The sequence below is a fragment of the Megascapheus bottae genome, chromosome 22 (assembly GCF_031878675.1).
Source record: "Megascapheus bottae isolate mThoBot1 chromosome 22, mThoBot2.hap1, whole genome shotgun sequence".
NCBI lineage: Eukaryota > Metazoa > Chordata > Mammalia > Rodentia > Geomyidae > Megascapheus > Megascapheus bottae.
Genome location: NC_143530.1, coordinates 830,214 through 959,464, shown reverse-complemented (window position 1 = coordinate 959,464; position 129,251 = coordinate 830,214). Strand labels below are relative to the sequence as shown.

Here is a 129,251-nt window from a genome sequence, read left to right as displayed (position 1 = left end):
CACCTGCCAAGGTCTCACAGACGCCACGAATCTACCGCTATCCTTTTGATCGTGGCCCCTCTCAATTACCGGCTAAATGGCTCCTAGAAGGACATTTCAGAAATGTTCTTACAGAGCCAGGAGCACGGAGGTGCCGGAAGCCAGGGTGGTGGTCTTGGTGGGCAGAGGGTGGCGCCGGGGCGTGAGGCTGGGAGGGACCCTCCTGCCTTGCACTCGTCTGTGTCCCTCGGTGAATACTGCACACAGCTGCTCTGAATGAGCCACACCTTGCCTATTGTAACCTTAAAATATTAACATTTTAGTGGTAGTTGACAGATTTTTTTCTCTTCAGTTTTGTTGGTAGCTTTTAATCTCTGAAGCATAAATGATAAATTGATCGCCTTTAGAAAATACAGAATACTAAAAGGTCAGCCTGCTTAAGTAGATATTTCTCCAAAGATGAACAAATATTAAGCACATACGCACACAGAAAGAGGCTCAGCATCACTGATCAGGGAAATGCAAGTGAGCTACAGGGAAATGCAACCTGTGTGCATTAGAATAGCTGGTAGGAACAAAACGGAAAATAACAACACTGGCAAGGATGGAAAGGTGTAAGCTTTGTGCTCTGGAGACAGGTGGACATGTAAAATGGGACAGGTGCCAAGGAAAGCAGCGTAGCCAATGAGGAAATTGAAAATAGGAGTTGAAGGGATAGGGCGTGGTGCTCCATGCCTGTAATCTCTGCTGTGTAGGAGGATTGAGAAGACCAAAATGCCGCCTGAGAAATAACTAGAGCAAAAAGGACAGGGTGATGACTCAAGTGGTAGAGTGCTTGCCAATCAAGCGTGAGGCTGAGTTCAAGCCCCAGTATGGCCTACTAATACCATCCAGTAAGCCCGTCGATGGGTTTACTGCTAGAGCAAGACTGTTGTCTCCATAGAGGAACCTTAGCCCCTTATCTTAATTGGGGCTCTCCACGATTTACCTGAGCATAGTTAAGAGATATCTAGGTAAATAATCTATAACAGATGTCTAGATAACTGCAGCTGGGACCCTGTTATCTAACCATGCCTAGTACTCAGGACTTGTGAATTTGGGGAGGTGTCCTTGGCCACTTAGCATTCATTTGCCCTTTATCCAATCTGCAGGTGCTGTGCTGACGAGGTTGGTTAGCGCAGGGAGACACTGGCTCTTCTGCAGTCTCCCTCAAGGTGGCGCCCAGCACATTACGGCCCTGCTGAGCCCCACAAGGCCGTTGAGCGGCCATGGTAAGCTGGCCTTTGTCTTCTCTAATTGTGGTTTCACTTGGGATGAAGGGTGTTCAAAGAAAATGTTCCTGGACTGGGAGTTTGACCTAGTGGTAGAGTGCTTGCCTAGCAAGCACAAAGACCGGGATGGTGCTGTGGCTCAAATGGTAGAGCTCTAGCCTTTAGAAAGCCCCAGGACAGTGCTCAGGTCCTGAGTTCAAGCCCCAGGACTGGCAAAAAAAAAATAAATCCCTACTGTGACTACAAATTTAATGTACAAAATTATTTTGGAGAAAATCATCTAAAATTACTTTTAAAATCATTGCATCTAGCACCTCTACCAACCCAGCAGAAAATACAAGTGTGCTTTGCTAGGCTTTTCACTGCTCCTGGTTTTAATGACAACCTTGAATTGTGGCTGGGTGGAAAAGGGTAAGACGTGTCGATTTCCGTAGGTGGAAATCTTAGTGCCACCTGGGACTGCATGTGTGGCTCTCAGGAGATAGGTCTCATAGACCATGCTGGCAGAATGTTCTCTCATACTTCATAACAATGCATCAAATTAGCCTTGAACTCTCAGTCCTACCTCACTCTGAGAAGTACCCAATTTTGACTATAGAATTTGGGAAGCAGAGACTGGAGGATTGAGATTTGAAGCTAGCCCAGGCATTAGAGTTCAAAAGACTCCATCTCGGCTGAGGCTGGTATGCACCTGTTAATTCCTGTGGCAGTGGGAAGCACAAATAAGATCACAGTCCAGCATGGCTTGGTTAGGACTGTCTTGCTACAAACCAAAGCAGACATGAGCTGAGGGTGTCGTTCAAGGGGTAGGGCACCTGCTTAACAAGCGTGAGGCCCAAGGTCAAACCCCAGTACTGCCGAAAGAAAAGGCAAAAACAGTGGAGGAAGCAGCGGGTACAGAGGCTTGACACAGGAGGTGGGAAGGGGCCTGGTGTGCGGGGTGTAGGAGAGGGAACCCTGCCCTAGGGTCAGAGACACAGCCTCCTACGAAGCCCCTGCACCATGCTGAGCAACTTGGATGATACAAGTTGCTTAGATGGAGAAATGCTTGGAGAACCTTGAGTGCTTAGACAACACGTTCACCGGGGTCTCAGGGCCAGAGTGACCGAGGACGGCAGCTGCAGAGCTAGCAGGCGAGACAAAGTGAGTACTTTCTCACTTCAGGGAGAGGCTCAGAGCCCTAGTTGAGGAGCAAAGTAAGCAAGGACTTGACTTTCTGAACTGACGACCTGGCCAATGGTTCGCCTTGTGTTCTCGTCCCCCCTCTGCCACTATAGCAAAGTGTAACTCTCAGTTCACAGAAACACAGGCTGGTATGGGTCGTGGTTCTAGAGGCCTGCGGGGTAGGGGAAGGGCACGGCACTGGCTCTGGTACAATGCCTGGCATGGCCTCCTGGCTGTGGGTCCCTGGTGGAGGTGTCACACCACGAGACTGCAGGCAGGCCTCCCCTGACCCCAGCACTGGAGTAACCCAGCAAGGCACCGGCCTGCATCAGAAGGACCCGCTTCTCAGCCCTGAGGCATTCCCAACCCTTGAAATCGGGGTAACTGTCCTGAACCACCTGTTCATTCTCCATGCCCCGTGGTTTCTATGCTTTCTTTTTTTCACTTGGCCTTTGTGTGTCAGCATTTATACCTCAGACTTAACCCTTACAAATAAAGGAATTAACAGAAAATGAAAATCTATGCTGCTCCAGTCTTGGTCAGCTGACGCATGCATTTGCTCGTGCTCTAGTTGTGTTCTGAAGGACTCTCCTCTAGCTGGAAGGTGGGCCTCGGGCAGCCCCACCTTCGAAGACCTCCCAAACTGTCCACAGAGTGCATCCTGTCACTCTTCCTCTCACTTCTGGGATGCCAGTGTACTCCAGAACTTACTTAATCCAGTTGTTCTCAGTGCTTCAGACAAGTCAGGATGTGGTGGGGTCAGCCTGATGAGATGCACAGGAATCAGAAAATGGTGACATGTCTCTGGATTTCAGCAGTGTTCAGTCCCCCTAATGACCAATTAGGAATTCCACTCATCCGTGTGTCCATCCCTGGGTCGTGGACTCACTAAGTCACACTAAACAGCTCACCCTGGAGGAGGCCCAGTGGAACCATCTGGTTCTGCCTGGAGCTATGGTCTTCAGATTGCCCTCTCCCAGCTAGAAGGCAGGGGGTCCCCAGGACCCCCTACTGCTTTTCTGCTCCTGCTTTTTGTTGGTGTCTCTGTAAATTCCAGGGTTTCCATGTAGTTTCTTATATTCTTTCCCTAATTAAGAATTTTTCCAAGTGTTTCCACTGCCTTAGGAATGGGGTAATGTCATTCTTTCTGACATTATGGTAGTTTCTCAAAAAACTAAACACAGAGCTCTCCTATGTCCCAGCAATCCCATTTGTGGGCATTTACCCAAATGTCCCAAAACAAAGCCATACTAAACCTGCCAGCACAACGATCTTCATTGCAGCATTATTCCCCATAGCTAAGGAACCAACCTAGATGCCCCTCAGATCAGGGAGGTGTGGTCAACAGATGAATGGATCGTCTGGTATATTGACACCTCATTTTTCTTTCACTTTTTTTGTCGTGGGGTCTGAACTCAGGGCCTAAGTACTACGCTTGAGCTCTTTTGCTCAAGGCTGGTGCTCTACCGTTTGGAGCCATAACAGCACCAATTTTAAAAAGGGGTTAACTGGAGAGTAGTCTCACAGAACTTTACTGTCTGGGTTGGCTTCAAATTGCAATCTTTCTCAGCCTCCTGAGTACTGTCACAGGCAAGAGCCTCCAACACTCGGCTTCGTGTTTCTTATTCTAAGACTTCTTCAGCAACTTATTTAAAGGTTACTTGAAGAAATGTGTTGTGGCAGTTACCATTCATTTTATTTCTGTTCATGTGTAACAGGTTATGAGTTTACTTGGCCTGCATATCTAGCAGATCAACTTTATTTGGTTCTGTATGCTGGCTTATATCTAGAAATGAAATATAGGCATCCATTGGATTTCTTCTCACAGAGGCCAAGAGAAAACGACTACAAAACAAAAGTAATGCTAGGAGAGCGAGTGGTGTCTGCGTTTCCTAAGATACAGCCAGAGAAATTCCTCAAAGTCAGGATTCTGTTCTTTTCTAGCTAGATCTTTAAGTTTCTTTAAAAAATATATCAAATAGGGCCGGGAGTTTGGCCTAGTGGAGAGTGCTTGCCTACCATGCACAAAGACCCGGGTTCAATTTGGTGGTACCCCATACATAGAAAAAACAGAAGTGGTGCTTGGTTCAAGTGGTAGAGCTCTAGCCTGAGAAAGCCCAATGACAGTGCTCAGGCCCTGAGTTCCAGCCTCAGGATTGGCCAAAAAATTGAAATAATTGTACAAAGGGGTGTTAGTAGTTGTGTGGCAATTGATTTTTTTTTTTTTTTTTTTGGTGAGTCATGGGGCTTAAACTCTGCCTGGGTGCTGTCCCTGAGCGCCTCAGCTCAAGGCTGCCGCCCTACTTGAACCAAGCCCTACTTCTCGTTTTTCTAGAGGTTAAGTGGAGGTAAGAGTCTCAAGTCCCTTTGTGCCCAACTGGCTTTGAACCTTGATCCTCAGATCCCAGCCTCCTGAGTAGTTAGGATTCCAGGCGCGAGCCATCATGCCGGCAATTGTTGTGTATAGTGAATCTTCCCACCCCCCATTTATCCTGTCCCCTTCTACCTCAAGGTGTCTAGCTTGTTCTCTACATGTGTACAGTGAATGTTACAGCTGTATTCACCAACAGTTTCTGCCTGATTTCTCTCCCCTCATGGTGATGGTGTGGAACTGCCTGCTGATCAAAGGGCTAACCTCATGCAGCCCAACTCCCGTGTATCACCTCACTTGCTTTGATTGTGGGTGTCTTGGCTGGCCAGGTCTCTTACCACTCGCCATCTCCTAGAGACAGTCCTGTAGGGCCCAACGATCTTTTTTTTTTTTTTTTTTTGGTGGTAGAGAAGCAGGAGAGGAAGATAGTGTCACCTCTGCTTTGCAACCCAGAGCCTTTTATGGGGGCCAGGGAGAGGGTGCTGTAACTTAATTCCTCCACCTTGGTTATTAGAGAGGTATTAGTGGATCTGGTCTCCTCTGACTCTAAACATGGCCTCCATCTCTTCCGCTGCTCCTGGCAACAAAAATTGGTTGATGTCTGCAACTGAATGAGAGAACTTTCCTTAGAGAGGGATCTTAGCTTTGGCTAGGACATACTGACTAGGACAGCCTGGTTAGTGAGTAGGCAAATGTTCATTTCTGACATCTTAAGCCACAGTGGGAGTTAAGACTGGAGTTAGAGTACTGCTAATGAACACAAGCACGTTCAATCAGCTTCAGCTGCAGACTTCCACTTGAACCACAAAATATTTTGCTTCATTATAGGTGCTTGTGGTAAGCATGAGACTGGGTGAGGATTCAGTATGTGACTCTCGGATTGTGTTTTATCTCATGTGGCATGACCAAATTGCCCAAGCGAGTTTTCATAAGACTGAGTACTGAACAGTTAGCCAGAAACAAGTAGTCAGCAGCTGGCAGCAAATAAGAGCTATGAGTAGTGTACAACCCAGCCAGGCTCTGCTGAACAGGCTTCAAATCCACGTTGATGGGAAAACCCACACCTATTAACTTAATCATCCTTCACTACCAGAATGGTGCTCCTTCTTGTACCCCTTGAGTTTTGATTAAACGGCTGAGAGGTAACATTTTGAAGACGATGGACAGTGGGTTGAGAGATTCTCATTCAATACCCTTCATGTAGTACTGTTCTTCCAAAGCAATGCATGAGTAGTTGGGACCGTGAATGCGTGCTGGATTCCTGCTCAGTGGCATCTCCTCTCCTCACTGTTGTCAGAGTAAGAAGGTTAAATTACGAAAGCACATCACTGTAACACCACAAATTCAAAGGATAATTATCCTCCAAAAAATGTAGTGTGGACGTGAGCATGGAGGGAACAAGTATGAGTGTTCTCTAAGAAATGAAAGTTGGGGTCTGGGAATGTGACTCGGCAGTAGAGTGCTTGCCTAGCATGCACAAAGCCCAGGTTCAGTTCTCAGTACCACACACGGGGAAAAGCTGGAGGTGCTGCTGTGGCTCAAGGATTGAGCAAAAGCAGCTCAGGACTGGAGGGGGTCGATTTTCACTTGGGCCTCTCCTTGCATAGAGCATTCGCTGAACAATTTTTCTTTATTTTGAAGAGTATGAGTTGTGGAAAAGGAAGTCCTTTTAGTTGGATTACGTGTTGAGGAGCTTTGCTAACCTTTATGGAGAGCAACACTAGCAAGGATCTGCCTGAGTAGTTACTGGGTTTGCTGAGGCTCCTCACTGGTTATGGAAGGGATAAGGTGCACATGGTGACCGTGCTGGCCTAGGCCTCGATGGACATGAGGCCTGGACCAGAGTTGGAGAACCTAGGCCTGATGGATGGATGGCTGAGTAGTACATTCTGAGAAGGGCCTGACATCCTAGAATCACGCCCTCACACAGGGAAAGACGGTGTCTGTCAGTGCAGGTCCCACTGCGCGTTCCATAGTTGACCTGGTCACTTGGACCCCACATGGCAGGGGATACAGTAAGTACTTCTGTTGACGAAAGAATTCCTGGCTGCCCCAACATTGTACCACGCACTAGACTCCCTGATGATTTTTTTTGTTTTTTGGGAGTGTCTTGATAGGTAGACTAGGCTGGCTTTGAACTTTTGATCCTGTTGACTCAGTCGTCTCTCCTACTGCCTCAGCCTCCTGAATGTTTGAATGTGTTATGTGTGTATATGCATATATGTGCATATAAATATATGTATATGTATTTATATAACTGTATCTATGCACCTGTCTACATATCTATGTGTATATGCACGAATGTATACACACAGAGGTGCACATACATGTATACACATGTGCAGAAGTGTATGTATATGTATGTGTCCATGTAGATATATGTGTAAGTGTATATGTAGATATACATAATTTATACATAAAGAGGCCCATAGTCACTGTACCTTTGGGTCACTCCTCTGTTGGTCTGTGAGTCTAGAATCTTTTATAATTATCTGAGTATATTTTAGATCTAACGTATGCATATGAGCAAAAACATGGACCTTTTACCTTCTTGGAGCTTGCTTTGGCCAGATTCACTTAACATGATTTGTTCCAGGTCCAGCCATTTCTCTGCAAATGGCATACTATTGATTTTATTTTGTCGGTCATAGGGCTTGAACTCTGGGCACAGGCCCTGAGCGCTTCATCTTAAGGCTAGTGCTCTACCATTTTGAGCCACAATGCCACTTAGTTTTTTGGTGGTTACTTGGAGATAAGTCTCAGACTTTTGGGCCTGGGTTGGCTTTGAACGTCGATGCTCAGATCTCAACCTCCTGAGTAGTTACTATTACAGGATCCTGCCTAGAAAATTACTTTAATGCAGTCCCACTTACTAAGTCTCTATCTGTTGGGGCCCTTGGGATTCTTCCCAAGAGGTTTTCACCTATGTCTAAGAGAGTTCTAGTGCTGCTTCTCCTCTCTTCTGCAGTAGTTTGAGTTTCGGGTCTGGGGTCTACCTTGTTGATGGTAGTGCATGGTGACATGGAGATCTACTTTCAGTTTTATGTAGCCTATTCACTTGGTTGACAGGACAGTGGCCACATTGGTAAGTCTGGCTTCTGGCCCTCATATTTGTGTTTAAGAATTATTAAATCTCATCAGTTCACTCAAGGCATTAAATTCTGAAAACCAACCTCATTATTGGAGATAACAAATAGTTATTTACACTAGAGAAGTAACATGTATGAAGAGGTTTACAAGAATACCTGCTGCACTAAAATCACTAAAATATTCACCAGTAGGGGGGTGAATTATTATAAAAACTATAGGCTATTCATAAGAAATGGTACTCACAGATGAAGGGACAAATGATTCACAGATAAGCACCAATGAATACCAAAAATTTTAGGCTAAAGAAAAGTCTGATGTAGACAGTGTACATGTAATTTTTATATGAAGTTCTGGAATCCAAGTCTAAGATGAAAAAGCAGAATAGTGGTTGCTTCTCGGACATACACTGGCTTCAGAGATACAAGGAATTTTCTTGGATGAGAGAGGAATTTTCTTGGATGAGAGAGACATTTTACATCTTCAGACAAATTCACTTGAAAAAACATATACTGTAATACACATTACATAAAGTGTATATATTCGTGTAAATTATATCCAAGTTAAAAATTAGATTGCTATACTTACTTGCCTGGAAAACTTTAAAAATCTCAAACACATTTAAATTAATACTGTTGAGGAGAATGATTACTTCTTAAAAGGGTGATGCCCTAAGCTGTGGCATTGGGATACCATTTATGATATCCAACCAAAATGGGCAGGGGAATGTGAGGTTGCCCTCAACTGTTCAAGTGTGGAGTCCCTTCCATAGTTTGAACTTGACTGTCCTCTGAGGACCAGGTATGGGCCTCAGCCCAGAGATGAGTGACTCAGAGGGGCATGGTAGGATGGGGCCTAGTGGAAGGTCTTTGGATGGCTGGATGAGAGGTTCTCAAAGGGACTGGGGGCCCTCAGCCGCATTCCCTCCCGTTGGCGGTTTGCCTTGAGGGGCAGCTGTTGTCTCCAGGATGTGTTGCCTCTCCCACCTCATTCTAAGGCAAGGTATCAAAGCAATGGAGCCAGCCAATCACGAACTCTGGTCTCTAAAGCAGAGCCAGGCAACCCTTTTCCAGGCACATGCATAACCCTGGGTGTGTTACAGTGGGGGAGAGGTAAATCCAGAATAATTCTTCAGCTCTTCCAGCAGGAGACACGTCATAACCCTCCTCGGTCTGATCATAACCTGTAACTACTTTATCCATGAAGAAGTAGAAGTAACAAGAATGCCCTTTCTGTCTCTTTTCTCAAATTCAGAAGCTGCATTGTAAAACTTGTAGAAGATTCACGAGGCAAAGAATACAAGCCTCTTCCAAATGACTGGAGCTGAGCTGCCACATGCCATCATAAGCACCCGCACCAGTCAAGCTGATCCCACTGCCAACGCAGAGATGAGGTAGGCTGTGCGCCGATCATAAAACCACAACCACACTCAACAGGCTACTAATTGTAAAGGAGCTCTCAGATTTGAAGGAAGACAGGCAGGGCTTGCTCATAATTTTTTCCTGAGGAAAGAATGCTGCACTTGAGAATAAAAAAAATCAGAAATTTTAAATGACTTCGGTTTAAAAACTACTGAAAACCTTGAGTTCATCTTTGAAGGCTCAGAGAAAGAAGGTAAGTGTGTGATTTTTTTTTTCCCCTCTGTGGTGATTTTGTAAGATCAATGGCTTGACAATAGATAAGAGGTATTTCTTACGTAACCTTTATTAAAACCCGGTGTGTTGCTTCTCTTGTTTGTTCAGAGGTTTATTATGAAAGGCGGTTGCACTTTGACAAGGCTTTTGGATCTGATCAAGTGGTTTGGTTCTTGATTATGATTATACTGATGGATTTACGTTGATTTGCACATGTTGGACATGGCATTGGTGGGTGACACCAACTTAAGCGGGGTATGTTATCTAATATGTTGACTTCAGTTGGTGAAGGTTTGAGTATTGTCATTTTATCAGCAAGAACAGTATCTAGCTCTTTGTTGGATCTGCTTAGTTTTGGAATACAGTAAGGTTGGCTTCATGGAATGAGTTGGTAGTATTGCTTGTTTGTTTCATGGTGTAGTTTGAGGAGAAATTCTGTAAGGTCTTTGAAAGGTTGTGAATATGGTTCTTGAGTTTTACATTGAAATCTCTTTAATTTAACTTGTTATGGCCCTATGTTAAACCAGAATTCTATGACAAAGTTTTCTGTGCATCCCCAGACTGTGACTGCTTATATCTAATGAAGGATTGGGCTAGATTTAGTTTTTGCAGCTTGTCTTGATATGCGCCAAATTTACCTTTATTGATATGCGCCGAATTTACCTTTACTGAATTTTACAATGCATGTTAAACATGCATTCTATAAAGGTAAGTACTGACATTCCAGTCGGTTCCATGATTCTATGACTCTGGCAAGAGCCTAGTACCATCCACTCTGTACCATGTGTAGTGAAGCTGTGTGCATGGTTAATGGCATTCACATTGACCTCATGCAGTCACTAACACTGAATATGCTACTCAAACATCTCATTTTTGACATTGAAATTCTAGGAGTGACTGTTCAGTCTCAAAGCCAAGTAAGTCCTGCCCTAAAAATGAAACTGTGTACACATGCTACTTGAATTGGAGTCAGTAATGCTTCAACTGTGGGTGGTAAATGACTTTGCAAGTCAACCCAATGCAGTCAGAGTGCTGTTTTTGGCTCTAACAGCGCTCAAAGCATAAGGTGCAAAATTAAGCAATGCCTATTGCCTTTAACATGCCTCTGTACCACATGTACCACTGCTCATGAAGTTATAGCCTAGCCCATCCTGACAGTGCTTGTACATGAAACTGTGGCTTTGGCCTCCAGGCATCAGAGTCCATAGCAAAGAACATTCGACCTGCTCAGACTAAGACAACATTGTAATACACATATCCATACCATTCCGTTACACATATCCACACTCCACACGGCTTATTGCCAGCGATGCCCTGCATCACAAAATGCGGCCTTTCCACAGTCATGTTTCTGGCAGAAACATTGTATTGTTTGCACTGTGCCAGCCATTGAGGCTACTGCCTGCTGACTGTTCTGTTATGTGCACTGAGGTCAGCCATTGTGGCTACTGCCAGCTGACTGTTCTAATGTGTACACTGATGTCAGCCATTGTGGCTACTGCCAGCTGACTGTTCTATTGTGTACACTGATGTCAGCCATTGTGGCTACTGCCAGCTGACTATTCTGTTGTGTGCACTGATGTCAGCCATTGTGGCTACTGCCTGCTGACTATTCTGTGTGTCTTGGTGTCAGCCATTGTGGCTACTGCCTGCTGACTGTTCTATTGTGTACACTGATGTCAGCCATTGTGGCTACTGCCTGCTGACTGTTCTATTGTATACACTGAGGTCAGCCATTATGGCTACTGCCAGCTGACTATTTTGTTGTGTGCATGGAGGTCAGCCATTGTGGCTACTGCCTGCTGACTGTTCTGTTATGTGCACTGATGTCAGCCATTGTGGCTACTGCCTGCTGACTGTTCTATTGTGTACACTGATGTCAGCCATTATGGCTACTGCCTGCTGACTATTCTGTGTGTCTTGGTGTCAGCCATTGTGGCTACTGCCTGCTGACTGTTCTATTGTGTACACTGATGTCAGCCATTGTGGCTACTGCCAGCTGACTGTTCTATTGTGTACACTGATGTCAGCCATTGTGGCTACTGCCTGCTGACTGTTCTATTGTGTACACTGATGTCAGCCATTGTGGCTACTGCCAGCTGACTGTTCTATTGTGTACACTGATGTCAGCCATTGTGGCTACTGTCTGCTGACTGTTCTATTGTGTACACTGAAGTCAGCCATTATGGCTACTGCCTGCTGACTATTCTGTGTGTCTTGGTGTCAGCCATTGTGGCTACTGCCTGCTGACTGTTCTATTGTGTACACTGATGTCAGCCATTGTGGCTACTGCCAGCTGACTGTTCTATTGTGTACACTGATGTCAGCCATTGTGGCTACTGCCTGCTGACTGTTCTATTGTGTACACTGAGGTCAGCCATTGTGGCTACTGCCTGCTGACTATTCTGTGTGTCTTGGTGTCAGCCATTGTGGCTACTGCCTGCTGACTGTTCTATTGTGTACACTGAGGTCAGCCATTGTGGCTACTGCCTGCTGACTGTTCTATTGTGTACACTGATGTCAGCCATTGTGGCTACTGCCTGCTGACTGTTCTATTGTGTACACTGATGTCAGCCATTGTGGCTACTGCCAGCTGACTGTTCTGTTATGTGCACTGAGGTCAGCCATTGTGGCTACTGCCTGCTGACTGTTCTATTGTGTATACTGATGTCAGCCATTGTGGCTACTGCCTGCTGACTGTTCTATTGTGTGTACTGATGTCAGCCATTGTGGCTACTGCCAGCTGACTGTGCTATTGTGTACACTGATGTCAGCCATTGTGGCTACTGCCTGCTGACTGTTCTATTGTGTACACTGATGTCAGCCATTGTGGCTACTGCCTGCTGACTATTCTGTGTGTCTTGGTGTCAGCCATTGTGGCTACTGCCTGCTGACTGTTCTATTGTGTACACTGATGTCAGCCATTATGGCTACAGCCAGCTGACTATTCTGTTGTGTGCACTGATGTCAGCCATTGTGGCTACTGCCTGCTGACTGTTCTATTGTGTACACTGATGTCAGCCATTGTGTCTCCTGCCTGCTGACTGTTCTATTGTATATACTGAGGTCAGCCATTATGGCTACTGCCAGCTGACTATTCTGTTGTGCACTGAGGTCAGCCATTGTGGCTACTGCCTGCTGACTGTTCTTTTGTGTACACTTACGTCAGCCATTGTGGCTACTGTCTAGTGACTGTTCTATTGTGTGCACTGATGTCAGCCATTGTGGCTACTGCCTGCTGACTGTTCTATTGTATACACTGAGGTCAGCCATTGTGGCTACTGCCAGCTAACTGTTCTGTTGTGTACACTGATGTCAGCCATTGTGGCTACTGCCTGCTTACTGTTCTGTTATGTGCACTGATGTCAGCCATTGTGGCTACTGCCAGCTGACTGTTCTAATGTGTATACTGATGTCAGCGATTGTGGCTACTGCCAGCTGACTGTTCTATTATGTCCACTGATGTCAGCCATTGTGGCTACTGCCAGCTGACTGTTCTATAGTGTACACTGATTTCAGCCATTGTGGCTACTGCCTGCTGACTATTCTGTGTGTCTTGGTGTCAGCCATTGTGGCTACTGCCTGCTGACTGTTCTATTGTGTACACTGATGTCAGCCATTATGGCTACTGCCAGCTGACTATTCTGTTGTGTGCACTGATGTCAGCCATTGTGGCTACTGTCTGCTGACTGTTCTATTGTGTACACTGATTTCAGCCATTGTGGCTACTGCCTGCTGACTATTCTGTGTGTCTTGGTGTCAGCCATTGTGGCTACTGCCTGCTGACTGTTCTATTGTGTACACTGATGTCAGCCATTGTGGCTACTGCCTGCTGACTGTTCTATTGTATACACTGAGGTCAGCCATTATGGCTACTGCCAGCTGACTATTTTGTTGTGTGCATGGAGGTCAGCCATTGTGGCTACTGCCTGCTGACTGTTCTATTGTGTATACTGAGGTCAGCCATTGTGGCTACTGCCAGCTGACTATTCTGTTGTGTGCACTGATGTCAGCCAATGTGGCTACTGCCTGCTGACTGTTCTATTGTGTACACTTATGTCAGCCATTGTGACTACTGCCAGCTGACTATTCTGTTGTGTGCACTGATGTCAGCCATTGTGGCTACTGCCTGCTGACTGTTCTATTGTGTACACTGATGTCAGCCATTGTGGCTACTGCCAGCTGACTATTCTGTTGTGTGCACTGATGTCAGCCATGGTGGCTACTGCCAGCTGACTATTCTGTTGTGTGCACTGATGTCAGCCATTGTGGCTACTGCCTGCTGACTGTTCTATTGTGTACACTGATTTCAGCCATTGTGGCTACTGCCAGCTGACTATTCTGTTGTGTGCACTGATGTCAGCCAATGTGGCTACTGCCTGCTGACTGTTGTATTGTGTACACTTATGTCAGCCATTGTGACTACTGCCAGCTGACTATTCTGTTGTGTGCACTGATGTCAGCCATTGTGGCTACTGCCTGCTGACTGTTCTATTGTGTACACTGATGTCAGCCATTGTGGCTACTGCCAGCTGACTATTCTGTTGTGTGCACTGATGTCAGCCATGGTGGCTACTGCCAGCTGACTATTCTGTTGTGTGCACTGATGTCAGCCATGGTGGCTACTGCCTGCTGACTGTTCTATTGTGTACACTGATGTCAGCCATGGTGGCTAATGCCTGCTGACTGTTCTATTGTATACACTGAGGTCAGCCATTATGGCTACTGCCAGCTGACTATTTTGTTGTGTGCATGGAGGTCAGCCATTATGGCTACTGCCTGCTGACAGTTCTATTGTGTACACTGATGTCAGCCATTGTGGCTACTGCCAGCTGACTATTCTGTTGTGTGCACTGATGTCAGCCATGGTGGCTACTGCCAGCTGACTGTTCTGTTATGTGCACTGAGGTCAGCCATTGTGGCTACTGCCTGCTGACTGTTCTTTTGTGTACACTTACGTCAGCCATTGTGGCTACTGTCTGGTGACTGTTCTATTGTGTGCACTGATGTCAGCCATTATGGCTACTGCCAGCTGACTGTTCTATTGTGTACACTGATGTCAGCCATTGTGGCTACTGCCTGCTGACTGTTCTGTTATGTGCACTGAGGTCAGCCATTGTGGCTACTGCCAGCTGACTATTCTGTTATGTGCACTGATGTCAGCCATTGTGGCTACTGCCTGCTGACTGTTCTATTGTGTACACTGATGTCAGCCATTGTGGCTACTGCCAGCTGACTATTCTGTTGTGTGCACTGATGTCAGCCATGGTGGCTACTGCCAGCTGACTGTTCTGTTATGTGCACTGAGGTCAGCCATTGTGGCTACTGCCAGCTGACTGTTCTATTGTGTACACTGAGGTCAGCCATTGTGGCTACTGCCTGCTGACTATTCTGTGTGTCTTGGTGTCAGCCATTGTGGCTACTGCCTGCTGACTGTTCTATTGTGTACACTGATGTCAGCCATTGTGGCTACTGCCAGCTGACTATTCTGTTGTGTGCACTGATGTCAGCCATTGTGGCTACTGCCAGCTCACTGTTCTGTTGTGTGCACTGATGTCAGCCATTGTGGCTACTGCCTGCTGACTGTTCTATTGTGTACACTGAGGTCAGCCATTGTGGCTACTGCCAGCTGACTATTCTGTTGTGTGCACTGATGTCAGCCATGGTGGCTACTGCCAGCTGACTGTTCTTTTATGTGCACTGAGGTCAGCCATTGTGGCTACTGCCAGCTGATTGTTCTATTGTGTACACTGAGGTCAGCCATTGTGGCTACTGCCTGCTGACTATTCTGTGTGTCTTGGTGTCAGCCATTGTGGCTACTGCCTGCTGACTGTTCTATTGTGTACACTGATGTCAGCCATTGTGGCTACTGCCAGCTGACTATTCTGTTGTGTGCACTGATGTCAGCCATTGTGGCTACTGCCAGCTGACTGTTCTATTGTGTACACTGATGTCAGCCATTGTGGCTACTGCCTGCTGACTGTTCTATTGTGTACACTGATGTCAGCCATTGTGGCTACTGCCTGCTGACTGTTCTATTGTATACACTGAGGTCAGCCATTGTGGCTACTGCCAGCTGACTATTCTGTTGTGTACACTGATGTCAGCCATTGTGGCTACTGCCTGCTGACTGTTCTATTGTGTACACTGATGTCAGCCTTTGTGGCTACTGCCTGCTGACTGTTCTATTGTGTACACTGATGTCAGCCATTGTGGCTACTGCCAGCTGACTATTCTGTTGTGTGCACTGATGTCAGCCATGGTGGCTACTGCCAGCTGACTATTCTGTTGTGTGCACTGATGTCAGCCATTGTGGCTACTGCCTGCTGACTGTTCTATTGTGTACACTGAGGTCAGCCATTGTGGCTACTGCCAGCTGACTATTCTGTTGTGTGCACTGATGTCAGCCAATGTGGCTACTGCCTGCTGACTGTTGTATTGTGTACACTTATGCCAGCCATTGTGACTACTGCCAGCTGACTATTCTCTTGTGTGCACTGATGTCAGCCATTGTGGCTACTGCCTGCTGACTGTTCTATTGTGTACACTGAGGTCAGCCATTGTGGCTACTGCCAGCTGACTATTCTGTTGTGTGCACTGATGTCAGCCATGGTGGCTACTGCCAGCTGACTATTCTGTTGTGTGCACTGATGTCAGCCATGGTGGCTACTGCCTGCTGACTGTTCTATTGTGTACACTGATGTCAGCCATTGTGGCTACTGCCTGCTGACTGTTCTATTGTATACACTGAGGTCAGCCATTATGGCTACTGCCAGCTGACTATTTTGTTGTGTGCATGGAGGTCAGCCATTATGGCTACTGCCTGCTGACAGTTCTATTGTGTACACTGATGTCAGCCATTGTGGCTACTGCCAGCTGACTATTCTGTTGTGTGCACTGATGTCAGCCATGGTGGCTACTGCCAGCTGACTGTTCTGTTATGTGCACTGAGGTCAGCCATTGTGGCTACTGCCTGCTGACTGTTCTTTTGTGTACACTTACGTCAGCCATTGTGGCTACTGTCTGGTGACTGTTCTATTGTGTGCACTGATGTCAGCCATTATGGCTACTGCCAGCTGACTGTTCTATTGTGTACACTGATGTCAGCCATTGTGGCTACTGCCTGCTGACTGTTCTGTTATGTGCACTGAGGTCAGCCATTGTGGCTACTGCCAGCTGACTATTCTGTTATGTGCACTGATGTCAGCCATTGTGGCTACTGCCTGCTGACTGTTCTATTGTGTACACTGATGTCAGCCATTGTGGCTACTGCCAGCTGACTATTCTGTTGTGTGCACTGATGTCAGCCATGGTGGCTACTGCCAGCTGACTGTTCTGTTATGTGCACTGAGGTCAGCCATTGTGGCTACTGCCAGCTGACTGTTCTATTGTGTACACTGAGGTCAGCCATTGTGGCTACTGCCTGCTGACTATTCTGTTGTGTGCACTGATGTCAGCCATTGTGGCTACTGCCTGCTGACTGTTCTATTGTGTACACTGATGTCAGCCATTGTGGCTACTGCCAGCTGACTATTCTGTTGTGTGCACTGATGTCAGCCATTGTGGCTACTGCCTGCTGACTGTTCTATTGTGTACACTGAGGTCAGCCATTGTGGCTACTGCCAGCTGACTATTCTGTTGTGTGCACTGATGTCAGCCATTGTGGCTACTGCCAGCTGACTGTTCTATTGTGTACACTGATGTCAGCCATTGTGGCTACTGCCTGCTGACTGTTCTATTGTGTACACTGATGTCAGCCATTGTGGCTACTGCCTGCTGACTGTTCTATTGTATACACTGAGGTCAGCCATTGTGGCTACTGCCAGCTGACTATTCTGTTGTGTACACTGATGTCAGCCATTGTGGCTACTGCCTGCTGACTGTTCTATTGTGTACACTGATGTCAGCCATTGTGGCTACTGCCTGCTGACTGTTCTATTGTGTACACTGATGTCAGCCATTGTGGCTACTGCCTGCTGACTGTTCTATTGTGTACACTGATGTCAGCCATTGTGGCTACTGCCAGCTGACTGTTCTATTGTGTACACTGATGTCAGCCATTGTGGCTACTGCCAGCTGACTATTCTGTTGTGTGCACTGATGTCAGCCATTGTGGCTACTGCCTGCTGACTGTTCTATTGTGTACACTGATGTCAGTCATGGTGGCTACTGCCTGCTGACTGTTCTATTGTGTACACTGATGTCAGCCATTGTGGCTACTGCCTGCTGACTATTCTATTATATACACTTATGTCAGCCATTGTGACTACTGTCTGCTGACTGTTCTGTTGTGTGCACTGATGTCAGCCATTGTGGCTCCTGCCTGCTGACTGTTCTGTTCTGTACACCGAGGTCAGCCATTTTGGCTACTGCCTGCTGACTGTTCTATTGTGTACACTGATGTCAGCCATTATGGCTACTGCCAGCTGACTATTCTGTTGTGTGCACTGATGTCAGCCATTGTGGCTACTGCCTGCTGACTGTTCTATTGTGTAGACTGATGTCAGCCATTGTGGCTACTGCCTGCTGACTGTTCTATTGTATACACTGAAGTCAGCCATTATGGCTTCTGCCAGCTGACTATTCTGTGTGTCTTGGTGTCAGCCATTGTGGCTACTGCCTGCTGACTGTTGTCTTGTGTATACTGAGGTCAGCCATTGTGGCTACTGCCTGCTGACTGTTCTATTGTGTATACTGATGTCAGCCATTGTGGCTACTGCCTGCTGACTGTTCTATTGTATACACTGAAGTCAGCCATTATGGCTTCTGCCAGCTGACTATTCTGTGTGTCTTGGTGTCAGCCATTGTGGCTACTGCCTGCTGACTGTTGTCTTGTGTATACTGAGGTCAGCCATTGTGGCTACTGCCTGCTGACTGTTCTATTTTGTGTACTGATGTCAGCCATTGTGGCTACTGCCAGCTGACTATTCTATTGTATACACTGAGGTCAGCCTTTATGGCTTCTGCCTGCTGACTGTTTTCTTGTGTACACTGATGTCAGCCATTGTGGCTACTGCCTGCTGACTGTTCTATTGTGTACACTGATGTCAGCCATTGTGGCTACTGCCTGCTGACTATTCTATTGTATACACTGAGGTCAGCCATTATGGCTTCTGCCAGCTGACTATTCTATTGTATACACTGAGGTCAGCCTTTATGGCTTCTGCCTGCTGACTGTTTTCTTGTGTATACTGATGTCAGCCATTGTGACTACTGCCTGCTGACTGTTCTATTGTGTGTACTGATGTCAGCCATTGTGGCTACTGCCTGCTGACTGTTCTATTGTTTACACTGAGGTCAGCCATTGTGGCTACTGCCAGCTGACTATTCTGTGTGTCTTGGTGTCAGCCATTGTGACTACTGCCTGCTGACTGTTCTATTGTGTACACTGATGTCAGCCATTGTGGCTACTGCCAGCTCACTGTTCTGTTGTGTGCACTGATGTCAGCCATTGTGGCTACTGCCTGTTGACTGTTCTATTGTGTGCTCTGATGTCAGCCATTGTGGCTACTGCCAGCTCACTGTTCTGTTGTGTGCACTGATGTCAGCCATTGTGGCTACTGCCTGTTGACTGTTCTATTGTGTGCTCTGATGTCAGCCATTGTGGCCTCTGCCTGTTGACTGTTCTATTGTGTGCTCTGATGTCAGCCGTTGTGGCTACTGCCTGTTGACTGTTCTATTGTGTGCTCTGATGTCAGCCATTGTTGCCTCTGCCTGTTGATTGTTCTATTGTGTGCTCTGATCTCAGCCATTGTGGCCTCTGCCTGCTGACTGTTCTATTGTGTGTTCTGATGTCAGCCATTGTGGTTACTGCCTGTTGACTGTTCTGTTGTGTGCTCTGATGTCAGCCATTGTGGCCTCTGCCTGTTGACTGTTCTATTGTGTGCTCTGATGTCAGCCATTGTGGCCTCTGCCTGCTGACTGTTCTATTGTGTGCTCTGATGTCAGCCATTGTGGCTACTGCCTGTTGACTGTTCTATTGTGTTTTCTGATGTCAGCCATTGTGGCTACTGCCTGTTGACTGTTCTATTGTGTGCTCTGATGTCAGCCGTTGTGGCTACTGCCTGTTGACTGTTCTATTGTGTGCTCTGATGTCAGCCATTGTTGCCTCTGCCTGTTGATTGTTCTATTGTGTGCTCTGATCTCAGCCATTGTGGCCTCTGCCTGCTGACTGTTCTATTGTGTGTTCTGATGTCAGCCATTGTGGTTACTGCCTGTTGACTGTTCTGTTGTGTGCTCTGATGTCAGCCATTGTGGCCTCTGCCTGTTGACTGTTCTATTGTGTGCTCTGATGTCAGCCATTGTGGCCTCTGCCTGCTGACTGTTCTATTGTGTGCTCTGATGTCAGCCATTGTGGCTACTGCCTGTTGACTGTTCTATTGTGTTTTCTGATGTCAGCCATTGTGGCTACTGCCTGTTGACTGTTCTATTGTGTGCTCTGATGTCAGCCATTGTGGTTACTCCCTGTTGACTGTTCTATTGTGTGCTCTGATGTCAGCCATTGTGGCCTCTGCCTGTTGACTGTTCTATTGTGTGCTCTGATGTCAGCCATTGTGGCCTCTGCCTGCTGACTGTTCTATTGTGTTTTCTGATGTCAGCCATTGTGGCTACTGCCTGTTGACTGTTCTATTGTGTGCTCTGATGTCAGCCATTGTGGTTACTCCCTGTTGACTGTTCTATTGTGTGCTCTGATGTCAGCCATTGTGGCCTCTGCCTGCTGACTGTTCCATTCTGTGTCTGTATGTCAGCCATCGTCAACATCTCCTACTGAACGGCAAGTGTGATACATTATGACACTCAAATTGGCCTCATTTCATTTTTTTCCTTACGTTATTCAAGCCTCCAATTTCTGTCATTGGAATTCCATCTGTGTCTACCGGTTTTGGCCATTGCACAATCAAATATTAAGTATTCAAATGCATAAAATACAACTTGATAACAAGGCATGTCGACTGTCTGTGTGGCTGTGTGTGCCACTTCCCCTTGTGAATAGTGTGCAGTCAACAAAAAACACGAGCAAGCTATTGCAAAATTGTACCTACCATGGAAATGTAACCCTGCCAACTTCTTCTGAATTACCAGTCTACCTCCCATGGAAATACCACCTTGCCAACTTCTGAAGTACCAGTCTACATCTTTCACTCACCGTCTCAGCTACAGCCTTCCATATTTGAGGTTGCTATAAATATCTTGTAATTCAGCTTGTCGCAAGTGGATATTACGTGCATGCCTCTCAGGTGGATATCAAGTCCATGCCTATTGGAGACAATGGTTCTGCCTGCCAGATTCTCATCTCCCTGATCTCCCCATGTCTGGAATGTGTATTGCTACACCCACAGCACTGTCAATTTGGTGTGCAGTATTATGCCACCTATAACCTTCCAACAAGCCATGCTTAACATTACGCACTGCAACTTTTAACTTCAGCCTAATTTCATTGCAGTGGGAATCATAAATACTATAAATTGTGCACACGGACATTTCAGTGTACATACCCGACTCCGTAATTGTATTATACGTGATGCTATATGACACTGGGCAATAAGGGGAACTGTAATGCCATTGTATACTGTGTTGCTTTATTTTTTCTTACAAGACAACCAAAAACAACTGTGTCATGTTGAGCAGCCCTGACCAATGCCTAACAAAATAACATGGCATACTAAAGGCTCTGCATATGTGGCCAATGCTGAATTATGTCAAATCCTCTTTTCATACATGCCCACACATGCACTTTGTAAAGGTAAGTACTGACATCTCCGTTACAGGATTATGTGGTTTTGGCTGCAGCCTCTAAACTTCCAGTCTTATGTACCATGAAACTGGGTCTTACACATCACATTCTTTATGTTTTCAACAGTTGTAGATACACATCATGATTTTTGGAAAATGACTGGCTGGTGGTAACTAAGGTTTGGGAGAGAAACCCAAAGGAGGATGCAAGGGAGATTGTAAAGTGTCAAGAGGTTGGTGTCAACCAAGAGGTATAGACTCTAACGCTCTGGATGCCATACCTTTTGGTTGGCCGCTGCTTCTTAGGGGCTTGAACTGAGGACTACCAGGATGCTATCCATGCATGAGGTGTTCTGTTGTCTGTTTTTGCTCGACTGGTGCTCTTTCAATTGAGCCACATCTCCACTGGCCTTTTCGTGGTTAATGGAGATGTGAGTCTCGTGGACTTTCGTGCCAGTGTGTGTTTGAACTGTAATCCTCTGATCTCAGCCTCATGAGTAGCTGAGATTATGGGATTATGGACAGGGGCTACCAGCACCTAGCTTCTACTTTTTCCTTTCCTTTTTTTCCTTGTCCTTGGGCACAGGCCCCCCTGGAGCCACCACACCAGGGAAAACTTCCTTTTCCTTGGCTCCTAGGGGGCCCGTGCCCACCACACTGGGGGACAACATGCATTAATAACTTGGATCTGAAGCCTCCATAGTTGGGAAAACCACCCTTGCAGATAGATGAATCACAGTGGAAGCAGTGCTGTCACTCGAGCCCCAGGAGCAGTGAAGGACCTGAGATTACTCTCTCCCTCGGACAAGCCACTTCTGCCGAGACTTGCCACCACGACAGCGAGTGTTCCTGTCTCCAGGCAGAAGGGAGAGTCGTGGGTAAGGCTTTTCCCCACCGTCAAGGTGCTGGGCCTGGGCCTGACCGGGTGACCCGAGCCCCCAAAGGCAGAAGCGAGTCTGAAACGTGGCTCCATGCAGGTCACCCACGCCTTCCCGTGTCTGCCTGAGCAGACGGGGAAGGGTCCACTTGAACCCAGAGGGTGGGTCTGTAAGCTACCTACCCCACATGCCATCGCAGTGTAATAAATTGTATGTGACTCTCTTCCTAACAACCTAGAGGTACATACGCTGCAGTGTCTCTGCAAGAATTTAATTTTGCTCACTTGGAGCAGACTTTGTGAGAATAAGATGCTTGCTTTCCTAGACACTGGCTCACGCTCCAAATTGGAGTCCATTTCTTCCCAGTTAAGATTCCATGTCAGTATATGGTCCAGCTCTTCTGTGAGAGTTAGAAAATTGTTATCCCACCCTTAAGAGAAAACAGGCTTCTTGCTCCACTGTTGCTAACATAGGATAAAGTCAGACAATTTGATCTTTAATGTGTAAGAAAAGAAGAATGGAAAAATGAGCATGGAGAAACTGACAGATAGGTTTCTGATGTCCTGGGCTGAAGCTGGCTGGAGGTTCTGGCCCTATTGGAGCACTAATGAAAAGGTGAAGTAGGACTTTCTCCCCAGGGTCTCCCTTCCCTCCTGCCCAAAAGGACATGAAAATGCCACAGGGGTTGCTCATCCCCACGCATCACTCCAGCCACCCCCACAAGATGAATCAAGTGCCACATACTGGCAGTAGAACACCATTACATAGCAGTTATAAGGAAAGAATTAGTTGAATATTTCTGGTAGCCACATCTCAATCACAAAATTGACAGAGAACAAGCAAATAACCAGTAAATCCAAATAGTATGCAATTGATGTAAGGTAAAAACTGTAAATTGCGTAGACGCACCTGTATGTAAATGTAAACATCTGTTTATGTAAATACACAAACAGTATAATCGGGAAAAGGAAAGACAACAGTGGGCAGAGGATAACCGTGATGTTGAAATAAGATAATTGCAATGGAGTAATAATCATCTGACACAGAGCTTTTTCTTCCCTTCAGTTCTGGGGACCTGAACCCCAGGCCTCATGCATGCTGAGACCCTCGGCTCAGGATTCACCCCTCTTCTTCGAGATATGCAACAGGCACACGGCCCACATATGGGGTGGGGTGAAGAGGGAAGAGGACAGAGGAGAGGACAGAGGACCACCCTGGAAGGAAGAAGCCGAGGGAGTCCCGAGCCCAGACAGGTAAGATGTCGTAGTAGACCTCAGCTTCCCACAGAGGCCACAGGTTCAGGGCTGGGTCTCTGCTTATAGTGCTCTGGCAGGAAGTAGAGCTCAAAGGAAAGCAGCCAGGCACTTGAGGCTGTGCTCTTGAAGGCGACAGTGGATGTGTGGTCCCCACTCCCCGCCCTTCACCTTGATTGACATGGAATGAGTGCATTCCCAACAAGTATAACCACTGTAAAGTAGTTTCATGGTCCGTAGGCAGCAGGGGCTGACGACTGTGCCAGGGGAGCCCAGCAGATCTTCATGGCTCTCATCGCCCGCACAGCAATGGAATTCTGACCAGACGTGACGTCAGAAAGACTAGCTCAAGTGCTAGGGACGGGAAGACAGCTTCCTAGCAGGCAGATTTGCTTGGTAAACATGAATGTCTGAATGGCAGAGGCGTGCACTGTGCTCTGCCTTGTCCCTGGGACAGCAGGGACCTGTGCTGCCGTGTCCAAGCCTGCTTGTGTCAACTTCTCAGGGAGGCATGCAGGCCAGGCCAGAGCCTTGAACTCTCCCCACAATACACATTGAACACATAAGCACTGAATCACCAGCATTCAGGAATGTTTGCTGTATACTATGTAATGGGTCATTGCTTTCAAGAGGCTGGCAGTCCTTCAGAAAATCTAGCATGTAGGAATGGGGTTGTGCCTCAAGTAGTAGAGTTCTTGCTAGAAACAACAAAGGCCTGAGTTAAAGGTCCTGAACCACCAGGAAAAGTAAGAGGGAACGAGGAACATTTCCAGTGGGGTAGTTGGGTGTGTTGGAGGTGGCGTCCCCAGGGCCCCTTAGAAACAGAGGAAGAGACTGAGTGGGGAGGTTGTGGGGAGCCGGCTCTGTTTGAAGTAGAGTTGGAAGTCCTGGAAGACTGTAGTGGGCAGTAGTCGGTGTCAGTCTGCTCACCTGAGTTCAGGCTTCAGCCTGTGGAGCAGACACCTAAGGTTAGCACTGGAAGCAGGCAGATTGCCCGGTCCATCTCCCCTGTCCTCTGCTTCCTGGCAGTCCATTGCTGGTAGATGTCAATGCATTGCCCCAATCCATTCAATACTTTTGAATATCACGGTCTGAGAACAGCCATGTTCCCAAGTGTGGTCTTCACAAAAATACAAGTCCCTCCGCTTGCTGAGAGACGGTATTGTATACATTCTGAACGTGATGAAACCTGTGTGATTCCTTTTCCTTCAGCTCTTCCAAAGTGTGAAGAATCGGTGGGACGAGAGTTGGATGGAAGCATGGCTCTCCCAGGAGAGGACCCCGTGGGAGGGAGCAGTGCTGTGGAGCTGTTGGGGAGGATGGAAATGAGCCTGGTGGTTAGAAGCCCCTCAGGGAACTTTATCCAGAACTCTGTGGAATGTGACAATTGTACTCCAGCAATAAAGCAAACTTGAGATCCTTTTTGTGCTAATTTGTCTCTGGTGGGCCCTGTGGGTGCAGCTAGAGAACCCATAAAGATGGTGGTTTGACTGTTGTACTATACAAAGGGATGGGTGGTCTGTTAAACCTTAAGCTAACTCATCACAGACCAGAGGTCTGACTTCCAAAATAGTTTAATGTCTTGTTTCCCATGTGCTGAGAAAAGACCGGGGGTTGTGTTTGAGGGGAAACCACACATCAGACCCGGGGTTGTGTTTGAGGAAACCACACGTCAGACCTGGAAAAGCTACGAGCTCATTGCCTTGACGCAAATCTCTGGAAAGTATTTCTTGGCTCAGGAGGAAGAGGAAATGTCTTCCTCAGGCTTCTCAATTCCCAGATGAGGTGGTTCATCTGGGACAGAGGAACCTGTGCAGGCTTGGGGTGGGGGTGGGGGCTGGCTTCCTGGGATGTAATGGCCGATGGATTGACCTCCACGCAGAAGCTAGTCACACTGTGTGTGTGCCTGTGAATTGTGGGACCTGAACTCTGGCCTTACATCCATAGATCCACTTCTGGCTTTTGAGTGGTTGAGTCTCATAGGAACTCTTCTGCCCAGATTGGCTTTGAACCACGGTCCTCAGCCCTCAGCCTCCTGAGCAGCTAGTATTATAGGTGTGAGCGCTAGCATCTGATTCAGGTTTTGTAGAGTGCGGCAGTAAGGTTAGAGGAGCCTTATTCTTGCATCTGTGCATGTTAGGGTTGGGAGGTGAATATAATGAACGATAACATTAGAGGGAAAAAAATGTAGAGTCTTCTCAAAGAGGCCGATGCCCCTAGTGTGTGCCAGGACTTCCTAGTGGAAAATACACAGAACGTGGTTTCAAGAAGCTCACTGACAAGCAGGCCAATGGGCCATACGTGTGGACAGACAGGGTCGGGTTCAGCAAAGCTTCCAAAGAGTGTTGTGGCAGAGCTGAGTCCAGAGAGCCATCTTTCCACGGTGAGGAAGCCTCTTACTGAAGTGAACGTAGAGGTTTTAGTAAGGTATGCAGGGAAAGCATAAAATACTGCTAAATTTACCACAAAGAGGTAACTATTACTCGCTTTAATATAGTTGGTATAACTCTTGCATATTTGTGCGCATTTTCTATATAAAACTACATTTTAATGTACATTTTAGCAGTACTGGGTAGGCAGGCTTTCCACCATTTAAGACACACCCAATTCTTTTGCATTTTTTCTTTTCCTTTTTTGGTAACATTAGCAATGGCTTTTTTTAAGTCGGTTATGAGGCTTGAACTCTGGGCCTGAGTGCTGTCCCTGAGCTCTTCAGCTCAATGCTAGTGCTCTACCACTTGAGCCACAGCACCACTTCTGCTTTTCTGGTGATTAGTTGGAGATAAGCATCTCAAGGGCTTTAGTGCCTGGGCTGGCTTTGAACAGCGCTCCTCAGATCTCAGCCTCCTGAGTAGCTAGGATTACAGGCGTGAGCCACCAGTGTCTGGTGGCTTTTTATTCATTTTTTTATTATAAAGGCGATGAGAGGGGTGGCATTCTTTTTGTACTGTGTCACCCCTTTTCTTGCTCTCATCCAGTTTTTCCCTCCTGTCCCTACCCACAACTTGCACAGTTCATTTTCAACACAAGTGTCCAGTGAGTGACACTGCTGCTTCTGTTCATCTTGTCCCTCCGTTTCTGTGCCTCCCCTTACACTCTCAAAGACGAGACAAAAAGTGAAGAAAAAGCAAAGAACCTCTCGTTTTGGTTATTTTTCAAGTAGGGCCTTCTGTTTTTATGTCAACTGTGGTTCTTTTATTCATACTTCCTGTATATGCCACCACACCCCGCTTTTTATATCGGTTGTCATGGAGTCTTGAAAATGTTTTGCTTGGGCTGGTCTTAAACCATGGCCTCAGTCTCGGATTCTCAAGTAGCCAGTGTCACATTAGAATGTTCTGTTAACTTTATTTCCATCCTTTGATGTCAGGCCCGGCTGGCCGAGTACAGCGCTGTCCTTGCTTCAGCTTCCCAAGGCTTGGATTTCAGTTGCACAGGTCGTCTCACTTCACCCAGTGCCTTGTCATTCTTCCCGTTCCACAGGCCGAATGTTCTGCAGCTACCTTACATACGTTCTTTCAAAACACTTAATGTGGAAATAATTTTAGACTTAGAGAGGTGTTGAAAAGCAAGGGGGCCTTGCATGTCCTTCACCCAGCCTTCCCACTTGTTAGCATCTTTCAGCCTCCATGTATCTGTTAAAAGTGCGCTTCAGGGGCCGGGAGTTTGGCTAGTGGTGGAGAGCTTGCCTAGCATGCAGGAAGACCCGGGTTCAATTCCTTGGTACCACATACATAGAAGAAAGCCAGAAGTGGAGCTGAACTCAGGGCCTGGACGCTGTTTCTGGACCTTTTTGCTCAAGTCTAGCACTCTCCCACTTAAGCCATAGCTCAGCTTCTGGGTTGCTGCTAGCTGACTGGAGATAGTCTCACAGAGCAGTCACTGGTCGCTCAGGCCTGTAATCTTAGGTAGTTATGAGGCTAAGACCCTAGGATTGCAGTTCTCAGCCGGCCAAGGCAGGGAGCTCTGTGAGACTCTGATCTCCAATTAACCACTAGAAAACCAGATGGGGTGTTGTGGCTCATAGAGGTAGTATGCCAGTCTTGAGTGGAAGCAGCTCAGGGCCCGTGCCTAGGCCCTGAGTTCAAGCTCACGACCACAACCACCAACAGAAGTCCTATGGACTTTCTGGCCCAGGCTGGTTTCCAATTGCGATCCTCAGATCTCAGCTTCCTCAGGTAGCCACAGCATGAGCCACCAGCACCCAGCTTTACTGTGGGAGACAGGGTCTTTCTACCTAGTCCGGGCTGACTTTGAACTCAATCCCCCTGCCTCAGCCTCCAGTGTTGGGATTATAGGTACGTGCCACTCTGTCTGGGGGTTCAGTTGTATTACTTTCATACTTGGAAGGCTAAGCACTGCTATCTTTATCAATCCCTTCTATCCCTCTCACCCGTCCCACTCCCACTTCTTAAAATAATGTCAGCAGGTTTTGTCATCCTGTTCTCATGAATGCAGATAAACCTCATCCTCTTTCAGTGTCTCTGTCCTGTGGACCCCGCTCCCCCCATCCACACCTGTTTTACTTTCCTGTCATTCACCTTATTTTAGTGTGTATTTGTTGTAACACCAACTTCATTTTATCTACATTACTGTCATAACAAAATGAGTACTTTTTAGTTTGAAAGCATAGAGTTCCAGTTTTCAAACTTTATCGATAATGACTTCATTCGCGAAATGTTTATTTCCCCCGCCTCCAGCTGATATGAAGAAAGCCCACCAGGCCTGACACCAGCAGTGGTGTCTACAGACCACGCTCGGCTTCTGAGGGAAGAGTCTTCTCTCAGCAAGAATTAGATTTTATAGAGATAGCAGCTCAGACATGGAAATGTCTGCTCTGGTGACTGGAAGATCAACTAGTAACACCAACCTGAATCTCTTTTCTGCTGAAGGGATTATTTGGCATGAGAAAATGACAGGCTATATTTTTTCTTGATTACAAGTTGGGGCATAAGATTTTAGAATTGTATTTTGCAGATTTTTTCCTAAAGAACTGACTGATTTTTGAGCAATAAATAGGATATGAAGGAGAGGAGATAGAAGAAAATGTACAAATTCTAGGCACTACTCAGGTCTCAGCTTAAATCCCTCTGAGTGCCAGCCTTTACCGCCAGCTTCTGATCCTCACCTCTGTAAGAACCAGGACAGGAGCTTTTGAGCTCAGTTGTAAAGTGAAATGTGTGATCTTCCCACAACCAGCCATTTATTCCTTGACTTTCCCACATATTGCAAAGCAAAGCCATCCCACATCCCAGGCAGACCAAAAGAGCTTCCAGAACAGATGGGAAGGATGGAGGGAAGGGAAGAGTGACCTGTCTGTGACTTTGAGAATAGTATCAAAGCTTCTTTTTTTTTTTTTTTTTTGCCAGTCCTGGGCTTGAGCTCAGGGCCTGAGCACTGTCCTTGGACTTTCTCAAGGCTAGAGCTCTACCACTTGAGCCTCAGCACCACTTCTGGCTTTTTTCTATGTATGTGGTACTGAGGAATCGAACCCGGGTCTTCATGCATGCTAGGTAAGCACTTTAACCACTAGGCCAAACTCCCGGCCCCAGTATCAAAGCTTCTTTAGCAAAAATATCCATGGGATGAAGGAAATAGATTGCAAAATGGACAAACAGAATGACTTCAAATGAATTTAATCATACTAAAAATAACAACTATAGTTAATCATACAGAAAAGAAAAAAACCCACCTATGTAACTTTGGAAAACAGTCCTTTTTTTTTTTTTTCTTTGAGATTAGGTTTTGCTTCATAACCAGGCTAGTCTTGGGCTCTTGAGTCTCCTGCCTCTTCCAGTCCTCAGTCTCAGCCTCCTGAGTATGGAGCCATCTCAGTGCTCAGCTTATTGTGTATTTTGAGGGGGGCAGAGTTATAATTGAATGCATGGATGAGTCAGACTGTATGTGTATATAATTGTTCTAGGTTATTTACATCTTGAATCTTTAAATACTCTGTTAAATACCAGATTTATTATTATTATTATTATTATTATTATTATTTTGCCAGTCCTGGCCTTGAGCTCAGGGCCTGAGCACTGTCCTTGGACTTTCTGAAGGCTAGAGCTCTACCACCTGAGTCTCAGCATGACTTCCAGCTTTTTCTATGTATGTGGAGCCGAGGAATCGAACCCAGGTCTTTGGGCATGCTAGGCAAGCACTCTATCACTAGGCCAAACTCCCGGCACAATTATAATTATAATAATAATTAGTAGTAGTATTGTCTGTCTGTTGTGGGATTTGAGCTCTGGGCCTGGGCATTGTCCCTGAGCTCTTCAGCTCAAGGCTACCGCCCTACCCCTTGAGCCACAGTGCCACTTCTGGTTTTTCTGGTGGTTAATTGGAGATAAGAGTCTCGTGGATGTTAGTGCCTGGACTGGCTTTGAACCTCAATCCTTAGATCTCAGCCTCCTGAGTAGCTAGGATTACAGATATGAGCCACCTTACCTGGCTTAATTACTATTATATTTTGGCTTTTCAACTTTTTGAACTTTTCCATGGGTTTCATTGATTTCATTATGGCTTTGGAATTTAAATAGTATATGAAACATTAATGCATCCAAGATAGATGGAATCTGTTAGGAGACAAGTACATAAAATACCACAGCAATGATATTTCCAGGAGGTGCAACTATAAAGCATACTTTTTCTTTCTTGGTATTTTGTAACTCCATTAGGGTTAATGGATGTTCTAAACAAGCTTGAGCTATTTGGAACAGTGATTTTAAATAAAGTTTATCTTTCATGTATAAACATTCCAATGTTCTAATGCTTCTCTCCTTAAGCCAACACATTCTGGAAATAATTCAGTCATAAAAGGTCCGTATTAAAAAATCATATTAAGTGAAGTAAGCCAGACTCAAAGGAACTTAGGCTCAATGGTTTCCCTCATTCGTCATAATCAGTAGAAACCTTGGGCTCTACTAGCAGAGATCTGCAATAGAGCAAAATCTTGATACATAAGGCCATATAGTATGAAGCTAATTGAAAGGACCTCCAGTATATTGAAACAAAAGCCATATAATGAATGATTGTTGTCCTTAATGTACTATGTTGTCTCTCATCTCCTTTGCTGTCCCTTGGTTATCTCATATTGTTATAGTCTCTCACTTTGTTATCTGATATATTGAATTTATTTGTATTTGGTTATTTGAAATTTGATAGGGAAGGGGGGAAAACCAAGACGGGTGGGGGGTGTGGGGGGGGGGAAATGGGTACCAAGACATGTGAAAGGGTATCAATTATGTGAATTAATGCACCTTCTATCTGGCAAATATCATGTAACCCTTTTACTAATTACAATAAAAAAATAAAAGGTCTGTATTTCCAATTTAAACAAAAGAATTGTTAGAGCAATAATTTTAAAAAGTCATGTGTCTAAAATTTCCAAATTAGCCATAAGCCACCTTAGGTTACTATGTAGCATTTACCCCATGGATTGCTCCATAAAACAGGTTTACTAATTGATATTTTGTGATCACACTAGTAGTTCTCAAACTTGAATAATATAACAAGCTGTTAAAAGGAAGAAAAAATTGAAGCTATTAGAATTCACCCACATTGTTGTTATCATCGCAGTGGCTATGGTAGTTTTTCCATTTATTTTATACCTAACCTCTTGAAAACAAATACACTTGCATATTATTTACACACTGATAAAAGCAATACAATTAAAATTAATTTCTAGATCATGGAAGAGTGTACTTTGAGGTTAATGATGGGAAGTTTCTTTTTGATATTTTTTATTTTTGAATGGATTGTCTGAATGGCTCTCCATACCATTGCTGGTTGTTTATTCATACTAAAAAGGAGAACATTTGGTTGTCAGGCCAATCCGTTTAATTGTGCACTGCACACAAACCTAAGAAAATGAGCCTGGCGGCCCTCCTGGCAGGCTCACGCTCACACGCCACCTGTGTGCACCGGGTCCTCGGGGCCGTGGCTGCTGATGGATGATCTGTCCGTCCTGAGCTCCCGTGGACTTACACTCAAGGGTCACTTACTACATTCAGCCCCAGTGACCAGCTGCACACAACTGAGTCTCCCTGCATTACTTTCTCAAACAGTAATTCCTCTGTCTATACTCATTAGGTTCGCAAGATCAAACCAAACCTTGCATTATTAAATATCCCAAGCAACTAAAGCTCATTCATGAAATGTATTGTACTCTCAATTAATTTATAAAGAACTCCAAATTGAGAATTTAGTCTTTTAAATCAAGATTTGTGGGTGATACAGGGTGATGGGTGACATTTTGACCTCAGAATATGGGAATCTCAGTCAACTTTTGTCACTTCAGATCACAGTATGAAACCAACTAGATGGTGTCACAGGCCACGACTCACACTAAAGCCACTTGTCATTTCCCAGAAATAAAATAGCCCTCCAAGGGGATGACAAGGTCAAGTTCTCTATTTGACTTTTGAAGCTTACCATAAAACGTGGAATAAGAAAAATGCAGAATGAAGGGATTCCAGAGGTTCAATTGGTTAAAAAAGTTACGGTGTTATCTAAACAAAATTGTCTTGAACACTAAAGTGTGTGTTTTTTTTTTTTTTTTTTTTTTTGCCAGTCCTGGGCTTGAGCTCAGGGCCTGAGCACTGTCCTTGGACTTTCTCAAGGCTAGCGCTCTACCACTTGAGCCTCAGCACCATTTCTGGCTTTTTTCTATGTATGTGGTACCGAGGAATCGAACCCGGGTCTTCATGCATGCTAGGCAAGCACTTTAACCACTAGGCCAAATCCCTGGCCCACTGAAGTGTGTTTTACAAATACCAATCTTACTATTATTAGGAAACAAAATTAGAGTAAGTATACTGCAAAAGGACTGGATCATGCCTGCACGAGGGATGCAAAATTCCCCCAGTGCAGCTCATTGCTGAGGCTGCGAAGGAGCATGGCTGCTCCCTGTATTTGCCTGGAGAAGTACAGAACTGCTGATTCCCAGGTGCCTGTACCCAGCTGAGTTCCCAGGCTGCTGGTGCAGCCTGTATGCGTGCACGGATCAGAGGCTGAGTGGAGACAGAAGGGCAAGTGTCAGCGCGAGACACTGGAGCATTTCATTTGTGACCATTGCCCGGAAGCTGCGTAGGTAAGAGTTTTTATCATGTGAATAGATGACTACTTATTCATCTGTCCTGAGCATGGATTGTTTCCAACGTGTTGCTATTTTGATGCCATGAATATTTTTGCCAATGGCTTTTTAGTTTCTTTTTATAGTGATGCTGAGGTTTGAACTCAGGGCCTTGCACTTGCCAGGCAGGCTCCAGCCCTCTTGTTAACGTGTTGACATTTGTGCACCAACTTTTCTGTGGACAGTATACAATGTACCTAGATTAGAACCTGGACCTAGGACGAGGGGCTGCATTCCTTCTGCCTTGGGAGATGCCACCACATTTTGGGTGAAGTATCTGCCTCACCAGTTCCACCTACAGTGTGAGTGCCTGGTCTCACTTGAAGATTTCTGCCGTCAGCTGGTGTTCAGTGCTGGCTGGCCAGCCACTAGTGGCTGAATTTACCCTCATGTGTTATTGGTTATCCTTTCTTCCCTTGTGAAACACCTGCTCCGTTTTTTTCCATCTCTTTATTGTATTGTTTTTTCCTTGGTTATATTCTGACGCAAGTTCCATGTTGTATCTTTTCCTGCTTTGTGATACTGATAATGTTCCTATATATGTCTTATTTTTTTTTTCCCAGTCCTGGGCTTGAGCTCAGGGCCTGAGCACTGTCCTTGGACTTTTTCAAGGCTAGAGCTCTACCACTAGAGCCTCAGCAGCACTTCTGGCTTTTTTCTATGTATGTGGTACTGAGGAATCGAACCCTGGTCTTTGTGAATGCTAGGCAAGCACTCTACCACTAGGCCAAACTCCCATCCCCCACTGACCCCCCACTTTTGCCAGTACTGGGGATTGAATTTTTGGGGGGACATGTAACACACAAAGACCATTCATAGGTTTGCTCTAAAGTCTTAATTTCTGGCTTTCTGAAGTTAGCCTTAGGCCACAATGAGAGAGAGAACAAAGTCCTCCAGGGCCAGCAGGCCGGCTACTGCAGCGTCCTTTAGGGTTTGTACAGTGGTTGTCACATACACTGCTTTTTTCTTTTTTTCCTGAAAGTAGTATGCCGATAGCGTACGTGAACTCTGAGGTGGCACTGCACAAGCTGCCAGCTTCCCGTCACCCTCACTGCAGCTGGGAGGTTTCACGTGCCCAGGCTCTGAGCTCCCCTTTATGGTGCTCTTCCTTCCCTGGTTGGCGCTCGGCAGTCAGCCCTTACCTACGGCCGTGTATTTTTCTTGTTTCATTTCTCTTTCCAACTAAGAAAAAAGTTTAAGAGGCTGTTCCCCCCACCCTTTTTTTTGTCAGTCTGGGACTTGAACTCTGGGCTTGGGCACTGTCCCTGAGCTCTTCGGCTCAAGGCTACCGCCCTACCCCTTGAGCCACAGCACCACTTCAGGTTTTCAGGTGATTAAATGGAGATAAGAGTCTCACTGTCTTTAGTGCCCAGGCTGGCTTTGAACCTCGATCCTCAGATCTCAGTCTCTCGAGTAGCTAGGATGACAGGCGTGAGCCACTGGGCCCAGCAGCTCTTCATTTTTGTAGATAGAAAATACTCTCTGGCTCTCCGTAGGGCTTAATTTCTGGATTTTCTGTGTAACACTATTACTTAGAAAGGTAATTCCCCTTCCCTAGAGAATGTGCTCACAGGCCTCCCCTTCAAAGGTGCCTCTTCCTGCTAATGAGGAGAGCAGTCTAAGGGAAGGGAGGAAGCTGACAGCTGCGTTAGGCTTCTTCGCGTGAGGAGTGGTGGCCAGTGACATAAGGAAGGAGGAGGGACGGGGCTGCAGAGGGTGGTGTAGTTGGTCAGCGTTCAGCAGGGAGGTTCCTGTCCCTTCCTTTCCTAGTGTGCTCACTAAGTGAAGAGGTACCACACCCCTGCCTTGGAGGGCAGCATGCCCTGCTCCGGGGGAGAATGGATGGACACACTAGTGGACTTTCCAAGCATGGAAAGCGAACGTCAGCTGTGAGGAATTCGCAGTGGGCAGAGATCCTGAGCTCTGGAGGCAGAGGATAAAAGCCACCTGGGGCAGACTTGTCTGCAGCTGGTATGGCCCAAGCTGAGTCATGGAGAGCCTGCTGGAAAAGGTACCCTGGGCCCTATCGGGCTAAACTAGGGCATCGAGTCATCCTGGAAGGAATGTGTACGCCATCCAGATGAAGACATGAAGTTTGTTTTATTCTGGTTTCTGGCTGGAGTCACAGTTGATTCAAACCATCTGTTTCACGTGAGCATGTTCTTCATCCACCTTCCACATGCCCACCCCAGCCCGTGCTTCAAGTGTTTCCCACAGTGGTCATCCACCCTGCTTCACAGATACTGTGGAAGGCCCAGGCGTGCCAGGAGCTGGGGTTACAATGAGGGTCATCCCTGTGTGTGGCGTGAGACACTCACGGCTTCAGGAAAGCAAAATTGTGCGGGTGTACATTTCTGCCCTCTGGATTGTCAAGTCAGTGTCTAAAATCCTAAGAATATTGTTAACCAGGCTGTGGTTCGTTTTTTCTTTTCCTGGCGAAACAAATGCATGGAAGAGCTTGGTGATTTACTTAAAATGGTGCCTGATGTGTACAACATTATTGTATATTATTACTGCTGATGCGTAAATTCACATCACAGTTGCATCTGGATATAGAAAACACTCTTCACAGTGAGAGAGTGACCAAAAGTGCGACACTAGGAGATAGTAAAGACCGTATTTTTTTCTCTCTGAGACTTAAAATAGGATTGTGATATAAAGGCAGCTATGATGTGATACAATTTTCTATTTTTTCCTGTCATTAGCTAATTCATCTTTTAACTCCGAAGGCGGCGTGGCAGGTGTTTTAGGGAGCGGAGACAGAAAGGGGCTTGTCCTAGAGTGGGAGGTGCTGGGTTCTGAACGGGATGCACTGGGGTCGACATGCAGGTTTCCTACCTGGAGCCTTTCCCATCCCCGCTCTTCAGGCTGTGCCCTGGCTCCCTGTACCCTGGTGGTGTTCATGTCCACGCTCTGTAGTTCTGTCACCGTGCAGAATGGCAGGTGGACCAGGTGATGTGGGTGAGGAGTCTCCGGGGTCCCCGCGCTGCCCCTCTCGGCCGGGGTCCCGGGGTCCCCGCGCTGCCCCTCCCAGGCCGAGTCCCGGGGTCCCCGCGCTGCCCCTCCCAGGCCGGGGTCCCGGCGTCCCCGCGCTGCCCCTCCCCGCCCCGTCCCCGTGCGGGTCTGCTCCTCAGGACGGGTAGGTTTCCCTCGCACACTCCCACTCCTCACACGCGGCGTCCCCGACCCACACGGGAGAACGCCACTGCGCACGCGCGGCGGGGCCGGGGGGGGGGGCCCGAGGGGGCGGGGCGAGGAGCGCGGAGGGGGCAGGACGCTGGGGCGGGGCTTCCACGTGCCCCACTTCCGTTTCCGCCGCCGTACGAAATCTCCCGCCACTGGGACGGAGCGGGCGCCGGCGGTCGAGCGCGCCGAGCGCGGCGGGTGAGTCCCGGGACGGCGGCGCGCGGGGCCCCGCGGGGCTCGGCCGGGCGGGGCGGGGCCGCCGTCAGCCTGTGCGGAGCGGCCGCGGCGTCCTCCGTCCCGGGCGGGGGCTGGGGCCGGGCCCTGGCCCCGGGTTCTCCTCGTCAAGGCCGGAGCGCCTCGGCCGGAGCCTCCGCCCGGCTCCCGGCGTCCTTCGGTGTGTGCGGCGCCCGGGACGCGAGCCCGGCGGGCGCAGGCTGCGGGTGCGGGCGGAGGCGTCCTCGTCGTGTCGGCGCCTCTGCGCCCCGGCGCCCGAGCCGCTCCCGCCGGGTGGGTCACGGGGAGGGGGGGGGCACCACGGCGTGCGGGCCGGACGCCTGCGGGTCTGCGCTCACCGCTCACCCGATCCCCCCTGCTCCCCGGATCACCCGATCACCCGCTCCCCCCTCCCCCGCTCCCCCGGATCACCCGCTCCCCCCCTGCTCCCCGGATCACCCGCCCCCCCTCACCCGCTCCCCCGGATCCCCGGATCACCCGATCCCCCCCTGCCCCCCGGATCACCCGCCCCCCCCTCACCCGCTCCCCCGGATCCCCGGATCACCCGATCCCCGGATCACCCGATCACCCGCTCCCCCCCTGCTCCCCGGTTCGCGCTCACCGGATCCCCGGCTCCCCTGCTCGCTCCCCCGCTCTGTGCCTCTGGAACCTTTTTCTTCTCGTTTTTCTTCACCTTTTGTTCAGCTTCCGCCCCAGTGTGTGGTGTGTGTGTGTGTGTGTGTGGTGTGTGTGTGTGTGTTGTTGGTCATTTAGCGTCCTGGGGTGTGTGTGTGTGTGTGTGTGTGTTGTTGGTCATTTAGCGTCCTGGGGTGTGTGTGTGTGTGTGTGTGTGTGTGTGTGTGTGTGTGTTGTTGGTCATTTAGCGTCCTGGGGTGTGTGTGGTGTGTGTGTGTGTGTGTGTGTGTGTGTGTGTGGTGTTGTTGGTCATTTAGCGTCCTGTTGTGTGTGTGTGTGTAGTGGTGTTGGTCATTTAGCGTCCTGTTGTGTGTGTGTGTGTGGTGGTGTTGGTCATTTAGCGTCCTGTTGTGTGTGTGTGTGTGTGTGTGTGTGTGTGTGTATTGTTGGTCATTTAGCGTCCTGGGCTTCTCCTTCCTTCCACAGGGCACCAAGATGCAGTTTTCTGGAAGCAAGCGCAGGAAGCTGAGGCTGGCTGGCGACCACAGGGCTGCCTGTTACCCGCACAGCCTTCAGTTCTACCTGCAGCCGCCCTCTGAAAATATATCCCTGATTGAGTTCGAAAGCATGGCTGTTGATAGAGTGAAACGTAAGTGATCCTGAAATCGAGAAGCTAAGTGACCATCACGAGAAAGAATGCAGCCTGACCCATCTCGGAGCCTGTTCCAAGTATTTGTTCTTCTTTTTATTGATTGTGTCGTGTATTGACCGCCCCTCTAGGTAGCAGGGAATTTGAGATAAATACTGTAAATTCACATTTTCATGTAAGTTGTGTTCTGATACATGGAGACAGACATCTAAAATAATGATAATAAGTCCGTTTTCTTATTGCTCTAGTAGAAGTAAGAACTGGGGTCCTGGAACACAGAAGTGGCAGTAACTTTGCCTACTTATGTATGACTTCCTAGAGAGGATGAGCTGGACCTTTAAGGCTGAGTAGAAAATCAGTAGCAGAGGGAAGGAAGAGGTTTTCAAGCTGTCACCCATCCTGGATGCGTCCTGCGGGTGATGTGGTGGGCCTGCATTTCCAGGGCTGTGTTGACATCTCTGCTTTGTCGGGGAGAAAGGGCAGGCCCCCTTTTTGTTGGTACTGTGATTTGGAAGTTAAAGTCTCTTGTTTGTTAGGGAGGTTCTCTACCACTTGAACCATCTCTAATCTTCCCTTTGTTTTGGCAAAAGATAAGGTTTTGAGCTTTTGCTTAAGCTGGTCTTCAGACCTGCCCTTCTACCTGTGACCTCTATGTAGCAGAGATAACAGGTATGTGTCCCCATGCCCAGCTTATTGGTTGAGATAGGGACTTGCTAATCTTTTGCAAGGTCTCCAACTGTGACCTTCCCAATCTCTTCTTCCCCAGTGGGTGAGGTCACCTGTTGTACCTGGAAAAATTCAAGTGTTTCCTGTGGTACTGGGGTTTGAACTCAGGGCCTTGTACAGGAGTATTGTACCTTGAGCCAAACTCTCATCCTCTGTTATGATTATATTCTTTTTTTTTTTTTCTGGTGGGTCATGGGGCTTAAAAACTCTGGGCCTAGGCGCTCTCCTTGAACTTGTCAGCTCTACCCTTGAGACACAGTGCCACTTCTAGTTTTCTGGTGATTAACTGAAGATGAGTCTCACAGACTGAGAGTGCCCAGGCTGGCTTTGACCTGTGAACCTCAGATCTCAGCCTCCTGAGTAGCTAGGATTACAGACGAGAGCCACCACGCCCTGCGTGAGTATTTTTCTTAATCAAGAGTCTGTGCTGAGTAATTGAAGCAGACTACCTGCCAGGCATAGGTTTACTTCCTACCCTGACATTTTAGTTCCCCTGCCCAGGGCTCAGTGCAGTGGGATCACCTGCCATCCCATCCCTCCCTCCTTGCCTGAACGTCGTCGGTCTGGGATTGTGCTGTGGGACATGCATGTCGTCTGCATGTGGGCACACAAGTTCAGCTGGTCTACTTGCAGGGAGAAAGCCTGCACTGCCACACTTGAAGACACCACGGATTTGCTGTCCACTGGGTTTTGTTTTTTATATATTTTTATATTTTCTTTTTCTTTGTTTTCTCTTAGTGTTAAAAACAGTAGAAAATCTTGGAGTGAGCTATGTGAAAGGAACTGAGCAGTACCAGAGTAAGTTGGAGAGTGAGATTCGCAAGCTCAAGTTTTCCTACAGAGTAAGTGAAAGAAAACACTTGGTTGGTTTGTGTTCCATTAGTGTTGAGTTACAAAGAGGTCTCCTGTTAGCACAGGGCTTTGACTTTGGTCGTCCCACTCTCAGCTGCCTAGGGTTACAGGTATGAGCCATTGACACCTTGGGTTGTTTTTTTTGTTTTGTTTTTTTGCCAGTCCTGGGCTTGAACTCAGGGCCTGAGCACTGTCCTTGGATTTTTCTCAAGGCTGGAACTCTACCACGTGAGCTTCAGCACCACTTCTGGCTTTTTCTAAGTATGTGGTACCAAGGAATCGAACCCGGGTCTTCGTGCATGCTAGGCAAGCACTCTACTACTAGGCCAAACTCCCGGCCCCCACCTTGGGTTGTTTTAAGTCAAGGTCTTGCTATGTGAATCAGGCTGGCCTTGAACTCAGTCCTTTTCAAGTTCTGAGGTTATCAGGAAGCACTGTCAAGTCTGGCTTGAAATTGTATCTTGACAGATGTGGTCATCTTTTAATCGTGGAGGCTGACTGTGAACAGCAAGTTGATGTGGCTATGGCCGATGAGTGGAGACAGGCCTGGAAATGGTGGAGGAAGTGAATTAGAGAAGGGGGTGAATGGAAGAATGTTGAATCAAAATTTGGGGGCAGGGCAGGAGTGTGACCTAGCAATAAAGTGCTTGCTAGCATGTAGGAAGCCCTGGGTTTGATTCCTTGATATCACACACATGGAAAATGCTGGAAGTGGTGCTGTGGTTCATAGTTAGAGCTCATTCTTGAGAAAGCTCAAGGACAGTGCCCAGGCCATTAATTCAAACACCAGGACTGGGGGAAAAAGTTGTGGGAAAGCAGAGAGGAAGTTACGAATGAACCCAGGACTTGGTAGATGAGTTGTGTGCAGGAGGGAAAACACGTCTTGGGACTGAGACGCTGGGTTTTGTTGTGGCCACCGTGTGGAAGTGTCTGTAGAGGTGTTTGCAGAGGAGATGACGGTGGAGGTGTCTGCAGGAGATGAAGGAGACCGGATGTCCATTGAAGAGGGATGGGAGTGTGGGAAGGAGGTAGAGAAGGACCTTTTGGTGAATGTGGCTGTAAACCTGGTTACTGGTAACACAGAAGTCTCGGGTGGGGGAAGTCTTGTGATAGTGGTGTTACTAACAATGTCAGTATGGCTTGGTCTTTGGCTTAGTGCTTCTGGAAGGTGGTGGATCCTCGAAGAGATGGGCTTGGGTGGGAGGTTTTGGGGTCTCATGGGAGGTGTAGTTTACTGGGAGCCCTGGCGCATGGAGGGAGGTCTGATCTGAGCCCAGTAGCAGTCGACTAAATGAGATGAGATGAGATCTTAGTTTTACCTGATTATAACTAAAATGATAATTACCTAGCAAGCATATTAGAAACATAGTTTACCACTTTTATTGTAGCATTGTGTTATGCCGACCCAGTGTTCCTCTGTCTCTGCTCTTATTCAAAGGCTATTTTAATCTTACTCTTTATGTACGGTTCTTTTTAAGGAAAACTCAGGCAATGAATATGAACCACGAAGAAAAGATCATATTTCTCATTTTATTTTGCGCCTTGCGTATTGCCAGTCGTGAGTATCCATTTGTTTATATACTCAAAGTCAAACTTGATGTCTTGCTTTATAAATGGGAATTTGACGCGTTACTCTGAATGTGTTGTGCTGAACTCAGAAAAAGCCAGTGTTTCCTGGGTTGAACCTTTTGAAACAGTTGTTTTTATTTAGAAAGCACTGAAAAAAATTAATCATAAAATTTCCTTGATGAACTGCTTTTCAGCTTTATGGGAGAGATTATGATTAAAATCAGAAGGGTGAAGCCAGGTACTGTGAGTCACGACTGTTATCCCAGGTGCTCGGGAGGCCGAGATCTGAGGGTTACGGTTCAAAGCCAGCCTGGGCACTAAAGACTGAGACTCTTACCTCCAATAAACTACTTAGGAAAAAAACTGGAAAAAACTAGTTGTGGTTTAAGGAATAGAGTGCCAGCCTTTAGCAAAACAGTCTCAGGGATAGCACCTAGACCCTGAGTTCAAGCCCCAGGTAGGCACATACACACAAAATAAATAAATTAGAAGCGTTTTTATTAGGAAGGATTTTTAATACTTTTTCTAGGAATTAAAATGTTTATAAGGAAAAGAAATAGTACACATACTTGAATTTGATATGCATGTTTAGAATTTGCAATGTCTAGGGCTGGGAGTTTGGCCTAGCGGTTAAAGTGCTTGCCTAGCATGCACGAAGACCCGGGTTCGATTCCTTGGTACCACATACATAGAAAAAAGCCGGAAGTGGTGCTGAGGTTCAAGTGGTAGAGCTCTAGCCTTGAGAAAGTCCAAGGACAGTGCCCAGGCCCTGAGCTCAAGCTCAGGACTGGCAAAAAAAAAAAGAATTTGCAGTGTCTATACAACATTTTAGTTTCTTAAGTCAGTGCTATCATCCAGAGTGAGAATGAGTTAGTTAGTTGCTTTTTCAGAATCCTGGCGCTACCCCCCCCCCCCTTTATTTTTGCTACTCCTGGGCTTGAGCTTAGGGCCTGAGCACTGTGCTTGGTTTTTCTCAAAAATAGAGCTTTACCACTTGAGCTACAGCACCACTTCTGGCTCCTTTTCTATGTATGTGGTACTGAGGAATTGAATCTGGGTCCTCTTGCATGCTAGGCAAGCACTCTATCACTAGGCCAAACTACCAGCCCCTTCTCTCCCTTTTCATGGCCAAATAATATAGTCATGATGTTTGTTTTTAATTGTACATTTATCAGATGAACTGTTTATTCTCCCAAAATTATGACTGAGAGTCTACTCATCAACTTTGGCCCTAGAGTTTTCTTTTTATGAAAGAGCATATGTAATTTATGTCATAAATGGATTTCTTACAAGGTGTAAAACTCATGTACAAAAGGTAGGCACTGGTAGCTCACACCTGTAATCCTAGCTACTTAGGTGGCTAAGATCTAAGGATCGCAGTTTGAAGCCAGCTAGGCAGAAGGGTCCAGGAGACTCTTACTTTCAATTAGCCACTAGAAAACCAGAAGTGGCACTGGGGCTCAAAGTAGCAGAAGGCTGGCTTTGAACAAAGGAGCTCAGGAACAGTGCTCAGGCCCTGAGTTTGAGCCCCACAGCCAGAGGAAAAAAAAAGTCACCAAGAAAATAAAATTGCATTTTTACATACAATACGGTGATTATTTATTAATATAATAATGTTAATTATTTGTCTTAGAGATTAATGTATCATTGTATTTGAAATGCTGAAGTATATTGCATACCTTACATTTTGTGAAATTATAAGCTATACAGCTTATAACTTTGCTTTGTATGGTTTGCTAATTTTAATTTATTTTATTTTTTGATAATGACAGATTTGTTTAAAGATCATAAAATTTTCTGGAATATATAAATACATATTCATTTTATTATTTGCTAATTTAAATTTATTTGGAGATAAAATTACCTCAGAGAACAGAATAACAATGACTCACACATTAAATGAACTTTTGAAACTTCATACCCAGTAGATTCCTAGAAAATTGTGTTTGAGGTATTTATAGTCTGTTATCCCAATGCAAGACATACCCTCTTTTAATTGCTGTGTTTCAACATCCTATCATGACAATTTCTTGATTTAATAATGACTGGATTTTAAATCTGTACTTATAATTCTTGTTTACATTTTAGTGAAGACCTTAGACGATGGTTCATTCAACAAGAAATGGATCTCCTTCGATTTCGCTTCAGTATTTTACCCAAGGATAAAATTCAAAGTTTCTTAAAGGACAGCCATTTGCAGTTTGAGGCAGTAAGTATATTTTTATGGAATGCCAGTTTTTAGCCTTCCTTTTTATTGATACTAAAAATGTAGCGCTCATTCTGTTTGTATTTCTGTTGAACACCTAAAAAAATAGTGTGTGATTTTGCTTCTGAGTGACATTTAGGGCAGTAAAGTCCAGACAGGGGAGTGCTTTTATCGTGGAAGTCGCTTACAGGCAAAGTCCACTCCTGGCCTTGCAGAACTCATGTCCATATTGGATTCACACTACAGGTTGTCTTCTGTATTTGTGGATCCATCTGCAGGTTCAACCTACTGTGGATCAAAATACTTGAAAGAATACTTGTGTCTGTCCTGGACACACACACAAGTCATTCCCCAAACAGCATGGGAACATAGCTACTTATGGCACTTGTGTATTAGTTATCGCCAGAAACCTGGAAGTGGAAGGAGAAGGGCTAGCTGTGCGGGTCATGCCTAGGGCCTTTTAGAGGAAGGACTAGCTGCTGAATGTGCTGGGGGGCAGGGGAGGACTGGACCCCCTTCCCTGCCCACGCCAGGAGAAGACTATAATCCTGATAGTTCCGAACTTATCTTACTCCAGTATCTACTCGGAAGTCTTGGGTGTCACCTAGACTGAAGGCAGACTTAGAATTAAAGCTGTTTTTCTTCTTCCAAAAGGGAGACACAGGCTGAAAAAGAAAAATAGGGCCAAAGTAGATTCAGACATACATCTTGGTGTTTCCCTTCTTCTCATTACTGGGGATCTGTGCTCTGTATGCTCGGCTAGTCCTCTGCCACTGATCTAAACCTAGTTGTGTAACCCTTAAAGTCAGAGGGTGCCCTTTCCTTCTGGGTGTGTCCTGTGGCTCGGCCCCAAGGCCCCAAGCAGCCCTGGCCCAGGCTCTGCTGGACACAGCACACCGAGCTGGGGTTCTCACCAGTTCCTGTGGCTCCTGTGCCTTTCCAGGTTGATGTTGCCTACTGCTGGCAATTCTGGGGTCCCAGGGTTGGCTCTGTTCCATGGCCACCCTAGGCCCTGCCCCTGCTAGGGTCTTGGCTTCTTGGCAATGCCTCCCCCCCACCCCCCTTTACCATTACGATCATGACGACGACCACACAAATAACCCCTAAGAAATTTTGAACTTTGCCTAGTCTTTCCAAGCCTGCTGCGGAATTGCTGTAAGTGCCGTACAGCAAGCATCCTGCGCTTTTCCTAGCCTGCTCCTTCAGACCTCTGACCTCTGCTCATTCTCAGGCCCAGAGCGCTCCACATGTTCAGTTATAGCAGCACCTTCTTGTTCTCAGGTGCTGTTGCTTGAGCAGAATAAGGATACTAGAGAGGGTAATCTACAACCCTTTTTGTTGACTGTCTGTTTAGTCAGATAGTTTGGAAGCTGGAAAGATCATGTGGGATGTTTGGTGGAGTCCTCATATTGTATTATAACACGGCGGAAAAACAAGAATGTAAAGAGGCTGGGAGTGAAGACTCGGTGGCAGCCTTGTTTATAACAGAGAGAGAGAGAGAGCCCACGAGAGAGAGAGCCCTCGAGGGCTCCCCTGTGACTAATCACAGGCCACAGCTGCTGCCCCGAGGAATTAAACAGCAACAAGAGTTTTGGTGGGGACAAACTGCATACCAGCCACAGCGCAGTGCAAATTAAATTGTGGATGACACGGTCCATTTTGGTAGATTTGCTAATCTGTCCTTCTTTTCCTTATACGTATTTATTTACTGTTAGGCTGATTGAAGTCAGGGCACTGGTGCATGCTGGGTGAGCATCATGCCACTAAGCTGAAGCCCAGGCTCTTTCTGTATCTTTCAAATGAGGGTAACAGTCTCCACCTCACAATACTGGAGGTCTTAGCAGGCAGTGTGCATGTCTTGCCTTGTGCACAGCCTGCCTGGGCCCTCGTGCATGGTGTACCTGGGCCTGCATGTGTGGCTTACCTAGGCCCATGTAGGGGAAGTGTGCTAGTGCACGTGCACATGGCCTGTTTGGGTCCCCGCTCGAGGCCTGCCTGGTGTGTGTGTACGAGGTGTGCCCTCTCATGAGGCCTGCCTGGTGTGTGTGTACGAGGTGTGCCCTCACTCGAGGCCTGCCTGGTGTGTGTGTACGAGGTATATCCTCTCATGAGGCCTGCCTGGTGTGTGTGTACGAGGTATATCCTCTCATGAGGCCTGCCTGGTGTGTGTGTACGAGGTGTGCCCTCGCTCGAGGCCTGCCTGGTGTGTGTGTACGAGGTGTGCCCTCACTCGAGGCCTGCCTGGTGTGTGTGTACGAGGTATATCCTCTCATGAGGCCTACCTGGTGTGTGTGTACGAGGTGTGCCCTCGCTCGAGGCCTGCCTGGTGTGTGTGTACGAGGTATATCCTCTCATGAGGCCTGCCTGGTGTGTGTGTACGAGGTGTGCCCTCACTCGAGGCCTGCCTGGTGTGTGTGTACGAGGTATATCCTCTCATGAGGCCTGCCTGGTGTGTGTGTACAAGGTATATCCTCTCATGAGGCCTGCCTGGTGTGTGTGTACGAGGTATATCCTCTCATGAGGCCTGCCTGGTGTGTGTGTACGAGGTGTGTCCTCTCATGAGGCCTGCCTGGTGTGTGTGTACGAGGTGTGCCCTCGCTCGAGGCCTACCTGGTGTGTGTGTACGAGGTGTGCCCTCATGAGGCCTGCCTGGTGTGTGTGTACGAGGTGTGCCCTCATGAGGCCTGCCTGGTGTGTGTGTACGAGGTGTGCCCTCATGAGGCCTGCCTGGTGTGTGTGTACGAGGTGTGCCCTCACTCGAGGCCTGCCTGGTGTGTGTGTACGAGGTGTGCCCTCGCTCGAGGCCTGCCTGGGCCTGTGTGCTCTGTGTTTTGTGCACGTGGCCTGCCTGGCGCCATGGTAGCAGGTGATCTAAAGGACAAGAGAAGCAGCAGAGCCTGTCACTGCAGAACTTGCGAGTCACCCGGAAACAGGCAAGTTTTAACCAATATATTGCCAGTTAGTATCATGTTTTATTGTTGCTTTGCTGCGCCTTTGTGCTTAAGGCTGGCTTTTTGGTTGTTAGTTGGAGATATGAGTCTCATGGATTTTCCTGCCTGGGGTGTGATTTTAAATGAGCAGAAGTTCTTACATATAGAGCTATGTCCTAAATGCCTGATAATGTTATATACATATACATATATATATATATATACATACACACACACACACACTATCAAAATAGCCTTGTTGAATAACATTTCTAGTATTAAATATTAGCTATACTATGAAGTGTTACTTATGTTTTCTGATGGTCTTCTCAAGAAGATGCAGAGCTTTACTAGGAATACAGTATTTTTTCACTTTGTATTCTAATATTTTTCTGCTTTTTTTGTCATTCGTGGGACTTGAACCCTGGGCTTAGGTATTGTCCCTGAGCACTTCATTCAGCTCAAGGCTACAGCTCTGCCCTTTGAGTCACAGTGCCACTTCTGGTTAAATGAAGATAAGGACTTTAGTGCCTGAGCTGGCTTTGAACCTCAGCTTTCAGATCTCAGCCTCCTGAGTAGCTAGGATGACAGGCATGAGCCACAGCACATGGCATATATTCTAGTATTTTTCTTTCCCTTAAATTCTCTGAAAAAATTCAGTCCTTTGGCCGGGAGTTTGGCCTAGTGGTTAAAGTGCTTGCCTAGCATGCACGAAGACCCCGGTTCAATTCCTTGGTCCCACATATATAGAAAAAGCCGGAAGTGGTGCTGAGGCTCAAGTGGTAGAGTTCTAGCCTCGAGAAAGTCCAAGGACAGTGCTCAGGCCCTGAACTCAAGCCCAGGACTGGCAAAAAACAAACAAACAAAAACAAAAATTCAGTCCTTTTTGGTTGAGGTCCTCGATTGTTGATTAGTTTGAGTGTAGGTTAGGTTGCCTTTTCCTTGATCTTTTGGATAGGAATAAGAGTGTAGCATGTGGTGTGTTCATGGTGTTGTGAAAATAGTAATGCAGTATTCTTAGTTGTCGAGGGGCTAAATCTGAGTTACGAAGGGAAGAGGAATTGTGGCAACACCAGTTTTTCAGTAAGCTGAGCCCTGTATCTCTGCCCTGCTACTCCACAATTCAGGCACCCTAAGAACAGACCATTAAGGTCCTGCTCTGGACTTAGCTCCTTCATTTCCTTACCCACCGCTGTGTTAGGTCTGTAGCTGTTGATAGCTGCGTCTGCTGCTTTGATTCCTTTTCTCTCTGGCCAAATAGTGCTGGGCCCATTCCAGCACTCAAGAGGTTGCGAGTCAAGAGAACCCTCTTGTCACCCCCAGTGGAGCCTGATAACCACATCTATTTCATGTTGTCGTCCATCGTTAACTCACAGATGAAGGCTACTGTGTGAGCACTAGAAAACCCAGAGTGCTACGTGGAAACTTGCATCAGTCAGGTCCTTGTGTGCTACAAAAGGTCTGGATCTGGTAAGTGCTGTGAGGAGGCAGGACAGAAGTTATTCATGAATACCTGACATTTGTGTGTGTTTGTGGAGTGCCAGCCACTTTCTACATGTTTATGTGGATTATATAATTTAATCCTCACAGCAACCATGGAAGAACCTGGGGGTTAAGTCACCTCCCTGCCAGTGGGACTTTAGGTAGTTTGAGAAGTATAAATTACAAAGCATGGGTTTCTTCACAGCTTGTCCTTAACTAGCACTGAAAGGGAGTGGAATCCATGCTGACATTTAAGGTGACAGGGCTCATTAAAAGGGATATATAAACACAGGTGTTAGTTTAGAGATCACATTAATGGAGGAAATTAAAGCATTAACTGTAATTTTACTAAGATGTTTCACTGACAGTTCTTGGCAGAACTAAAAACTAAATACATTAAATATATCACAAGTCATTTCCCTAAACATGCTGTCTCTAGAGAACACATTATCTGCCTGCAACTTAATTGTTAAAAAATTCATTATCAAGCTTGTGGCCCTTCTGTATTTTTTTTTTCTTTTCACCTTTGGTACCATTTACCCTTTTGAAAATATGAAAGATGTTTTTCAATGTTACTTAAGCATCCTATGTATTTTTTTCTTACATGCTGGAGATTGAACCCAGGGCTTTGTGCATGCTAAGCAAATGCTGCACTACTGACTTTGATCCTATCCCTAAAATGTAGCTTTCAGGCCGACACATCTCTTCAGCTGTTATCATATCTGGAGGTTTTCTTATGTCTGTGTATCACATACTGCCATATCCTGTAAGAACTCATGCACAGCAGATAAAGAAGGCCCAAAGGGGGCTGGGAGTTTGGCCTAGTGGTAGAGTGCTTGCCTAGCATGCATGAAGACCTGAGTTTGATTCCTCGGTACTACATACATAGAATGAAGCCAGAAGTGGTGCTGTGGCTCAAGTGGTAGAGCTCTGGCCTTGAGAAAGCCCAAGGACAGTGCTCAGGCCCTGAGCTGAAGCCCAGGACTGGCAAAAAAAAGGGGGGGGGGGGAGTGGTGCTGTGGCTCAAGTGGTAGAGCTCTAGCCTTGAGAAGAAGTCCAAGGACAGTGTTTAGGCCCTGAGCCTAAGCCCTGACTGGCAAAAAGAAAAAAAAGGGTGGCTTAGAATTCACAATCATGTAAATAACTGTAATAGTTGTATAAGGAAGTGGAAGACTGAATTGTACAGTGAGACATAAGGTTCATGCCAGGCAGTCTTCACGAAGTCTTACTGGTGTCTGTGTTCATGAATGGCCACATGAAAGACTAAATGACAGCTTGAACTACAGTATTGGCTGTGGGAATTGGGAAGCATGGTACATTGTGGAAGTGGACTACGGAAGAAGGAGTACAACCGAGGAGGATTTCATTCCCTCGGGTACAGAGGCTGGGAATAGTAGAATGTTAGTGATTATGGAGCCCATAACAAGAGTGAGCTTTGGGACCAGACAGTGTGTTTGCTTGTGAAAATGTTACTGTGAGTGGACCAGTGGAGATAGGCAGTAGATAATCCAGAATGTTCAGCTGAGGTCAGGAGGCGATAGCTGAAAAGATATCATTAAAACAATACATAAAATAGCCCGTTCCTGTGTGAAGAAGGCTGTCAAGGGAGTGAGTACGAGTGAAAGCACTGGGAATACTGATTGCCTAGTGGATATTATAAGCTTCACCATAAGGAGACTGCCACGTGGTTCAGTCAGAAAAGGGTTGATAGCGGGGAGAGCAAACTGCCAGCTCACCCCAGATAGAGGCAGAGAGTGGAGAGGAAAAGGGAGGAGGGCAAGATGGAGCGGAGTGGAAGGGAACCTATGGTAGAGAGAGATTACCTAGGGAAAGGCTGGGAGGTGTGACCACAGCAAATGGGGAACCTCTCCTTGTTGAGAGGAGCCTTGCCGTGGGGGTTCAGGAAGTGACCTTAGTGGATGAGGAGGTGACTTCAGAGTCGGGGTCTTTTGCGGACTCACAGTAAGTGAGGTGATGGGCAGGTGACTGCTGGTAAGGAGGAGGAAATAGGAGGGGGCTGTTCTCCAGGCCCTTGGGTAATTGCCTAGCCTTTTGGTGCTTCATTTTCTTTACCCTAACAAGGTGGGAAAATTGTGGTGTCTCTTTGTTGTGAGATTGAACAGAAGATCTGTGTAGGCTGCACAGAGCTCTGCAGACTTGCAGGGCCTACTTACTTTTGCTGTCTTAGTTCTTACTGATTTAGAGTTTCCTTACACATAGGAAAGCTGAATAACTCTAATACTTCCAATTCTGGAAGTTCCTGAAAATATTTAAAATTAAGCAAGTGATCTTGTTAGTGATTTTTTTTTTTTTCCCCAGTCCTGGGGCTTGAGCTCAGGGCCTGAGCACTGTCTTTGGACTTTCTCAAAACTAGAGCTCCACCACTTGAGCCACAGCACCACTTCTGGCTTTTTCTATGTATGTGGTACTGTGGAATTGAACCTGGGTCTTCGTGCATGCTAGGCAAGCACTCTATCACTTGGCCAAACTCCCAGCCCTTGTTAGAGTGATTTAAAACAAAATTGCTTCAATTAGAACCTTGGGGTTTTGAATATCTATCTGGTCTGTTTCAGTTTGGGTAGCAATTTTTTTGATAACTGTATAATTAACTTATTTCTTTCTTGACATTTAATATTTGTTGACTCATACTTTGGTATGATAATTTCACCTTCATTTTTCTCCTCTGGTGAAGAACTTTGAGGACTTAGAGGCAGACTCTTGTTCTCTTGAACTAGGTAGACAGTGGGCTAAATGAGAGGCTGTGAGACTAAGCTGGGCTCTCTTGACAGGGTTGTACCAGCAAGGCGGCAGGGAACCTGCCTGTGTTTGCATGTTTCTTTCCTGTGGTGAGAGTGTGCTCTAGAAGCGTCATTTGGGGGCGCCAAAGCACTGCTTTTTCTTTCACTGCTCCATCTGGAGGAGAAGCAAGCAACAGGGAACAATGTTGGGTTCCCAGGCATGCAGCTTCCTTCTGCTTTGAATGGAGAGGTTATAAACTGTAAATGAATAAGATGAAGTATATATGCACGGAATGTTTTAGCTAGAGTGATTACCACTTGAGGTCCACAGGTGGGCACCTCAGCTATCCTTGACTCTTTCCCTACCCTTGTTCATGATGGAGCCACATCTGCACAGAAATAGATAAGATGATCCTACTTCACCTATCTTGGTTTGAGTTTGGTTATATTATTTTTGTATTGCTCTTAAGTATAATCTTTTTTTTTTCTTTTCACCATTCCTCTTATAACATGTACACACACACACACACACACACACACACACACACACAGATCCATAGTTTGGGTAGATTTATAGCAGGTTTAAGATTTGATTTATCGCAGTGTTTAGTAGGTTGCTACCTGGAATCATAAGAAGAGTTTATTTTTGAATGTTCTCTATCTTCATTTTTTCTGAGAGGAGCTTCTGTTGTATAATGGAGAGGTTGACTCCACAAGAATGTCTTCATTAGAAACTGGGATTTAATGTGTATTAGAGGTGGTGGTGGTGGTCTCCACTAACACTTAAGCTTTGCTGTCTGTTACTTGGCCTTGTCTATCAAGCCAAGCACTGCTTACATGTGTTTTGGGGTTTTTTTTTGTTTGTTTTTTGTTTTTTGTTTTTTTGCCAGTCCTGTGCTTGAGCTTAGGGCCTGAGCACTGTCCTTGGACTTTCTCAAGGCTAGAGCTCTACCACTTGAGCCTCAGCACCACTTCCGGCTTTTTCTACGTATGTGGTACTGAGGAATTGAACCCGGCTCTTCGTGCATGCTAGGCAAGCTCTCTACCACTAGGCCACACTCCTGGCCCCTTACATGTGTTTTGTTAGTGAGCAGGGATGTTCTGAGTGGGCTAAGGAGGGACCGTGTGAGAAAAGGTGATTTCTCCTGAGGAAGGAGTCAGTCAGCTCGATGCGGTAGAATGGCCTTACTCCTTCCTTGAAAATTGGCAGGATCTCCGTACCTCGGCAGTGGGGATCCAGCCCCTGCTGTTCTAGTGGCAAAAGAAGGAGGCTTCTTCCTCCCGCCTTCTCTTTTCTTTTCTTTAAAAAATGCTGTTTGATTTTAATGTGCATGAAGTTGGCCTGTAGGGAGTAGATAAAAACCAAAATAAAATATTTTCTTCTCTTCTGAGTTTTGCATTTAATTGCCCCAAATGACAGAATTAGCCTAGATGTGAAATGCTAGGTTTCAGGAAATGAAGATGAAATTAGTGTGTACTTTTTAAAATTTTTACTATATATGTGATAAAATTAGATAATTAAGGCATTTAAAAAAAGTCTAACTGATAAATTCACCTGTTCACCTTCTTAAACCTAAGCAGCATAATTTGCCTAAATTATACAAAATGCTAATTAAAGGGTTTAATCTACTAATCTCAGTTTGATTAGAGGCAGGTGCTGATTTTCTCCACAAGTGTGGAGAGATCATTATTTAAAACCAACTTTTCAAACTTAATGAAGACATAAACTCAAGGACTAACCAACACTGGAGTTATCAGTGTATTTTCAGTGTAGTGTAGGAGCAGAGTACCAAGGACGTAATGTATACCATGTCACTCTGAATTTCAGTCGTCTCAGACTTTAAGAGTTGACTGAGATCAATAGACTCTCTAGTCATGCCTTTGATGGTATTATGGGGCTTTGATATTTTTTTAATCTGTTTTTTTTTTTTTCTCTCTTTTTTCTTCTCTTTCTGTAATGAGTCAAGATAGCACAGGGAGCAGAGACAATCTTATTCATGCATGTTCAAACATGTGTACGAAACAAGCAGAATGTATCAGACAAGCATGTCATCAGAGGTAGCAGGAAATAACCTGCAGACAGGTTGGTGTTAGTGCAAACAAGGAGAAAGAATCTTAGTTTAGTAACTGAGCAAGAAGTTGGAATCATGCACCCAGCCTTTTTATTTGCCCTGGGGTGGACACTAGCACTACCATTTAGGAGTTGTTTTTCTTTCTCATTTCTTCATTTATAAACCAAAGAAAAATTGTACTAGACTGTGGCTGAAGGCCTTAATAAGTGCATACCTACTATTCAGCATTTAGAAGAGTAGAAGGCCTGTAGGAAGCAATGATGTTAACTACTGCAGTGAATAATTACCATTACAGTTTTTTTTGTTTTTTTGTTTTTTTTGCCAGACCTGGGCTTGAGCTCAGGGACTGAGCACTGTCCTTGGATTTTCTCAAGGCTAGAGCTCTTCCCCTGGAGCCTCAGCACCATTTCCAGCTTTTTTTTTTTTTTTTTTTTTACTAGCTATGTGGTACTGAGGAATTGAACCCGGGTCTTCGTGCATGCTAGGCAAGCACTCTACCACTAGGCCAAACTCCCAGCCCACCATTACAGATTTTGCACGAACTTGGTGTGTGTATGTGGGGAAAAGTGGGTATAATCCAGTACTCACGTGAATCATTTTAAGTTTGCTACACATGTGTGAATGGCAGTAAGAATTTCATTGTGTATAGTAATAGAATTAATGCTAGTGGCTCAATGGAAGGAATGAGTACTGATGGTAGCCCATGAATATATATATAGTCAAGTGCTCGTTTAACAACTGGACAAAAGACTGATAGGTCAGCCACGATGATGGTTACGCTTGAGTCACTCCAGTTCCATTGCTGATAGGTTGAGAGGACTGGCCGTGGGGTGAGATAGGACAGAGTCTCTAGAATCTCTCCACTACCTTCATGCTACTGGAGCGTGTACTACCGTGTTTTCCTACCTGTACATGATGTACACAGGCACCATGTGCATGCACGTAGCACCCCCAGTCCTTTACCAGTTTCTAACGAGCATAATGCTAATGTCATCAATCAGTAAGTCACCTCTAGCTCTAGGGTTTGAACTCAGGACTTCCTGTTCGCAAGGCAGATGCTTGGGAAGAAGGATTTCTGTTCCTAGAGAAGGAATGTGATAATGGCTGTGTTCGGTATAGCACAATCTCCTCTTGAAGCTGTTTTTCCTCTCATGTACCTATTTAATCTATTGTCTGAACAAGTTTTCAGCCTCACCTTCTATAGGAACACTCCATTCCCCCACCTATTTGAACCTTTTTTTTGTTATTGTTAATTTAGCATACTTTAGTTGTACGAGATGGATTTCCTTGTGACATCTCCATATATGTATGCAATGTATCCCATCAACCTCACTTCCTCTAATGTCCTCCTTATCTCGCTCTCTTCTTTGTAAAATATTTTCCACTGGTTTCTTTGTCTGTTTTCATACACGTATGTAAGAGAGGTTCACATTGATGCTACTGGTTAAAAACTGACGCAGCGCTTGTGCTCCTGTGGAGAAGAGTAGAAAGGAGATCTGTCCATCGATGGGCAGAGACGAGTGGCCCCTGGGCAGTGTAGACAAGGCTGCCTCGTACCACTTTTTAGTGTTAACTGACCTGAAGAAGGCCCGATGGAATACACTCCTGAAGGAGCTCATGGCTTCTTCTGTCATGCATTTCTTCCCTCCCTCCCTCCCTCCTCTCTTCCCCCCTTTCTGTGCTAGTACTGAGGTTTGAACTAGGGGCTCCTGCTCGTTTGGTTGCTTGCTTTCCTTATTGCTCACCTTGTGCTCTACCACAAGCAAAAGGTTCCTCTAGTAAAAAGCCTTTTGTTTTTACAGTACTGAGGTTTAAACGTGGAGCTTTATGCTTCTCGGCCGATATTTTACCACTGAGCCATACCTCTAGTTGCATCTATTTTATGTTCAGATGAAGCACTGAAGCATTGTAGGACTGTAGGTAGGGACAGTGCTGTGATTTGGGACAAAATAAGCATTATATGAATGTAAATAGGGATAGCACTGTAAATTTGAGGAGTTTCTGGGGCTTCCTACCTCTTTACCCACTCAGCAACATGGAGAAGGTAGCTGAATTGCTCCAGGCAGCAGAAGCTGTGGAGAGCTGAGACTGTGGAAGGCCAAAGTCTATAAGAAGAGTCTTGAAGTGAAAGCTGGCAAGCCCTGGTCTCTGAAGCAGTTCCCCAGAGCCACCAAAGGCTAAGAGCCAAGGACTTTGGAACTGTTTCACTAGCTGCTACCTGAGTTGCTGGCATTTTTAGCTTCCTGAAATAAGCTTCTGACTTGAGCTCCTAGAGCTGCAAGTCTTTGGCTTTGAAAGCTTGGGGCTGCTTGAGTTTCATAGACTTCTTCAGTTTATAGGTGACTATCTTTTATTGATTCTAGACATTTCTGGGTTTTTCTCCTCCCTCCCTCCTTCCCTCCCCATTTTCCAGTCCTGGGTCTTGAATTCAGGCCTGGCCTCTGTCCCTAAGGCTCTGTTACTCAAGGCTAGCACTCTCCTGTTGAGCCACAGCAGCACTTTTGACATTTTCAGAATAATTTATTAGAGGTAAAAGTTTCTTTCTGGCCCAGGAAGGCTTTGAACCATGATCCTCAGATCTCAGTCTCTTGAGTAGCTAGGATTACAGATGTGAACCACCAGCATGCGGTTTTAATTCTCAGTTATTATTGTTTAAAATTTTCATTCCTTTTTGCTCTCTGGGATTGCAGGCAAATGTATGCCAGACATCGTTAGCCAGTTTATCAGAGCTCTCTGAGCTGTGCATTTCATTTTAAGTATGTGATGTGCAATCACACATGCAGTTTATGTTATGTTGTGAGCAAGGGTGTGTTAGGAGAGCACAGTTCAAGTCAGGGTAGGCCGTACACTGGTGACAGCTGAGTCTGTGACTTGTCAAGAGTGTGTGCCCATACTCCATTGGTCCATCTACAGCCTTGCTTTGTGTTCCCTGGACCCAAGGACTCAGGCTGAGTGGCCTGTAGCCTGGAATTCCACTTGCTGTAGCAGAAAGAGAGGGAGCTAAGATAGTGTCGTGACTATAGGCTTTGCTTAGATAGGACGCCCACCACTTCTGGCCAGATCATCAAGTCAGCACAGCACACTGGCTTGTGAGCATGACAGCCTCACTTGCTGTCACCAGTGGTTGAGCACTTCCTAAAGACCGGGTTCTCTTTCCATTTAGCTAGTAAGGTGACAAGGTCGTGGGACTGGACTTGCTATAGTGAACAAGTGTGAGATGGAGTTAAAACCTCAGACCCACCAACAGCCAAAACATTTGTGATGATCCACCCACATTCTACCATTTATATTTTCTGTAGGGATTGTTTTAGCATAGATTGACCCTTCATCCACTCATCAGACATAGTAAGTTGCAGAAGTCAGTGAGCCTCCCAGGAAATTCTACAGCATGTTAACAGTTCCCTTTTTCCACTTATCATAAGTACGGCCACATGTAGCTTTCTTTTGGGCATTAGGAGCTGCCAGATAGTTGTGCACAGTGACTGCACCATTTACATTCCCGTGCATGACGTGAGCATTCCTGTTCCCGCACCCTGGCCAACATTGTTTTCCTCACAGCAGTGCCTCAGACACTTTACAACACTGAAAAGTATCTTTTCATTTAGATAAGTGATGAAGAGAAGAGCTACCGAGAGCAGGACATTACTGCCTCATCGCCTGGTGGGGTTAAGTTGGAACTGGAGTCTGTGTATAAGGTATGTAAACATTTCTTTGGATTTGTTTCACATGAACGCTAGAGATTTTTATGCATCTGTAGTTCACCTTGCAAACGGCCTGCCCTCCCACAGCTGTCCCCTCTCCTGCACACACCCTGTCCTTGTCATGAGGGTGAGGGGCACTCTGGCCCTGCCCTCCTGACCACTGTGGGTCACTCTGCTAAAGAGAACCCATCCATTCAGTATTGTGTCCTACACAGTCCATCCCGTAGAGCTGTTTGGGTTCTGTAGGTCCCTCTCTTGTTCTTCTCAAATAATAAGTAAGCTTCGTGGGGATGAGACTATGTTACAGTTACAGAAATCAGAACATTTATTACAAGCCATGTGCTTAAAAGATACAGGATGTGCTTATGGTGTGAAATGTCATGTGTGAAGAATGGTAGGCATATAGAACTCACTCTTCCCTAAAGTTTGGATTCATAGCCCACTTAGGGATCAGGTTTCACCTAATTTTTAACCTTATTTTAAAAAGGAAAAGAGCAACTTTGAGAATAAGGACCATTTTCACAGTTAACTAATAAATTCTGCTCATGTCTCAAAATAATTAATTGATTAATTTGCCTGTCCCGGGGCTTGAACTCAGGGTTTAAGCACTGTCCTTGGGTTTTCTTAAGGGTAGTTCTCTACCACTTGAGCCACAGTACCACTTCTGGCCTTCTCTATGTATGTGGTACCAAGGAATCAAACCTGGTTCTTAGTGCATGCTAGGCAAGCACTCTTACCACTGGGCCAAACTCCCAGCCCTCAAAATTTTTTAGTATAGTTCACAGTTTGTAAAAATCTGTATGTATTTTTTAAAGAAATACGTAAATACTTATTTTAATAAAATTAAATGCTTATTATTTCTTTGTGTGGAGATTAGCTTTTCCATTATATTTCTCTAGGGAAAGAATGGAAACTTAATGAAGGAATTTGGAGTTACTTGGCTTCCAACTAATTTTCAGCACTAAAAATGTTGTATCCAAAGTAGAATTTTGTTCTATGCGTGAGGCAAATCTAACATGCTTAGAAATTTTGAAGCAAAGGTTTGAAATCCTGGGCATTCTCATTTGTTTGTTTATTATTATTGTTGTTATTGTGCTAGTCCTGGGTCTTGAACTTAGAGCAAGGGTGCTGTCCCTGAACTTTTGTTCTCAAGTCTAGTGCTACACTATTTGAGCTACAGTTCTACTTTTGTCTTTTTTGGTGTTAGAGTTAAGAGTCTCACAGACTTTGCTGCCTGGGCTGTCTTTGAACTGTGATCCTCAGATCTCAGTCTCCAGGGAAGCTACCAGTACCACTGGTACTTGGCTTGTTATGCCCAAGTCTTAGGACAACCACCAAGAGACCACTGAGAGTCAGAAGTTCCAAAATGCAAAAGCAAGGCTTTATTCAGGCGGCTAGCTCGGGCTTCCCCACACAGGAGAGCCTAGAAGGAAGCCCTGAACAGCTTTTCTACAGGGCTTTTAAAGGCAAAGACTACAGATTTACATCAACACAGCTGTTGGAGTGAGATATGGTAGGGGTTAGGGACAGTTCAGGGCAGTGGAAGCTAACGGGAGGTTCCCATGCCAGTAGAGTCGTAATTAGCTGTCTGGGGGTAGTTTTATGGCTTTAGAAAACAAATGCCATCCCTTGAATTTACAGTTCTGGTTAATTTTAACTTTAACACAGGTCAGTTCCTGGGACTTAATGGCACTACAATTCTGTTTTTTTAATTTATGTGCACTTTTGGGTCACTCACCATTTACATAAGCAACAAGATGGCTGCTTCAGAATGGGGGCACTTTTTAGCTCCTCAGGCTTATGGTTGGTTTTTGAACGTCTGAAATTAATTTTTGCCGCTACTCTTTTCTGCTTGCTCACTGTTTAGTTTTTAGGGATGAGATGATCTTTGCACTTCGTTTTGGATCTGGTGGGCCTACTGAACTTGTCTGGCTGTAATTTGTACTTGGACATCCTAATTCAGGAGCTCTCTTATCCCTGGTCTCTCTCTGAACTCAGGTCCCGTTTGCTGATGCCCTGGATTTGTTTCGAGGGAGGAAGGTCTACTTGGAAGAAGGCTTTGCTTATGTGCCATCCAAGGATATTTCAGCCATCGTCCTGAATGAGTTTAGAGCCAAATTATCCAAGGCGTTGGCAGTAAGTTTTGCACTTTATTTTGTATTCAGTGTGTTCGTATTTTAGATAACATTTTATTTGTGCTTTTTAAAGGAGATACATTAGTTTGATTTTTATGATTTTTAGATTGTTTATGATGTTGTGCTGCTTATTTTAGAATCACTAGGTTCTTTTCCCCTAGTGCTGATGATGAACTGATGGATTTTGTTGGCAGTCTCTGTGGACTTCTTTGTCACACGTTTTCCTTGGAGATTGGTTTCTTGTATGCAGTTGTGTGGCTTTACTTTTCTGTCCTGAATTAATATTTTGCAATATATTAGGATGTCTTCAATTTTTTTTTATTATTCTGTTTTATTTCTTTGTTTTTTGAGGTGTCAGTGCCTTAGGCACCATAAGGTAGCAGTCTCCTACTGAACTGTATCTCCAGTCTTAAGAGGACGTCTTTGAAGTAGTAAACATGACCTATCAGAGATAGCTGCACTGAACAGATATTAGACTTAATTCAGTTTAAGTAGTTTGTTGAAAGCATAACTCTTGAGTTCTGATATTGTAACCCTATTCTTAGTTTGCACGATTGTCTTTTAATCTAGGTCTAGTTTTTTTGCTTTTTTTAAAGCTCTTCTATACTTAATGTGGAAGTAAAATGATGCAACTTTTTAAACCGGCATTGGTTATTGTATAAGCATATGCCAGGCTTTCCTTTTGAATTAAAGGTTGAAGTATTTTCTGATGTAAAACTGCTAGAGACATGCTCTACTATCCCTGAAGCTGAAGGTAGACTTGGAGACACATGGAAAGAGGGATTCCTATTGATGTCACTTAAGAGCTGAACTTGCCAACCCTGTCACCTTCTTATGATATGGGATAGTTTTAAAAAACTAACTTATGAACTCACATTTAAGTAGAGTTCTGTTTCTAGCAGCAGACAGCATCCTGATCCCCAGCCTGGGGTCAGTGCTGGGACAGTGAGAGGGGTCTGTCTGCTCACGGGGCTGGTCCACCCCAGTTCAGAGATGTGTGAGCGTCCTGCGCATTCTGCTGTGTCTGTTCCCTCTGCCTGGGGTCGGTCTGTGGCACAGTGGCTGCCAGTTTCTAGGTTGGTCTCACACGCATATGGGTGTGAGGTGCTGTCTCCCCTCAGGATTTCTCTTCTTAGCTTTGATGATTTTGGTGCTGACATGGCTCAAGTCACATGCTGTATCCCTGCCCTAGGACTGCCATAGCAAAGCCCCCCAAATGGAGAGATGTGACGAAGAGTCCTGTTTTCTCGTGGTTCTGCAGAGTGACACTCCAAAGGCATTTGTCAGCATCCACAGTCGGCTCTGTCCCAGGGCTCCCTTCTCACTTTTGCGAGTTTCTTGACTTGTGACTCCACACTGTTTGCACCTGGAGTTCTCTTGTGGGTGCCAGATTTCCGTATTTTAGAAGGACGCCAGTCATGCTGTGTCAGTCACACCGCTTTTCTTGTGTAATTTCATTTTTAACTAAAAATATCTGCAGTTTCTAGATAAGGTCACACCCTGAGGTGCTATGGCTTCAACACATGAACTTTCGGAAGACATATTTCAGACTGTATATTTAAACGGTTGTGCTCGGAAGGATTATATAGCCTGGTGAATCATAAGCTCTAAGAACCAGAGCATTCATGACACTTCAGTCTCCTCAATTGAAATGCAAGACTGTTGGGAGGAGGGAGAGGTAGATGCTGCAGTGGGAGGAGAGGCAGGAAAGGGACACACAGGCTAGCCATACGAGTCTGCCAGGGAGGCGTGTTCTTCATTCTAAGTGTCCAAGGAGACTTGGACTTCGTAATTTCTTTTCAAGCCACCTTGGCTTTCCTGCCTGAGCTGGCCCCAAACCCGAATCTGCCAGACCTCAGCTTCCTCTGTAGCTAGGGCTATAGGCATAAGCCTGGCTTCAAGGTTTTCTTTCTTGAGGCTTTATGAAACCATGTCAGGCTTCTTCATGTGCTCCAGAAAGGTCAGTGGCTTACCAAAGTGATTCTTTCCCATTCATCCCTCACTTGACTGTAGTTTGCTGCCTCTCCTTGGGTCCAGTCGGGTTCTAAAGCCCTGCACTACATTTTGAGATGGCCCTCAAGTGTGTGTTTCCATTGCACACAAAGACTTGTGCGGTTCCTGTGCAGGGTGCTGTGACATTGGCTGTTCAGTGACGGCTAAGCTGTGAGAGCCCAACTTTTGGCAAGTGTCAAGGGTATGCACCTCAGTGCACCATTCATCAGAGGAAAAACCAAACTGTTGATAAATGTACATGTGCTCTGCATGAAGAATAGTGCAGAAGTCTCTACTGCACACGCCTATGACCAGAGCACTTCTGAAGGACTATTGAAGTTGACTACAAAACCTAAGATAATTGTTACTCTTTTGGCAGTTTTTCTCTGGAGTATAAAGGGTATGAATTTCACATCTTGCTTTGAAACTTATGCTGTTGCATAAACTGGCTTAAATGGTAGCTGTGCTGAGACTACCACTGCACGTTCAGGCCTGGACTTGAGATCTCCGGTTTCTGCTTCCTGATCACCTTTGGGGCTTGCCTCTGACACTCCCAGCAGTGGGCAGATCTCCTACCTCTTCTGTGTGCACTACATGCATCCTATTCCAGGATCACTTACCATATTCAAGATTTATAATTTAAAACCTCAGCCTAGATTGGCTAGAAAATGTCTTCATTTTTTTTATGTGTTATTTATACTCCATTTCTTTTAACTGAAGTGGGTTGTTTTCATTGTCTCTAGCGGCACCGAGCCACAGATTTTATCCCAGTTTGCCTAGTTGTCATGAGGAAATATCAGAGATTCAGTTGCTAGGAAACAGTTGAATACTGAGCTTGTATGTGAGGGACACTTGTAAATTCAATTCTTTGACAGATCTACTTTCATGGAGCCAAAATTTATTCACTTGCTACAAAGGAAGATGTATCACTGTTATTTTTCCCATTTAAAAATTTTGCACAAGGGATGTAGGAGTACGAAAAAGGTTCTAGGATTGATTAAGTGCTGACCAAGCATTGGAAAACAATTATGTACATACATGCATTTGGGTGTCTGCTTCATCCTGATGAGAGAAAGAACAAGAACCAGAGAGAACTCACTCACATACACAAGACACTTAGGAAATTAAGTCAAAGAAAGCCCCATGCTGCTTAAATCAGCCTTACCTTATGGAAATAGGGTTGTGTACATACTGTATTAAATCACTCACATTTGCTCATTTACTTACAAAAGCTTCGTGTCAGCTGTGACCTGGTTTTGCAAGACTCTTCTGTAGGTTTAGCTTCGCCTCTTACTGAGGGTTAGGGAGTGGAGAGTTAGTGTTCTCTTTGGCCATTCATCTTCTTGCCCTCTTTTGAGCCAGATGGGTAGCATTCACGTGCCAGTTTCTAAGTCTGGATTTTCACATTTCTCTGCTTAATTGCTTATACACATATAGGAATTTGTCAGGGAGTATAGAATCTGTTTTTCAATTTATGTGCACTGAGGATTTTGTGTCTCAGAAATAAAAGTTCCAAAACTTCATGTCTTTATCCAAGTAACAGAACCCTGTGAACTGAAATAGGCCCATTATTAGACCTAGCTAGTGTGATGCAAGAAATGTCAAGGGAAATTCAAAATAAAACAAAAAAAGAAACAATGAAAATTAAGATTAGTTGGTTCTAAAAAGATTACATAATAGTAGAACTGAGAATAACTAAATACAGTCTTGATTACCTTAATACTTATTAGGACCTTAGAAGTAGAAGTAGTATTTTATGAGACTCCTGCTTGCTATGTAAAACCTTTTTCTAATTTTATATTTAAAGGTTTGTTTTAAAACAAGGCATTAGGTGGCAGTGTTTAATGTTTTAAGCCTTATTTAAAAGTAGAAGCATATGATACAGCTAGAAGAATTTAGAAAGGGGCTGGAAGTTTGGCCTAGTGTTAGAGTGCTTGCCTAGCATGCACGAAGACCCGGGTTGGATTCCTCGGTACCACATACATAAAAAAAAGCTAGAAGTGATGCTGTGGCTCAAGTGGTAGAGCTCTAGCCTTGAGAAAGTCCACAGACAGTGCTCAGGCCCTGAATTCAAGCCCCAGGACTAGCAGAAGAAAAAAAGAAGAGGCAGAAGGAGGAGGAGAAGAAAAAAATCTTTTAATCAAATAGGCCTTGGTTAAAATTTATGATTGTTCTTTGTGAGGCTGTGGTTTTTTTTTCATTTACTAAATTTAATGAATAACAAAGTACCCAGGTGAACTAGGTCAAGGGACTTCATAAATGGAGGACAGAGTGCAGTAATGATCAGGAAAATAGAGTCTTGAACCTGGAAGAAGTTATAAGCATGAGTCGGAAGCTTCCATAAACATTCTGTCACAAATGCTGTAGTTATTGGATTGACTATTAAGGACTGAAATAATACAGAACAAAATAGCATTCAGTATTGGAGGGAAAACCATACCATACTAACAGAGCTTTGGATTTGGGCAAAGCAGCTATAATCCCAGAGAAAGAAAATAAAAATTTCTTCCTAGTAGCTCAAAGCTTCATAATCATGTTTTTATTAGTCCTGCATACTTTGTAATTTTGTTTAAAATTATAGAAAGGAAATCATCTCTACAATTTGAAGATGGCTGAAAAACAGTGTATTGAAAATCATGGAAGTTATTTGTCTTGAGTGTTTTCACAAGTCCACTCCCGGCCTGGCACCTTTCCTTCCTTCCTGTAGCCTTTCTTGGTGGTGTTGGAATGCTGACTTGGCCATGTGTCCTTCTACTTGAGCTCCTCTTTCATCCCCCCCACTTTTTTTTTTCTTTAGTAGCCCTGTGCTTGAGCTCAGGGCTGAGCACTGTCTTTGGCCTTTCTCAAGGTTAGAGCTCTACCATTTGAGCCACAGCACTCTACCACTAGGCCACATTCCTGGCCCGTGTGCCCTTTTTTGACTTGGTCATTTTTGAGGCAGCAGGCAGGTCGTGTTTCTTCACTCCTGGCATACCCTCCTCTCAGTTACAGAGCTGTGCTGTCATAATTTGTATGTGATATACATACAAGTGCTGGTATGCTGGTATGGTTAACAAACTATAGTCATTAGAATCTACTTTATTTTCATTATTTAAGTGAAACAATACTAATTTATAGACGTTATTGATACCTACAAAATAATCTTTTATAATGACTCATTTGTTACTGACCTGGTAAAGAAACCATAGATTTTGAATATCTTTGTGATTGCTGATGAATCATTTCTTTTTAATATCAAAGATCTTTGATGACCTGATTTATTCTGGTATTCAGTGTTTGTGGAATGAGTTCCCTAGATAAGGGGTGCAGAATAGGAGCAGATTAAGGCAGGATTCTTGACATACGTAGTTTGTGTTGTCTTCTAGGTAATGTGAACGTAGAATGCCAGGAACATCCTCAGTAGCCAAGAGCTACGCCAGTTCAGGGAGGAAAAGCACTCTAATTTGTTAAACAAAATGAAGACAGAAGTTCATTAATTTATTCAGGCATTTTTACTGGTTAAAGAAAAAGAATTACACATTTTCTTTCATTTAGCAAGTGTGTGTGCAGCCATCTAGATCCTTGCTAATCTACTAGAATAAAACAATTATAGGTCTTTTTTTAAACAAGAATTTATCCTCATTGGAAATATGTGAGTATTTACAGCCAGAAGGCTGCTTCTAGGGAGCTTTGAGGAAAATTGTAGTGTAAAGTAAATGCCTGGCCAAACAAAAGAGAATAGGAGTACTTATAGATAGGAAAGCTTAGACATCACTGTATGCAAAAGCTAGAATAGTAAGACTGAGGGGACCTTTACGTTAGTCCAGTGGATTTTAAGAAAGTCTAGGGCTGGATTGAAAAAGAAGAATCATTAAAGACTGCATTTGGAGGTAGCAGTGAGCTTGGGTCGTAACGCCTGCCTCTGTCTTTGTGTTCATGATGAATATTCAGTTGTCTCCACAGCCTGTAAAGATGATCTTGGGGAGCATGGTTCGTGGTTTGTCTTGTTGGTCATAAAAGGAGTTGAGTAGTTTGCTGGCCAGCCTGGACATTTTTCCTGTCTGTACTCGTGCTCCTTCTGTAGGAGTGAGGAGGAGGCGGAGGAGCCCACCGCACCCCTCCTCTCCTTTGGACACTGAGATTTAACGCCTTTGGAGTTGAGTGTTCCCGGTGTTTGCATTTACTTTTTCCTTTCTGAATCCACTCTTTCAGTCATTGCGTTTGCCGTGACGTGTGGGTGCATGTGTGAGACTTTGCTGTGTGAGTTCTCAGAACGCTGTGGCGGCATTCATGTACAGCCGGGCACTCCCTAGGATTGGTGACTGTGGGGACAGGACAAGGGTGTCCCGAGGGATAGGTCCTGGGATCATGGTGGGGAAGGACCAGCATGGAATTGGGGAAATGCCGCCTGAATCGGAGGCGTCAGCGGGATGGTTGAATTCAGGCTGAGTCTGGGTCAGTTTTGGTGTCTGAGGAGCTCTGTTTGGTGTGAATAAGGGGTATCGTGACAGACGCCTGTTCCTGCTGGTGCTCAGAGTCTGTAGTGACTCACGTGGCTGGCGTTGCTCAAGAGGGGATTGGGGCTTTAGTGAAGTGATCTGGGCTCTGGACCACTGCACTGACCATGTCCACCTGATTATCACAGGGCTGGAGACCTTGTGGCCACAGCAGTAGTTGCATGGTATTCTAGGGTGAATGGGAAGAAAATTACCACAACAGGTCTGTTTGGAGGTTAGGTGCATAGAGCCATGTTCATGGTTTGGACCCATTTAGCTTGAGGTGCCACAGAATTATGATTCTGCATCTGTGAAAGTTTGTTTCATACAAATTGGAATGCAATCCTGATGTTTATCAAAGAGAATGGGGATGAGATTTGATGAGAGTCCTTTGGTAGCCTCTTGGCATGGGGAGGGGAAGGTTGAGCAGATTGGGGAGGAGGGCGTGAAGACCTGGAAAGGAGTGCTCTGGAGAGAGTGGAGCGTTCCAAGGATCCGTTTGTGACCTTGAGAAAGGTCACAACAGTAGAAAACAGTCTCAAAGTGGGAGGGCATATGACTGAAGGAATGTAGTTGGAGGTGTATTTTAGTGACAATTTAGTAGACGTATCTGGAGTCTGGCACCCGAGACACAACCCTCTCTTCCTCCCTGAGATTTTTATCAGGCCAGTTGTTGCATTGTCTGTTTGAATAACCGTGCTGATATATCAAATCCTTTTGTTTTACTGAGACAGCAGCTCTCTAGTGTAGAAAACTTGAGAAAATATTTTGCTTCACCATTTTAGTGTTCATTAAGCATTATTATGTAAGCTGTAAGCAAATGGTAGAGAATTTAATTGTTTGTGACATCTGTGATTTTATTGTGAATGTGTTTTTTCTTGTATTATAATGATTATTGCTAACAGTTTGACCTTGCTTTTTCATTTTTGCTAGACTCTTCAATAATAGATCATTGAATTCTGGAGTTCTTCCCTTTATTTCAGCGGCAGCATCAGTATTGCTTAAGGAGAAGCTTAGCTACTGGTGGTGAGAGCTGCCGCCACTCAAGGTCTTCATTTTTCTGCATTTTGAAGTGCTGCCATTTTGCATTTTCTCTATTTAAAGAGCTGTCTCTTTACATTTGATATGCTGATAGAATTTATCTGCTCAAAATGAAAGTCTGTGCTCCATGAATTCTGCCTTCAGAATAATCATCCACAGCAGACACCAACTACCAGGCCAGCTTGAAAGATGCAGAGACGCCAGTCTAATTCACAGAGCTCATTGTCAACAAGCGTGGGCTTTGACTTACACCAGTCTTGAAAATCGAGCTATGTCATCAAACATGCAGGTTAAATGTACAGAACTCTATTTTTACATTAATTTGTATAGTCGAATAGAAGATAGTGAATTCCAGACATGTTTCTTTTTTTAAAAAAGCTCATTTTTCTGACATTTTTGTGCATTTTAAAATTGATTGCATTTCTACCTTCAATTTGTAGAAGGTTTGAGTATTATTACATATAATATGGTTTCAGTGTAAGGCTGTTTCACTGGTCATCTTATTTAGAATCTGACCCATAAATTGTTCTTTCATGGGAACAGAGGTTTAAAGTGTTTTCAGGTGTTGGCTTTGTCTGTGATAGGATGCCACGTGGCATTTCCGCCTCCCTTCCCTCCTGCTGGTAGACAGTTAGGGGTACACCATCCTTGACCCAGAGGTGAAGGGACAAGGCCAGGTTGGCTGGCTTCTGGGGTACATCAATTGAAGAGTCAGTACATATTGGAGATTTGTATTACTAACCTGGCTCCCTTCCCCTTCCCCCCTCCCCTCCCTGCTCTCCCTTATTCCTTATTATTATTATTATTATTATTATTATTATTAATTGTGCTGTACTGGGGCTTGAACTCAAGGTGTCATGCTTTCACTTGGCTTTGTCAACTTATAGCTGGTGCTTCAACGCTTGAGCCACACCTCTAAGGCCTTTATTCTGTTTCAGTAAGTGAAGTTGACAGAGGTGTTTACAAGGTGACTCATCTAGTCTAAACACTGAGTATTGTTCTTATGTTTTTATTCCAAATAGCTATCTACTTTGACTACTGAAATTTAGAATCTAGAGATCAAGTTACTACATAAAAAATACTTTCGAATAATTTAATTAGAATTGAGAGGCCAGGGTTTCCATGGTAATAATACAATTTGCTTTGTTTTCTTGATGGAATTATTTCTATTGTATAGCTAGTGTAGATTTGGAGTGTTTTAGGGTCACAGGACTTTGCCGGGGTACATCAGAACTCTCGTCTGCTGTGACCTTTCAGAATAAATTAGTGTGTCAGGTGCTGGGAGCTGGGAGAGATGCAGAAATACATCTTGTGGGCGAATGTTTGGGATGCCCCATTTACTTGAAATTTTAAACAATGGGATGAAAGACTAAACGTTGAAGCGTGACTGCTTCTGAATGATGATTAATGAGGAGCTTGCCACTTGGGATTCACTTCAGGGGCTGTTTTTGGTGAGCCCAGAGTAATTCCTTGTAACACAAATGGATGATTTTTATAATGTGCACACAGTATGGGCCTGGCTTGGCCTTGCAGTAAAGACTGAACGTTCTTTTTCCCACTTTGAAGTTGACTTGTTAACCCATCTGAAGGCCTGTTTTCATTTCTTCACCAGCATTTCACCATAGAGTTCTTATTTTGGTAACTTACTCCCCCGAAGCAACCTCTGGGTGTGGAAAGGTGCTTTCAGAGGGCTGCTTCTGTCCTCCATCAAGTTTCATGTCATCCTGGGTCTACTCTGCCCTGGAGGCTGGAGACCTGGACCAGTGCTGCAACGATGGTGGGCATGGACGGGCTGTAGTGGCCCCCAAGGCCGGGACCTAGGTGTCAGCGGAGAGCCCAGCAAGGCGGAAGACAGAGAATTGGGCCTCACTCAGTGCTGGCCCACATCTGGAGCCTGCTGTCCTCAAGAGGCCGATGGGACCGAGTGTGGTGTGTGCAAACCCAAGGGAAGCAGTCCTGCCCCTTCCTCGTTCTCTGCTTTCCTGTAACAGCTTCCAGGCCGGGGTGTGCAGTGGACAGGACCCCTGCAGAGCAGAGGCAGGGCCCTGCTTCCCTGCTGGCTGCATTCCTTTCTGGCCCTAGTGCTTTCAGCTGCCCCAGGATTAGAAGGACAGAGTGACGGCAGTGATGTGTCTCTTCCCTGGTCAGCTGAAGCATCATAAAATAGATGGAAATTCAGAGTGTCGGGCCTTCTGTCTCCCTAGCTCTCCACCCCAAGTCTCCACTGAGTGATTTTGAGTGCTATAGATGAGCCTTGCCTCTTTTTAGAGTTTTGTGAAAGCAGAGTAAACAGTGAAGCACTTTAGTGTCCTGAGTTCTTCAGCCCAGCTAGGTGACTGTCTGGGTCATCGTTTGTTCTGTGTTATTTCTCAGTAATAGTCCAAGTGTGACTATCCTGACATATAAGGGCAGGATTTGAACCAGTATTTTAGAAAGGGGGATGTAATTTGTCCTCAGAATGATTAATCATCAGGAAATGCAAATTTAAGCCACCAAGAGATGAACTGTACCCAGAATGACTGCAGTGTGAAAAGCTGGCCCTGCCCCGTGCTGGTGACCAGGTTGTGTGCCCGTTGCCCGTAACATGATGTTTTCTCTCAGAGGTCTCATTTACCATGTGGATGCAGCAGTCCTGCCCATGGGTATTTATCCAAGACTCACAAATACATGTGGTAAAATAAAACAACTCAAAATGTCCACCAGTAGGAAATTTGGATCTGATTTAGCTTTCTCATACCTGAAGTATATCCTTCAGTAATATGTAATGTGTAATGTCTTCAGAAGTTTCTACATGGCAGTGTTATTGAAAAGACCACCAGTTCTTTCTTATTCTCAATACTTTTTAAAGCAGGGCTCTTCTAGACTGTTGGTGGTAGCACCATTTTGATACTCTGGTCCTGCCTTTCTTGGCCTGAGTTCCCTCTGCTGGGTTGCAGTTGAGGCCCTAGAAGGTCCCTAGAGTAGATTTCCAATCCGACGGTTGCCACAACCTGAAGCCACAACCTTTGCTTTCACCCAGACAACCCCAGGCTTCCTCTCCCAGGCTCTCCTACCTGTTTCACCTCCCGCAGCTTATGAGCCTTCCTGAGATTGGGAAATAGAGTCAGAACTGTTACCCATATTCTCTTGAATTGTACTTTTACCTGTTCTATTCAGTTCGGAACCTCTTATTGGACAGTAACTTAATGTCAGTATATATTATATATAATGTAATATATATTATATATAGTTGATGGAGTTGTGGTTTATTTTATAAATGAAACTAAGCTGTGTTGTATGAACATATGGAATGTGATGAATTATGTTACCTTTCAGGAAAATTGATATGTTCCTCAGAAGTTAGAATTTCTGAGTCCCTTCCTCATGGTTTCTACATTAGAATTCCACTTCATTTTGAAATACGAATACTTGCAGTTGAACCTGTTCTTGTAAATGAAGATGGGAAGATTAACTGCAAATTTCAAGCTGTTTCAAATTAACTCTGGATGGGAAACCCCCAGCCGTGATTGTTTCCTAGACTGCAGGTATCTGGTAGCCATGTTCAGACGTGAAGATTCTAAATTAAAAAGTAACTTGAAAAAGTGTCGTAAGAAGACAACTTAATCTTAGCTACCTTTTCCTTTTACAATTTCAAGGTGTGGTTGGGTGCCAGAGCTTGGGCCACTTGGGAGGTTGAGATCTGAGGACCCACTCTTGACTCCTGCCCTGAGCAGATAGCCCTGAGGGACCTCTAGCTCCTGTTAACCAGTCAAAAGCTGGAGTAGAGCCTTGAGCAAAAAAGCTCAGGGACCAAGCCCTAGGTCTAGCTCCAAAAATACAATAACAAAATAAATGCAAGCAATGTTTATATATATCCTGGAAAGTAGGTAACATACAAGTTTTAAGCTTGCCATTGTCCTGCTGGTAACCTGAAGCCATTTTGAGGCACATCTCTAGTGAACTGCGAATTGATACCCAGACGTAAAGTTCTTTGCCATACTACATCTTGCTCTATTGTTTCTAAAGTTAGATCTATGGAGAGGGCAACTAACTAAGCAGAATATTGTGAACTTGTCTTTAAGTCCGCGCTGTGTAGTTTCAGGGTAAATTATTTAAATCCTCAGGTAAAGATAATGAGAATGAAAAAGAATACAAAACCATCCTTACCCTTTGCTTCAGAAATTGGTCTCGGATATCCCATCCCTGTTTAGAAGTGGCAGCAGACCCACTTGTGCTGTGGGGTCTCCTGTCCGTGTGGTCTGTCCCCCCGAGGGGTCCTGTGGGGCCCCTTGTGGCACCCCTTCCCCCTGCACCAGTGCAAGGCAAGAGTCCTCGGGGGATTGAACCTGGGGCCCCGGGGTTCTGCATCGGGACTCTGGTCTCGTTGTCTTCATGACCATCTCCGAATGCCAGCCCTCACTGCATGGCTCAGGAGCAGACAGCTCTGGGCCACTGCAGGACTCAGCTTCAGGCAGCAAGGCACCCAGGAGAAACCAGACCTGTCCCTGCCTCTGCAGGACTTGCAGCTTCCAGGGCCCCGAGAAGACATTTCCACTATTTCACCAACCCAGTCCCGGGCTTTGGTCATGGCAGCGTTAGCAAACAACTACACATGCCATCTGTAAACTTCAAGGAATGCTGCCAGCCATAGTGGTCCACCCTGAGGAGTCAAGGCAGGAGGATAAGGAGTTTTAGCCCAGCTTCACAGGGACCAAGCCCTCAGGCAAACCTGCTGGAAGGTCCTGGGGATCCAGTCCTGCCTCTCAGAGACTACTCCAGACCTCTCCCCAGATCCCACCATGAGACCCGGCCTCTCCTAGACCCCCATGAGACCCACCCCCCCAGACCCTCCCATGAGACCCGGCCTCCCCAGACCCCCCCATGAGACCCAGCTTCCCCAGACCCTCCCCATGAGACCCACCTCCCCCAGACCCCCCATGAGACCCACCTCCCCAGACCCCCCATGAGACCCACCCCCCCAGACCCCCCCATGAGACCCGGCCTCCCCAGACCCCCCCCCATGAGACCCGGCTTCCCCAGACCCCCCCATGGGACCCAGCTCCCCAGACCCCCCCCCATGAGACCCAGCTTCCCCAGACCCCCCCATGGGACCCGGCTTCCCCAGACCCTCCCCATGAGACCCACCTCCCCCAGACCCCCCATGAGACCCACCTCCCCAGACCCCCCATGAGACCCACCCCCCCAGACCCCCCCATGAGACCCACCCCCCCAGACCCCCCCCCATGAGACCCGGCTTCCCCAGACCCCCCCATGGGACCCAGCCTCCCCAGACCCCCCCCCCATGAGACCCAGCTTCCCCAGACCCCCCCATGGGACCCGGCTTCCCCAGACCCCCCCCATGGGACCCAGCTTCCCCAGACCCCCCCCATGAGACCCACCTCCCCCAGACCCTCCATGAGACCCACCTCCCCAGACCCCCCCATGAGACCCACCTCCCCAGACCCCACCATGAGACCCACCTCCCCAGACCCCCCCATGAGACCCACCTCCCCCAGACCTCCCTGAGACCCAGACACCCCCTCCCCGCCAGCCTCCCCCAGGACCCATGCCTCAGGAGAAGCTCCTCACTGGCTCCCATTCCCTGCCCATCACCCCCACTGGCCTACAAAAAATATCCCTCCAAAAAGAGGTGTTTTTTTTTTTTAATGCTTAGAATAATTTCCACCTAATACTGTATCAGAAATTTGTGCATGTTTGTTTCTGAGTAGCATTGGTTGTGTGTTATCTAGCTTCTGGCTGTCATTTGTCTTTATAAAATAGATTTTCACCTTTTTTTAGAGTCACAACCTCCTAAGCAGTCATGTGTTAGATTCCCACTAGCAGTACTGGCCAGGTGACTGCAGGCTAGTTCTAGAAAGAGGGAGAGAAACAGTCTGGGCTGGGTGCTTATAAGCAGTGCTGGGGTTTCTTTAATGGATGTGTAATTATGAAGAAGCACAGCACCTAGAGAACTTAATCCTCATTTAATACTTGCCACGAGCCTACTGTGCAAGCCATCTAAACTCCAAAATGATAACACACAGTCTCCATTTTTGAAGGGCACTGACCCCCGTTGGTTTCTGTCAATCAAGGGAGAGTGATTAGTAGGAGTAAATGCTGGGGGAATGTATCCATGGAGCAGGGTGTGGGATGAAGGTAAGGCCACGCATGGTGGCACACATGCAGTAGGGGCCGAGGGAGGGGGCTGGGTCACCGCGCAGTTGGGGCTTATTCCAGGCAGTTCTTGGCCCTCACTCATCCTGGTGGTATCATTTCTGTTTTGCCATGAGTGATGCTGCCAAAAGTTCCTCAAAATGGAATTCTGGTTCTGTGACATACTCTTAGAAATCTGGAGTGAGCTGGCCCATGTCAGAGTGTGTTCACACGCTCGCCAGTGACGCAGCAGGCAGCTACTTAAATAGGAGCTTCTTTAAAAGATAGAGAGTCACTGGGTGAAGTAAGAATTGCGGTATTGTGGTGACTAATGCTGTTTGTTTCTGTTATTTGTGGTAGTGGTAAAGTTGTAAAAAAAAAAAAAGCAATAAAAAGACTGATTTTACGTGCACATAAGGACATTTCATATGATAGTTTTAACAGAAAAATACCATTTCTGATGGATATATTTGCCAAGATTAAAAAGCAAAGGCCAACATGAATATTTTACAGTTCTAATTGCTTTTGCTTGACTCTATTTTATGTATTCTAGTTTTTGAATATTTAAAATTCCATCTCCTCTAAGTACAAATGAAACAGGTGGTAGATTTTTGTCCATGGACCCCTGCTATGGTCTTTCTCACATTAAGAAAACCTCCACTGAGGCAGTCATTTCTCTAGTGCTAATAACCTCTAGAGGGAGATGTTTTTACAGTGAACTGCCGTGTGTTTGGTGATGCGTGCGGCACATGCTCTGCTCTCCCCTGCTGGATATCTGGTATTCCACTGGTCCTACGTGTTGTTCTAAGTTTTGGGGTGGGTTTAGAGGGATTGAAGAAGGCTGTATGGAAAAGTACAGGCGATACCATACTGAAACATAAAACACTCGGGCTGAGCCGTGGACAGCACTTCAGTTTCTGTTATTCACTGTGTGGGTCTTGCCCTAGCAGGCCAAGCAGTCCTGGTCCCCTCAGGCGTCTTGGGAGAATGTCAGGCAGCAGTGTGTCTGTGAAACCTGAGTGCCAGTGTCCTGGAGCTGGGCGTTTCTTCTTTGGTCTTTTCTGTTTTTTTATTTGAGGCCAGGCCTCAGACCTCCTGCCTTCCCATCCCAGCTGCATCTTCAGGTACAGGGCTGCACCTCCTTGCCTGGCCTGAGTCCTTTGTGCTCTCTGGCCATGGCCTAGTGCGTGTTCCTGCCTGGGACCACAGATGGCGCTCTCCTCCGCTGCAGGAGAACACTTGCCTGCCTCAGGAGCTCAGCACAACTGAACCAGGTGTTTGGAGGGTGGGTCGTAGGCTGGGCCTTGGAGGAGGGGGAAAGATGGAGAAGAGAGGCCGGGGGGAGCACCTGTCTCAGTACCTCCGCAAATGTTTTGTTAGCCTGGGTCAACCTGAGGTGTGTGGATTTCCTTTGGTGCACAGGAATGAGCTGGGTGGCAAGCAGTATTGAGCTGGTGCCTGTAAACTTCCGGCCTAGAGAGGTCTGTTTAGCTCCAGGTGCTGAATTTATAATTTCTCATTAAATTGGCAAACACTTGCCAGGAAATGTCTTTAAACAGTCATCTTGAGCAATTAAAATTACTTTATTGCCGTTCTTATGCCTGATTCTAAACTTAAGAACTGAAATCTCATTGCAAGGACAATAAAATGACAAAATGTGTCAGTTAGGATTATTCAGTTATTTTATGTAAATAAAACCCTAGTTACTTTAAAGAGACTCATCATACCTTTTAAAACGAAATCTGTCAAAACCTTTGTTAGAATTGCTTTCATACAGCTAATGAGTAGATATTTTTTATTCTTGAAATATTGCATTTTTATTCTCCGTATTGATGTCCCTCGCAGTGCCTGAGGAGATAAATCACTGGGCTGTGGCAGTTCTGAGTGCCTTTCAAAGAGCATTTAAGTGCTGTAATCACCAAGCAGAGGAGCGCTGTAGATTAAATGTGTTGTAAACTGCACATGGAAGCAATGTCTTTTTAATATGTGTAACTCTAATGGAAAGAAAATGTTAATTTAGGGTAACGAAATAGATGTCCAAGTATGATCAGCAAATAGACCATTAGGTTAATTAAAACAAGGACATGTGTCACCTCTGGTGGGACCACCACTGGGAGGGGACAGACTCATTTAGTGTCTAAAGAGTGAAATTGAGGGTGTCACTCCCAAGCCTGATTCACTGTCCAAAGGACAAGACTGATGAACAGGCATATTTGGTTTTCCTTTATGTTTACCTGTCCCTTTCATTGTCTTTCTAGGAGAGAGCCTATCCCTGTCTTTAAAGTGAATTAGGTGTCAGTTTTGTAACCTTCCATCTGCCTTTCATCTCAGTTGATTTACTACAAAACGGGATTAAACAATTGAGAAACAGGCAGATTTTGTAAACTTGCCATTTAAAAGCTTAGCAACTTGAAAACTACAAAATCTATGAAAATTCAGTGGAGGTGACCATTGCACCTTGTATGTATTAGTTGTTTTCTCTAACACAAACCTATTGGAAATGAATTCTGTAGTTGTCTGTTTGGCCAAGGTACTACTCAAATTTACCAAGTAATTCAGTGTCCACCACAGTATGTAGTTTAAAAAGACTTTTGAATCCTCTTTGACTCTATGAATGCAGCATATTTTCTGTCTTGATGAAAAAGGCCTAGACTGTATTTAAACAGCTCTTAAATTCAGTATGTTCATGAACATTTCATTTTATCCCAGCTCTGCCTAAATGAAGCATTAATTTCAATTTGGAGTTTAGAACTAAAGCATTTGGCCTAACGGTCCCCTAATCTCGTATTCACTGGATCCCTTTTGGTCTGTATTCTGCAGTTCGAGTGGTTTATAAAGCAGTTGTAATAAACCTGTGACTTACCTAGTTAGCCTGTCAGCCAGGCGTTACTGATTCAGTGCTGCACCAGTTGTGAGGGCCCTTGGTGCCGGCAGGGCGTCCACCGAGGGTGAAGGTCCTCAGATGACTACACGCGAGATTCGTTTTTGGAAGGTGGTAGTCTCTTCCCTCAGCCCCTCAGCGTGGGCGTGCCTCTTCTTCTTCTTGCCTTACTTGTCCTGATGTTTACCTAGATGGTAATCTTGATGGTACGTTAATACTACCTTAACTGGATTTGACAAGGTAAAATTGAATGCGTGGACTGAGAAGAGGCACTTGACTCTGATAGGGTTCACTACAGGATGTTTCTACATCTCTGACTTGGAATATTTGGTAGGTCTAATTTTCTTCCATTTTTTCCATTTAGAACTCATTTGGTCTATCGATAGGAAAAGAAAGAATTGTGGAGATCTATTCAGCCGGAACCAAGTTGAGCGGCCTCAGCCACGAAGGCTCCTGAGGGGCGGCTTATTTCTTTCCAATGCTCTCTTATTTTGTACATAGGTGCTGCCTTCCTCTTTTGTCTGTCTTCTTATTTCTGTCTTGTAGCATCTGTGTACTCAGAACTTAGTTTGGATTTTCATAAGCAGCCCTAGCTGCAGTCTTACTACCCACCATCTATTTATTGTTACCCAGTTCTTTCTCTTTTTTTAAATTCATATTTCTGGGGAAGTGAATCTGACTAGTTTCTAGATTATCCATACTAAGCTAATTTCTGGTAAAGTTACCAGAAACGAATCACACCGTAGGTCCTCACCCATGCTACACTAAGTATCTGTCAGGCCCTGAGTGGAGCAGTGTTCCATACGCCCTTCATTCTAGAACACAGACTGCAGCCGTCATTGAATGCCGTCATGTGCTGGCTTCACCAGCTTCTGCCAGAAGTGGCATAGCCAGTGCGATCGTATCTCATTGACCAGGGCAGGGCTTCAGGTGAGTGGTAAACGTCAGCAGCTGCTGGTGGGCTGGGTTAGCTGCTGCTCGAGAGCTTTTACACAGCGCCCTTCACAAGTTGTCACACTCCAGTGGGCGAGGGAGGGGATGTGTAAGTGTGTGATACTTGTTAGGCCCTCTGGTCCTCACTGGGTCACAAGCGGTGCTTTCTGGATTGTAACCACTCCTTGTGGAAATGCCTTGATGTTGAACTTTCAGGTTGACTTCTAGATGTAACTTCTGAAATCTCTTCATGGGTTGGATTTACTACAAAAGTAATATTAATTTTACAAGACCGTCTCTAAGCTGTGTTTTTCTTGTACTTGAATTTTCCTTGTGAAAATTGAAGCCGGACTCTTTAACCAAAAATTTATTGGGGGGAAGATCAATTTTATGAAGCCTGACAACTTACTCTGAATTTTACCAGAGCAATGTTCCGGCTTAACGGAATGACTCATAATATTGAGTGGCTCTTTCATCAGCTCTTGTATTGATTCATGGCACAGGTAAGAAGGATGTACCTTGTTGCTGGGGGATTCAAGACAAAGAAGTGAAGTCCCTCATCTCATTTTAAGACAGCGGAAAGTCTGTATTTAAGGATGACAGGATCCATGAGAGGGAAGGAAAAGCAGAGTTTAGCAGTGCAGAGAGGAGGAAATAGCGGAGAGGAAGGGAGAAGCAGAGGAGAGGGAAAGGAAGGAGAGAGAGAGAGAAAGGGGGAAGGAGTCCGGGGGTTGAATGGGGAGGGAACGAGCTTGTGTGTGACCCTTCTGGATAACAAAATGCGGGAAAGGGAAGAAGCCTCATCTAGGCAGTCAGGGACTCCACACAGAGCCGTGGTAGTAAGTGGCTTGCTGACGTGGTGGAAGAGAAGTGCTTCACTGACGGTCTCAGCGGTTCTGTCAGGAGGACCGTGTGGGCTCCCAGGTCTGCCCCCCGCATGCCACTCACCGGATCCGTCTTCCTGAAGAGGATAAACATGCAGTTCAGGATTGCCAAGGGCACTGGATTGGCGCTCCGACTCACACCGACAGGCTCCGGCTAGAGCTCTGCAGCAGAGGGGTGCATTAGCACTATGCCCGCAGGTTGGACCCTGGAACTCTGGACCGGGCACTCAGTGAAAGGCGGCTTTGAGGGTAGGGGCTGTTTTGGTAATCATGGTCACTTTGGGGTTATTTACGGGAATGATGAGTAAGGTGACGGGAAATTCATGTTCTTGAAGTTCCAAGAGTTGTAAATGAGCTCGCTCTCTCTCTGTGACATCGTCACCCCGCATGCCAGAGACATTTTTATGCCTTCTGATTATGTGTAAACAAAAAGCTGATCTTTTTTTTTGGTTTTAGTTACCATTTTCTTGTGAAGGTGGCATGTGTGATCTGTCTACCCACCCTCACAGACCCCCAACATAAGGTTTTAAGTGCTTTGGAGGCAGTATTTGCTGTAGGTTCTGCAGTAGAGGTGAACCGGTGCCTCCTAGCTGCTGTTCGGCTGGTGTCGGGCATTGGACCTCACCATTTCCATTGTCCAGGTGTATGCCGACGTTGGCATAGCCACTGCACACTGTCATTGGTATTCTCGATGAAGCGCCTGTGTGACTCAGTTCCTGCCTCAGCCTAAAGGACATCTGGATTCTGCTGGTCCTCCAGAACCAGCCTGCACGTCGCCCAGGAGCAGGGACGACAGGCTCCCTGCCCCGGTAGCTCTCAGGGAAGCAGGTTCTGAGATGGTAGAAGGTCAGCCAAGGGCAACCGCTAGTAGTGTCCTAGCAGCTGAATTCTTACCATCCTCAGTGTGAAAACAGGACTGGATCCACTGATGGTTTGTCACTAATACAGTGAAAACAGATAGTGAACGTTAAATCTATGAAAATTCTACCCTTGATATCTACTGTTAATGTGGGAAACCTGAGGCAGTGGACAGAGGCTGGGGTGGACAGACCTGTGACCTTGGATACGAGTTCTCCAGTTAGGGCGCACACAGTCAAACACTAACTTACTGATTTGGGAAATCTAAGCTTCTCCATGAAAAGTATGAAAATAGATATTTCCATTTGATTCAGATTAAGCAGGAAGAAGGGATGTGCGTGCAGGAGTTTATGTGAAGGAGTGCCTGCTTGAGTAGTTTAATACATGCTGAGAAAGGAAGGCTGTTCCACTGACACTTATGGCCACATGTCCTGAACTACTCGTAGTTAGGTATTTCTGCTTGACGTGCTCTTAATTTACTAATAAAAGTGCAATGTTAAGGACTAGTATGGAATTCTAAAATTTTAAAAGGCCCTGACCACACACCATTATTTGAATATACATTTCTGTGTTGTCATTTGTCTGTACTTTTCTTTTGTGAGGTTAACCACATACAGCTTCAACTTTCCATTTCCACCTCTGTGGAGCCCCAGACCTGTTAATCAACATTTCCATTTGGACTCGCGTGTACCTTATTGTCTTAAGAGAAGCAGTGTTAAGTAAATTCTGCTTTGTAAAACAGTAATGTATAGATTTGTACTTGAATACTGTGGCATTTTATCAGAACCATTTCACTTAATTTCTTCAGCTGTGGAATGTACCAAATGTTTGGGAACACCCATTTCCTCATCCGCTTCTTGTCCTGTGATCTGCTTTTCTCTTTGTTTTATGACCTGTAGTTGGTTTTTAATTTAAATTTCAGCACAAATTAATTGGAGTAGGTTTTGGGTATGCTTTTGGTCTTCACTTCTTTTTTTTTTGGCCAGTCCTGCGCTTGAGCTCAGGGCCTGAGCACTGTGCTTGGGCTTTTTTCCTCAGGACTAGAGCTCTACCACTTGAGCCTCGGCACCATTCCAGCTTTTTTTTCTATGTATGTGGTCCTGAGGAATCGAACCCGGGTCTTCATGCATGCTAGGCTAGCACTCTACCACTAGGCCAAACTCCTGGCCTCTGGGCTTCACTTTTAAGTGAAACCAGGGGGCAAACTTTCTGACAAAAAAAAATATCTTCAGGCAGTTTCTGGCCATGTTTCAAGTGTAGCGTTGCTGCTTTGGAGAGAGGAAATAGGGCTGTCCTATTTCACAGTCACTGTGGAAGCCTGAAATCTTAAGCGTTCTGCCCAGTGTATGGATACCATTGTTACTTATACTGAAAATTAGTTACTGAATAATAGTGTGAATCATTTGGCTAACAGATACCAACTCTGATGAGATTAATACAGATTGTCTTCTGAAAACATGGTAGATTTCAAAAATAATTATTTTCACCTGTTATGTGGGTATCTGTGATTGTGATTGCAAAAATGCCTGTGTTCTAGATTTTCATGGAAACCATACTTTCGTCTCAGTGTTTGTACATCAAGGTAAGTCTCTCCTCTTCAAAGATTAAGTAAGAGGAAGCCGGTGTAAAGTCCAGAAATAGGTCATAAGGCACAGCTTGGAGATGAGTGGAACTGCCTGTGTGATGTCACGGGAGGGACGGAGGGTCCCTTGGATTCTCCTAGTTCCTTTGGTTGGCGACTGAGGTCACATCTCAGTTTAGGGTATTGTGAGGATTAGAGTCTGCAGTGAGCTCTTAGCTGATGAGCCCCAGAATGTAGTAAGCAGGCTGGAAGCGCTGGCTGGGTTGCTGTGTCTCCTCTGTAAGGACCTTGCTTTATGGGTTTAATTGAGACCACAAGAAAGGTGCCAGCCAGCTTGGTCTCCTTGTTGCCAACATGGAAAACAAAACCTGCATTCCATGTGACAGATCCTTTTTTTAAAAAAGAAGTTTAATTGTGAAATACCCGTGATAGCTTAGGAATTCAGATCCATAGTATTCTAGAAGTAAAATGATTTTATTTTGGGGGAGTTTTGCACTAAGGAAAGAATTCAGTGCTCCCAAGCACGTGTCACTGTTTATCTCTTCACCCTTTCCTCGTTAAGTACTTGGTTTTACACTTCACAGTTCCAAATTTGCCTCAGTGAAGCTCTTGGGTTACCTTTGGATAACAGGCTTCTTTTCACACGGCCGGTTTCATGACCAGACCTGGGCACAGAGCTATCTGCTGTGCCATTCCCAAGCTTGCTTCTAGTAGTTCTTCACGTCATCCAGCCCCCTGAGCTGGAAATATCTTAACTCAGCACTGTTTAATATTCTTGGAACATTAAACTACTTGGCATGTTTAGAGATCAGATAGAATCTATAGGTTTTGCTTCACAAGGTCCTGGTTGAAGACCATGTTTGTGGCTGGCTGATAGAGAGGTTTCCATGTGCTGAACCACTGTGCCGGCCAGGTGACATACCGTGTGTGCAGGCACTCACTGCAAACACCCACCCACCAGACTGCACACAGGGGCGTGTCAGGGTTGATAGTTGGGATCTGTTGCCGTTCTAAGAAGATATAGTTCAAGAAGATGCAGAAGTCTCTGTTGTTAAAGCCAACAAAGTTAAAAGAGCAGCTGATTGTAAAAGCTAATTTTATTTAGCATCTACCTTGGTCCCAGCCAGTAAAATGATAGTTCTGTTGGACAGCCTGTTCATTCTATAGCTGTCTCTCTTTGTGACTTGAAATCTGTTTAGAAATTGCCACCTTTTCTTTCAAACCTGTGGCTCACACCTGTGACCCTAGCCACTCAGGAGCCTGAGACCTGAGGATCAGAGTTGGAAGCCAGCCTTGAGTAGAAAAGGTTGTGAGACTCTTACCTCCAGTGTACTGGAGAAAACACCAGAAGTAGAGCCGTGGCTCAAGGGGTAGAGCGGTAGGCTTGTGCAATGAAGCTCAGAGACAGCACTAGGTCCTGAGTTGAGTCCTCGAGGTCACCACACATACAGAAGTTACACGCAAATCATGTACCGTTTAGAATAACCACATAGCATCCATATTTGATTTTGTAGACAAAGTTTGGCATTCTAGATTTTGAGTTCTTAGGAAGGACAGTGGGCCTGTATGAAATGAGGGCAGAATAAAGACTTTTTTTTTTGTTGTTTTTTTTTTTTGCCAGTCCTAGGCTTGGGCTCAGGGCCTGAGCACTGTCCATGGACTTTCTCAAGGCTAGCACTCTACCACTTGAGCCTCAGCACCACTTCTGGCTTTTTTCTATGTATGTGGTACTGAGGAATCGAACCCGGGTCTTCGTGCATGCTAGGCAAGCACTCTACCACTAGGCCAAACCCCCGGCCCTATAAAGACATTTTTGAAAAATATTTTCAAAATTAAAATGTGTTTGTAAATACACATAATGTCATTGCTGGAATACTTTTGAGACCATACTGTTTTGCATAGTATCATGAGGAAAGAGGGCCTACCTTTGTTCATTAGCTGCCTCAACGCGGACCTCAGCAGCTGTGGTCATTCAGCGTTGTAAAGAAGTTGAAGGAGGGAGGGAGGGAGGCTAACAACGCAGAGTGCAGAACTGAGCAGCATTTTCCAAATGAGTGCTGTTTTCCTGTCTCTTCTATGAGTTTAGTCATGTTGGGTGAACGGTTCAGGGAAGGGACTTGACATTTTTAAAAGAAGCTGCCCTCACTTCTCCGTTTTCAAGGGATTTGAACCACCACTTCTGTTTTCCAAATGTCTTGTGACTCTTAAGAGCCATTTGCTTGTGGCCTTCCCTTCCCCTGTATGTGTGGTCCCTGTCTGTTTGTGTCTGTCATTTGGAAAAGAAAATCAGAAAAAAAAATGTCATTTTCCGACAGGCCCCTTCCTTTATCTTAATAATTCCTTTACGTTAACTCTGCTGCTGGGCGCCATGGCCCACGCCCCTCATTCTAGCCCCTTAGGAGGCTAAGACCTGAGGATCAGATTGTGGTTCAAAGCTAGCCTGGACACAGAAGTCCCTGAGACTCTATCTCCAGTTAACCTCCACAAAACTGGACATGGTGCTGAGCTTCAGAATTCTGACATCCTGACCGTAGATTTCCTTCAGGGTTTGAAGAGCAGAGTCGGCTTCACAGCTGCAGCCAGAGCGCTTTCTCAGAGAACATCCCTTCACGAAATAAAATTCACTTATTCCCAGAAAAAAAACCATTCTACATCTAGAAAACTGTGGTTCTTAATTCGTTCTAAATGTGCAGCGTGAGTTAGGGTGCTGGTGGCTCGCTTCCTCCATGAAATTTGTGAGCGCTTGTGATCAGTCCTACATTCAGAGCACCTGGTGATACTTCAGCAGCGTGGACGTTCAGGTCAGCCCCGGGTGGCTGCTGGTGACCGGGACACACGCAGAGTAATGTGAACAAGTGTTCTTGCTGCACCCCACTCTGCTTGGTGTGCCTGGGGCCATCTGCCCTTCTGGTCCTCTAAGCTTTGCTTCTGAAGGCTCTGGTGTGTGTGCAGGAACAGTCCGTCAGTAGACCTGTGCTCTTCCCTTGTTCCTCCACCTGTACACAGTCCATCAGTAGACCTGTGCTCTTCCCTTGTTCATCCACAGTCCATCAGTAGACCTGTGCTCTTCCCTTGTTCATCCACAGTCCATCAGTAGACCTGTGCTCTTCCCTTGTTCATCCACAGTCCATCAGTAGACCCGTGCTCTTCCCTTGTTCATCCACAGTCCATCAGTAGACCTGTGCTCTTCCCTTGTTCATCCACAGTCCATCAGTAGACCTGTGCTCTTCCCTTGTTCATCCACCTGTGGACAGTCCATCAGTAGACCTGTGCTCTTCCCTTGTTCATCCACAGTCCATCAGTAGACCTGTGCTCTTCCCTTGTTCATCCACCTGTACACAGTCCATCAGTAGACCTGTGCTCTTCCCTTGTTCATCCACAGTCCATCAGTAGACCTGCGCTCTTCCCTTGTTCATCCACAGTCCATCAGTAGACCTGTGCTCTTCCCTTGTTCATCCACAGTCCATCAGTAGACCTGTGCTCTTCCCTTGTTCATCCACCTGTGGACAGTCCATCAGTAGACCTGTGCTCTTCCCTTGTTCATCCACAGTCCATCAGTAGACCCGTGCTCTTCCCTTGTTCCTCCACCTGTGCACAGTCCATCATTAGACCTGTGCTCTTCCCTTGTTCATCCACAGTCCATCAGTAGACCTGTGCTCTTCCCTTGTTCATCCACAGTCCATCAGTAGACCTGTGCTCTTCCCTTGTTCATCCACAGTCCATCAGTAGACCTGTGCTCTTCCCTTGTTCATCCACAGTCCATCAGTAGACCTGTGCTCTTCCCTTGTTCATCCACAGTCCATCAGTAGACCTGTGCTCTTCCCTTGTTCATCCACAGTCCATCAGTAGACCTGTGCTCTTCCCTTGTTCATCCACAGTCCATCAGTAGACCTGTGCTCTTCCCTTGTTCATCCACAGTCCATCAGTAGACCTGTGCTCTTCCCTTGTTCATCCACAGTCCATCAGTAGACCTGTGCTCTTCCCTTGTTCATCCACAGTCCATCAGTAGACCTGTGCTCTTCCCTTGTTCATCCACAGTCCATCAGTAGACCTGTGCTCTTCCCTTGTTCATCCACAGTCCATCAGTAGACCCGTGCTCTTCCCTTGTTCATCCACAGTCCATCAGTAGACCTGTGCTCTTCCCTTGTTCATCCACCTGTACACAGTCCATCAGTAGACCTGTGCTCTTCCCTTGTTCATCCACAGTCCATCAGTAGACCTGTGCTCTTCCCTTGTTCCTCCACCTGTACACAGTCCATCAGTAGACCTGTGCTCTTCCCTTGTTCATCCACAGTCCATCAGTAGACCCGTGCTCTTCCCTTGTTCCTCCACCTGTGCACAGTCCATCAGTAGACCTGTGCTCTTCCCTTGTTCATCCACAGTCCATCAGTAGACCTGTGCTCTTCCCTTGTTCATCCACAGTCCATCAGTAGACCTGTGCTCTTCCCTTGTTCATCCACAGTCCATCAGTAGACCTGTGCTCTTCCCTTGTTCATCCACAGTCCATCAGTAGACCTGTGCTCTTCCCTTGTTCATCCACAGTCCATCATTAGACCTGTGCTCTTCCCTTGTTCATCCACAGTCCATCAGTAGACCTGTGCTCTTCCCTTGTTCATCCACAGTCCATCAGTAGACCTGTGCTCTTCCCTTGTTCATCCACAGTCCATCAGTAGACCTGTGCTCTTCCCTTGTTCATCCACCTGTGGACAGTCCATCAGTAGACCTGTGCTCTTCCCTTGTTCATCCACAGTCCATCAGTAGACCCGTGCTCTTCCCTTGTTCCTCCACCTGTGCACAGTCCATCAGTAGACCTGTGCTCTTCCCTTGTTCATCCACAGTCCATCAGTAGACCTGTGCTCTTCCCTTGTTCATCCACAGTCCATCAGTAGACCTGTGCTCTTCCCTTGTTCATCCACAGTCCATCAGTAGACCTGTGCTCTTCCCTTGTTCATCCACAGTCCATCAGTAGACCTGTGCTCTTCCCTTGTTCATCCACAGTCCATCAGTAGACCTGTGCTCTTCCCTTGTTCATCCACAGTCCATCATTAGACCTGTGCTCCTCCCTTGTTCATCCACAGTCCATCAGTAGACCTGTGCTCTTCCCTTGTTCATCCACAGTCCATCAGTAGACCTGTGCTCTTCCCTTGTTCATCCACAGTCCATCAGTAGACCTGTGCTCTTCCCTTGTTCATCCACAGTCCATCAGTAGACCTGTGCTCTTCCCTTGTTCATCCACAGTCCATCAGTAGACCCGTGCTCTTCCCTTGTTCATCCACAGTCCATCAGTAGACCTGTGCTCTTCCCTTGTTCATCCACCTGTACACAGTCCATCAGTAGACCTGTGCTCTTCCCTTGTTCATCCACAGTCCATCAGTAGACCTGTGCTCTTCCCTTGTTCCTCCACCTGTACACAGTCCATCAGTAGACCTGTGCTCTTCCCTTGTTCATCCACCTGTGCACAGTCCATCAGTAGACCTGTGCTCTTCCCTTGTTCATCCACAGTCCATCAGTAGACCTGCGCTCTTCCCTTGTTCATCCACAGTCCATCAGTAGACCTGTGCTCTTCCCTTGTTCATCCACCTGTACACAGTCCATCAGTAGACCTGTGCTCTTCCCTTGTTCATCCACAGTCCATCAGTAGACCTGCGCTCTTCCCTTGTTCATCCACAGTCCATCAGTAGACCCGTGCTCTTCCCTTGTTCATCCACAGTCCATCAGTAGACCTGCGCTCTTCCCTTGTTCATCCACAGTCCATCAGTAGACCCGTGCTCTTCCCTTGTTCATCCACAGTCCATCAGTAGACCCGTGCTCTTCCCTTGTTCATCCACAGTCCATCAGTAGACCTGTGCTCTTCCCTTGTTCATCCACAGTCCATCAGTAGACCCGTGCTCTTCCCTTGTTCATCCACAGTCCATCAGTAGACCTGCGCTCTTCCCTTGTTCATCCACAGTCCATCAGTAGACCCGTGCTCTTCCCTTGTTCATCCACAGTCCATCAGTAGACCCGTGCTCTTCCCTTGTTCATCCACAGTCCATCAGTAGACCTGTGCTCTTCCCTTGTTCATCCACAGTCCATCAGTAGACCCGTGCTCTTCCCTTGTTCATCCACAGTCCATCAGTAGACCTGCGCTCTTCCCTTGTTCATCCACAGTCCATCAGTAGACCCGTGCTCTTCCCTTGTTCATCCACAGTCCATCAGTAGACCCGTGCTCTTCCCTTGTTCATCCACAGTCCATCAGTAGACCCGTGCTCTTCCCTTGTTCATCCACAGTCCATCAGTAGACCTGTGCTCTTCCCTTGTTCATCCACAGTCCATCAGTAGACCTGTGCTCTTCCCTTGTTCATCCACAGTCCATCAGTAGACCTGTGCTCTTCCCTTGTTCCTCCACCTGTGGACAGTCCATCAGTAGACCCGTGCTCTTCCCTTGTTCATCCACAGTCCATCAGTAGACCTGTGCTCTTCCCTTGTTCCTCCACCTGTACACAGTCCATCAGTAGACCTGTGCTCTTCCCTTGTTCATCCACAGTCCATCAGTAGACCTGCGCTCTTCCCTTGTTCATCCACAGTCCATCAGTAGACCTGTGCTCTTCCCTTGTTCATCCACCTCTGGACAGTCCATCAGTAGACCTGTGCTCTTCCCTTGTTCATCCACAGTCCATCAGTAGACCCGTGCTCTTCCCTTGTTCATCCACAGTCCATCAGTAGACCTGCGCTCTTCCCTTGTTCATCCACAGTCCATCAGTAGACCCGTGCTCTTCCCTTGTTCATCCACAGTCCATCAGTAGACCCGTGCTCTTCCCTTGTTCATCCACAGTCCATCAGTAGACCTGTGCTCTTCCCTTGTTCATCCACAGTCCATCAGTAGACCCGTGCTCTTCCCTTGTTCATCCACAGTCCATCAGTAGACCGGTGCTCTTCCCTTGTTCATCCACAGTCCATCAGTAGACCCGTGCTCTTCCCTTGTTCATCCACAGTCCATCAGTAGACCCGTGCTCTTCCCTTGTTCATCCACAGTCCATCAGTAGACCTGTGCTCTTCCCTTGTTCATCCACAGTCCATCAGTAGACCCGTGCTCTTCCCTTGTTCATCCACAGTCCATCAGTAGACCTGCGCTCTTCCCTTGTTCATCCACAGTCCATCAGTAGACCCGTGCTCTTCCCTTGTTCATCCACAGTCCATCAGTAGACCCGTGCTCTTCCCTTGTTCATCCACAGTCCATCAGTAGACCCGTGCTCTTCCCTTGTTCATCCACAGTCCATCAGTAGACCTGTGCTCTTCCCTTGTTCATCCACAGTCCATCAGTAGACCTGTGCTCTTCCCTTGTTCATCCACAGTCCATCAGTAGACCTGTGCTCTTCCCTTGTTCCTCCACCTGTGGACAGTCCATCCGTAGACTCGTGCTCTTCCCTTGTTCATCCACTGGTTGGAGTGATCTCCGCCGAAAGCTGGGGGTGTGGGGGAAAGCCACATGCTTGGCCCCTAGAATGACCCTCACCATGGAGGTCTAAGAAGCTGCCCCAGTCAGGGCGTCAGTCTTGCAGTGTGGGAAGATGGGGTGGTTCTGGGGCCTTGTCTGAACAAAGCCTAAAGGTTTTTCCTTGTGGTCCATGTGGCTGCCTGGGCCCTCAGGCAGAGTTGTTGGCATGCTCCAACATGGACCTTTCCCTTACCCACATCCTCCTAGAGGAGCCACTGGGTGTTGCTGCTGTTTTTCCATTTTGTACTGTCCATCTCCCGGGATGACCCACTACCCTCTGGGTCTTCTCTGCTGATGAGGTTCTGGGCCGTGCACCTCTTGCGCATCTCCTGTACTTGTCTTTCTCCCGCAGCTCTTACTGCCCTGCTTGGTTCTTCATCTTGAAGACCTGGGATGCTACCTGTGCGTTCTCTGAGTTGATTTCCCTGCCATTGTTTCAGCCTGTCCTCCACAAGCTCTTCTCACAACACTAGAAAGCATCCATGTCCCCACCCTCCTCTCAAACAACTTCACACAGAAGTGTATGCAGGTGTACAACCAGGCGTACATGTTGTCATACTTGCTTTTCCTTGAGGAAAGGAAAGGAACACCACTGAAAGGTTTGAAGCGTCTGTCATTCACGGTCTTTGTTTCCCATGGCTTTCTGTTGATAAAGCCAGAATTGCTTCCTACCCAAATAGTCTTATTGATTAGACAACATAGTCCCACACTTCCTCTTTCCATACTAATCCAATTTATTTTATCTGTATTAGCATTCTAATATATGTCAAGGATATTGTTATGTTCTCTATAAAAGAACATGAAACAAAATTGGAATCTAAATCTATTTAACCTGGACAAGATATTCATTTCACATTGCAGAAGAAATGCTAAAATAGATGATGCAAAAAATCTTATCATGATGATATATAATTTTCTTGGAAGACTAATAATCGTGATTTAGTTTAGTTTATGGTTACCCTTAATTTTGCTAAAGTCAGGAATTCCTAAAGCTATAACCATGAAATGTAGATAGAAAAACACCTTGGTTTTCATCAGTTAAGGAAATTGGTTGCAAACTCATGGATTTGTCACACAATAAATATTTGCTAAGCACCCGTTACATTGCCACGGTTGGGATGCAGTCCCTCCAGCAGAGGGCATGTGATCAGCCACTGTGGAGCCTTGGGGAATTTTAAGTCATGATGGCCCCTGGAAGGTCACACAACGCCGCAGAAAGGTTGTGGCTTCGGAGTGGATTTATCATCTCACCTTCTTAACATGAAGTGCTAATTGCTTTACAAGTTGAAAGGCAAACCCTTTTACTTAGTACTCTGGCACATGGCCTGAGTTAGAAATTATTTTTTCTAGAGATCCCAGTGTGGCACAGGTTGGGAGATGGTCAGATCTGGTTACATCTCTTCACAGGGCCACTTTCTGCCCAGCACAACCCATAAGGGTCTACAGGAGAGGGCATGAACTGAAAAAGGTAAAGGAATACAATTAGTTTTTACACAAAATGAGTTAAAAGGCTCTGGCTTTTACTTTTTTAAAATTTTTTATTTATTTATTTATTTTTTTGCCAGTCCTGGGCTTGAGCTCAGGGCTTGAGCACTGTCCTTCGACTTTCTCAAGGCTGAGCTCTACCACTTGAGCCACAGCACCACTTCTAGCTTTTTTCTATGCATGTAGTACTGAGGAATTGAACCAGGGTCTTCGTGCATGCTAGGCAAGCACTCTACCACTAGGCCAAGCTCCCAGCCCTGGCTTTTACTTTTGATTTCCTGGATCACTTTTGGTCTGTCTTTCTATAATAAGTACTTGAGGTAGGTCTTTTTGCATACTTTAGAGATCTTCTTGGTTCCTTACAGTAATGTAAAATGAGGGACGTGGAGGGGGGGTGCGCGTGAGACCACGTCACAGCAGCTCAGACATAAATGAAGTCCTGGCTCCAATTTCCTCCTTATCTTAGGATGCTACCCTGATGGTGGTTGTCAGACTGTGTGTCATTTCTAAGTCTTCCTGTGTCCTTTACAGGGACGCTGTGTTCCTGAGGGGATGCTCCGTGGGTTCAGCCTGTGGTGGTTTCTCCTGCTTGTTCTTGTCTTCCTTTTCTGTTCTAAGCCCAGTGACTTACTTGTGTCCTCAGAAGCAGGCTTTGCTCACATAATATAACTCCTTGATTAAAAAGAGCCACGCATCACCCTACATTTTGAGTGTTGCCTCCCTTTCTGTTCCCTGTACTGGGATCAGTTTTGAATTGGCATTCATGTTTCTTTAATGTGTGATCCATGCTGTACTTACCAACTCTTGTGTCTCCTTTCAGTTAACGGCCCGGTCCTTGCCCGCTGTGCAGTCGGATGAGAGACTTCAGCCTCTGCTCAACCACCTCAGGTAACAGAAAGCCATGCCTTGTTAGATTTTAAACACAAGTGTGTTAAAATGATTCAGATGCCTTCAGTTACTGAAAAGCTTTTTTTTTTTGTATTCCATTCTGTTACCCAAGTTTAAGTTCTTAGTACAATATTACTTATTATCCTGATGTTTGAATGGTCTAGTTGGCCTTTGCACTCAACAGCAAGAGTATAGAACTACTCGATAAGTTCAAGCGGAACTCTGTGGTGTGCACAGGTAATAATAATGTACCTCTTACGTAAGCACAGGCAAAGTCATTCTCTTATTGGGAGTAGAAGAACTGCATGAGGCTTGTCCTCTAAATACAATAATAATGTAGCCCTGTTATAAAAAAAATTGGAAATCTAAAAAGTGGTCATGTGCATTTCGGTAGTGACTCGTGTAGTGATCATGTGCATTTCGGTAGTGACTCGTGTAGTGGATTGATCACACGGTGATCGTGTGCATTTCGGTAGTGACTCATGTAGTAGGCTGATCACACGGTGATCGTGTGCATTTCGGTAGTGACTCGTGTAGTGGATTGATCACACGGTGATCGTGTGCATTTCGGTAGTGACTCGTGTAGTAGATTGATCACACAGTGATCGTGTGCATTTCGGTAGTGACTCGTGTAGCAGATTGATCACACGGTGATCGTGTGCATTTCAGTAGTGACTCGCGTAGTGGATTGATCACACGGTGATCATGTGCATTTCGGTAGACATGGTGCTCGTGTGCATTTCAGTAGTGACTCGTGTAGTGGATTGATCACATGGTGCTCGTGTGCATTTCGGTAGTGACTCGTGTAGTGGACTGATCACATTGTCATCGTGTGCATTTCGGTAGTGACTCGTGTAGTGGACTGATCACATTGTCATCGTGTGCATTTCGGTAGTGACTCGTGTAGTGGACTGATCACACGGTGATCGTGTGCATTTCGGTAGTGACTCGTGTAGTGGACTGATACATGGTGATCGTGTGCATTTCGGTAGTGACTCGTGTAGTGGATTGATCACACGGTGATCGTGTGCATTTCGGTAGTGACTCGTGTAGTGGACTGATCACACGGTGATCGGGTGCATTTCGGTAGTGACTCGTGTAGTGGACTGATCACACGGTGATCGTGTGCATTTCGGTAGTGACTCGTGTAGTGGATTGATCACACGGTGATCGTGTGCATTTCGGTAGTGACTTGTGTAGTGGATTGATTACACGGTGATCGTGTGCATTTCGGTAGTGACTCGTGTGGTGGATTGATCACATGGTGATCGTGTGCATATCAGTAGTGACTCGTGTGGTGGACTGATCACACGGTGATCGTGTGCCTTTCGGTAGTGACTCGTGTGGTAGATTGATTACATGGTGATCGTGTGCATTTCGGTACTGACTCGTGTAGTGGACTGATCACACGGTGATCGTGTGCATTTCGGTAGTGACTTGTGTAGTGGACTGCCGGGGCCAGCCGGCAGCAAACCAGGATTCGCAGATTGGGGTTCCTGAAATAGGGGGCAAGGACTAGGAAGAAATAGAAGAGAGACAGACACACCGGTCTGCAGTCCAGGTAAAGACTGCCGCGTTTATTTTCCACTCCAGCTTCTTCCCTCCTTGAGACCCAGGGAACTTCCAGGTGTTACATTCATATGGTAAATCTCAGGTCATTTAAACAAAATAAGGCCAGAAAACAATAAGACAATAAAGCCATTGTCTGATGCAAATCAAGGTACAGTTTGATTCCACTCTGGCTCCCAACAGTGGACTGATCACACGGTGATCGTGTGCATTTCGGTAGTGACTCGTGTAGTGGATTGATCACATGGTGATCGTGTGCATTTCGGTAGTGACTCGTGTGGTGGAGTGATCACATGGTGATCGTGTGCATTTCGGTAGTGACTCGTGTAGTGGATTGATCACACGGTGATCGTGTGCATATCAGTAGTGACTCGTGTGGTAGATTGATTACATGGTGATCGTGTGCATTTCGGTAGTGACTCGTGTGGTGGAGTGATCACATGGTGATCGGGTGCATTTCGGTAGTGACTCGTGTAGTGGATTGATCACACGGTGATCGGGTGCATTTCGGTAGTGACTTGTGTAGTGGATTGATCACACGGTGCTCGTGTGCATTTCGGTAGTGACTCGTGTAGTGGACTGATCACACGGTGATCGTGTGCATATCAGTAGTGACTCGTGTGGTAGATTGATTACATGGTGATCGTGTGCATTTCAGTAGTGACTCGTGTGGTAGATTGATCACACGGTGCTCGTGTGCATTTCGGTAGTGACTCGTGTAGTGGACTGATCACACGGTGATCGTGTGCATTTCGGTAGTGACTCGTGTAGTGGACTGATCACACGGTGATCGGGTGCATTTCGGTAGTGACTCGTGTCGTGGATTGATCACATGGTGATCGTGTGCATTTCGGTACTGACTCGCAGACACTTAGTTATTTCTCTCCTGGAGTGAGGGTAACTTATTAATGGGTTTTATTTGTGTTCATGTACCTGAGGTATAAAGGATAGTGACTTTGTTTTATTTGCTGTAGACTGTATATACACATGTATGTACATATACATATACACGTACATGTACATATACATATACATGTACAGTGCCATTCTAGGCTTGAATCCAGGATCTGTTGCTGAGCTTTTCTGTTCAAGGCTTAGCTTTCTACCACTGGAGCCACAGCTCCTCTTCCAAGTGTTTGGGGTTCAGTTGGAGTTTGATGGATTTCCCTATCCTGGCTGGCTTTAGATCAGAATCCTCAAATTTCAGCGTCACCTAAAGCTTTTCCTGATGCTTTGTGATGTTAAAAGGTATATATGTGTGCTTTGTGATGCTTTGCTTGAACTTTCAAGTTTTATCTAGTGAAGCAGCAATAATGAACCCCCGTGGTTTCTTTAAAGCTATAGCTTATTGTGACATATTCAGAAATTTGGATTTACTTTGGTACATTTGTGTTGTTTTGTCTTTTTTCCCCTTTTATCTCCTTTCATTTCCTTTTTTCCCTTTTCTACACTTAACTTTTCTTTTTCAGATATGTTTTAACTATTGTATGATCATTTTGTTAGTGCAGGTTGTAAGGGAGGGCATCCAACCAGGGCCGAATTATTTTTCTTCCTGTTCCTCCTCCTCTTGCTCCTCCTCTTCCTCTCTCTCCTCCTCCTGCTCTTCTTCTTCTTCCTCTTCTTCCTCCTCCTCTGTTATTTTTTTCACCAGTTCTGGGCCTTGAACTCAGGGCATGAGCACTGTCCTTGAGCTTTCTCAAGACTAGAGCTCTGCCAATTAAGCCACATTACAACTACGGGCTTTTTCTGTGTATGTGGTACCCAGAAATCGAATCCAGGCCATCATGCATGCTAGACAAGCGCTTTACCGCTAGGCCACACTCCTGGCCCCAGGACTGAATTCTCTACCCACACTTGTTTCTGTTCCTAGAGCTGTCAATGTGATCAGAATCGGAAATGTCATATTGAGACTCTTGCCCCACCTCCCTCTCCCTCCCATCCAGATCTTCCAGTGACTTTATCTACTGGTAAGACTCTTACTGTCTATAGAGCCTTTGCCTGTCCTCTTTGCCCAACTCTGCTTGCTGTCTGTAATTGAGTTGACTTCAGTGCTGTTATGTTTATATTGTTCTTAGCTTAAAAACCTTTGTCTGCTTTGCTAATTTCATTCTGCATCAAGCTTGAATGAACTTCTTAGTCTGGCATGAGAAGTCCTAAGGACAGGGCCCTGACCTGTCTGTCTCTTTGAACTTTCAGCACTGAGATTCCAGTGTCTAGTTCATCAGGTACCATGGAATTCCCCCTCCAGTGTAACCTGTTAAGTTTGCTTTTCTCTGTGCCTTTGCCAACACAGGCATTTTAAGTGTATAGAAGGGACCTTTTTGTGTTTTCCCTTCCTTCTCCTTCTGGCATTTGGTCAGCCACTGCTTGCCCCCATGTAGGTAGGTCTGCATTTTCACAGCACCTCGGGTCACCTTGGGAGTACAGAATTCAGTCTCCTCACCATCTGTTTTCTGTCTGATTTTCCCACTGTTGCTTGAGCTGCTAAAGAGCCTGTACACTCACTTTTGTATTTCCAGAAGCTGAAATAATATCTGTCACATGGTAGCTATTTAGTATGGGCTTTGTTAAATGAAATGTAAGTTATATCAGTGATGTTTTATTGCTTTATACATAAAGTTTTTATATTTTATAAATCATACTGTTAAAAAATTTGCCCCCAAATGTCTACTGGTTCAGCTATAAATCTTAATGGTCAAATCTTGCCTGTAGTTAATATTGATTCTGTGCAATAATGATGGATTCCTCTTCCTGCAGCTCACTATGGTGATTGTCAACTAGAATTTGGATTAACTACTGACACATCTTTTTGAACCCTTGAAACTTTCAAAAACTACCTTCCTTTAGGGCTTTTATTCTCTCTCGAGTTCACTCATGATTGGTTGCTAGGCAACCAGGGATAGGTGCTACATGTAATATATACCAACTGATGTTGCTCTTTTATTATCATTAAGCCAAGGGTTTCTCATTTTATTCCTGTGTCAGACATCTGTTTGCAAGGTGGCAGCTGATGTGTGTCACTGACACTTCTTATTCTGGAAAGCTAGGGATGCCTTTTGAGCATTTTCAGTTGTCTTTTTTGACTGTCCAAATGTTATGTTTTCTTTTATCTTTTACGTTGAGATAGGAAAGAGCATTTTTTGGCTTGATAGATTCTAATGATAGTCTTGTTAGGAAAACATAATTGTGAATGATTTGCATGAACTGTGTGATTTCAGAACCGCCTAGCAGAGTTAGACTCTAGAAGGTAGAGGAAGAGTTCATCACTAGGTCCACCATTGTGTAGTGTCTCTAAGGTTAAAGAGGAATGATGAGTAGCAGTTTAATTCAGTGTATCAGTACAACTAACCTGAAGTGATAGACATGCCCGTAAAAGTGGAAGTGGCAAAATACAGAATCCTTGAAGTATTGTACAGAACACAGGCAATAGAATTAGTGTCATAGTTTGCATACTGATAATCTCGATTTTGCTTGCTAGTGCATATTTTTGAGACTGGAGAATGAAGGTGTCCACACTTTTTTTTCTTTTAAACTACAATCTAGTTTCTTTGTTAAAAGTTCAGTTAAGCACAGAAAAAAGCAGTTCAATGTCTCATAGACTAGATGTTCACTAACCTGCATGCGTCTGTGCCTAGTGACTGGGTGTTCTTATGTATACCCTGAATAGAAACAAGACACTGTCCTCAGACCTGGGAGACAGCCCTCAGCAAGTCATCCAACGCCAGGAACATAATTTTATTGAATAAATTTTCTCCCTTGTGTAGTTATTTCCTTATATTGGGGCCATGACTTGCTTTGCTTCTGTACTTATTGGTGCAGTGGTGCGCGTTAGAGGCACAGGTTGAACTGAACTTGAATCTCACCCAGGGAATGCCATCTTTAGCTGAGAAAGTGAATTCCAGCAGGGGCTGGGAATGGGGTGATTGCTGAGTTCAATAACTTCGGACATTTTCAACCTGCAACACCCATAGGACTCCCGTGGGTATGTGGGGATATTTGGGAATGACGGTGACTCGTCTCAGAGTTTGCCATCCACTCTGAGTAGGTGGTTGGAGTCGGGGCGTGGGTGAGAGTGAGAGCAGGGAGGAATGAGGAAGGGCCGGGTCTCAAAGTGGAAATCTTCCTGCCTAGCCTCCTGAGTGCTACCATAATCTGGTACTCACCTGCCCAGTCAAACCTGTGTACTTCAAGGAACAGTGGCTTTGTGTGTCTTCCCTTTGCCCAAATCAGTTCGCATTGTCCCCCCCTCCCCCATCGACGTGGAGACCGGGCACAGCTGTCTCCACTGGGTGAGCCTGGCGCCCGCACCACAGGATAGCTCAGGGCCTGCTGTGAAGCGATGGGTTCTGGTTGGTGCCTCAGTTCCCTGCTGTGATGCACTTTTGTGAGTGAGGGTGAACAGAGGCTGGCCTTCACTGCAAGTGTGGTCATGCCTGGAGGACATGGAGCAGCACCTGTGACGGAAGGTGGCCACCCAGGCTGTCACTGAGAAGTAATGTATCAACGATATTGTAAAGATGTGACCGCAGTTCTGCTATGTTTGTGCGTGAAATGTTTTCTTATGATACTAATTTTCTTTGAGGTGATCGAAAGTGTTGTGCAAATCCTGTTTTCATAATTTTTTTTCTTTGTCTTAGCCATTCTTACACTGGCCAAGATTATAGCGCCCAGGGGAGTGCGGGAAAGATTTCTTTAGACCAGATTGATTCGGTAAGCCACAGTCACATCTGACTTAGGTTTTCACAATGGTGGAAACACATTTACGGGGGCGGGGGGGGGGTACAGGAGCAGAGGTGGCTGAGCAGGCGGCCCAGGGGAGGAGCAGGGAGGGAATCTTGCTGCCTCTGGGCTACGAGTGAGCAAGTGCAGGCGTGCGGAGGGCGGCACCGTGCACATGGCAGAGCCACGGGATGGGATGGCACCGGATGGGTGCACTGCCAGCGCCAGCGCTTCCGACAGTGTCCCAAACAGAGCATGCAGCCTCTCCGTTATTTCCTGAAAGGTGGCATGCGTATTTATGTAGCTCTCCAAAGAAAGGGCTTCACTTGAAAATGTCAAAGACACAGCGGGATAAGCTTTGGTTCCTGGGTCTAATCTAATCTGGCAGGTGCTATCATCTTAGCGGGCGGTGGCTCCGCTCATCACCGCTGACAACATGGGAACTTCCAGGGTGTGTCTTCTTGGGCGGCGGCCCTGCCCCCTGGCTGCCGGAGCCTGCGAGCCTGCTCTGCCTCAGCAAACTTGCTTTCTCTCCTAGCTGGCCGCCAAGTCCTTCCCACCCTGCATGCGCCACCTGCACAGAGTCCTGCGCGAGAACCACCACCTGCGGCACGGCGGCCGCATGCAGTACGGCCTCTTCCTGAAGGGCATCGGCCTTTCCCTCGAGCAGGCCTTGCAGTTCTGGAAGCAGGAGTTCATCAAAGGGAAGATGGATGCCGACAAGGTAACCCGGGAAGTGAGGAGAAGCCACTTCAGTCCAAAAACTGCTTGCTGAAACAGTTGAAATGTCTAGACAACACGTGTGTCTATAACCTAGTTCAGGCAAAAAAAATGACCTCTGCCCGCACGGTGGCTCACGCCTGTAATCCAAGCTACGCAGGAGGCTGAGATCTGAGGATTGTGGTTCAGAGCCAGCCCAGGCACTGAAGACCAGGAGACTCTCATCTCCACGTAACCTCTAGAGAAGCAGAAGTGGGGCTGTGGCCTTGAGCTGAAGAGCTCAGGGTGTGGTCTGCCAACTGTGATTACAAGACAGACATGGTTCTGAGTTGCAGTTCTATGTAGGGCGTGTCTGCACATTCATGCACTTCAGTACACCTGCATGCACACGTGCATGCACACACAATGCCATCGTGAGGACCACGTGATACTCTGAACAAATAAAACGAAAGTTGATTCCTGTTGTACTCCGCAGAATCTTTACGGCAGTTATTGACTTACTGTCAGCCTGCCTTTAAACCTATGCGCAACACTGAAATGCTCACTCCTGCTCCCTGATTAGTTTTAACTGTATTTTTTTTGGCCCTGGGGTTTGAACCCAGGACGTTGCACTTGCTAGGGAAGCGCTTTGCCACTGAGCTGCATCCCAGTCCCCTGATTACTACTGCCAGCTAGTAATGTTTTATCTGGAAATATGCCCTTACTCTTTTATGCCATGTGCCATTGTATGAAGTGGAAGTTTTATTTATTTATTTTTTTGCCAGTCATGGGGACTGAACTCAGGGCCTGAACACTGGCCTTGGGCTTTTCGCTCAAGCCTAGAGCTCTACCACTTAACCACAGCACCACTTCCAGCTTTTTCTATGCATATGGTACTGAGAAATCGAATCCAGGTCTTCGTGCATGCTAGACAAGCCAAGTTTTATTGTTTTGCTTGCTTCTTCTTAAGAAAAGAGTAATTACAGAATTGAGATATTCTCCAAGTAAGTTATAAGTATGTTGTGTTTGTATTAGTTTTCTAGGGTTCCCATAGCAAAATAACAAAGATTGGTTCCTTATAAAAACAGAAATTTAGGGGCCGGGAGTGTGAGCCTAGTGGTAGAATACTTGCCTAGCATGCTCAAAGCCCTGGGTTTGATTCCTCGTTACCACATACACAGGAAAAGCCGGAAGTGGTTCTGTGGCTGAAGTGGTAGAGCTCTAGCCTTGAGAAGTTCAAGGACAGTGCTCAGGCCCTGAGTTCAAGCCCAGGAGAGGAAGAGGGTGGGGGGAGGGGGAGAGGGAGAGAGAGAATTATTTCCTGTAATTTGAGCTTTCGCCGTTGGGGTGCTGGCAGCTGGGGACCTCTAGCTGGCGGATGTGCTGTGTTTGCATCCCACAAGGGCGGTGGTCTCGTTCAGTGCTCAGGCTGTTGGCCTCCCAGAATCTTCGGCTCGTAGAAGCCCGTCCTCGGGTTGCCCGCTCTTCATGGCTATGTGAGCCAAAAATACAGTTAGCAAGACAGGAATCCAAAGCAGATATTTAAAAAAAAAAATTTTTTTTTTAGCCAATCAATCCTGGGGCTTGAACTTCGGGCTTGGGTGCTCTCCCTGGGCTTCTTTTGTTCAAGGCTAGCATTCTACCACTTGAACCACAGCTCCACTTCTAACTGGAGCTAAGAGTCTAATGGACTGACTTTTCTGTCCAGGCTGGTTTGGCATCACCGTTCTCAGATACCGGCCTCCTGAGTAGCCAGGCTTGCAGGCGTGAGCCACCAGTGCCCGGCTTCCGAAGCCATTCTTACTTAGTAGCTTACTGGAATATAGTGTTCACTGCCATGAGAGGTCTCACTCGAGGCCATTCAAGAAGAGACCACGAGGTGTTCTTGCTTCCTTCTCCCCCTGCCGTGCTGGAGGTGTGGGTCCCTTTGTTCTGTCCTTGGTGCACTTGTGGTTAGCCTTCCCGCAGCCCCTCGCTCACTCCGGCTTGAGGAGGTGCGCCTGCCTTCCCAGCTCTGGCACACTGGCAGCTAGGCAGCCCTGTGTGTGTGTGCGCATGTGTGTGTGCGCATGTGTGTGATCTTTTCCAGATCCTTACTGGGAAGAACTGGAATCAAGGTGCTATCCAGAAAGTGCCTGACTTAAGCCACTTTGTCTACTACAGTTAGGCAATTTATGGCTCTCCTAGACATAGTACCAAAAAAAGTCTGTCTTTATTAATGGGTCCTTTCTGACAAGTCAAAGCTTAAACATTATTTCAGCACAATTTTATGGTGATTAGTATCTGCTACAGTTTTATGTATTTTAATTATTAACTTATTGATTGTGTCTTGAGGCCTTTTTCATAAAGGATGCAGTTTGAATAATGCTGTGGTAAAGCCACTTAATCTGTTTACAGCTGTCTTACATCTTATTCCAACGAGCAGCGGCTCCTTTCTCTGCATAGCATGTCATGCATTTTGTGTCTGTATTGTTTTGAAAGCCATATTTTATTCTGATTAGATTTTCTTATCCAAGGTCATTCATAGAATCTTGTGTGTCTTAAGGATAATTTTCTGTTCTATAGTATGTATGAATTTATGAATTTATTACCTAGGAAAAAGGAGAATGTAAGAAGGGGGTAGGAATAAGGGGAGGGTTGGGGAGAGAAGGAAGTCAGGAATTAGGAAGAGTAAGGGAAGGGGGGGTGAGTTGAAGGGGTGAGCACGTTGAGAGTGTGGTCAGGGTGCACTGTGTTGATGAGCTTTGTTAGATGGCATCGCCTTTGCAGACTGACTTGGAGGAGACTCTTGTTCCCGGTGAGGGAGAAGACACAGCCAGACGTGAGTACTCTGAGCACCAGGATGGTGGGGTTACCGCAAGGCCCCGTGGGCAGCCTTTCTCAGTGCCCATGTGCAGGGGCCTTCCCCGCAGCATCTCCTTCAGGCCCCGAGACTTGAGTGCCCACAGAGCAGCCACTGTGTGAAGAACTTGTCCCCTCCCACCCCCCATCAGATGGGAGGCCCGGCCCCCGCTCCTCCTGTGCGCTTAGCTGCTCAACCTGTCTTTCTCAGAGTGAACTCAGACTGTTGCTTCTCCATACAGGTGGCCAGCTGTGCTACCGTGTTTTGTTTTGGTTCTCTTCCTACTGAATTTTGTGATAAAGATGTACGGTTTATTTTAAAAATAGAATGAAGACCAGGTAGGGGACGTATGATTCCGCCTACTCGGGAGACGGAGATCGAGTTCATGGTTTATGAGGCCCCCATCTCAGCAGAGAAGCCAGGCGCATGGCACACACCTGCGAGCCTAGCTGTTGGTCAGGAGGGCCCAGGCAGCAGTACCGAGACTGAGAAGTAGTACTGGATCCCAGCTGCTCCAGAGCGAGCAGAGGGAGGGGGACGGGGGAGACTGCTCAGGAGTGAGCTCTCTGGTCCGTGCAAATGGGATGTACCATACAAAACTTTCTCTGGCCCTAGGATAGGATCTCTGGTGAAAGCCTGGAATTCAGTGGCCTTGGGTATTTTTTGTTTGCTTGTTTGTTTTTGTTTTTGTTTTGCTTTTTTTTTGTGTGGGTCGTGGGGCTTGAACTTGTCCTGGGCATTGTCCCCGAGCTCTTCAGCTCAAGGTTACCACCCTACCCTTGAGCCAGCCCCACTTCCCATTTCCTAGAGGTTGATTGGAGACAGGAGTCTCATGTCCTTTTGTGCCCGGGCTGGCTTTGAACCTTGATCCTCAGATCAAGGAGGATCCTTGATCCTCCTGAGTAGCTAGGATGACAGCTGGGCTTTGGTTGCCATGTTTTGAGACATGATTACTTGTTATGTCTGTCATAACACAAGAACTTCCCAGGAGCACCTGTGTTAATAGTTGATTTTGAGTATAATAGCCCCTGATGGACATTTTGTAGATTTAAAGGAGTAATGTACTTGTAATTATGCCCTTTAGTATAGTTACATATGGAACTCATTCCCATCTCTGTGTATTTCCCCCGAAACCTCGGCTTTTCTCAGGCCTTAAATCACTAGTCAGCTCATGGGTTTGCCCAAAGGTTATGTAAGAGTGTGTTAAACTCTTAGTCCAAAAACACAGTCCTTTATAGTTAGAATCAGTGGCCTCTGAGCCGACAGTAAGGACATTTCAGCCTGAAAAGGGTATGCCTCCCCTTGAAGCAAGTGAGGAATTCGAGGAAAAGAAAAACAAAAAGCAGTAGGTGTACTGTGTAGATACTATCTTCATGTTTAGTATGTATGTAATGTATGTAGTATGTCACATAGTCTATTGTGTATCCTATAGTGTATAGACAGATAACATGCTATATATATTCAGTATAGAAGGGTTTTTGTTTTTTTTTTAACTCCTTTGCTTTTCTTTTGGCTTATTTACTGTCTTCTTTCTTTCTTTTTTTTTGAATGGACTCCTGGCTTCGTGCTCCGTAGGAAGGCATTCTGCCCCTGGAGCTGTGCCTCTAGCTTTTTGATCTGGTTACTTATGACCTAGGCTCATGCTTTAGACCATGTCCTCTCACTTGTTCTTGTTTAACTCAGACTCTCAACAGATGGGGGATGTGTTCCTTGTGTCGAGGAGGGCCATCATCAGTTCTCTAGGCTTGCAGATTCAAATGCCTTACTTGGAAACAACTGCACAAATACTGGTACCTTATCATACAAGATACGCAGCTACACAGATGCCTGTTATGCGTGTGTCCTCTCAAACAGGCATTCTCTCCCTCTCTTCTTTTTGAAAATGTAATTTTTAAGTAGTTGAGCCAAGGGGTTTAAGTTCAAATCAGTTTATAAGAACAAAGCATCTTGATTGTCCTCTCCATAGCGCCCCGTCTTCCCAGCCCCTGCACCCCCAGGGCATGGGTAGGTCTCACGTCTGTATTGTGAACATACGGACTGAACTTGCTAACCTTCCTCCTGATCACCTGCGCCTCCCGATGAAACATGGTTCAGCTGGGCATCTTCATCAGGTGACACGTGGTAGAATCAACAGTACCTCCTGGTGGCATCTGTGCAGACCATTGCCTGGACAGACGTCTTCTCTTTTCCTGGGCCAGGTCTACACTGGGTCACATGCAGTAGTTGGCTGCTGGCTCATAAATCTTAGAAATCCTTTCCTTTTCTTTTTCTTTTCTCTCTTCTCTTCTCTTCTCTTCTCTTCTCTTCTCTTCTCTTCTCTTCTCCCCTTCCTTCCTTCCTTCCTTCCTTCCTTCCTTCCCATTAACTTACTGCAGAAATGACCAGTTTTATAGTGTTTCACTGTCTAGGTTTCTTTGCTTTCTGGGGTGTCATTTAATTTGTTGTAGTTCCGCTAGCCCTTAAGGGGAACTGGCTCAGAAATCCTTGTATGGATTCCAGTTCAACTTTTTCTCAAGCATCCTTCCTAAGTGAGGCATCTTTATGTCCTCAGGCTACCTAATGGCCTGGCGTCCCTTGTAAAGCTTATTATCCTCATTGGCTTCTCATCTGATGCCTTTATGCACTGAGTGACCCTTCCCAGATCAGTTAGGTTATTTTCATTTCTAAATGTAATCAGTCACCAGCAAGAATGCAAACAACAACAGATGCTGATGTGGCTGTAGGGAAAAGGGAACCCTAGCATACTGTTGGTTTTTACGCGTGTAAATTTGCCCAGCCACTCTGGAAACAGAACTTCCTGTGATCCAGTAATTCCCCTCTTGGGCATGTATATAGAAGATAACAAGTCAGAGTGCCCATACCATGTTCACCGCAGCACTGCTTACCCTAGCCCAGGAGTGGAAACGCACAGGTGCCCCTTGGTGGACCAGTGGATGAGAAGACGGGGTGCATTTACACAATGGCACTCTGCTTGCACATTGGGAAGAATGACACTACATCACTTGCAAAGAAATGGGCAGACCTGGAAAAATTATGTAAAAAGACCTAGAGAGACGAAGGACACATGTGCTCTCCTGCGTGGAAACCATACCTGTTTACAAACGTACAGGCAAGGGCACACACAGATGTACTAATCAAAATGTGATGCTTACAGAGGATAGCCTGTGTTAAGTTAGCACAGGACCGTGCTGTGGGACGTTTGAAATATTGTAGGTATATGTTAGGAGATTGACTTTTTACCTATGCATACTTCCTGTGAGTCTGTACAATCTACATGGAATTCATGATGGTATCTGTCCTTCAGTCTGAGGAAATTGGAAACATAATACTTGGAAAATATTGTTAGATGCTGCTTAATTTGAAGTTCGGATTTGTAACTTAGTAAGTTGGTTTAAAAGAATGTATTTTCAAGCCATACCCTGGTGGCTCACATCTGTAACCCTAACTACTCAGGAGGCTATGGTATAAGGATCATGGTTCAAAGCCAGTACGGGCAGGAGTTGGTAAGATTCAAGTCCAAGTAACCACCAAAGAGTGGAAGTGGAACTATGGCTCAAATGTAGAGCACCCAGTAGAACACCACAGGCCCTGCGTTCAAGACCCAGAACTGGCACACAAAAAATAAGATCCCTTCTATTTTCAGATCCCGTACTCGACAGTCCCTCATGACATTCTGGACCCGACTGTGCTTCTGGCTGGCAGTGCAGGTGGCTTGCAGCAAGTCCTTGCATTCCTCCAAGCCTGTGTCTAAAACACTGTTCACTTAGTATTAAAGGACTTCAGCAAAATAAAAAGTGCAAAGCAGCAGTAATAGACGAGCAGCATCTAGGACAGAGTACATGCTCAGTAAATAATCGTTACGGTTAGAGAATTCCTGCAGAAGCAAGCCACAGGTTTTAGACTGTGAATTCAGAGTTGCTGTGAGGTTTGCACTGCTGGCACGGTGTTATACCTGGCAAGCATGTGGAACCTTGCTCATTTCTTTTTGGTGAGACACAAAGAACTTGTGTCAGGTTCTACCACCCCCAGCTTGGAGGCAGGAGAGCACTATACACTTGTCATCAAATTTCTGTGTCCCCAAGATGTCTGTGCTAGCAATTTACAGTACATCTGGGCGGGAAATCTACTTGGTTTATGTCATGCTAAAACAAAGAAGAATGCCTGTGTTCCATTGCATTGAGGTATTAAAGTATAAGTCAGAAATACATGAAAAGAAGTTTTTCCCATGTTTGCTTTTGGATCATTTCCCATTGGTAGACCTGTCCTTTCTGATAAGGATTTCTCATACAGTTAGAGTTTTATTTAACTATCGTTGTTTTAAAATGGCAAAATTAGAAGCTAAACTGTGTGTGTTTCGATATGGTAGTGAGGAGGAATGGCATGCCTCTGTGTGTCCCCTGTGGTCGGGGCACCCACCCTAGGTGTGCCTCCCACAGGACAGAGCCGAGAGCCCGCTCTTGAGTGAGGAGCAGCAGAGCCCGGCTCACTACGCCAGGTCTGCTGGAGGGTCTAGAAAATCTGGACTGAGTTTGAGTTTGTGGTGTCTGAAGTCTTACGTTCATAACCACTGACTTCGCTTTTGTAGAGTCTGGCCCACTGGACCTTGTTAGAACAGTGTGTGCTTTAATGTGACCACTGGAGGGCAGCCGGGTAACCACTTCCCATCTGCTGTTTTCCTGAGGCAGAAGGACTAGAAATGGAGAGAGTCGGTGAAGAAGCTGCAGCAGATTCCAGCAGGTTGAGTGACATCATGCAAAGTACAGTGCAGGGAGGAAAGGCACTAAACGAGACAGTTGTTTTTGTATGTTCTCAAAGCGTAGTCAGGCGTACAAGACAGTTCTAGAGCTCCTTGCCACCGAAACAGCAGTCACGCTTGCATGAAATACAGTGCTTCACATTTGTAGGGTTGGGGGCTGGTAACTGGGCAGAACCTTAGAACTTTTCCCTGGTTATAAGTGGTACAGGGAAGAAAAGTTTATGTTTTCCACATCCATTACTAGATTCATTTTGCGGGGCGGGGGTAGCATAATCCAGTGAAGAGGTGGACTCCTGCAGGCAGCATAGCGCCTGGGCTCAGCCTCCAGAGATTGCACACCCCTGCCTCACCTCCAGCTAGCGTGTCAGCTGCTCTGGAGTGGAAATCTCACTCACCAAGGGGGAGAACCTGAGTCTGGATCCAGTGGGGCTTCCTCAGATGCTGCACACATGTCAGGGCAGCAAGCCCTAAGCCACCAATAGTGGTGTGAGACACCTTTATGATAAGCAGGGTAGATTTTAATGAAAATACTCACTGTGGCTTAAAGTGGTCAGATCAGTAAACTATGAAGAGAAATGGACTGAAAGTTAATCAGGAAAATACAGAAATAGGGTGACCTAACAGAAGCAAAATAAATGTATATCTAATTTTTAAAAAAAACTTTAAAATCACATTTTCCGTGTCTGTGAAGAGTAGAGCCTCTGCTTACTAGATCAGCCAACCTTTGGCAGTCTCTGGTTGTAGACATGGCTGAGGTTCTCATCTTGCTTCTCTTATTTCTGAGAGTGAGAAGACCACGGACACTAGACCAGACTTTCCACCTCAACCAGCCTGCCCCTCTGCTCTGGGTGATACTGATTTTATGTTGGCTCTTTTCCCACCCATGAGATAGAAGACGACGCCTGTTAATGTCTGCTAAGTGTAGATCTTTAAGGCAGTTGTGTGTCATTCCATGAATGTGTTGATTCAGTGGTTTCAATTTGGCAAGTCATAGCCCTTTAGTTGATATATATATATTTTTTTTCTTTCTTTTTTTTTTTTTGCCAGTCCCAAGCTTGAACTCAGGGCCTGGGCACTGTCCCTGGGCTTTCACAATGCTAGACCTCTACCACTTGAGCCTCCGCACCACTTCTGGCTTTTTTCTATGTATATGGTAACCAAAGAATCCATCCTGGGTATTTGTGCATGCTAGGCAAGCACTCTAGCACTAGGCCATGCTCCTTGCCCCCATAGAGATTTTTAACTTCCCAGTTCACCATATTTTTTAGTTCAAAACTCCTGGTAAATTTGAAGTCAAATATGTGACGACTTGTTACTGTTTTGTAAAGAGTTGACACTTCTCTGGTTTTCCACTGGCCTCAGAAATGTTAAGCCTGTGGTTTAGCGGTCCTGCGTGACAGGGCAGAACAGCCTGCAGGGGATGTCGGTTGTGGATAATTGATACTCAGTTGTATCTGTTTTTCTCTCCATCTGTGGTATTTCTTAGTGAGGAGACTCGGGTTTAAATCCCAGATTTTCTGTTCAGTAATTGAGATAGCTCTTCCTTTTGACCCCTGGACACCTCAGCTTCCTCTTCACAGAAGGTTAGTGCCTTACAAGAGTGAGGATGGAGGGAGGAGGAGTCATTCACTGAGCAGTAAGGCAAAGGCAGCCTTTCTTGGACAACTGATGATGCAGAGGCCTAGTGGCAAAGAGGATTCAAAAGAGCCTGCCTAAAGTTCACCAAGTAGAACATCTTGTCCTTTCCTCCTCTTGTTCAAGGAAACCAGAGATGTCTTCTATCCTTTGCATCCTTTCTTTTCTTTCCTGCACACACACACACACACACACACGCTCGCGCGCTCTCTCTCTCTCTCTCTCTCTCTCTCTCTCTCTCTCTCTCTGTCTCTCTCTCTGTCTCTCTCTCTCTCTCTCTCTCTCTCTCTCTCTCTCTCTCTCTCTCTCTCTCTCTCTCTCTCTCTCTCTCTCTCTCTCTTTCTCTTTCTTTGTTTCCTTCCTTCCATTGTGGGATTTGAACTCTGGGCCTGGGTGCTGTCTCTGAGTTCTTCAGCTCTAGGCTACTGCCCTACTCCTACTCTTGGAGCCACAGCCCCACTTCCAGTTTCCTGGTGGTTAATTGGAGATAAGAGTCTCTCGGACCTTAGTACCCGGGCTGGCTTTGAACCATGATCCTGAGATCTCAGCCTCCTGAGTAGCTAGGATTACAGGCGTGAGCCACCCCGCCCCACCTGCATCCCTTTCTTGTTCAGTAGTCTGTAGATGACAAACCAGCAGGAGCTTCTGTTGGGTCTTGCGGCTAGTTGCTAACCGCTGTATTACATAACCCATGAGATAGGTCTGAGTTCCGAAGTTCACAGGCCTCCCAGTGTACTGGACTCTACCTGTGACTGTCTCCCTTAGTGGTGGACACAGGGTGTCCACTGTGATGGGATGGATGCCTGCCTTTTGCCTTTTGCTAGAAAGCCACTGAAGTTTGGAGGAAGAGGTTCTTTCTGACGGGGTTCCAAGCTGAGGCATCATATGAAAGAAAGAATTGCGTTCTAAAAACACTTAATTGGAACCTGTTAGTTCCATTGTCTTTATTGGCAGAAACAGGAAAATAACATGAGCTTTCAACTCTGCCATTTGCTTAATGACTGGATTATGTCTCATAGCCTCACTCTTTTGAACTTCAGGTTTCTTGGGTAACGTCAGAGGAGAGCTGTGATGATTTAAATGAGTTTCAAGAGCACCTAGCCAAAGGCCTGGTGGCATCTCAGTGCCTTCATTAAATGTTAGTTCCCTTCTCTGCCTTACCTCACTCATTCCCAAGTTCCTTCTGCTGCCTGTGTTATGGGCAGTGAGGCAGGGATGGCTTCCAGAAGAAGGCCGTCGTGGTAGTTCATGCATTCTCTAGCCATTTGCTGACAGCTTGTTCGTAGGGTGGAAATGGGGAAAACATGAATTATCGTAAGCAGCATCGGAGAAACAGAGGGTGGGATGTGGAAATTAAGGGAAGCTGGGGCAAGCAGGTAACCAGTTCACCTGATTCCCAACTTGTATAACTTCTGAAATCAGTTAAGAAAGGCAAATGGGATATTGCTTTCTGGAAAAGATGGTTATTAAATAAAAGCAGTTTGCCTTCCATATCTGTAGGTTTTGTGTCCATCGGGTCAGCTTACCTTGAACCAAAATATTAAGGAAAACATTGTATATGCACTAAATATGTACTGCCTTTTTCCTTACCAGTATTCCCTGAGCAGTGCAGTGTCAACTACTGCCAGGGCATTTTCATCGCATGCAGCCAGGTCATCCGGAGTTGATGCAGAGTTCCTGGGAGGGGCACTGGGCTCTGGGCGGGCCCTGTGCCTTCCTTGTGGGCAGCTCCAGCACTGACTGAGGTCCCAGGATGCCCAGGATCTGGGGATTCTGAAAAATTTGCTTCCTATAAGCTTTGTATGTTCTCTAAAAAAACCTGTTTGTATCATATAGAACCTAATGGTATGGGCAGTGTGGATGTATATTCTGCCAGATCACTGAGTTGTAGAAAATTCCACTCCGGGTTCTCGCATCTCGCTGGCAGCACTTGTCCTGTTGAGTAACTGTGCCTCTTCTTTTTTCTCCCTCAGTTTGATAAAGGCTACTCTTACAATATCCGCCATAGCTACGGGAAGGAAGGCAAGAGGACAGACTACACACCTTTCAGTTGCCTGAAGATCATCCTCACCAATCCGCCAGGCCAGGGGGATTATCATGGTAAGAGGCTCCCGGCTGAGCTGCTCCCTCCCGGGGCAGCGTCACGGCTCTTGGCATTACCCACGGGATGTGCCTGGAGCTTCTGCCCGACATCATTGTGGGCTGGAGCCCCTCACTCTAATGGCGATTTGTGGGTTCCTGAAGTAGGTCAGGCAGGGAAGGCTAATCCCGCTGCACTGAAGTTTGTGCTGGGCTCAGTGCCTCAGCTTCCAGTTCCCCTAACCAGGTGTATCCTGAAAGTGTCTTAGAAGACAAATGCAGGATTTTTCAAAGCTTTGCTGGTGGTGGGGCTTGAACTCTGGACTCTATCTCAGCTCTTTTGCTCAGGGCTGGTGCTCTGCCTCTTGGACACAGCTCCACTTCCGGTTTTCTGATATGGTTCAGTGGAGATAAGAGTCTCAGGTTCTTAGTGCCCGGGCTGGCTTTGAACTGAGAGCCTCAGATCTCAGCCTCCTGAGTATCCAGCCAATCACTCTAGTTTTGGTACATTTTCAGTTAATGATCAAACTGCAAATATTAATTTTAGAAAGATACTCCAGTTATCCAGAGTGCTCGGCAAATTATATCATCTTTTACGTAACTAAGGGGATCCAGACTTGCATTAAATGTGCAGTGAAGGAAGTATTTTGACATCACTGCAGGCTCTTGTTAGATCTAAAATTTCTATAAAGTGCCCTATTTTTCCCTCTCATTTCCCTCCATAACCCGATATACATGGGTTTTGGTCCACACAGAAGAAGCATTCATTTTTTTTTTTTCCAGTCCTGGCCTTGAACTCAGGGCCTGAGCACTGTCCTTGGACTTTCTCAAGGCTAGAGCTCTACCACTTGAGCCTCAGCACCACTCTGGCTTTATTCTATGTATGTGGTACTGAGGAATTGAATCCGGGTCTTTGTGCATACTAGGCAAGCACTCTACCACTAGGCCAAACTCCTGGCCCCAGAAGAAACATTTGTTTTATAGCTGAAAGTAGAGCTTTCTCAGAGCTTGCGCTTGCCCATTTTCGTTTTCTTGCATAGTGTCTGCTGTAAGTCTTTTATGTAATTTTAGACTAGAACACTGAGGTTCTGTAGTTGGTTCGGTAAACTGTGAGAGCCACTCTCTGGTTCTCTGGTGTATTAGGGGAAGTAAAGCTCTTTTTATCTTCCTAGTGAGCAGTCCCCTTAGTCTGAGAGTGCGCTGATATTTTATGCAGCTCAGGAGCCTGTCGTAGCCTGATAACCGTACAGCCACGTTGTCAGATAAGAAGGAAAGCACTGAGCCCATGGGCAATTAGCTTCCTTATTAATAAGCTGTTGAACAATTCCGGGGAGTTAGGCAGTCTCTGGAGTGTGGCAGGGCTTCGGGTCTGCGTAGCTAACCTTGCTGGTGTGTGGCTTGTTTTCTCTTGTCAGGGTGTCCATTTCGCCACAGTGACCCAGAGCTGCTGAAGCAGAAGTTGCAGTCATACAAGCTTTCTCCGTCAGGTGTGAGCGAGGTAGGTCAGGCTGTGCTGTGTTCTCCGTGAGGAGGGGCGGCTGCTCGCGGCTCCTCAGGCTCCCCTCACAAGACCCGTCTTCTACATGATGAAGCTAAAGCCTGGAACCGGGGGTTGGACTTGGGAAATTGGAGTTCTTCTGTCTGCTAGGTTGCATTCTCATTTTTCTTGGTAGGAGAGAAGCCGGCATCCCTTCCCTGGGCGTTAGTTGGTGAATTCAGTGGTAGGTTTTAAGGTTCACTTCTCTTTTTAGCCTGAAGTATAGCTAGGAGATAAGACTATTTCTTCTGTAAATATTAAATCAGCACAGATGTTTTTCATCTGTTTTGTAGAGATCATCAGGTATGGTTATTCTGAGCTGGTTTGCGGAACACAGGGGTAGTAAGTAGAGCCCCAGCCAGGGCCTCCTCTCCTTCTGCAAGGCAGCTCCTTAACTGAAAAGGCTGCCATTGATCTGCACTGGCAAACTCAGTACTGGAGTTGCACTTCAAGTTACTTCATAAGGACCATGGCTCATGCCTGTCATCCCGGCTACCCAGGGGGCTGAGATCTGAGGTTCAAGGTTCAAAGCCAGCCCAGGCACAAAAGGACCGGAGACTCCAAAAAACTCCAAGTAATCTCTAGATAATAGGAAGTGGTGCTGTGGCTCAAGAATAGAGCAGCAGCCTTGAGCTGAAGAGCTCAGGGACAGCGCCAGGCCCAGAGTTCAAGCCCCACAACCCACCCACCCCAAATAGAGTAGCTCATGAGTTTCCACTGCTCTGTGGTTCCGAGGAAACCACTCTGGAGGAGACACCGCGCATGCTCGGTCTGCACAGCCATCCCTGTTGCGCGGTGTGATTCGTTTTTCCCATAGTATAACCCAGCTTCAGCTACAGCACACTGCCTCCCAGCAAGCCTACAATTCTCACTGACCGGATATTTACCTTTATCTTGTGTTGGATGCACCGTTTGCTTCTGTGTGCAGATGGTTCACAAAATTAAAGTCAGGGAAACAGCGGATGACAAAGACAGAGGCCATAACATGGGGCTGACCTGTTCTCATCTGCTGAGCTGCCTAACCCTTGCAGGAACATGAATTTCTTGTTAGTTTTCAGCCACGCTTGGTCTGAACTGCGTCAGACAGGCATACAGTCTATTCCAGGTGCTTTGTCAGGAGGGGAGGCCCTTCTGCTGAGAGGGGCAGGAAACATGCCTCTTGAAGCACGGTGTCCTGCCCCCTGTGGACGGAGCCCGCAGTCCCCTTCCTTCCGTCTGACCTCCAGGCAGCAGCCACCCGCCTGGCCTGGGCCTCTGTGCTCTCAGGACTGACCAGAAGCTGGAGTGTGCACAGCTCACACGGAGACGCTCTGGGCGTCCTTGCACTTACTTCTCTGGCTCTGCAGTTTTTCACCCTGGTTTGTTCTTCGTCCTGGTGTTTCCTCTACGTGTGTCTCCTTCTGAGTAAGTTCCCACCTCTGAATCGCTCAGCTTCTGCCTCTTGCTCCTAGCCAGTCTGTGTGCCAGCCTGGGGTTCTGTAGTTTATTTTGTGATTTGTTTCTAGCATGAGCCCCCAGGGGTCCCTGCACTGGGAGTTGAGGCTTCATTGTGGCAGTGGAACCTGCAGGAAGCGGGGCTGGGCCCCAGTCACTTCCCGTGAGAGCTGTTACTGTAAAAAGAGCAAGGTGCCCTCCGGCTGCCATCTTGTCCTGTGGTCTTTCTTTGGTTCTCTGCCTTGTCATGACCCAGACCCCTTGGACTTGAGCCTCCAAAACTGTGAGCTAGGATACCTTTACTTTTACAAGAACTCAGCATCAGGCATGTTACAGCAGCGGAAAACGGGCTAACGGGGCTCCTGCTGTGGGAGACTCAGAGTGGTGCTGAGGACGGGGTCCCTGGCAGGGCCTCCAACGCCCTTCTGCTGCCTCACTCACCTTTGCAGCCAGCGTGGTTTCCATCCATACAAGACACACACATACACAGATAAAGCATGAAATAGGCCATTTTGTTTTTACATAAAAGATACATGTGCCATAGTCAATGTTGAGCTTTATTCCTATGAATTCATTTTTTCTCTAGGTCATTTATGGTATCCTTTCAATCATAAATTTGTGTTTGTTTCTTCTTTAAAATGGTAATTCACAGCTATTAATGTATTGTGGATGTTAGCCAGTAATTATTTGAAGTACACAATTTGAATATTTATAGGGAAAAGCATCAAAGTTTGAGCTTAGTGCATTACATTAAGCATAAAGTGTTACAAACTTAGTGTCACTTCATTTATTTACTTATTTTAAATTGATTTTTACTCTTAACAACAACAAACATGGTCAGCGAGGCAGAGACAGGGTCCTGGGTTCTGAGGTTGATTGGCATCTGCCCTTTTTCCCTGTAAGTCTGAACACACTGGGCTGAGGCTCAGGAGTGGAGCCCGTCTCTCAGCACACACCCAGTGTCGGCACTCCGTGACGCCCCTGCGCAGCTGCCGTTTCCCCCTGCGTCTGTGACATGAAGGTGGGGTAAAGCCACCTTCAGCAAGGACACGGCAGAGACGCCATGCTCCATTCACTCCTGGCTGTGCTGGGCATCAGGCTGTGGACACTTGGTAGAAATGAACATCTTCCGGAATTAGGCCTCCCTTCATTTGACGTTATCTCCTAGCTCAGCATTTTACCATGGCTGACTCTTGGGCCAGATGTACATTTTCTTTACTGAGGAGTTGGGCAGGGGTGAGGAATCTGCACAGATTTCAGCTGTGATAGGGGTGGGTGGAAAGGCACGGTGCAGCAAAACTGGGGCGCCCTTGCTAGGAGGCGGCCCCGTCAGTGGTGGAGGGCAGGCCGTGCCTACATAGATGGGCACCGTGCTCGACTCTCCATGCTCCCGCCAGTAGATTACTAGAGGAACGCGCACCCGGCCCCGACGAGCTGCTGCAGTTGGTGGCCTCCATCTCTGTCTCATTCTCAAGGCGAGCTTATTGGTGTCCACAGTTGGGGGGTCAGGGAGATGGCCCCCTCACCTGTCACCTGTGGATTAATGTGAGCCAGGCAGCTGCTGTACTGTCAGCATGGTCACAGTGGCCAGCCACAGAAGAACCGTGGGCTCGACACAGAGCGGGCCCCACACAGCATGTGCGACATGCACACGTGTACAGTACATACAGCCCCGCCCCAATAGTACGTACACCACCCCGCACGTGCAGCGTGCCCCAGCGAGAATCTAGAGTGAGTGTGTGACAGGCCGGCAGTGATCTGCTTTGGTTTAGAAGAAACACAGTTTTTAGTTTTTCTTTCTTTTGTTCCTTATTTTAGATTTTGGACTTGGTAAAGGGGTCACATTACCAGGTAGCCTGTCAGAAGTACTTCGAGATAATGCATAAAGTAAGTACATTTTTTAACTTTGTTCCTAATCCTGTCCTTTGTTATCTTGTGTTCCATTTAAGGTTTTCTGTCAGAGCCACAAAAGAGATTTATTAGGTGGCATCAGGTAACGGACAGTTCATTAAAGGGACAGAGAACTGAGTTTGGGTGCTGTAGAGCCAGGAACATTACGATTTGGAGGCGGCCTCGTGAGAAAACCTTACTTTGCTGCGTCTGTACCCGTCGAATCCAGGGACTAGGTAAACAGTTTTGTAGAGACAAATTGTAGTGCAGTGCCAGTGACTCACACCTGTAATCCTGGCTACTCAGGAGGCTGAGATCTGAGGATCAGAATTTGAAACTAGCCAGGCCAGGAAAAGTCTGAGACTCTAATCTCCAATCAACAAACAAAAATGAAGCCAAAAGTGGAGCTGTGGTTCAGGTGGTAGAGCACCAAGGCCCTGAGTTCAAACCTCAGTACTGGGACAACACATAACCTGCCCCCACACACACAAAAAAAAAAAAAAAAGAAGAGGAAGAGGAAGAAGAGGAGGAGAAGGAAGGAGGAGATGCCACGGCGGCGGCAGAAAGCAGCCATATGCTGTAAACTTGGTTAGGTTTGTGAGGAGGAAGAGGAGGCCCTGGCAGGGTTTGACCCTAGGCCACAGTTGCCAGCCCTGGAACCTTTCCCACGGCCGTCAGAGAACTGGGGCCTGTTCCCTTATTCCATGAGGAAAGTCTGGTCTCCTAGTTACTGTAACCGGCAGGGCCATCTGCAGCTCCTGCTCACCCATTGGACAGAGCCACAGTCCCACCTGGAGAGAAGCCCCTCGCCTCTGGATTCCGTACACCAGCACCATCCTCATTTATTTCTGAACACGTCGTCGCCGTGCTTGTTGGCAAGTGCTTTCTCCCCAGGCTCGGGATAAGAGTTCACGGGGGAAATAACTTGTGCGTAATTACAATTAATAGCTCCCCAACATCTGTAGACACTGTCCCTCTGTTTTCTTTCTTTCTTTTTTTTGCTCTGTTTACAAGCTGGCCTTGAACTCGAGGCCCCTCCTGAATTACCTTGCTGTGTACCAGACACAGGCGTGAGTAGTAACTGTGGAGGGGCTCTCAGGGTCCTCTGATCCAAGCTTCCAGAGCTGGTTAAAGAAAGGGCCACAGCCAGGTCCAGTTCTCTGTCCTCCACACCTAGCTTGGGAAACTTAATAGTGTTCTTATCTGGAAACACTCTGAACATCAGACACATAATAAGCAGCAGTGGATTTTTTCTCGTTTTGCTGGGCTGTCCCTCAAGACTGCTGTTTCATTTCCGGTATCATCAGGGACCCTTTTAATGAAGAAACCTTAGAAGGTTCACACACCCAGGCCTGTTGGCCACTTTCTTTCCCTTTTAGAAAACTGAAACAGAAAGCTAGACTTAAGTGCTGAGTTTGTGACATAATTACTAAAAACTAAGGGATAGCGTTTTTTTTTTCTTTTTTCGGTTGTTCCAAGTCTGTTTTTATAGTGTCTCCTATTGTTTATTTCACCAGGAACACTGCTACTATTGCCAGTTTTTAAATGTTGCCTTAGATTGATGAAGATGTGAAAAAGATATGCATCTAAATCCTCTCACGTGCAGAAGTTTAACTGTAAATCAGTGAACTAACCAAGGCATTTGTGTTCATTAGATTTCTTACTATAGATTTTTTAGATGTGAATATCTCCATTTTTTAAAAAAATTTTAAAAATGGAATCCATGTTTGTTGGTGGGCTTCTGCTACCCCTTCTCCAGTAAACCCGTAGTTCATTTTCCTGGGGCCTCTGTGAGGAAATTGCCCTCGGGGGACGTGTGGAAAATGAAGAGAAGCCCCTGGTGAGCTCCATTTTCAGCAGCACAGTGGTAGTGCCATATGGCTTCTTTTGGTGAGACCGGCTGCCTCATGGTAAGCTGTCATCGCAGACCTCTTGATTGAAACCCAGACACCCCACAGATAAAGCAGTATTGCTTCCCCCTTCAGAGTTGGGTGGTCTGTGGCAGACATGCGAGGTGTGTGTTGTGGGAGGGCACGTGTGCTCGGGTGCCCTTCCACTCTGTTCAGGCTGGCTTCAGCCTGCTCTCCTCAGGGCTCCCAGTGAAAAACACATAAACCAGTGAATGCGCCTTGTGCCACGGGGCCCTGCCTTTCGTGCATCCTTCATTTGAAGTGAAAGCACTGGGCCTGTGTTTGCCGCGGATCTCTGAAATCATCTGTTTTGAGGTAGACCTATGGGGACATCAAGTAATACCTATAACAGAACATGATTTCTTACCCCGCTACCCAAGTCTCTGCAGAAGTCTTATCAGAGGCTATGTGAAGAACTCTCAGGTCTTTCAGTAAGAACCCAGGATTCTCATTGCAGATCGCACTTACGGTGCCACCATTCTCACACACCTGTTACCTGGTCCCCATCCTCCTCCTTCACTATCCCACTCCTCCACACACCCCACTGCCATCCTCCACACACCCCGCTCCCGTCCTCCGCCACACACCCCGCTCCATCTTCCTCCACACAGCCCTCCTCCTCTCCACATGGTCTAGGGTGCTACTTAAGCGAGTATGGTAGCTTCGGCAATCTGCTTTTAAAAACCTTCAGAGGTTTCTCAGGTCTCTGAAGATGAAGTGTACGATTCCCACCCCTTGGGTACCTTCCCCTGCAGCCATGCCAGATCCTTTGCAGAGCGTTGACCTTAGGTGTCCCTCACAGCGTATGTGTGGATGGTTCATGTCCACTGTGAGCTGTCCACCTGCTGAAGTCAGGGCATTGGTGGCCTACCCACGAGGGCCTAGTGGTCCCAATCTGTCCTTCCCAGATGGCTGAAAGGGCAGCTGTGAGCTCCCACCAAGGGCCAGAGCACACTGACCAGGGACGGGCGTTTCCAAACATGAGCAAAGTACCCTTTCCCCTGCAAAGCTGCTTCTCCTTGTTATTTTGTCATACAACCTTAGGTATGACCAATACAGCACAAAAGTGCAACACAGGATTTTCAAGACCTGATGAAATGTTCTGAATGCAATCAGAAATCATCCAGCACAAAGAAAAGGTCTCTAACAGCAAAGGAGAGTGAAGGAAAGGAACAGAAGGTCCGCAGAAGACAGATCATGAGTCTACTCTGTGCGTTTCCATATCTGCAAGGAAGTGGATGAGGCGCTGCTCTTTCTGAGTGAGGGTTACAGAGCACAGCTGCTGGCACCTGTGTAAGGAGCAGGGATGTGGACACCGCTCCTCAGCAACAAAAACATGGCCCTGCTCAGTTTCCTGAACAAGACGAAAGGAGGCAGAATGGCAGTTATACTCACACGGTGAATACCCCACCCAAAGAAAAGAGTTCTTTCCAAAGGACCCTCATTTCACCGTGTTACCTCACACTTAGTGTTGTCTCCCAGGTAAGTCACAAGTTAACAGAGTTGAAGACAAGCCAGGTCTGAACCAGAGCGCAGAGGAAGCCCCAGCATGCACACTCTGGCCCAGGCCTCCTTCCAGCCCGGTCTCTGCTTTCAGACATTCAAGCACATTCCTTAAATGCCTACTGCCTGTGTCTGTCCCCATCCTTCTGTGAATTCAGCTTTGTCATAGAGACTTCCTGAACTTCTGCTAGAACCGCAGATTCAGATTTCAGAGACCACCCACGTGTTAGTGCTCCTATGCCTTTGGTTTCCCAAAACCACCTTAGGCTCTAGCTCTTGGCCTCCCACTTCCCAGATGGTGAGCAGGGGCCTGTGCAGCATGTATCATCCTGTCCACGCTGAGGTCCAGAGGTTCACGTCTCCAATCAGTGCTGTGCAGGGTGCAAGGTGCTATGTCAGGTTTTAGGTTTTTCTTGCAAAAAATAATACTTTTTTTTTTCAAAATCTTTAAAGCTAAAGGTTTTTTTATGAGTGTGTTCGCTTGAAGATTTATTTTTATTATGAAGATTTTGTTTAGCTTTGCATAAAATCTTCATACATATTTCAGAACAACTTAAATGATATAATCTAAAAAGATGTAATTCAGATCCAGCTCAGTGGGTGTTTAACTTAGATCTTCACAGTGCTTTTGTCCCTAATTTCCTCTGTTTATAAAACATGAAGCCTTCTGATTGAAATATTGTCAGGCAATAAACTTTTTGTGAAGTACTCTGCAAATGCAACATTTATATGGGATTTCCCATATAAATGGGTGAAATCAGATATAAAAAGGGTCACAGATAAATATGAATAAAAGTGGTAGCTATATCCTAAAACAAACCAGGAAACATTTTAAAGTTAAGCAGCCAAATTAAAGGTATTTTTTCCTTAGTGATCTGAATGGTAAGTCATATAATCAGTGTGTTCATTCAATTTCTTACTCATCGTAGTAGCTGTGAATTATGAGCCCACTGTTTGTTTACAACTGACTCCTCCCCCCCCCCCCCCCCCACCACCAAATCAGATCACCCTGGGGTGGTGGTCCCTGCTTCTCACAAGAAACAAGCTCTTTTCTGCTCCTGGTCCTGACGTCAGTCTGTTGTGAACCTCACTTTCCTGTGACAGCGCAGTCCAAATGTCCCCGAGGGTGTGCCTGGCGCACCCCCCCCCCAACCCCCGCACTCTGCTTCCTGACAGCTTGCAGCCCCCTCTGCTGCCTGCACATGTCTGGTCTCTGACCAACCCTCCAGCCTCACTTTTTCTTTTATGTGCCCTTCACACCAAGCTGTGTAGACTGCTTTTTTAGGACTCAAGAAACCACCCAGATGAACAAAAGAAGTAAATAGGTTTCTGTTTCCCCAAATAACAAATCACTACCTTAAAACAGCAGCAAAGTAATTTTTCTCAAATAAAATGATGTTTCGTCTAAATATGGAAGTAGGATTGAAGGTTTGACTGACTGTCATAGATTCTTACTGAATATTAAAGGAGTGATGTTCAGAATTAAAGATTGAGAATCGTTTTTGAGACAAGGAAGACTTGAAAGTGTGAGTCTGGATGTCCTTCCCTTAGTCTTCCAGTGTCAACAACTGGCGCGATGTCTGCCCTGGTTTCCTGCCTCCAGGGGCCTGCCTGCGTCCTGGGTTCATGGCGGGTGACCCCCTGTGAGGTCCCCATGTTCACAGCAGCCCTTAGCCTGAGCTGAAGAAGACCCGGCCTGGGCACAGGGGTGGGTCTGGGAGGAGGCGGCAGCCCTTCCCCCAGACCTGACCAGGGGCTGAATTCATGCTGCCTTCCAAAGGACAGGAGTGGGGCCCAGGGCAGCAGTGGAGTGAGGCCCTGTGGGTGTGTGCGCCATGCTGGGGAGCCTGGCGGTGGAGCCCTGAGCCCACTGCCCCCCGGCATTAACACCAGACCCTTCTGCTTCCCTCAACAGGTGGACGACTGTGGTTTTTCTTTGAACCATCCGAATCAGTTCTTCCTTGAGAGCCAGCGCATGCTCACTGGCGGCAAAGACCCCAAGAGAGAATTCAGCCTGCCAGAAACCCCGCAGCCCAAGCCGGGGGTGCAGAAGGCCAGGGACGCGCCCTCTGCCCTGGCTCCCGAAACCCCGCAGCCCAAGCCGGGGGTGCAGAAGGCCCGCGAGGCGCTGGCCGCCTTGAACGCGTCCATGGAGGTGGACCTGGAGGGTCTGGAGGACTACTTCAGCTCGTGACCGCGCCCGGCTGCGTGGATCTCGCTTTGAGTTTTCCCTTGTTCACTTTTCTCTTGGACGTTTTCCTCCCGTGCACTCCAGCCCGTGGGCGCACATTTACCAGGAAAACGGGCTTTCAGGCAAGCTGGACGTCGACTGAGCGAGCGAGCTGCTGGAACCTCCCGGGACCGGCAGACAGCCTCTCAATGACAGCTTGACCTCGTGACGCCTCGTCCTCTGACCATCCGTGCTCTGTAAATACCTGTCGAGTGTCTTCTAGGAGTCGCGTGGGCCGCCATTGCCGGTGGAAGGCCCTGCGGGGGCTGCAGTGCCCGGGACACGCGTTGGGATGCAGGTTCTCCACGTCCCCCCCTGCCCTGTGGGTGCAGCATGACTTCAGAGGTGAAGGGACGGGGAGGTCCGCGCCGCTCTGTCGGTAAGGAGTGGGGCTGTCCTGTGCCCACAGCGTCCACGCACCGGGGTCTGTTCATCCGGCAGCGCCAAGCGTGGACAGCCGGGCTCTTCCATCCGCTTCCATGCCTTACCACCCCCATTAGCTTTACTGGTGAGCGTTCCGGCATTAGTACCCCGCTCTGGTGCACACAGGCTGTGGCAAGGGGAGGAGGCGGGGTGGGGTGGGCGCCCCGTCCTCCCCTGGGGCTCCCAGGGGACCGCAGCTGCCCATGAGTTACCTGGACCGCATGGGCAGCGCCGGCTGGCTTCTGTCCTCGCCTCCACTGAGTGGAGATGAGGAGAGGGATGGAGACCATGAACTGTCGGGAGCACTCTTGATGTTAACCTCGTGAATAAAAAACTGATTCTGACAGCGTCAGGGTGCCGGAACCTCAGAGTCAGCTGCTAGGGTGTTTATTTTAGGCTCCCGAGTGAAGGATTTCTTGGAATATTTTGTAGCATAATTAAACGAGAGATGATCTGAACTGTTACTTGTCTTCATGAATTATTACCTTATTCAAAAATAGCATTATTCCTCTATAAATTACCTCTATCAATCTCTTCCCTCCAAAACCATCCGCAACACCTTTTGTCATTTACAGTTCTCAACAGCAGTCTAGTGGCTGCCTGCCAGTCTCCCGTGAACTGCAGGGCCATGTCTGTCCTGTGTTAATGGTGGGATCAAGTGCTTCACGGAGTGGTTATTACCGCAGAATTAAGGTAGCGTTCCAGAGCTGAGTGTGGAAGGCGGGTCTCTTTACCAAAGGAAGGGGACTTTAGAAACGTCTCATTGCTGTCGCTCAAGGAGAAGCCTTAGGATAGTGCATCTCATCTCTGGCAGCACTGAGCAAGGCCATCGTCCTCGTGTCGTGAGTGACTCCCCCCCCACACACAAGGACAGTCACCATTGCATGGTTGGTCATGTATGGTTGATGGCAGCCCACAGGATGTGTCAGTTTACTCAAATGCCACAATAATACAAGTTAAGCATCAGTTGTGTAACAGGCTCAACTGCACAGCAGTAAGGTTTGCTTTCCTGTCAGTCCATCAGTACCTACCCACCACTGTGCTCAGTCCATCAGTACCCACCACTGTGCTCAGTCCATCAGTACCTACCCACCACTGTGCTCAGTCCATCAGTACCTACCCACCACTGTGCTCAGTCCATCAGTACCTACCCACCACTGTGCTCAGTCCATCAGTACCCACCACTGTGCACAGTCCATCAGTACCCACCACTGTGCTCAGTCCATCAGTACCCACCACTGTGCTCAGTCCATCAGTACCTACCCACCACTGTGCTCAGTCCATCAGTACCCACCACTGTGCACAGTCCATCAGTACCCACCACTGTGCTCAGTCCATCAGTACCCACCACTGTGCTCAGTCCATCAGTACCCACCACTGTGCTCAGTCCATCAGTACCCACCACTGTGCTCAGTCCATCAGTACCCACCACTGTGCTCAGTCCATCAATACCCACCACTGTGCTCAGTCCATCAGTACCTACCCACCACTGTGCTCAGTCCAGGTCCAGATCCACATCCACATCTGCATTCATGTCCAGATCCATATCGAGGTCCAGATCCAGGTCCAGATCCAAGTCCAGGTCCAGATCCTGGTCTACGACCAGGTCCAGTTCCACATTCAGGTCCAGGTCCAGATCCAGATCCAGGTCCATGTCCAGGTCTAGGTCCAGATCCAGGTCCAGGTCTAGATCCAGATCCAGGTCCAGATCCAGATCCAGGTCCATGTCCAGGTCTAGGTCCAGATCCAGGTCCAGGTCTAGATCCAGATCCAGCTCCAGGTCCAGGTCCAGGTTCAGATCCATATCCAGGTCCAGGTCCAGGTCTAGGTCCAGGTCTAGGTCCAGATCCAGGTCCAGCTCCAGGTCTAGGTTCAGATCCATATCCAAGTCCAGGTCCAGATCCAGGTCCAGGTTCAGATCCAGGTCCAGATCCAGATCCAGGTCCAGGTCCAGGTCCAGATCCAGATCCAGGTCCAGCTCCAGGTCTAGATCCAGGTCCAGGTTCAGATCCAGATCCAGGTCCAGGTCCAAGTCCAGGTTCCGATCCACATCCAGGTCCAAGTCCAGGTCCACATCCAGGTCCACCGGATCCCTTCTCATGTTTGTGTCCCCATTTCCCTCCCCCATCCTTCCCCTCATCTTATTTTCCCCCCTTCCCTTTCCTATTTCAAATCAATAAACCTATATAGCTGTATGTCAGATAACAAAGTAAGATACTGTAACAATATGAGATAACCAAGGGACAACAAAAGAGATGAGAGATAACATAGTACATTAAGATTAACAATCACTCATTATATGTCCTTGTTTCCATATCCTAGAGGTCCTTTCATTTAGCCTCATCCTATATGGCGTTTTGTAACTTGGTTTTACCCTATTGTAATCCTCTGCTAGGAGAGTCCAAGGTTTGTACTAATTATTACAAATGAGGGAAACCATTGAGCCTATGTTCCTTTGAGTCTGGCTTACTTCACTTAATGAATTTTTCCAAGTCTTTCCATTTCCTTACAAATGGGGCGATGCCATTCTTTCTGACAGCAGCATAGAATTCCATTGTGTACAAATACCACATCTTGTTGATCCACTCATCAACTGAGGGACATCTAGGTTGGTTCCATATCTTTGCTATGGTAAATAGTGCAGCAGTGAACATTGTTGTGCTGGTGGATTTAGTATGTCCTTGTTCCTGGATGGTTGGGTAAATGCCAAGTAGTGGAATTGCTGGGTCCTAGGGGAGTTCTATGTTTAGTCTTTTGAGGAACTGCCATACTACTTTCCATAGTGGTTGAACGAGTTTGCACTCCCACCATCATTGTAGTAGTGATCCCTCCTGGCCACATCCCCTCCAGCATCTGTTGTTATTAGTTTTCTTGATCCTGGCCATTCTAACTGGAGTGAGGTGGAATCTCAGAGTTGTTTTGATTTGCATTTTTTTTATGGCTAGAGATGTGGAGCATTTCTTCAGGTGTCTATAGGCCATTCTTATCTCCTCTTCAGGAAACAACTCTTTAGTCTCCACCCCTCCCTCCGTCCCTCAAATCATTTGACTTCCAGTCTGGCCTCAGCACAATTCACTCCATTTACTCCTGGCCATGGTCATTTGACGCCCTCCATTCCAGCTTCAGTGAGTTTGTCTTTAAACATTTCTTTGAACAGCAGCGCCCTTTACCCATTAATGGTTAAAGTATGGATAATGCTTCCTCACTGCTCAAAATGATCCCTTCACCCCAAATTCCTCCCGCATGGTGCCTGGCAAGTACTCACCTCTCCCCTGCACTCCGGGCCATGCAGCCTGTCCCGGGCCAGCCTTCCCTTTGCCCTCCCCGCTGTGGGCGCGGTGCTGGGCTCACAGGACTAACCCTCCCCTGTGCCTCTCAGTGCTGGGGCCCTGCCTTTCCTGTTACCCCATCTCTGATGTGAGGTTCCACGAATGACTACATGGCAGTTTGGGTTTGCGGTTCACAGGCAGGGGACGAAAAGCATGGTTTCCAGCACTGAGCTTGAGCAGCTCTTTGACGAGGGAGAGCTCGAAGGGCCACGTGCAGCCCGGACGGACTGGCCTTCCACCGGCCTCATGGCACCACTGCAGTGGGCAACGCTGTGGCCAAGATGCTCCGCCCCTGAAACAGAGGGAATTGGAGTCCGGGGGCTGGATAGCGGCTCCTGGGTGCCCCCTCCTCGGAGAGACAGGAGGGGAGGCCGGGTTAGGGGTGCCCCCTCCGCGGAGAGACAGGAGGGGAGGCCGGGTTAGGGGTGCCCCCTCCGCGGAGAGACAGAGGGGAGGCCGGGTTAGGGGTGCCCCCTCCGCAGAGAGACAGGAGGGGAGGCCGGGTTAGGGGTGCCCCCTCCGCGGAGAGACAGGAGGGGAGGCCGGGTTAGGGGTGCCCCCTCCGCGGAGAGACAGAGGGGAGGCCGGGTTAGGGGTGCCCCCTCCGCGGAGAGACAGGAGGGGAGGCCGGGTTAGGGATGCCTCCTCTATGGAGAGACAGGAGGGGAGGCCGGGTTAGGGGTGCCCCCTCCGCGGAGAGACAGGAGGGGAGGCCGGGTTAGGGGTGCCCCCTCCGCGGAGAGACAGGAGGGGAGGCCGGGTTAGGGGTGCCCCCTCCGCGGAGAGACAGGAGGGGAGGCCGGGTTAGGGGTGCCCCCTCCGTGGAGAGACAGGAGGGGAGGCCGGGTTAGGGGTGCTCACGGTGAGAACTGAGCCCCAGCCCTGGGCCACGGGTGCCTCTGCTGCAGGGCAGGCGGGCAGAGGACTCCGGGTAGGGGAGATGAGGACAAAGCCCTCTGGCTTCACGTGGGAGCAAAGGGATATGAAAGGCTATTTCTTCCAAACGGTGGCGTGCTGCACCAGCCTGACTCCTCTTCCTGTCGCAGGAGCAACTGTGATCTTTTTCTTCCCAGTGAGATTCTATGGGAACTCAAGACTTGCTTTCACTCCACCTCCTGTCACCAGAATGGTGCACGTGGCTTTATAACTAGGCTCTTGCCTTTTCTCTGTCCTGTGCTGGGCTTCTCCTTCTGCACACGAGCAGCTCGGGATCGTATGTTTACAGAGCTGAAACGGTTTTGAAGTACATGTACATGCATCTTCACGCCATCAAGCAAAAGAATGAAAAGAACGCAGACATGAGATATGTGGGTCAGCACAAATATTCATCATGTACGAGTGAGAAGAGGGAGAGAAATAGCTAAACGTATGTTTAATGAAATAAAAGCAGAAATTTGAGAAATCTAGGGAAATACATAGATATTCAGAGAAGGCTAAAAGTCTACAATCTGACCTCACCAAAGCACACTACAATCAATCGTCAGAAGTCCGAGGAGCCAGTGCAGGGCTCGTTCCCGTAGTCCTGGGAAGTGGAGATCAGTTCCGTCTCGTAACTGTGTTCTGAATCCTGAATGTTAGGACTATGACTTCTTTCCCTTTTTCTGAATTGGTATCTGGACGCAATCCTTTATCGTGTCCCCAAATCCTAACGTTATAGCAGTTGGTAATGCCTTTTATCTTATTTGTTTTACTGAGCTTACTTTTCATTTGTACAATTTCTGTTTTTTTTTTCTTAAAGTTTATGTGCTAAATTTTCATCCAAGTGCTTGAATTTCTTCTGCAAGTCTTGATTCTTTATCTATTTTAAAAATTCTCTTTAATACTTTTTAAAAAATGGGGAGACAAAGGCTACATATTTTCTCTCATGTGGAAGCCAGAATTGTTTTGTCAGTATATAAATAGATACTTTGGGTGGTATACAAGTAAACACAAATGGATTCAGGGGAGAAATCAAACAGTGTAATTCCTTAGGTGAAAGCAAAGGTCAACAAAACAAACACCTTGAAAGGAGTGGGGTGCAGTCAAGGGGAGGAGTAAATAAGCGAGGAGAAGTGGCCATGGGGAAGGTGGCCAAAATGAAGAGAAGCGAGGTAGGGGAGGGTGGAAGATGACGAAAGGACCGACACTGGGCAAGACCCCGGCCGCGCCTTTGTGAAGCTGCTGAAACATAAACCAAATGCCTTGAAGAAGAACAGACTTTCCAATTCTTTGGAATACTGGCTGTTTCACGTTTATTTGGAAAATAGTGAAAGCAGAAGGGGCTGGGAACGGCAGAGTGCTAACCCATCACCGACCCCGAGCACAAACTCAGCACTGAAAAGAAACAAAAGAGAGCTACTCATCCCTACCCCCTCACACACTGCAACATGAAACGCAGGAAATATAAAAAGTCAAGGCACACCACGCATCCAAGCGGTCATAACTCCTCAGTAGTTGAATCCAAAAATGTTGAAGTGACTCAACATCACACTCCCCCCCCACATATCTACCGCGGAACGAAGGGTTACTTAGCCATAAATAGGAAGGACGACGGATGGAATCAGGGTCATCATGTTAAGTGAAATAAGTGCAACTCAGCCAAATATATGCTTGGATTGTGTGCAGAATTTAGATATAATAGGGACATGGGGGGATCTAGTTGGGGACCAGTGACCAGGAAATGGAGACAAGAGAGGTTAATGAGTGTGAATAGGGCATTTATGGTCTATCATAACAAACCCTATTGTTCTGTATGACTAATATAGTCTATAAAAGAAAAATCTGCAATGCATGCTACTTTAGCATCCCATCAATATAAATATTACAGGAATGGATACTATTTAAACCTAGAAGTGGCTGAAGTTGCTATTGAGATAGATAGTTCAGTTTTTTAAAAAATTACATTATGTACCATAGGGGGAAAATGACATTGCTAGAAGATTTAGTATTAAGTATAGTCCTATTTTAATGTATGCTAAATGAGAAGTGCAGTGTATGTAGTAAATTGAAGAACATTTAATAACATTGTTTAATTCTTAGGGGCTCTTCAAATTTATATACCCAAGTCACACCAATAAAATTACATCTGAATAGCCAATGTTCACTGTCAGAACCACATTTAATTATCTTTCAAGCCACCAACTCTCATTCTCTGGGAAATACCCAAGAAGGGAAAAGGAAGGCCCCTCTGTAAGCTCTGCTTCCTGCTTCCTGCTTCCACAAGCTCTGCTTCCTGCGCCTCTGAGAAATTTGGTTTTTAAAAAATAATTTGAGGGGGCCGGGAGTTTGGCCTAGTGGTAGAGTGCTTGCCTAGCATGCATGAAGACCCAGGTTCGATTCCTCGGTACCCCACATACATAGCAAAAAGCCAGAAGTGGTGCTGAGGCTCAAGTGGTAGAGTGCTAGCCTTGAGAAAGTCCAAGGACAGTGCTCAGGCTCTGAGCTCAAGCCCAGGACTGGCAAAAAAAAAAATAATTTGATTGAGTTTTATACTCATTATCTAAATGCAATCTATTTGCATTTCTTATTGTAGATAGATATATGAATGCTTTAAGCAGCTATGAAAAACAAATCTAAAAAGAAAAACATCCCCTTGTCAGTGAAATTTTTGTTTTAGTAAGTAAAAGAAAGAAAAAGCATATGAAAGTTTTTATGGCACTCATATTAAGTGACAGCTATTAGGGGGAAAACAAAATTAAAGATGGTGCATTTTAGGACTTTTCCCACTGAGTGTAAGCGGAGACAAAATTTTAATTGTCAAGGAAACTGGAAGTGCCTTCGGCTGGTGTAAGGAGACTGTGGTGTGGTTTATACCCAGACTGGTACTTCCACTTTGTAGTTCAAAGCCTTGTTTTCACATTTTAGAGGTTTTTTTTTTTTTTTTTTTTTTTTTTTTACAGAATTTTAGTGAGGGAGGCAGAATGATACTAATTTCGCAAGTGACTTTGGTAAATTTCAAGACGTTACATCCTAGTTAATTTGGTGCGTATGTTATCCTATTTCTATACACAAATTTTTTCTTTGAAAGTATAGTTTAAGCCGGTTCCTGGAAACTTATAACAGCAGCGACACAACAAACATACAAAAAAGCCAAAGAATGAAAAGGAAGGCAGTGGCTGACATAAGCGTGCAGTTCTGCAGAGGTGGGCTTGGAGCCTTTCCTCGTAGGTAGAAGTGTTTGTCAGGTTGTCACTAGAACGGCAGGCTCCATGGCGTCTTTGGGTGCTCAGAGGATTTTATACCTAAGGACAGGTGGCTGGGTGTGAGTAGGGGCGTGTGAGGAGAATGCCTTTCCTTCAGGACGCACAGCTCAGCCAACTCCCAACTCCCAGCTAAGCAGCTATGTAAACGTCCCCGGGCAATGTGATGGAGACTTCTAATATCACACTGTGTTCGGGGCCTGCTCACCTGTTTTTCTCTTCTTTGGGGAACAGAATATGTTTTATTATAAAATATTCCAGGCATATAGAAAAACCAAGGAAAATATTGAAATGCACCATCAAGCTATGGAAACATGTGTCCCTCAAATATAATTTGTCTTTAAAGACACAAGCTACAGTAGTCACTCCCCCTTTTCCATCTCTAGAGAAGCCACTTCCCTGAGTTTGGTGTTTACCATTTTATATCTCTACCATGCCTTTTATATCTCCCTACCTTACATACTGCACTGTGGCACACATGTTTAGGCTTCTTGCAATGTAGTTATGTGGTCTGCAACCTTTTTATTTGCCCAAAAATCCTTTTGAAATTTGTCCAATTTGACCTACAAGGCCTCAGTTCTGAAGTACTAGTTAGCATTCCACAATATGGAAATGCATTTTCTCATTGATGCATACTTAGGTTGTTTCCTGTGTTCCTTTATTACACATAGTTGAGGGGGACTTTGCCAGGTCACGTCCTAAGGCAACATCTTTACCAGAAAACATCATAAAGTTTAGCACCTGTTCTTTTCCAATTATATTTCCCTCCAAATGTAATAGGCTCTTGGCTCCACTAGTCCAATAATGTGCAAGTGTATACACTCCAAGTGTGAGTATCCAGCTGTGCCCGAGGCCCTGCTCTGAACCAGACACTGAAGACGTTTACCAGAGGACCCCATGCGTGTAGTCGTGGAACGTCAGAGCCAGTACCTATGCGCCCGTGCGCTTTGCCTCTAAAGCAAGAAGGGGGTTGTGCCAGCCCAGCCTGCGTCTCAGGCTCCTCTGCTCTAGATAGGGGAGACTGATGGACTTTCAGAGAACTGGCTGTGCGTGGGGTGCTCAGAGCCATGGAGCCACGTCTGCTCATCCAGGCGGTCAGCCGTGAGTACCTGCTGGCCACGAAGCCAGCGTGGCCGAGGGAGAGCCGGCAGGAAGTGGAATGAGGGGGGGTCAGAGGTCACAGCGCTGAGCTCTCCCGAGGGACTGGGGATGTGAGCCCAAGGACAGTTTTGACATCATGCTGACTCCGAGACCAGAGCCTGAGCTGCTGGGGCAGTGGTCGCCATACTGAGGTGGGGGTGACTTGGCTGCTCCGGGAAGGGGCTCAGAAGAGCCAGAGGCCGGCTGTGTTTGAAAGAGTTGGTGTTGGTTGGGTGTGCAGGCAGGGGAAATGGACTGTCGGGAGGAGGAGCAGGGCGCTCCTTTGGGGAACTTGTTTTAAAGATGAGATCTGCATTCGCTTTATAAGTAACACTTTGAGAAGGCAATGAGAAGCGGGCACTTGTGGTTCGTGGTTGTGGTGGGGCAGAAGTATGAATTCTGAAATTTTCTGGGTGTACAGGCCCTTTTGAAAAACAGTGGCTGGAATATTCTAGGAGGTGTGTTTGAAAAAAGTGAGGGTGGGGTTTGGAGTGGGAGTCTGGGGGGCCCTGGGGCAGGAGCAGAGCAGGGGCCCTGGGGCAGGAGCAGAGCAGGGGCCCTGGGCCGGAGCACAAGGAGCCCAGCTCTTCTAGTGTCGGGGTAGCAAAACGCACAGCTCCAGAGCCACCCTCAGACTGGTGGCCAGAAAACACACCGGTGACCTGGGCAAAATGGATGGAGCTCACGTTTTAGTCAATGCCTGCTTGGAATATAGGAAGAGAAACAGCAAAGAGAGAAACTAGAGAAAAGAAAACACATAACTCATTTATTTTTTTCCTAGAAAATGAAGTTGTCTTACAAATGAAGTTGTTAACACTTGAACTTTAAACTTAAAGAGTGGGCAGTGCACATCCCTTCTGCATGACTGGTCTAACGTTTCTATACGGTCACTCCAATTTCTTCATTCTGTGGTGTGTGTGTGTGTGTGTGTGTGTGTGTGTGCATAGGTGTGTGGTGTGTGTATGCGTGTGTATGCGTATGTGTGCATATATGTTGGTACATGCGTGTGGTATAAATGTGCATGTGTGTGGTGTGTGTTACCCCTGCTGACCCATTTGCATGGTGAATTCGTAGCCGTGCTTCAACACACTTGAGCAGCTTCTATCTCTGCGCTGGGTTCTCCCTGCCTTTCAGGAAGAGCTGACCACTGTGGATTTATGTGTTTCCGGTCTTCCCACCTTGTCCTCTTATCACTTATCCCCTACCAGCCATCGGGGACCAATTCAACTTGTCAGCTTCGTGACAAGTGCTGCACCCTTCTGGAATCTTCCATGCTAAGTGTTGTGTCTGACTAATATGTAGGGATACTCTGTGAACGTTGGTGAACTGGACTGAATTGATGGAAAGAAAAGCAAGACTTACTTCCTCCATTTATTTCTAAGGAGCCCAAAACAGGATTCTTCTGGAGTCTGGGCGAAGCTCTCTTTTAAAATTTGTTGTTGTTGTTGCTGGTGGGAGTCATGGGGCTTGAACTCTGGGCCTGGGTGTTGTCCCTGAGCTCATCAGCTCAAGGCTCATGCTCTACCACTTGAGCCACAGTGCTACCTCTGATTTTCTGGTGGTTAATTCGAGATAAGAATCTCACAGATTTTCATGCCCAGGCTGGCTTTGAACTGTGATCCTCAGATCTCAGCCTCCTGAATAGCTCGGATGACAGACCTGAGCTCCCAGCACCTGGCTTTTACGTTTTTATGAATCATGAATTCTTCCCTGGAGGCCTTGCTCACTGTTCACCAAGGGGCCAGCCCCACTGTGTTTAGGGGTGGGGCTGAGGTGGGCACCCCCCATCCCTTCTTCTCCCCCAACATCGGTCCCCAGAGAGTGCTGTGACTTTCTCACTTAGGCCACCTTTCTCCTTATGTCCCTTTGCTGAACATGGCATCGTGGTATTTATAGAACGATTTCCATCACGTTCAAAATAGTCTTTATGACATTATTTGAAGAATCATTTATTTATTAATCAGCTGAACCTTTGTTTCCCTGAATTTTCATGTAATTCAGCATCTTACTATCTCTTTGCCTGCCCGAAGCCTCCTCATATCAATTAAAATAGCACCGAGCTTTTGTCCGCAGCCACCTGGCGAGGAGGGAGGCTGCAGACGTGACAGCTCAGTGTTGTCCTGCAGAACTCAGCCCTTGGCATTCACTGCGCCTTTATTCTTGGGTTTCGACTATGAATGAGTGAATGCATTTCCTGATAGCCACAGTGAGGTTGGGATGAATGGAGCTGGAAGCCTAGTGCACTGGAGTGGTAACAGGAGACCCATTCTGTTCTGATCAGCACCGCTGAAAGGCAGAGATAAATCAACTCTTATGGGCTTAGTCAGCAAGTCTCATCACAGGGCAGGAGTCTCACCCGAGCCAGAGAGGTAATTTGGAAACGTAGCTCAAAGTGACTGTTCTGTATGTTTCTCAAGGGTCAGGAAAGCCAGTCCGTACTCTGCTGGTCAGGCTCTCTCTGAAGAGCCTGTGGGTCCTGGCAAACCGGCGGCTTCGCTGCCCAGCCACGCGTCCTCCAGCATTCGTTCTGCTGCACTGCCCCTCCATCTGAACTTGAATGTGGGTGTGTGCGTTACACGGGCTGCCCGTCGTCCCTCTGTTTCCTGTGTCTCCGCTGGATCCAGGGTGCGTTCCTGCTGCTCCACCATTGATTCGCTTTGCTTTTCTTTGTCCACCTCACCAGCCCTCAGTCTTGAGGAGACCCAGGGCGCCTGTTGTTCACAAAGCAGGATGACCCGAGAGGTCGATGTCACAGAGTGCCCTCCTCCCTGTTGTGAGCCTCGACACACAGGCAGGCTGGGTTTCAGTGGGGCCCTGGGTCAAAGGTGGGGCTTCCCACTGGCTCGCTGTGTAGAGATGACGGCTCTGCATTCACTGTTTATTTGAGAGGAACAACTCTCTGTTTAGGCTCTAGAGCTTAAGTAGAGTCTCCTAACTGAAAGCTATTATTTTTTAAGTCTTCCCTTAACTCAATGCCCATTGCACAGCTGTAGACCTGGCTCCTGGGCCGAGGAAGTGCTGCCTTCCTTCTGTGGCCATTCTCCAGATGCTCTTCTTGCCAAGAATTCTTTTCACGTGTATTAGGTGCTTTGCATTGTTGTGATTTGGGCTAAGCCTGGATAAACCTGCTGTTGTTCTTTCTGTCTTACACTGGT

The 129,251-nt window shown here is 46.5% G+C and overlaps 1 protein-coding gene and 1 long non-coding RNA gene across 3 annotated transcripts; both read left to right on the top strand.

Moving 5' to 3' along the window:
- Window positions 1-9,131: 9,131 nt before the first annotated feature.
- On the top strand, window positions 9,132-24,780 carry LOC150047540 (uncharacterized). Of its 2 annotated transcripts, none has more exons than XR_016539208.1 (3): window positions 9,132-9,265; window positions 23,183-23,370; window positions 24,583-24,780. It is a non-coding gene; the product is annotated as an uncharacterized LOC150047540 (long non-coding RNA). The 2 variants fall into 2 exon arrangements; XR_016539207.1 differs by lacking the exon at window positions 9,132-9,265 and adding an exon at window positions 22,063-22,117.
- An 11,041-nt stretch (window positions 24,781-35,821) lies between these two features.
- Window positions 35,822-117,118, top strand: Prim2 (DNA primase subunit 2). Its single transcript, XM_090355285.1, has 14 exons — window positions 35,822-35,884; window positions 37,022-37,184; window positions 38,649-38,752; window positions 40,241-40,320; window positions 42,420-42,540; window positions 55,365-55,454; window positions 57,459-57,596; window positions 88,156-88,223; window positions 94,430-94,502; window positions 95,050-95,235; window positions 106,417-106,543; window positions 107,938-108,020; window positions 111,312-111,380; window positions 116,712-117,118. Exons 2-14 carry the CDS (start codon window positions 37,031-37,033, stop codon window positions 116,988-116,990), a joined length of 1,572 nt encoding a protein of 523 aa, XP_090211411.1. The 5' UTR covers window positions 35,822-35,884; window positions 37,022-37,030; the 3' UTR covers window positions 116,991-117,118.
- The last annotated feature ends 12,133 nt before the right edge of the window (window positions 117,119-129,251 follow it).

Bases quoted from the DNA above. Each gene is read 5' to 3' on its own strand.
- Prim2 (XM_090355285.1), top strand. From the start codon at position 37,031: ATGCAGTTTTCTGGAAGCAAGCGCAGGAAGCTGAGGCTGGCTGGCGAC. The intron at 57,597-88,155 runs GTAAGTTTTGCA...GTCTCCTTTCAG, and splicing joins AATTATCCAAGGCGTTGGCA to TTAACGGCCCGGTCCTTGCC. The intron at 106,544-107,937 runs GTAAGAGGCTCC...TTCTCTTGTCAG, and splicing joins AGGCCAGGGGGATTATCATG to GGTGTCCATTTCGCCACAGT.